Source organism: Peromyscus eremicus, unplaced genomic scaffold (genome assembly GCF_949786415.1).
Source record: "Peromyscus eremicus unplaced genomic scaffold, PerEre_H2_v1 PerEre#2#chrX_unloc_1, whole genome shotgun sequence".
Taxonomy (NCBI): domain Eukaryota; kingdom Metazoa; phylum Chordata; class Mammalia; order Rodentia; family Cricetidae; genus Peromyscus; species Peromyscus eremicus.
The window spans coordinates 7,059,004-7,203,182 of NW_026734288.1; the positions used below are offsets into that span (position 1 = coordinate 7,059,004).

General features: G+C 36.8%; 3 protein-coding genes across 3 annotated transcripts; 1 reads left to right on the forward strand and 2 right to left on the reverse strand.

The window, feature by feature from the left end:
• Positions 1 to 8,809: 8,809 nt before the first annotated feature.
• LOC131900967 (zinc finger protein 100-like) lies at positions 8,810 to 47,002 on the reverse strand. Its single transcript, XM_059252270.1, has 5 exons — positions 46,988 to 47,002; positions 44,590 to 44,716; positions 44,020 to 44,115; positions 15,045 to 15,140; positions 8,810 to 9,009 (listed from the first exon to the last, which is right to left on the reverse strand). The coding sequence occupies exons 1-5, from the start codon at positions 47,000 to 47,002 to the stop codon at positions 8,810 to 8,812; spliced, it is 534 nt and encodes a 177-aa protein (XP_059108253.1).
• LOC131900883 (zinc finger protein 91-like) lies at positions 32,570 to 34,519 on the reverse strand (the record flags this gene model as incomplete). The annotated part of the gene is made up of 2 exons (XM_059252210.1): positions 33,270 to 34,519; positions 32,570 to 33,191 (listed from the first exon to the last, which is right to left on the reverse strand). Coding segments are annotated over exons 1-2 (1,872 nt in total), but the record flags the coding sequence as incomplete, so codon positions are not given.
• Positions 47,003 to 58,273: 11,271 nt separating the features above from the next.
• LOC131900968 (zinc finger protein 761-like) lies at positions 58,274 to 100,484 on the forward strand. The gene is made up of 3 exons (XM_059252271.1): positions 58,274 to 58,334; positions 98,701 to 98,773; positions 99,287 to 100,484. Exons 1-3 carry the CDS (start codon positions 58,274 to 58,276, stop codon positions 100,482 to 100,484), a joined length of 1,332 nt encoding a protein of 443 aa, XP_059108254.1.
• Positions 100,485 to 144,179: the final 43,695 nt, after the last annotated feature.

A 144,179-nucleotide genomic window follows, 5' to 3' on the forward strand; every position in this document is an offset into this window, starting at 1 on the left:
CGGGAACACAAGCTAGCCTCTGTAATAAGACCATCCCAACCTCCAATATACAGGGACCACACATCATCCCACCTAAGGACTCATGGTGGGCCTGTACCACCAAGCTGACTCCTTGTGTATCCTTTGAAGTCCTTAAAAGGTTATAAACAGAGATAGGCTTTTGTGCAATGGTCCAGATCATCCCCAGAATATATTTCCACCTAGCAGGCACCCTTGAAAATTTCTATTCCAGCCACCCCACTCCCTTCAAACACAAACCTGTGACTCTAACTCTGGCAGCTCTACTAGGGCTTGGAGTCGCTGTAGGGGTTGGGACTGGGACAGCAGCCTTGATTCAGGAGAACCAGCATTATTTAACCCTCCAGGTTGCAGTCAATGATGACTTCTGAGCATTGGAGAAGTCGGTTTCAAAGTTAGCACAGTCCCTTACCTCCCTGTCAGAAGTAGTACTCCAGAATAGAAGAGGATTTCATCTACTATTCTTAAAAGAAAGTGGTCTCTGTGCCACCTTAGGAGAAGAATGCTGTTTTTATATAGACAACTCAGGGGTGGTCAGGGACTCCATTGAAAAGCTCCGAGCTAGATTTGATAAAAGACAGAGAGATTGGCAAGCCCAACAAGGCTGCATTGAAGGATGGTTTAATAGGTCCCCGTGGATGATGACCCTGGTATCTGCAATTATGGGACCCCTACTTATTTTACTCCTGCTTTTAACCTTTGGCCCGTGCATTTTAAAAATGTTACTGCAATTTATACAGGAGAGATTATCTGTTGTACAGGCCCTTGTTTTAACCCAACAATATCAAGCTTTAAAGATTACTGAAATAAAGGATACCATAATTTTAAGATTAAAATTTGCCAAAAGAAAGTGGTGGAATAAAAGACCCTAACCCTTCAGGCTTTCACCTTCAAGCCCCAGGAAATGAGAAACTAAAAATCTAGTTCCAAGGGCAAACTGACTCAATCATTACTCAATCACTCCTGCCACAATGTAACAATGTAAAGAGATTTCTATTAAGAGATGTGCTCAACTGTGACTGGGATAATTGCAAGTGTTCCAGGAAAGACCACTGTAACCTTTGTGTTACTCTCACTCCCACCCTGATACCCCTTTGAGGTTTCAGAAAGAATGTGCGTGCTGACGACGTGACTGTACCCCCTCTGTGATCAGACCATGATCTTGAGAAATTAGCCTCTAAACATAAATCAATCAAAATGAAATTGTACGGGAATTGTAATCTTGTGGTTTTTGTGGGTTTTTCCTTTAAAAGTACCTATGTGGCTTCAGTAGGATGCGACTCTTGCCCTCAGGACAAGGGGAGTCTGACTGTACAGCCGCTTCAATAAACCTCGTGCTGTTTGCATCAACTGGACTGGACACTGGGTTCTTGGGGCACCCACTTGAGAAGGTAGAACCCTAGATTTTGAGGTCTATCAATTGCATAAACATAATACCTTAAATATGAGTAGAGATATATACAATATAACAAAGTTAACTTTAAATTTGTATCAGTAAACTAAAATCTGTAGCAAAGTAAAATATTTTAAACAAGTTTTTGCTCTCTGAAAGTAGATTCAATAATCTACCCTTTTATCCTGTCACATCTATACTATCCCCTTTTCTTCTTTATAAAGAGATTGCATTTATAATCAATCCCCTTTAAAGAAAAATAAACACTTTTAAATAGTATTTTGGGAATTTGGTCATAGCTTCTCATACTAATCCCTGCTGGTTGGGGGCACTGCTAATCTTATGGTAATCCTGAGAAAATTAAGAATTATAGTTAAATTTTGGCTGTAATCTGTGAGGATAGATTGTCTCTGCCAGTTGCTTTGAAGCTGATTTTAGATGTTGGAACATTTGGAGACATCTTATGGTGTCTTCCTTGATTAAATAATATTAACTTGGGAGCAATCCATATCTTCTCATCTTCTGTGGAAAGAAAAGCAGAGCCTCTTTTCCAAAACAATCAATGTATCCTTAGACACAAATTTTAAAGTCTTATAATATATATAAGTATATTATATATATATATATATATATATATATATATATATATATATATATATATATATATATATATACTGGCTTATATACTGGCTTAACTCATCAGTCTTTACAATCAAATGTCTTTCCTCAGTTAAAAATCTCAGACACTACATAATGCAGACTCTCTGTTTGATTTCTGTCTTTAGGTGCTTTATTTTTATACTATTTTTACTGTCTCTTTAAAGACTTTATTTTTTAAAACTATGTACTTTTTATATAACTTTATATATGCCTTTTTCTATCCCAAGCCTATGTACATTTTTACACACATTGTAAACTTTTTAGAATTTTAGTCCATCTGAATCTGTCTTATTGTAAATCTATAATCCTTCTGTGACCAAGAGATTTTTAACTGTTAAACTGCATGGCTGGGATGAAGAGCAGCAGCCTTGGCTGCTGACTGCATCCATCTCAGCTTCCCAACATGGTGGAGATAATTTACTGTGAGCTGTGGTATCCATGCTTTCTGCTAATTCTAGGAGGCAGTGGGTAGATGTCTCTATCAAGGAACGTGTAGCCCAGACATTTTTTTCTATACTAGCAAAAGCTAAATCCAACATGCAGCATGCTGTGCAGCTTGGAAATGTGACAGTGTACCATGGTGATAATCCACCATGCTATGCTCTAGCCCTCATGCGTAAACCCACCATACCATGGCTGAAGCCCATATTCCACAGCTTGCCTAGAGACAGAACTAGGAAGCCGTTTTTAGATCCATTTTAGAATCTTTTCTTTTATGGAATTTTTTTCTTCCATGTCTGGGTGCCAAATTAGTCAGAAGGTTTCTACAGTCTTGCCTAGGCCTCCACCATTCCACCAATTCTCTTCCACGCATGGTCCCAGAGCTGCTTGGACCCAAGTAAACACACAGAGGTTTATTATTATTTACAAAATGTATGGACTATGACAGCCCACTAACTAGCTAGATCTTATATCTTAAATTAATCCATTTATAAAAATCTATGTTCTTTCATGTATTCCATGGTTTACTAGTCTGTTGGCATGTTTTTCCTTGGGTGGCAGACTGCTGTCTCTCCAGATTCTATCTTTTCCTTTCCTGCTTCTCTCTTTGGATTTCCTGCCTGTGCCAAAGCTGCCTTGCCATAAACCAAAGCAGCATACTTATTAACCAATGGGAACAACATCTATTCACAGCATAGAGAAAGACATTCCCCAGCAAGTTACATTTTAATTTGATTTAATACCTGCTTTAAAAGAGAGAAATCACCCTTGGTACTAGCAGTCTATCTATCTATTCAATGCCAATAAAGTCATGGTTATTAGAGTAGTACCTACAAATACCAATTTCCTGAACCAGTACAGTCCTTAATAATAATAATAAAAAACATTTGGGCTTATACTTGTCTGTGTAGTCTACACACCCCATCAAATAAATTTCTATATCTAATAGATGAAGTTCTCTACAGAAAACCACTAAGTAAAACCAGCCAATTAAATATCATAAAGGTGGATCTCAGGCACAGTGGACATATCTACAAAATAATGACTGCACCTAAGTCTTAAAGAATATTTTGGAAGTGGTAACAGAAAGATTTAAAAGCCAGAGGCTAAGTGACTTTGCCCTGAAATTGTATCTCCTGTAATGTCAGAAGTTACAGTCATTTATTCAGCAACACAGCTTCCTAAACATGATCTGAATAAGCATAACAATGATATTCATGCCAAGAAGAGCAAGGGAAAGCTAGCAAGTCCTCAACTTTACATGCTATAGGCAACAAAGGATTGCTCAGAATGGAAAAAAAGTCTTCCTAAAAGAAGAGCACAACTGGTTAAATAATGCATAAGTTAAAATTACAGAAAAAAGAATTTCCACACACAGATGTGAAACAGTTTTTCTTGCTCATTGATGACATTATTAATTGGTTAACATGACCAATTATTTGGTTGGGATCCAGAACTTCTGACAGAGACTCAACTGTTAAATAGGTGAACATTTATGAACTGTGTTCAGAAGTTCCATTTTTGAGATATTATAAGCACAGGAAGGCCTTTACCAGTTGATGATACCTTTGTGAACTAATCTTAGAGAATATTTTGGAAATGGTAACAGAAAGATTTAAGAGCCAGAGGCTAAGTGACTTTGCTCTGAAATTGTATCTCCTGTAATGTCAGAAGTTACAGTCATTTATTCTCAGCAACATAGCTTTCTAAACATGATCTGAATAAGCATAACATTGATTTTCATGCCAAGAAAAGCAAGGGAAAGCTAGCAAGTCCTCAACTTTACATGCTTATAGGCAACAAAGTGTAGCAAGTGTCTTACTTTGTTCATACAGTTTCCATGCAATGAATAACATTTTGTCGACATGATCTCACCATTATTGACTGAAGTAAGAGAAACATAAGAAAAATTAGCCCTTTATCATTTGCTGACATTCCATCTGCAATTTTGTTAGAGCATTAGAGTTCAGTAGACCATCTCCAGTAAATTTATCTTGCTTGGTTGAACACTTCCTTATATTATAGGAATCTGTTAGCAGGCATGGACTACACATCTGCATTAGACACATAAACACACATAAGCAAAAATATTAATCTGAGGTTGACTCTTTACAATGTATTTTTAGTTTAATATACTTGAAGTTAAATGTAAAACCACATACTGAATAGTAGACTAGAAGCAGAGATATGTGAAATACTGTCTGTAGTATTATAGTATTGATTAAGGACCTACAAATGATTCATTCATATAATATGCCAAAATATTTTTCATCCAATTCAATGTCCTTGTAATACTACAACATCCATTTAGAATATTTTTATACCTGAGGCCTTCCCAAAGGTGGCTTTGTCGCAGAGAGGAAGTAGGGAGGAGGTCAGGATAGGATAAGCCAGGGATGATTGCCCAGAGAATCTTGCAGCCTGACTGACAAGCAGCCAGAGTATTTACTTATTTATACAGAATTTATTAATCAGGGATAGATTCATATTTTTCCAAAACATAGATCATATAATTTTTGGTGTTAGGCATGAGTTTAAACTTTTTCTCTTGTACATCTGGGTTTATACATTTAGTTATTATTGATAATCCATAACAGAACAGAGTTATCTTTTGTAATAAATTTCCCCCAAGTTTAGATGTCATTGATAAACAGATGTCTTTTACAATAAATTTCAACCCTATAATCCAATTTTTTAATAAACTACAGGTATATGATAGCCTGTTCTCTAGTTGTTAATTTTTGTGACTTCAAAGACTGTAGACCAAATTGAAATTTCCATGCCAGCCTAGGCAGTTTGCCATGTCCCAAGCAATTTATTAACTCTTAATTGTCAGAATGCACAAAAAAAATCCCTTGGCAAAAGTTGTTGCAGTTATTTTTCAATTTGTGGCATAAGACAATGCTTATATTTTATATCTTTATAGAATGTATTTATACGTCTATTTTTTCATCTTTTCTTTTCTTTCTTTCTTTTTTTTTTAAATGCCGAATTCCATTTATTGAAGGAGGGATGAGGTCAGCTTACAGCACAATGGGAGAACCCTGGAGGGCAGAAGTTCACTACTGATGTTTTACAATCTTGCATCTAAGCTGTTAATGCCCATTATGCAGGATACACAGACAGGGAACTTCCCTTAAACATTTAAGAGGGTGAAACCTGGCAGGGAATTAGCATAGGGTTGATATCAAGGTCAAGGTCAGCAAGCATGACAACAGTTACACAAACAGGGGCCAGGGCCCTGCAGGTCCCCCTTTTTACTAAAAAATATGTCTAATCCTGGCATTCTTATGTTCCTTGGTCATAAAAAACAAAATGGCTCTTCGTGAGCTAACTTTTATCAGAAAGAAAGGTCTTGATACCTCAGTCTATTATCATCTTTTTACATCATTCTTTGCCTATCAATATACGTTTCTGTGTGGGGCTGAGGTAATTTTTGCTAATTTCACTTTCATGATGTATGTGACATGTAATTGTCTGAGTGTATAGTGGGAAAGGGCTTGCAAACTGATTTATGGCCAACTCCTCTAGCCCATCAAATCTTGTTGACCTCTGTAAGTTTACTTTGGTTTGATTATCTTGTTCCTTAATAAATACAGGAACAGATGTTTTAAAAATATCTCATGTCCTCATAAGAAACCTCTGGCTTCTATATGTGTGTCCAAATCTCCAAGGCTAAGAAAGATAGTGAAATAAATAAAGCTATCTTTTTAAAAGTAGAAGGGGTAGTATTCTCAGGCCTTTACTGGAGAAGCTTAGAAGCAGAAATCATGGGAGATGACATAAATCATTCATAAGAAAATTTCCAGCAATCCAATATCCCTAAATTGTACAAATATTAAAAATCCTGAAATCTGCAACATATCAAGATCAAAATTTAAAATGGCATGGAAGCCATTATGCTGCTCAGGTTTGCTGGATCATCTTCAGGCAGCTGTGATGGTTTTTTGACTTTTGCCCTTCCCAACAGATATGGCTGCATCAATATTGTGCATGTTAGTTCAGTAAAAATTTCTTCAAGAAATGTTTTCTAGACTAATCAACCATTGTGCCCCAATTATAGGGGATCCAGATTAATTTTACCTAGAGTTACAAATAATGAGATATAGTTAAATGATGTGTATAACTTTCTATCTTAGATGTATGTTTGTGTTACATCAATGAAATAATATACCATGTTCATTAAAATAAATTAATCTTTCTTCAAGTTGAAAAGTTTACATGTTCATGAACAAAATTATGAGATCAGGCATTGAAGAAACAACATTTTCTGGATTAAATGAGTCATCTTTCCAGTTTTGAAAACTAGTTGTGATTATTTGCTTATATAGGGACTAGTTTCATATTTACTTTCATGGATTCTAATGCTAGAAAGAATTTGCTGATGGTTGTTAATGTTCATTTCGGTCTGTAAAATTTTATTGCAGAAATTCTAATCTCAGGCTCATTAGTAGGCAATTTCTTTCTTGTTATTTTGTCTTTTTTTTTCAGAGCTGAGGACTGAACCAAGGGCCTTATGCATGCTAGGCAAGCACTCTACCACTGAGCTTAATTCCCAACCAGGCAATTTCTTTCTTAGTGGGAAATTATGAATACAATTCCTTACAAGCACCCAAATAATTCCTTCCTTGTTTGAATAGAGACTATTGTCTCTTGCTTTCCTGTCCAGAATTTCTCTTGTTACAGATCTAAGTAAATTGGTGAGAGAATGAGGAAAAAAACAGACAGATATGACACTGGGACCCAAAGAAAAGCTGGGGTGAGGTGTCTGTGTTCTCTGAGGTGAAATCACCATCACAAGTTTTTTTTCAATAATACCTACATTCAAATAGAGTTAAAGGTTTACCATGGTGATAATAGAAAGGCAGAGTTACTATCTAAAGCTATGCAAATACTCATGTTCAACTTATCTCAGTACTTTTTGTCTCTTTAGCCTTGAAATGTTGAAGCCTAAATTCTGAAAAGAGCAAATTATGGTGGAGAGTTTTTTCCCCCTAACTATTAACATCTTCATAAGATCACAAGAGGATTTATAATGTTTCAGCCCTCAGGTGATGAGGGGAAGTTTGTTTGCCTTTTTGTGTATGTCTATGTCTTGGTCCTTGATCTAGAGCCGTCCATGTAAACAGCTCTAGTTAACTCACAGACCTACTCAAGCCTTATTTTTTTCCCCTTATATACTTCTGGTGAATGAATCTGTTATATTTTCCCAAAACAATATGCTTCGTATTTTCATGACATGTTTTGAACATTTTCTGTAAAGCAGTAATTGGCATTAATTATACAATATCATTATAAAATAAATATCCAACATTCCAGAGCAGCAGAAATTGAACGTTTTATTGTATTTAGTGAGAGAAAAAAATTTTGGCATAATTACTGGTTTAAAAAATCTGTATTATATTCTATAAAATCTCAAGTATTAGCAAAACAAAAATATTTATATAAAAGCTGTAGCAGCCTAAGATCAATATCCTGTACTGTAAAATATACAGTAAATTATGCAGTGATTTTGACTTGAAATAGTTATCCATAATATTATCCTGGCATAAGTCTTCACATATTAAATTATTGTTTCTTTCATATCTTGTCAAATTAATCCTATGTCATTTAAATACATGATTATTGTGTAATTTTGTTTGATTCATTGCTGTGTATGTAGATTGTTTCCTAAGGAACTTTTTGTGAACATAAATTTTATTTCTTGGTAAAATATTTTAAAATCACACCAAGCATATGGCTTCCTGATGTCACTCATCTGACATTGAGTAAGGTTTGAACATTTGCTAAAGATTTTGTTCTGTTATCCATATTATAGAGAATCCTTTAATTGCATGAGTACTGGGGTAATAATTACCAATTGAGTTTGTTTCTTTCATGAATTTTCTGACATGTTCTAAGTTTTTAGCTTCTTGTAAAGAATTTTTTTTTTAATTCTGTACATGTGTTAAGTTTCTTCCCATTAGTGATACTCTGTGAGGCTTGAATATCAGAGGACTCCATAACACCTGCAACATTCTTGAAATTGTATAGGTTCTAGTATGGATTATGTGATGATCATCAAGATTTAAAAAACTAGATAAGATTTTCCCACATGCTTTGTATTTGTAAGCTTTCTCCAATGTATGGTTTTAGTGAGTTTATGCGAAGATGATCCATGGGAAAAGGACATAATACATAACACATTCATTACAACTTTAAGGGTTCTGTTTTCAATGGGTATTTATTGGCCTTGAACATGTGAATCATGGGCAAAGGACTTGTAACAATCAGTATATTTTTATCTTTTGTCTCCATTTAGGATTCTTTGATGGACTTGAAGTGTAGAGGCCCTGGTAAAGAACTTGCCACATTTTTCACATCTGTAATATTTTCCTCCTGTGTGGAGTTTGGGATGTCTTTGTAGATGTGAGATCTGCCTAAAGAACTTTTCACATTCTTTGCATCTCTAAGATTGTAATCCTGTGTGTATTCTTTGACGAATATGAAAACTTGAGCTGTGAGTGAAGAAGTTTCCACAATCTAAACATTTATAAGATTTTTCTACTGTGTGTATTCTTTAATTAACATGAAGTTTTGACCTCTGAGTATAGGACTTGCCAAAATCTCAACATTTATAAGGTTTCTGTCCAGTGTGTGTTCTCTGATGAACATGAAGATTTGAGCTCTGAGTAAAGGACTTGCCACAATCTGAACATTTATAAGGTTTTTCTCCAGTGTGTAATCTTTCATGAATTTTAAGTGCTGATATCTGAATAAAGGACTTTCCACATTCTTTACATTGGTAAAGTTTATCTCCAGTGTGTATTTGGTGAACTTGAAGTGATGAACTACGAGTAAATGACTTGCCACAATCTGAACATTTATAAGGTTTCTCTCCAGTGTGTATTCTTTGATGAACATGAAGATTTGAGTTCCTTTGACTTGCCACAATCTGAACATTTGTATGATTTTTTTCCAGTGTGTATTCTTTGATGCACTTTAAGATTAGAGCCTACATTAAAGGTATTTCCACATACATTACAAATGTAAGGTTTCACTACAGTGTATAATCTTTGATGAACTTTAAGTGTTGGGCATCTGATAAAGTACTTTCCACATTCTTTTCATTTGTAAGGCTTCAATCTAGTATGTACTCTTTTTTGAATTTGAAGTGTTGAGCTCTTAGTAAATGATTGTCACATATATTGCATTTGCAAAGTTTATCTCCAGTGTGTATTCTTTGATGAACATGAAGATTTGAGTTCCTTTGACTTGCCACAATCTGAACATTTGTATGATTTTTCTCCAGTGTGTATTCTTTGATGCACTTTAAGATTAGAGCCTACATTAAAGGTATTTCCACATACATAACAAATGTAAGGTTTCACTACAGTGTATAATCTTTGATGAACTTTAAGTGTTGGGCATCTGATAAAGTACTTTCCACATTCTTTTCATTTGTAAGGCTTCAATCTAGTATGTACTCTTTTTTGAATTTGAAGTGTTGAGCTCTTAGTAAATGATTGTCACATATATTGCATTTGCAAAGTTTATCTCCAATGTATACTGTCTGATGAGCTTGAAAATTTGAGGCCTTGTTAAGTGACTGGCCATTTTCTTTACATCTGTAAGGTTTATCTACAGTGTGGCTTGTCTGATGAATATGAAGTGTTGAACTCTGAATAAAAGGCCTGCCATGTGCTTCACATATGAAAAGTTTTTCTCCTGAATTACTTCTCTGAGGAAGATGAAGAGAAAACCCATGGGCAAAGGAATTGCCATACTCTGTACATTTGAAAGCATTTTCTTCAGTATGGATTTTACAATGACCTCTATATTTTGATTCATGGAAATGGAACTTGTCATGTTCTGGACATTTGTATGTTTTTTTGTTAAATAGATTTTATGATGCTTCTTAAATGCTGATAACATAGAAAACAACTTTCCACATATTTTACATTTGCACATTTTTCTCTAGTATGAACCACATTAATTCTGAAAAGGTCTGAGCATCTCCTGTAGATCCTCCCAAATTTATTATGAATTTGTCCAAAACTGGATCTTGGATTCCCCTCAAATTTTGATGGGTGGGTGAAATACTGTCTACATGCTTTGAATGTTGGTTGTTTCCCTTCAGTGTGTCTTGAGTCATTTTGAATAGTTGAATGGAAATTGCAGCATCTGAATGGAAATGATGCAGAGTGAGCTTTGTGAGGAGAAGCTGGAACTTCTTCATCTATACTGTCAGGAATGTCAGTGATGGGGACTACAAAAAGATCATTTCCATCAGCACATGATTCATGCTTTTCATTCTCAGATCTTCATGTCCAAACTCTCATGTGTAATTCAACAAGGCTATTACATTCAAACTGTCCTGATATTTCTCATTGGCAAGTATCCTCTGTATACTCTTTTGTGAATGACTCATGAATGGGATAACAAAACAGAGCTGAAAGAAGTGAAAGACAATCATTATCTAACTGTGTAGAATTAGACAAAAAATAATATACAAACGTTTTTATAAAATGACACCAATATGTGGTAAGTAGCAAAAAGATTTAAACAAAAATCTTCAGTATTTCTTCCATAGGGAATTAATGTCCAAATATGATGAATATGGAGAAGGCCATTTCATGAACTAGTACTTTATAATACAAAAAATTTGAGAAGGTCTTCTTTGAGCATGTAATGTAACTAACAACTGTAAATATAATAGTTAGAATACAAAATGAAACTATTAACCATTATTAAAAATATTCTTTTTATTTTGAAATTGCATTATCAATTTAGATCAAAATATTCTTTCAAAACAGATAAATGACAAAGTTATAGAAATAAAAAAAATCACATATAGATTTTCTGTGATTATTTAATACATGTTAATATGTAGTTATTTAGGAAGAGTAATTGTTGAAAAAAGAATAAAATGATCATGAAAAAATATGCCTATCAAGTCCATAGAGCTTCATGAACATGAGTTCAGAAACTTTCAAAATCCCCACAATTACATTGATAATTCTGTAGGTCTTTCATTTTTTCAGATTCGTAGGAATATCTATTGATAAAAGACTTGCCTTTCATCTCAGCAATTGGAAGGCAGAGGCAGGTGATTCTCTATGGTTATTAGGCCATCCTGATCTACATATTCAGTTTCTGGCCAACCAGGGCTACATGGTTACAGACCCTGTCTCAAAAAAGAGGAAAGGTGAGAAAAGTAAATCATATGTCCAGACAATAAAAAAAATGCCTATAGTGTCAACTAGGCAACGTTGTTCTGGGCAACATTAAGATGGATGGGTTTCTCCTCTATAAAACTAGTTGTCAGGAAAGCAAACCTTGATCTTGGCCTCACTATGTTTTTTCCTAGTGTAACTAACTGATAGAACCATCCCAGATGGCCCTTCAATGTGAATCACAGTCTGACTTTTTCTTAAAGTGTTCTTCACTGACTTGAATGCAGACTGTGAATGGTGGTCAGAGTGCATTACAATGTGTATTTTGCAAAAAGTCTTAGATATCTAATAAGTTTCTATTCAACAACACAATAAAGCAAGCCGGACAGCGGTGGCACATGCCTTTAGAACCAGCACTCAGGACACGGAGGCTTTAATCTCAGAACTCTGGGGGCAGAGACAGGCAAATCTCTGTGAGTTCCAGGCCTGCCTGGACTACAGAGCAAGTTCTGGACAGCCAGGGCAGTTACACAGAGAAATTTTGTTTCCCCAAAAGCACCACATTGATAAAACACCTACTGAATAAAATTTATATGTTCAAAGTAGACTGAAATGTAGAATTCTATTTCAAAGTAAAATATCGTAACTCAGAATTTACTTGTGAAATTCAAAAATTCTTTTTTAAGTGTAAATTTAATTTAAATATAATTATATTATTTCATTTTAACGTTATCCCTGCCACTTTTCCTCCAACTCCTCCCATATCCTCAAATCAATAATATAACCTCCAGTTGATAATTGTTACAGTTATATATTTATGTAAATATTTTTTCAAGTATATATACAAAATATATAACCTCAGAATGTTAGTCCAGCTTTATTGTTAATGATTATATCATTTCAGGCCTCACTACTTTGCATTAGACAAGCACTAACAGGGATAACCCATGGCAGATGGCAATTCTCCTTGTCACAGCATTCAATAGGTGTCTTTAATTCTTTGATTAGGGATTTGAGATAGAGGGACACTGAATTGGGAAACAAAAATTTGGGACAATTTTTAAGTTATGATGGAAGGAAAGTCAGTACAATAGGTGAAAGAGAGACTGATAATAACCTTAGCACCAAGCATAAGAATCTTGATTCAAATGTTCTGGTATAAAATATGTATTTTCTGGTATAAAATATATATTTTATATCAGAAAATTTAAATGAATTTTAATTACAAAGAGGAGTAACTATGATTATAGACCTGTTCTTGATAATCTTGACAATATATTTATATATTTATTGACTATATATGTGGGCATGTATATGATTGGATGGTAGTTTTCAGAAACCTCTTTCCACTCACTGTGTCCTGGTGATTGAACTCTGGTAATCAGATTTGCAGCAAAGTATTTTTATCTCTCTGGACCACAGTAGAAATCTTTTGAAGAAACACAGACAACTGTACTTCTGTAGAAGCTTTTTAAAACATGTATATATCACGACAATTAGGGTGTTTGGCCATCCCATTACCAGAGTAGGTCAGTTCGGGCTGACTCTCAACCATTGCCAGCAGTCTGTTGTGGGGGTATCTTTGTGGATTTCTGTGGGCCTCTTAAGCACTTTGCTTCATCCTATTCTCATGTGGTATTCATTTACCATGGTCTCCTATTCCTTTTTCTCCCTCTCTGTTGTTGATCCAGCTGGGATCTCCTGCACCCCCAAGCTCTCTTTCCCTCAACCCTCGCCCTTCACTACCCCCACTCATATCCAGGCTGTTCATGTAGATCTCATTCCATATCTCTGTCATTGAGCGATCCCAATTGTCATGCTAGAAACCTCATCCAACTACTGAGGGATCTGGATGCAGAGATCCATGGCTAGGCCCCGGGTGGATCTCTGGGAGTCCAATTAGTGAGAATGAGGAGGGTTTATATGAGTGAGAATTGTTGAGACCAAGGTTGGATAAAGCACAGGGACAAATAGCCAAACGAACGGAAACACATGAACTATGAACCAATGGCTGAAGGGTCACAAACTGAATCAGGCCCTCTGAATGGGTGAGACAGTTGATTGGCTTGATCTGTTTGGGAGGCATCCAGGCAGTGGGACTGGGTCCTGTGCTCATTGCATGAGTCGGCTGTTTGAAACCTGATGCCTAAGCAGGATCGTTTGGCACGGCCTGGAAGGAGAGGACTGGATCTACCTGAACTGAGACTACCAGGTTGATCTCAGTCCGTGGGAAAGGCTTTGCCCTGGAGGAGATGGGAATGGGGGCGGGCTGGGGGGGTGAGGGGGGCCGGAGGGGAGAAAATAAGTGTGTACTAATATACTTGCACGCATAAATTAATTAAATCCAGTACTATTAAAACAAAACAAAAAAAACATGTATATATCTAAAAACAATTTAAATATCTTTACTAAATGATGGTGTAGCCAATATCCAAACTTGAAATTGTGTGCCAACAAATAATGCCATATTGTTATACCATTAGATTTCTGGATCACTCATCCTTCACTAGAGAAGCTTAATATAGAGATTTTGGAGAACTAATCCCTACCTGGGATTCTTTTGTCTTAATCCTTGCATCAGGGTTCAAGCACATATGAATAAATGGATGCAGAGAGAACATAAAGACAAAAAATGGAAAATGACTCCAGGGAAGAAGCTTTCAAATATTATAGGAATAATGGCCATACAATCACCAAGTGTGTGACAGCAAGGCCAAAACTCACAGAAGCTCAAGAAAGATAAAAATCTCAGCTTTTAAAATGGAAAGTAGGCCAATAGTCACAACTTTTTGACTAGAACATGTGCAGTTCTTAGCTTCCATGAGTAAGAAAATCTGTTTTTCAATTGAGTAACATCAGGGTATATCAATCATATTCAAAGCCTTGTGTTCAGAAATAGTTGGCCAGCAGAAATCTTCCTCAATTTTTTAATGTATTTTCTGTTATTTCTTTGATAGAGAGAATGAGATGGGATGTGGGAATCAGGACATTAGGTTAGTGTGATAAAGGGATGGTATGCAAGGGGGTAAAAGAAATAACAATAAATTGATCCAGATACATTGTAAAATTTTTCAAAAACCACAGAAAAACACTAGAATCACTGTCACATAGGAGAAAAATTCAGACGTGTATTGGAATACAAAATAAAGCACCACATACATTGTGAAATTGGTATTGGCATTCTAAATTTCATCTAAACACTATTCTGTAAATGAGGGAAAATCATGTAAAATTCTCTGTGTGCTTGATCCTAGTACACAATTCTAAATAAAATTCTCAGGCATCACTTCTACTGAGGAGCTGGGCTAATCCAAATGAAGTTATTATTTTTTTCTTTCTTTGTACTCCAAAAATTAACCAATTTCCTTCCAACTTACCTGAGTCTCTACATTCTACTTCCCTTATGTTCATGATCCAGGGTTCCTTGTTCTGTTCAAGACAGGTGACTAACTCTGGTTTTGATACAGAAAGGCCTAGGAATTATAAGAGAGATATGAAAATTACTTAACATTATGGGAAAAAGACGGGATCAAACACAGGCTTTTACTCAGTGGATATGAAGTTACATAAAGAAAGACTCCTAAGTGGACTCTTATTACAGGTGTTATAGACTTTTAAGAAATCCATAATATTAATTTTGTATACATTCAACTTTCCTTATATTACCCCATTACAAAAATAAAACTATTATAATCAAACTGTATTCAAACATTATTGCTACTGACTGACTGACTGACTGCAAAAAAAAAAAAATTGGATTGAAGGAAGTATTACGTGTAACTAAAGTTTTCCTGCATGGCCCACAGGTTACCACCAGCTCTGGGAGCTATTGTGGCCTATGTTTTTATCTAAGCAGCATGTAGCCCAGAAACCTCATTTTTGTTTTGTACTAGCAAAGGCTTAATCCACCATGCAGCTTAATGTGCCACTTGCAGAGGCCTCATTCCCATCATACAGCAGGTCGAGCGCACACACTAGGAACCCAACATTAGCTCAAACCGGCAGGCTGCCGCTCATTTGAGAGAGACAATTAGGAAGCTGTTTTTAGCTCCGTTTTAGAATCTTTTCTCAGGTTTTAGGTGGAAACTCTTGCCAACATGTTGGGCGCCATTTGTAACTAAAGTTTTCCTGCCTGGCCCACAGTCAGGACAAATCTCTCTCACCCACCAGTCTCACAGCCGCTCAGACCCAACCAAGTAAACACAGAGACTTATATTGCTTACAAACTGTATGGCCATGGCAGGCTTCTTGCTAACTGTTCTTATATCTTAAATTAACCTATTTCTATAAATCTATACCTTGCCACGTGGCTCGTGGCTTACCAGCATCTTCACATGTGGCTTGTCATGGCGGCAGCTGACAGTGTCTCTGACTCAGCCTTCCACTTCCCAGAATTCTCCTTCTTGTCCCACCTATACTTCCTCCTGCCTGACTACTGGCCAATCAGTGTTTTATTTACTAACCAATCAGAGCAACACATTTGCCATACAGAACATCCCACAGCAATTAGGCTAAATTAAAAGACCTTTTGTTTTGTTTTGTTTTTTGTTTGTTTGTTTGTTTTTCATCTTTCTTTATTAAGAAATTTTCTACTCACTCCACATGCTATCCACAGACCCCTCCTCCTCCTTCCTTTCATGCCACAGCCCTCTTTCCAAGGCCACCCTGCATCCCCACATCCCCAAAATCGAGGTCTGCCATGGGGAGTCAGAAAATCCCAGAACACTGAGCCTAGGCAGGTCCAAGTCCCTTCCCACTGCACCAAGGCTGTGCAAGGTGTCACACCACAGGCACCAGTTTCCAGAAGCCCACCCATAGACCAGAGACAGATCCCAATCCCCCTGCCTGGGTGCCCCCCAAACAGTTTGAGCCAAACAACTGTCTTCTGTATCCAGACGGCCTAGTCCAGTCCCATGGGGGCTCCACAGCTACCAGTCCACAATTCATGGGCTTCCACTAGTGTGGCCAGTCTTGGCTCAGCCATTAAAGGCTAGGCTCACAATCAAAAATATAAGTTAAAAGACCTCTTAAAATAAGAAAATTTTCAGTCAATATTACACTCACCAATATGTAGAAATAATTGAAATTCATTGATAGAATACATTTTAAAATACTAATTCAAGTTGCTAGACATTTCTAGGGCTAAGCAGCAATCATGAAAGAATTTATTCTCACCTATTGAAACCAGGTTGCTGTAGTTCTGCAATGTGAGATCTCTGTACAAATCCCTCTGAGATGTGTCCAAGCATTCCTATTCCTCCTTGGAGAAATTGATGGCAACGTCCTTGAAAGTCAATGGACTCTGAAGTGAAAATTCAATTTTTCATTGTTATGATGGTTTGAGTCTCTATTTAGCCCAGAAAAAAAAGCATTTAACTAAAGAACTTGCTGTGTTATCAGTAATCGATATGCAAGTTTCAAATGTTACATATTAAGAGAGAGGATGTTGTGACATTTTTGTGAGATCAAAGTTCCCAATATCTAAACATTTCATCAAATATGCACCTTTTTTCAGGGATAAATAATGTCTGAAGTTGTCCACAATAGGAATTGAGTTTCAACATGCATCTCTAAAATCATAAAATTTGTAAATATTTCAGATCAAGAACTCATGTAGAAAAGTCATAGTGTAAAATAAAAAAAGCAGGAAAGGGTGGAAAGAAGGATGTAGAACCAAAAGGACACTGATAATAAAGAATTTATATTCAGAATATAATAAAAAAATATAGTTTTCTTACAATGAGGAACTATAGTGAAGGTTGAGAGCTCTGCAAAGAAGCATTTAATTGTGCAGTGTCTACCTGTCCTATCCTTGTCCATGGATTTACCTGAAAACATGCCATCTGTCCTTCTCCTTCCTTATGGATTCTGTCAGTAAGTTTATCTTAAAGTTTCACCTTTCTGATACTATTCTGTGGGCAAAGGCAACAGCATCTGCATTCCCTGATACCATACTCAGAGACCAGAAAGCAGGAAAAAATGTCCCCGATCAGTGACTTGAGACACAACAGAGATGCAAAAACCCATGAACTTTTAGAGACAGATCAAAACTTAGCTTCTCCTTTCCTGCACTGGGAGGGTCTGTTATTCTAGTGGATCATGGAAATCTCTGCAACCTGGGTATGTAGCTTCAGTGCCATCCTTTATACTGTGCACAGCCGTTTTTAATTGAATCTGAACACAGCTGTAAGAAGTTGCAGTGACCCCTTCCTCACATTTCATTTCCTTGAGATCATTAATTAAAGCATAACTGACAGATGTATTTGAAATAGTGGATGGAATCTGAGGGGTAGTAACACCTGAAAGTATTTCTCTCACTGGGTAAGAAATATACTTACCTACACCCAAGGCACAGCAGGAAACTGATGTCTCCCCAATGTCTCCAATGAGGCATTATTTTTGTTTCCAGGTTTCATTTTAAAATTCCATCATTTCACAGTTTCACAGTGAAACAAATTATTAGATTCTTTCTCAAGTTTCTTTTGAACAGGGAAGATAATTCTTTTGGATTCACCATCAAATGCCATACCTATGCAAACCTTAATATGACATGCCTACATCCAGTTTAATAGCTTTGGTTGTGAATGAAGACAGTTCAACTCAAACCACCTAGATTTTTCTTGTTGAAATTTTGATTGTGAAATCCACCTAAATATAAGTACTCTTTGCCACCCAGTTATTCCTCAGTTCATTTGTTTAAAAAAATTACTATATAACCATAGGATGTGATACTGCATTCAGTTGCAATCATAACCTGTATTGTTTATCTTGATTCTCTCAAGGAATGCCATAGTAATAATTCAAATTTCACTTCAATATTCAAATGGAGTATTTCAACTTTATCTAACTTTTTCTTGTCTATTTCTTTCTAGGTAGTAAAAATCCAGAGATCATGGATGTCTGCCATGAACATGAGGTTGCAGAAATGCAAGGTGCAAAATAGAGTGGCCAGGTTTCTTTCCTCATTGTTAGATTAGTACAATCTAGATTGCTAACAGTCTTGTCTTAGAAAGAAACACAAATTGAAGCTGATGCCAGAACATTCTGATAATGGGCACACAAAGAGCATAGGAAGTAGTCTGTGTAGCAGCCTTCCAGCTTTTAAAGTTAACGTGTTCTAAAATCCATGGGCTTGTACCAAACAGAAAGACATTCTGTATTGAAGCACATTCTAACCCTTGACACACTGAAGACAGATAGAAATGATTTATACAACAGACATTTCAAAGTCTAGAATGTGGTAATGTGCTATTGCTTAAGATTAATATGTAACACTGGTAGAAGCCTATGAATGGTAGACTAGTGGCTGTGGACCCCCATGGGACTGGACTAGGCCCTTTGGATACAGAAGACAGATTTGTGGTTCAAACTGTTTGGAGGGCACCCAGACAGGGTGATCGGGATCCATCCAAGGGGCATAGGCAGGCTTGGGGGGCCCAGTGCCTGTGGTATGATGCCTTGCACAGCCTTGGTGCAGTGTGGAGGGACTTGGACCTGCCTAGGCTCAGTGTGCCTGGCTCTGCTGACTCCCTATGGGAGACCTTGCTTTGGGGGATGTGGAGATGTGGGGTGGCTTGGAAGGGAGGGCCAGAGGGTAAGAGGAGAGAGGAGATAGGATCTGTGGGTGGTATGTAGAGTGAGTAGAAAATTTCTTGATAAAGAAAAATGAAAAAAAAAGATTAATGTGTATCATTGTTTTCATACATGTTTTTCTCTATGTACTTCCATATATTTGTATTGCATGGTTATCTATTAATCAAAACATTCCATTTCCTTATAAACATGATTTAATAATCATATAATATGTGTGGTGGTATGAATAAGAATAACATGCACAGGCTAGTATATTTGAACCCTTTTTTTCCCAAATGACTTACTGTTGGGATAAGTAGGTGAGACATTCCAGGAGTTGCTGTGGCCTTTTTTGAGAATGTGTATTCTGCAAGTAGACTTTGAGGTTTCAGATGCCCTTGCTAGGTTCAGTCTCTCTCTCTCTTGGCATGCTGCCTGTTAATCACAATCCTCTATTCAGGGACACCTCTGACACTTGACAGGCCTCAGCAGCTTTCCTTAGTCATGGAATATGGTTGAATAATGAGTTTTCTATCCTTGATTCTAAAGCCAAGCCAGGTGGCTAAAGCTGCCATATCTGCTGCTTGTTGGCACTGAAGCATAGCCTCCTTGTTCAATTATATCCTCACCAGATTTCCCTATTCCATGCTTTCCTTCAGTGCTGAAGGTTGGCTGTACTGGAATTTACACTGCGGGTCAGATTGACATAAAACTCAGACTTCCACTGACCTCTTCTTCTGGAGTGCTGATATTAAAGACATTCATGACCTCACCATGCTCTAAGATTTTCTTTAATTTGCTTTGAAAAGTTAGAAACTTTGCTCCATGGGATCTTTCCCTGGGGTTACCACATACTTTATTCCATTTCATTTATCTCCTTGAACTAAGAACTTAGCTCCATTCTGATTCCTGGTACTACTTTTCTCCTCAAAATATACTTTATATTTTTCTTTTCTCAGCTTGCTCCTTTACGTCATAAATCATTATAAGTATGAACACTAGAAAATAAATAATAGTGTCTAAATAGGCTGTTTTGAGATTTCCTTTGCTTATGGAATTAATCCAACATTCTTCACTTTGGCCACAGGCAAACTCTTCAGACAAGGGCAAAAGGCAGCCACATTATTCAACAAAATATTACAAATATGGTGTCTAAGCCACATACCAAAATTATTTTTATTGAGAATCCTTGAGCCAAGCCCCACAGTTAAAATCTTCCAGTCTACTACTCTGGCTGACTTATCCCTACTTAAAGCATTTCACTGCTTTCCTACCCCAAAATACTATAGTCAAATTCCTCTAAACAACATCATGGTCAGGTCTACTACAGTAATATCCCAGTTGTTACTACAAACATCTGTCTTAGAATTTCTATTGCTGTGAATTGACACTATGACCACTGCAACTCTTATAAAAGAAGACATTTAATTGGGTAGCTTACAGTTCAGTGGCTCACTCCATTGTCATTATCCTGGGACATGGCTGAGTGAAGGGAGATATGATTCTGGACATGTAGCTGTGAGTTCTACATCTTGAGAAGGCAATAGGAAGTGAACTGAGATACTGGGAGTAGCCTGAGCATATCTGAAACCACAACTACGACCCCCAGTGACCCATTTCCTCAAACAAGGCCATGCCTATTCCAACAAAACCATATGTCCTAATAATGCCAGTCCCTTTGAGGGCCATTTTATTTGAAACCACCACAGACCCTGAAGAAGCCTACAACATAGAATAGCAACTGGTCTGTTAAGATATACTCATTGATACCTTAGTGAGTACAATTTCATAGGATAATCCACTTTCAAACTCAAATTCAGGGCAACTGTAGAAAGTAATTCTCATGATGGAAACCATTTATTGGGCATACCCCTGATTGAGTATATTCTGGTCCTTAGGGGAGTGATTAATATTTTTAGTCTGATAAATGGTCACATTATTAAACTGCTACATAAAAAAGCAACCTACAATTCATGAGTTAGTGTCAAAATACAATCTCAAGTTATTTAAGAAGGAAAATAAATAAAAGACAAATTGCATGGACAGCTATTTCTCAATATTTGAATTGGTAATTTCCAAAAGGTATGATGTAGAACCACACACTTTTCTTACTCAGTGAGAGATACAACTTAAATCCAATATTGAATTTCTTTCCATCACAATGAGAATGGCAATCATTAAAGATGACAAACACTATTTTTGCCCTAGAAAAAGTGAAACAATTTTTCTGATCTGACAGGAAAGTGATTTACTGATAAAAACTATGAGGAATCTGAATGTTTATGCTTAATGAGGAATGTGTATCACATGGTCTGCTTTATCATGAGTAGTAACGTACAAGAAACCTATTAAATACCATAGTTGTGGATCCCCATCACAATGGACTGTTATCTAGCAATACAGAACTTCTGACAGAGTCTCAGCTTTTAAATAGGAAGACATTTGTGAAGCTTTCTCAGAAGTTGAGCTGCTTAGAGGTTATAAGTATAAAAAGGCAGTAACCAGGAGATGATCCCTTTCCATGAGATGAGGAGCATTTTATTCACATATTCTCATCATTACTCTTGGAAATAAGAGAAGCATGAGCCCAAATCATCTTTCAACTGTGACTTTCTTCAAACAACAATGTTCAGCAGAGCATCTCAAGTGAATTTAAGTTTTTTTGTTTGGACATTTCCTTGCATTGTAAGAATATGCCAGAAGGCATGAGACCACACATGGCCATTCACACATACACACACATAAGCAAAACACTAATCTCATATTGTCTCTTTACAACATAGCTTTAGCTTAATATATTTCACCTTAAATGTAAAACCACATACTGTATAGTAGGAGATCTGAAATATATTTATGGGAAATAATGTGTTTAGTATTATAGTATTCATTAAGGACCAAAAATAATTCATTATCATAATATGTCATATATTTTAAATCTAATTCAATGTCATTGAAATGCTATTATAGCCACTTATAATAGCTCTTTGTAAGTTATTTCCATAAAATATTCTGCATTAATATTTATCTAGAATAATCATCCAATATGCCCCATTTATACATACACAAATGAGTATTTCCTAGAGTTACAAATAAAGGGTTAGAATTGAATGATGTAGATAATTTTCTAACCTAGATAGAGATTTGTATAATATCATTAAATATAATACACTTTATTCACTAAAATAAGTTAAGCTTCCTTTAAGTTTAAAAGGAGTTATAAAATTTACATTTACATGGAAAAATTCCTGATGTAAAGCATTGAAGAAACAAATATTTCTGGGTTAGATAAGTCATTTTTCAACTTATAAAGTTAGTTCAAATTTATTTGCTTATTTGGTGACAAGTTTGGTATTTACCTTCATAAATTCTAAGAAGAGGTCATATTTGTTGTGGGTTGTTCATGTTTATTTCTGTCTATAAGTTTTATTGGAGATGTGCTACTCTCAAGACTCATTAGTACTTAAATAAGCAGACCATTTTCTTTCTTAATAGGAAATTATGAATACAATTTCATTCTGGAACTCAGATAACTTCTCTCTTGTTTGAATAGAAACTATTGGGTTATTGTTTTCTTGTCCAGTATGTCACCATTGACAGATCAAAGTGGAGTGCTGAGAAAAGGAAGAAAATACAGATAGACAGAGCACAGGAACACAGAAAAATAAATCTGAGATCAAGTGTTCTGTGCCATATGAGGAGAAACCACAACACAACATGCAAGTTCTGTGTCTTCAATACTTTTAAAACAAAAATGCGTATGTGAGATTCATTTACAAAAACCAGTTATGTCTCCTATTTACACTTGATAGAAATCACTGGAAAAAACTCAGAATGGTGCAAGAAAATTTTAATTACCACCTGGAGAAATCAGGTTGATATAGTTCTTCAACATTTTGTGACTGATTAGAGACCAGGCAACCCTACTCCTCCAGAATGAAGTCTATGACTATATTTTTCAATGTCAATAGGCCCATAAAGAAATACTGTTCTAATTTATGTTAATTTGCCAAATGCTTTAATGGCTGATAGGAGAATAAGTTAACTAAATAACGTATTCTGTTGTAAGTAATTTATAAAAATTTTCAAAAAGATCTGTTCTGAGAGGGAGGATAGTGTGATATATGTGCTGCGGACATGATGAGTAGACAGCTATGGAACTGGCATTAGTTGGGTAATCAAGAATTAAATATGTTTTGTGAGTCTGGGTTTGTGATTGTTAGTCAAGACCAGCAAAGATAATTTACATTCTCATAATTCTGGCAAAGGGAGACAGATGGATATACATTCAATATAGAAATATATCGCCGGGCGTTGGTGGCACACACCTTTAATCCCAGCACTCGGGAGGCAGAGCCAGGCGGATCTCTGTGAGTTCAACACCAGCCTGGGCTACCAAGTGAGTTCCAGGAGAGGTGCAAAGCTACACAGAGAAACCCTGTCTCGAAAAAAACAAACAAACAAAAAGAAATAAAATGAAGGATTTATACCTAGTTTGAAGAATATGGACAAATGGTAGGCTTTGGAAAAGAGGAGGAATTGTGATGTCCCAGGCATTTCAGTGATTCTATATGGATATTTTTCTAGTGATATAATGAAAAGAAAGGGATATCCCACTTGCTCCCCTTTCCCAACTTGCTATACAGGAATAAATAGCTGACAGTTGTGAGCTCCTGAAGCAGAGCCAAGAACAGAGCACAAACTGCTCAAAGACACACAGGATCATAAGAGCAGACTCACAAGTTGAATTTCAGCATGCAAGCCTGAAGCTGATTTTTTTCTAAAATCAGATCTTGCTTCCAATTTGTCAGTGAGCATTTGCATAGGAGCTCAAAAGAGTATATTGAACTCCAAAACCATATTCAAAAGTTAATGGATAGCTAATATTCATAACTTCTTTTGGGGACCTCAAACAGGTTTTATGTTTAAAAATCTGGATTTTCAGATGTGAACTGTAGATTTGAACTACATCTTACCTAGGAACAGATTGTTTCATGCTACTTCACAAAAAGATAAGGATGTTAAAAGAAAACCTTCCATGAACAAATACATTGTAGTAATTTCCTAATGTTTAATTAAATTTTGTAATTTTCTCTTCATCGCTGATGGGAGTGAAGGACGTGTCTGTGGTGGTACTATGTTCCCCAAAGTATTGTGCACCCTAATAAACTTATCTGGGGTCAGAGACAGAACAGCCCCTAGATACAAAGGCTAGAAAATGGTTGCACTCACACCTTTAATGCTATCATTCCAGAGGTAGAAATCCCTCTGGATTTCTGTGAGTTCAAGGCCATATTGGAAACAGCCAGTCACAGTGCCTCACACCTTTAATCCCAGAAAGCAAGCCTTTAATCCCAGGGAGTGGTGGTAGAAAGTAGAAAGGTATATAAGGTGTGAAGACCAGTAACTAGAAGCATTTTGGCTGGTTAAGCTTTCAGGCTTTGGAGCAGCCCAGTTCAGCTGAGACCCATTCTGGATGAGGATTTAGAGGCCTCCAGTCTGAGGAAACAAGACCAGCTGAGGATCCGGCAGCGAGGTGAGGTAGCTGTGGCTTGTTCTGGTTCTCTGATCTTCCAGTTCACCCCAATACCTGGCTCAGGTTTGATTTTATTAATAAGAACTTTTAAGATTCATGCTACACATTTCAGAAACTATGAGGAGCTATAATCAACTCTAAGCACATTTGGAAAACTAATACTGTAGAAAAATTCTAGAGCACATGCATCCACATATATAAGGACAGTTTAAATGGACCTATGTTGCACAGGTGCCACTGCCTCTTTCACATACCACAACCTATCAAGTGAAATGGCCTGTGAAAGGCATGGTTTAATTCTTTTTGAGTTTGTGGTGGTTTCAACAAAAATGGCCCCCAGAAGCTCATATATTTGAATGCTTTTTCTTAGTAGGTGGATCGCTTTAAGAAATGATTAAAGTTGTGGCTCAAAATAAGGATATTTCACAACATTTGTTGTTTTGAGCTTCCAAAGGCTCATGTCGGGCCATAGTAAGCAACACAAATATAAAGCCATAGAGGCATCCTACTCTGTAGAGAAGGAGTACAGGTCACACCTAAAGACAAAGATTACCTTCTACTTTGACCCTTATTGAATTTTCACATTGCTCTGTAAATTCCTTAGAACTGTTATTACTGTTGAAGACAAAACAGTGACCTCTAAGTGGTGAAGGCAAAGACAAAAGCACACAGCCAGAGCAAGAACATTAGTATCAGCTTCCAGAGGAGAGATTGGTAGCAGGTCTCAGCACAACAGAAGGTTATTGCAGGTTCACAAGGAGGTTAGTAGTTTACACAGAGAAATGATGGAATAGAATCTATAATCTAGTCACAAAACAGAATAGCAAACAGAAGAAAACTCACCTGATAGGATAATTTCACACCAGCTTATGACTGACAAATTCCATTTGGAAGTTTGTATTACATTTAAATACTTTATCATAGTATATAACACAGTATGTCTTTCATATCAATACTACTACTTTAATCATTATACATTGATGGAAAGATATGCCACCCTTTTTCACAGTGCCTCTTTCTTGAAACAGTCTACATTGAGCAAATAAATACCTAGGAAGAAGGATCATGGAACATGGTTTGTTTCTCATTCATAAGAGATGACTCAATTCCATTTTCAGTAGGACATGTGTATGCATGTTTTTTGCATATCAAAAGGCTACATCATGCATTAATGCAGAGAATTTATGCTAAAAAAAATAGCCCGGTGGCAATGACACACACCTTTAAACTCAGCCCTCAGGAGGCAGAGCTTGGTGGATTCTATGAGTTTGAGGCCAGCCTGGGCTACAGAGTGAGTTCCAGGAAAGGCACAAAGCTACATAGAGAAACCTAGTCTTGAAAAAACAAAACAAATAACAAAAAATAAAAAAAATAATAAAATGATGAGAACATAGTGGACAGGAGCACACACTTATGAGACATGAATTCTAAAGACTTTCCCTTAACAATCAGTTCAGAAAAAGAAAACGAAAGTCTTGTAAAAACTGAGGGGTAATGTAAAGGTTTGGGATCTTCGAAAAAGAAGCTTTTCTAGGAGAACAGACAACATGTCCCACTTCCACACATAATACACTTACCTGAGAAAAAGCCATTTTTTTTACTCTTGTCTCTGGATCCTCTCAGGAAACTTTTATCTCAAAATTTCACCTTCCTGATAATATTTTGGGTTTCAAAGCAAGAAAAGGCTCATATATATTCTACCACAAAAGAGACTGAAAGGCAGGATTAAAATTCTAACTCAGTGTACTATAACAGAGCAGAGATGTAGAACAACATGAGCTTCTGAAGGTAGACAAAACTACTTTCATGTATTCAGGTACTTAGTCTGTTTGGCCAGCATCATGAATGACTTTAGTACAGACCTGGCAACCTGGTTAAATTGACATGCTATAGCTAGCAGAGTCAAGATGGCATTTCAAAGGGAGGCTGAACACTGCTGACATTGAGAAGCATTAAAAATTCTCACATTCTTTTTCTTTGTGTTAGATGATTAAAGCAAAATAAGGCTCCCAAGGAGGATAACAGACAGTGTCTGTGTAGTATTCTCAGATGAAAGTAATTCTTCAACTAGGTAAGAAATCTAGTTTCTTGTGTCCAAGAAGCATGAGGGCAATGAATTCATCTCTAAAGTCTCCACTGACTTTTCTCATTAGGTACCATGATACAATTAATTGACCAATCCATGGAACTGGCATTCACTACATAGAAATCTGCACACATACTAAGGTTCTTTTTGTTTTCTACATGAGTTCCATAGTAATTACTCAAACACCCCTTTAATATTTGGAAGAAAGTAGGCAAACCTTTAATTTTTTTTGTCTTTTTCTTGCACTTAGGTAAGGTATTTACTAGAATCGGGGCTTTATGATATGCATGTCTATGTGCAGAAATGAATGCCCCGGAATTCCTTGGTGTTGTTTAAATTTCAATATTCAGTTTTTAGTTACTGCAGCCTATGCACATTTTTTAAATAGGATTCTAATGAACACTAATTCCTATTCTTGGATAGAAAGTCAAATTTTAAAAGGTCATAAACAAGATTAAAGAAAAACTAATCCTAAACTGAAGAAGATAAAATGACCTTGTTTGTATAGAGAATTTTGCAGGATAACCACCTCCTTCATAAATGAATAAACCTCTCACCATAGTCCAGATATGTATGTCAAGACTCTGCAGGAAGAAAAAGATTGGAACCCAGAGTAGGAGGAAGGAAATAAAACTGGGGTAGAATTAAATGTAGTCAGTTTAGAGAAATAGACAGAAGGATAACAATAACAATCATGCTTCTCCTTACTCGCAGCAAGCATAACAAATTACAATTATGTTAATTTGCCTGTATTTTCCCAGAAATTTATTTGGTAACTGCATGGACACTAATAGCTTCCTACAAGACAAATCTGGTATCTGAATTGCATGCTTATTAGTTGTATGGTATCATCTAGTCTGACCTTACTATATAAATTCCACACCTGCAGAAGGCACTCTAGACTCACTGAGATTAGGTGAGGAATCTGCCTGGTTCGTGAAAAGATTCCTTCTTTAACCATGCTTTTATCAGAAGGTTCTTTACCAAAGATTTTTAATTTAAGATCAAAGAGAATGTATGTCTGACACAAATTGACCAGCTATGTTTTTCTGAAACAAACACATTTCCATTCATGGACATAAGGCAGAGAAACACTCTGAAAGCATAACATACATATGCTCCACTAGGTTTGAGTTAAATGTTACCTCTTTTCTCCTACTAAACTTGGATCTCCACATTGTTCAAACTGCAATTAGAAGTCATTTCAAAGACATTATTAATTTATTCCTCATAATCCTCCCTCTATTTTACCTTTAAGTTTCTCTTTATTGATGGCTCCCAATATTATAGCTCTGAGGAAATGAAGAAAAATTATCTGAACTAGTTTGTGGTACATTGGAAATGGAAAGTACTGTGTGTTTTCCTGGAAATTTCAATTAAAAAAACAATATGCCTCAACGCCTACACATAAACAAGTTTGCACATGATTAAATTTAGGCACATGATAAAGCAGGTATGCAGTGAGCAGTCTTACATTTTTCAAGCCCATACTTCAGCGTAGAAGCCCATTAGTGTCTTGCACCTCAGTATTCAACTACTCCACTTAATTGACATAATTAAAGGAACACCCAGTATGGTTGACATAACTTGTTCCATAATGTCACTTCTTAAAATGTGACCAAGTTTTTTTTGTTATTCAGAGCCAATGTTTTCTAAGTACAGAGCTAACTCCTTTCACACTGTGACAAAAAGCTACAAGAGAGAAACATACACATACACACACCACACAAACGTGTACACAGAACATTGATCAAACAGAAGGCCCATACACTATTCTATACTGTTGAATAATTGCACTTAAAGAACCCACTGTTTTACTGCAGAGGTGTTATCTGTAGTATGTGTTGTCTTGTGAAAAAATTCTCTATTTTAAATTCTCTGTGTGAGTCAGGACCTTGATTATGACTTCCTGAATCCAGACCATAACCAATTTAAAATGTGGCTGTGAGAAACAGAGAAAACAGCATAAGGTATGAAAAGTCAGTGGATTTTGATTGTTTCACACACTCTCCAGTCATGACCAGTAGAAAAGTCTGCTAATGTTCACAAAATCCAAACTCATAGGAAAACTAGCATTGCTTGAGAGAAAACCCAGAACACTCACCGGACACTAAGATAAAGGCTTGATGATGTCAAAGCCGTTTAGAGGAAAAATAAATCTGTGCAAAAATAAGCTAATAAAAATAATAATAGAGTAAGATGATCATGTATTTATGAACATAGAGACAAACTTGAAGGAGACAAAATAGAAATCTATGAAACAGAACAGACATAATTGAGGGTCCCAAAAATCGAGGCAGTAGTATAACCTGAGAGAAGTGTTTCAGATCACTTTTCTGCTTTTCTATGACAGTTGAGAGTGGTTGTGAGTAGGAGGGGACTAATAATGAGATCAGAACTTCAGGAGCTACTTAGAGGCTTAATCCATGCAGATGGCATAGATCTCACTGATTCTACATGGTGAGTTTTCTTTTATCCATGTGCTCCAAAAACTATTAAATTCTGTATCAAGATGTAACAACAGAAATTGAGCTAAGTAGCCTTGGAATGAAATACCATAGGCTAGAGTTCAAATAAGCTTTTCTTCATTTGAGATGATTTTCTTCAATGTTCATGATCTTATACGACTTCATATGATAGTACAGGTATATGCACACCTACCTAGACCCACAAGAACACACCACATGCACTTAATTTTCTGAGGTTTTCTGATGGAATCATCTTTCTGTGTAACACAACTCAGTATTTCTTTTACTTATTGAATTTTCTGTTAATGTTTTCAATTGTGGAAGTCTTATTTATAGTAAATGAATTCAATTACATATTGACAACAATCAAACCTTGTCTCAAAATAAAGGATAATAGAAAAAGAAAACAACACACTAGATGTACTTCTTATAACATTTAAAAAATAGAAATTTACTTACAGAATAAATACAGCCTGAGTTATGACGAGGCCTCCAATTGTTGTTTTTTGAGTGATTTGATTTCTAGTAATGCATACACAATTTGTTCTACTCTTGGGAATCCTCTAAGTTCTAATATGACACTGAGTCATTGCTAAAACCAGCATGGTGTATTTTACAATATAAGATAGAGAGTAAGATTAAGGAAATATTCAGTGAAGTTTTATGATATTAAGGAAATATCAAGTATAAATATTTTTTCATATAATACTCCATAACATTCTTTTAAATGATTAAAGAGTGAAAATAATCTTCAATAAATATCATTGTGGGTGAAGATATGTGATATATTTCAATTTTAAGTTCTGTAGGAAAAGATCCCGTGTCTCAAAGTTATATTGATACACACTGGGCATTTGAATTATTTTCTCTATGAAATGAATAATTTGTGAAGGTTTAAAGGTGTGGAAGATTTTTTCTGTGACTTATAGATATTTTTATTTTATATTATTATACTCAAAACAGTTTATGAAATCTCCCAGTGAGATTTAGCTTTTACATTTGCTTTAAAAGAACGCTCATTTTACCATTTGTCAAAGCATTTATATAGATTCCTTGAGGAGTCATTTAGCCAATTTTCGATAAATGTTCAAAGATACTAGGTTATCAGGTATCTACCTTGAATTTCACTTGACAATATTTAAAGAATAAGTTACATCTTGTTTATTTTTGCTTGTATACATTTCTCTCTACATAATCAGTTTATAGAAATCATTCAGCCACAGTTCTAAACCTGTGGGTCATGGTCCCTTTGGTGGGTGCAATGACCCTTTACCAGGGATTTTGAAAGACCATCAGCAATATCAGATATGTACATTACAATTTATCACATGAACAAAATTATGCTTATTAAAGAGCAACAAAAATAATGTTATAGTTTAAGGTCACCAAGAAATTTAATACTATATTAAAATGTCTCAGCATTAGGAAAGTTAAGAATGACTATCTTATACTGAGACTCATCAGTAGTCAATGTACAAACAAAATTTTTTTGTCTGTGTGTTTGTACTGTTATTCTTCTACAAATTTAATAATTTATTAATTGGCCAGGTGGTGGTGGTGCACGCCTTTAATCCCAGCACTCGAGAGGCAGAGCCAGGTGGATCTCTGTGTGTTCAAGGCCAGCCTGGGCTACCAAGTGAGTTCCAGGAGAGGCACAAAGCTACACAGAGAAACCCTGTCTCAAAAAACCAAAAAAAAAAATTAATTATTTTATATCCTGACCTCATTTTCCCCTCCCTCCTTTTCTCCAATTCCTTCCCCAATTCCACTCCACACCCCAATCCACTCTCCCTCTGTCTCTGTTAAGAAAGAGGGAAGCCTCCCATGCATATCAGCAAAGAATGATCTATCAATTAGCTCTAATACTAAGACCCTCCTCTTGAAATTACATTAGGCAAAGCAATCCATTAAGAGGAATGGGCTCTGAAGAGCCAACTAAAGCATTAGGGACAGACTCTGCTCAAATTGTTATTACTTCCACAAACAGACAAACTACAAACATGTTACATATATGTAGAGGGCTAAGTTTGGTCACTTGAAGGCTCCCTGGTTGCTAGTTAAAACTCTGTGAGTTCTTAGGAGCAAGAAGAGAGGGAAGAAGAATTGTAGGAATCAAGGGGATCAAGCATTATCTTATCTCACTGTGAAAATAGAGACACAATTTACTTAAAACAATCCTTTCTCTCCTTCCCTTGAACTTATAATATTGTTCTTTGCATATGCTTATTTCCACTCTTATAGTTTTCTATAGAACCCAGTTTAAATTTTAATGATGTGTTTTTATTAGAATTGCCATCTCTGAAATAGCTAATCTTCATAATGTCATCATTTTTTTTAATGAAGATTCAACTTGTCAAGGAAAATATAAATAAACAAAAGGTATAATACATTTATTTGTACTCATAAAAACAGGAACTTAATATGAGGTTAAAAACAATCATTAAAATACACTCTTCAAAAGTTAAAATATTGGGAATATAATAATGGCATAGAATATAATAACATCACATGTAAGTCAATATCATCTTCAACAAATTGCATAAAATAATTATGTAGCTACTTGGACTTTGTATTGCAGTCATTAATCATCTATTAGCAATAATTCTTCTGTTTCACAAAGCTATTGCTTTAGTGTTTTCAAACAAGAACTCACTGTAAATATTGAGAATAAATGTTTTCATAAAGCAATATGCATAGCTAATTTTTCAATAAGCATTTAGTAATTATAAGGTCTACTTCTGAATAAATACTTCCAAATTCACATCAAGTGTAGGGCTTCCTAAAGTGATGTTTGTGATACTGTCTATGGAATGAATATTGGTCAAAGATTTGTTTATTCCACAAATTCAGAAGGAAATTTTATTGCATAAATATATGATACTGAAAGACAGTTGATAATTATTATAGAATTTTTTCAAATTTCTTTCTAATGAGTTTTCTGATGTCTTCATTTTCCATATTCTTCATACTTGTAAAGTTTCTCTCTGGTATGGGTTAGGAAAGATAAAGAAGTGTTGAGGATGTGGTAAATGAATGTTCACATTCTTAAAATTTATAAGGCTTGACTCAGATATGAGTTCAGTGATGATCTTTAACGGAAGAGCAATGGGTAGACAACTTGATGCATTTTTAGTTTTTCTGCGGTTTACCTCTAGTAAGGATGCTATGATGAACATGAAGAGAAGAGCCATGCCTAAAGCACTTTCCACATTCATCACACTTATAAGGTTTCTCTCCAGTATGGATTCTCCTATGACACTGAAGATTGGAGGACTGGACAAAGGACTTTCCACATTCATCACATTTATAAGGTTTCTCTCCAGTATGGATTCTCTGATGAACACAAAGAGATGAGCCATTCCTAAAGCACTTTCCACATTCACCACATTTATAAGGCTTTTCTCCAGTATGGATTCTCCTATGACGTTTAAGTTCAGAGGATTGGCCAAAGGACTTTCCACATTCATCACATTTATAAGGTTTCTCTCCAGTATGGATTCTTTGATGAGCACAAAGAGATGAGCCATTCCTAAAGCACTTTCCACATTCATCACATTTATAAGGCTTTTCTCCAGTATGAATTCTCTTGTGACATTGAAGATGGGAGGACTGGACAAAGGATTTTCCACATTCATCACATTTATAAGGTTTCTCTCCAGTATGGATTCTCTGATGAGCACAAAGAGATGAGCCATTCCTAAAGCACTTTCCACATTCATCACATTTATAAGGCTTTTCTCCAGTATGAATTCTCTTGTGACATTGGAGAGTGGAGGACTGGACAAAGGATTTTCCACATTCATCACATTTATGAGGTTTCTCTCCAGTATGGATTTTGTGATGAACATGAAGAGATGAGACATCTCTAAAGCACATTCCACATTCATTATATTTATAAGATTTCTCTCCAGTATGGATTCTTCTATGACATTGAAGATTAGACGATTGGACAAAGGATTTTCCACATTCTTCACATTTATAATGTTTCTCTCCAGTATGAATTCTCTGATGAGCACAAAGAGATGAGCCATTCCTAAAGCACTTTCCACATTCATCACATTTATAAGGCTTTTCTCCAGTATGGATTCTCTTGTGACATTGAAGATGGGAGGACTGGACAAAGGATTTTCCACATTCATCACATGTACAAGGCTTTTCTCCAGTATGGATTCTCTTGTGACATTGAAGAGTGGAGGACTGGACAAAGGATTTTCCACATTCATCACATTTATAAGGTTTCTCTCCAGTATGGATTTTGTGATGAACATGAAGAGATGAGAAATCTCTAAAGCACATTCCACATTCATCACATTTATAAGGTTTCTTTCCAGTATGGATTCTCTGATGAGCACAAAGAGATGAGCCATTCCTAAAGCACTTTCCACATTCATTACATTTATAAGGCTTTTGTCCAGTATGGATTCTCTTGTGACGTTGAAGATTGGAGGACTGGAAAAAGGACTGTCCACATTCATCACATTTATAAGGCTTTTCTCCAGTATGGATTCTCTTGTGACATTGAAGATTGGAGGACTGGACAAAGGACTTTCCACATTCATCACATTTATAAGGCTTTTTTCCAGTATGGATTCTCTTGTGACGTTGAAGATTGGATAAGTGGACAAAGGACTTTCCACATTCATTACATTTATAAGGTTTCTCTCCAGTATGGATTCTCTGATGAGCACAAAGAGATGAGCCATCCCTAAAGCACTTTCCACATTCATCACATTTATAAGGCTTTTCTCCAGTATGGATTCTCTTGTGACATTGGAGAGTGGAGGACTGGACAAAGGATTTTCCACATTCATCACATTTATAAGGTTTCTCTCCAGCATGGATTCTCTGATGAGCACAAAGAGATGAGGCATTCCTAAAGAACTTTCCACATTCATCACATTTACATGGCTTTTTTCCAGTATGGATTCTCTTGTGACATTGAAGAGTGGAGGACTGGACAAAGGACTTTCCACATTCATCACATATATAAGGTTTCTCTCTAATATGGATTCTGTGATGAATATGAAGGTATGAGAGTTTTTTATATGACTTTCCACATGCATTACATTTGTATGGTTTCTCTTCTGTAGTGTTACTTGAAACATTTTGAGTTATATTTGAATTAAAATCAAAGAATTCATTACAGTCTTTAACCTGGCAAAATTTTGTTCCAGTATGCTTTATACTATCCATCTCTAGATTTGAGTATTCAATTGTGACCTTCATACATGCATCACCTGTTTGTCTCTCATAAATATCTTGAGTATTAGTTCCATTATACTGAGTACAGTTTGAGAATTCATAAAGAATTTGGTCTTTTTGATTGTTTGTCCAATGCTTCTCTTTGATATGGTCATGTTGGTGCAAAGAAGTCTTTGAGTACTTATCAAAAAACTTTTGATGTGCATTGTTTTCAGAATGATTAACTGTCAAGCAAGTATTTATCTGAGAACTTTTAGGAATTATGTCATCAGTAGAGTAAATCCATGAGTCCTTGCCATTAAAAGGTATTTCAAACTGACTATTCTGGTAATTGTTTAGCAAAGAAAACTTAGCAAGGTCATTATTAACATCACTTAATATATACGGATTTTGAAGAGTGCTTTCCCTATGGTACATATTATGCCACATTTTATTCTTAAAATATTTATGTTGATCTAAACTGTAGAATTTGACACATAGTGGAAGTAATTGTTTAGGAAACTCTGCCAAATTTTGAGTAAAGGAAATAGCATACTGCTGATGATTTAAATATTTTTCTGTGCTTAAAGCATTCCTTTCTTCAGGGACTTTTGGAGTTCCATTTAATCCCACCACACTTGAAAAATATTGCAAAAAAATTGAACTATTACACTGTGTGTCCCTTTGTGAAGTTTTCACATACCCATGTAGAGAATAGCCAGGTGTCCATGCTTGGTGTGAATTTTTTTTGATATAATCATTTGGTTCTGAACTTGTAACTCTCACAGAGTGTGCTCTGCTTGGACACACTAGGGGTTCTTGATGTTTTTCATAACTAATACCTTTGGTATCTTTGTCAAAAACATAATTCTCATTGAAACATAATTCAGAGTCTCTGTTGTCACCATGAAAATTCCAGAATTTCCTTGTATGTAACACGTCAAGACCACAATTTTCACCTAAGCCTGCTCTTTGTTCCTGTAAAGAATCTTGTTTGTACTTCTGTTGAAAAACCTCCTGAGTCTGGTAGTATGACATATCTGGAAAAATTAAAACAAACTCTTGATTTGTAAAATGATTTGAAAACAATATGAGAATATAATGCATAAAATGACAGCAGTTTGTGGAACCTATCAATGCTGTATAGTAGGAAATTTTCTAAGTTTGACTGTAGGAACTAAATGTGCTTATAAAAATTAGTGTCTTTCATGGAATATTTGGTATTCATGAAGACATATAACAGGCAAACTTACACAATAATTTTGGGGAAAAAATGAAGCTCTCTCCCACTTGCCATGTAAATTGGAAACATGTCTCTTGTATTCCCTGCTATGATTATTTTTGCTGACACAATCATAGTCCACACAATCATAGTTTTTTTTTGTCGACTCTACTCCTCCTTGGGAACATCCACTTCTTTCCTTTTTACTTAACACAACAACCTGTATTGCACCCCCCTCATTGTTTCCCACAAAGACAGAATGCCCCTGATCCCTTCTGTAGGCATACACCAGAACCTGATCAATCATGGCTGCCATCTACTCTGAATTATTACTGTCCTACATAAGAGTGAGCAAGTATGTTCATGCCTACATATCCTCTCATCCACATGCAACAAATGCATAAGTAATAAACTTTGTGTCATTTCCTGAACACATGATCAAGATAGAAACTTCAACCTGTACTGCTAACTCTTACAAACATTATGCAGGACCCTGGCTTTCTTTTGTCCCTAGCAAGGGAGCATAGAATACTTCCCAATTCTCCTTCATTCATATCATCAGCACTTTTGATCCCAGTCTGGTGACATACATTTAATACTTGTTCTCAGATTGGTGGTTCCAAAATATCTCCTCATCCACATAACCTCACCAATCCCAGGTTCTAATCTGTATTTTACCCTATGTGCCCATATCTAGACTGATTATCTCTGTCCAGAATACTCCTACATTCACCCTTACAATGGGATGCCATTCTTGCAATTTTGCTCAGCCCCTGTGCCTACTTGACACCCCACCACCAATGCTATATCTAGCCTACACAATAAGCTTCCATGTACTTATTGTGGTCTGGTAAGTCTTCTTTGTGCATAGAAGACAGAAATTACAAAATAGTTCAGAGGACTAATTTTGATCACAAGATCACAGAATGTGATCACTACATATGCTAGTTTGAATAACAATGTTCCTAAAGGTCACACACTTGACAACTTTGTTTTCATGTAGCCACATTTTTTGACTCACAGTATGGGCTTAATGAATAAAATGTGGAACTGAGTTAGGACCTTGAAGTGTAAGAAATACAGACTATCTTTAGCTTCCTTTCAGGTGCTTCCTTGAAATTTGACATTTCAATGTTATCTTTTCTTTCTGCCACCTTTACTGCCTCTTGACTTCATCCCATGGCATAATGGAGTCTTATTCTCATGGTACCTTAAGCCCAATGAAACTTTTAGTTTTACACATTTCTGGTAATGTGTTTAATCAAAATAATAGAAAATCACACATAGACTATAAAGAATAAAGCCAGCATTTTACCACCCCCCCAAAGTCTATCAGTCTCATAGAAGTATTCTTCAATCCATAATTGCCATGATACAGAAGATGGAAGAACTATCATAAACACTATTAAAGTAGACAAAGTGCTTATATTAGACAAACAGCCCAATAAAATTAATGAGAAGAACCTAAAAAACTTGAGTGATGTAAGAAACACAGAGACATAAATGAAGACAGTCCAGTCTCAAAAAAATTCCAGAAAAGTATAGATTTATTGATGAGAACTCAGGCGAAAGTGAAGTTGTAACAGGAAAATAATTTAAAAAAATCAAGATAAAGCTTTATAAGTAAGACAGAAAAATAGCAAATATAATATCAAACTCAATAAAAACAAGAAGAACAATTTAACTGCATATCAGAAACAGACACATATATATTTGTATTTCTAAATATAGCACTAAAAATATTACACAGGTAAAGATCAACACTATAGTAAAGAATATATATATATGTGTGTGTGTGTGTGTGTGTGTGTGTGTGTGTGTGTGTGTGTGTAAGATAAGAATCTTACCTCAATGGCATAGATAAAATCTTCCCCAAGAGGATGAAAGACAAATTTGCCAAACTCAAGAAAATCATAACATTGCAGATACTGAAAACCTTCACAACACCAAATAGGCAAAAATATAAAAAGAAATATAACACAGAAAGCACTAGTTAATATACAAAACAAAACACGTGCATTAAAATATGAAGATGGGGAGGCTTGAGAGATGGCACAGTGGTTAAAAACACTGGCTACTTTTCCAGAGTACCCAGGTTCCATTCCCAGCACCCACATGGCAGCTCACAGCTGTCTGTAAATCCAGTTCCAGGAGATCTGACACTTTCACACCAATGCACATAAAATAAAATTAAATAAATTATAAAAAATAAAATATGAAGAAGGGAATTAAATGTCTCATGTAAAGGAAAGCCCATTAGAATAATAGCTGATTTCAGAGGAGAAGGAACTAACCAAAAGAGCCAGAGACAGTGCAATTCTAAAGAGAATAAGGGCTGATACTGACTACAGTAGTAAGCAAAACTATCTGCTATAATTGAAGTAGAAGGGAATTTTTTTATGAATTAGAAGGTAGGAAATGATTCATAACATGCACACCAATAGAAAACAAGGGACAAGAAACAGTATTTAAGACTGCCAGGTAACTCCAGCCAGAACAGCAGATATACTTACTAACTGTAGACCTTCACCTCAACTTTTTCTTTTATTCGTCCAATCCCACAGTCCCATCTTCAGCTCTGATAAAATGGCATGCTGTAGGTTCCCTGCTGCCTGTGATTTTATCTCCAATGGTTAAAACACATCTTCCAATTCTAACACCATTTTTTCACAACCTTTCTTGATCTCAGCACATAACTCTGGCAGGAATTCCCTGGAACTCCAGAGGCCCTCCTGCCATGTAAGAAGTAAACTCCAGGACTTCACCTCTCACAATAGCTCTTTAACTCCAATGTAACAGATTCAGCCCAAGCTCTGTAGCAGAACTCCAGCAGCCTCATCCTTCCCTATGTCAGAGTATCCCAAAACCCACCCCTGAACCTATCTTCTATACCTGATTGAATTGCCCACACTCCAAATCAAGCAGAAACAAAGACCCAAGGACCCAACTGGGAAGGGAAGCAGGGAGGCAAATTGCTGATTTTCACCTCTTTCTCTGCTCTTCTAAATTTATCCCCCAAGACTCATCCCCAGATTTGGAAGAAAACACAACAACTTCTGATGACATTTCTTCCCTCCTGCACTAATCTAAAAAGGATCACACAGATTTCCCCATCCAAATTTTCATCTCTTAACTCATTGATTTGTTCCTACTTGAAACTACAGCAGTAATTCTCTTCAAACAGAGGCCATCCTTACCAGAGAATCAAATACACTAGTTGCACATTATCAATTCTGCATCCATGTCCCCATGTCCTATGTCCCAATCTCATCCTCAGACCTTTATCAGACATTCTGCTATTGACTCTACTCACTCGTGGTCCACTTATTAGTGGATAAGAGCCATGAAGACAATGATAACAAAGCTACAATCTGTAGAAGCACAAGGGGAATGAAACAGATATATCTTCTTTAGGAAGGGAAATAGAATAAACAAGTTTGAATAGATAGCATAGGGTGAATAGAGATGAGGTTCTAGGCAGGAGTACAGGTTGAGACTGATAAAATTAATGTCATTTGAGGTGTAGCATTGAAACAAAATGGAGTAGGAACTTCCAGAAGTATACATGAAAGATATCAAAAAAATATTGCTAAATAATAGGGGAATCAGAGTCCAAAATATCACTCTCTTATAATCTAAGACATATTTCATTATAAAAATTGTGTTCCAAACAATTGAATGTTAGCGAAGTAGACCAAAGTATATACCCAAATGTGCCTGGCATTTGCTAGTTTTACCCCTTCCTCTCTGTGAACTGAAAATAAAGTTTAATTACCGAAGACAATAATGATATATATCATTGAAAATTGAGACGTAGGCCTAGTGCCTACAGAGAGCACTAAACCCTATTTTCTTTGATAGAAGAACAATTTCTGCATTTTCAACAGAAACATATGCCAACTCATCCCAAACAGCCATTTTCTTCAATGGTATTCTGCCACCAAGATAAGGTAGGACAAAGGTGGAACAAAGATTGATGGAGCAAGTAACCAATAATTGATTTGAATTAAGGCCATTTCTCTAGACGGATACCATACCTGACATTTCTTAGATGACCATAAACTTGATACTAGAAAGCCCATGGGATTAGGATAAAACAACATACTGCTTATCTAAAGAAAGAAAAATTGTAGCAATAAAATGACTCGTCATGACATTCTGCAATACTCATAGGTCAGTGTGTTGTTTACATGTTGTCAGGGAAAGTTTCTCCTAAAGAATATACAAAAATATCGAGATACTGCCAGAAATTCTACAGTGAGTCAGAGAGACTTTGAACACTCAACTGTAAATGAGATCTTTTTATCGAATACCTCCCCTCCATTGCTCAGGCAACCCTGCAGAAGAGGAGGTGGAGATAGTGTAAGAGCCACAGGGATGGCAAATATCAAGAAAACAAGGCCCTCTAAATTAACATGGGGGAATTTCATGTGAACTCAGAGAGAATGAAGCAACAAACACAAGGACTGCACAGGTTCGTTCAAATTTTCTGTGTAAAAATTATGACTTCTAATTTAATGGTTTTATGGGATTATTGAGAATGTTCTCTGTTTTTTTTTCTGTGACTTTTTTTTGTTCTGTTTTTTTTTTTTGTCTTGTAAAACTCCAATATGGAAGATTTAATCTTATAAGAATTAATTTTGTTACATTTAAAAATAATCAAAGATTGAATTAAACCAAACCACTATTTTACATGTGAACAAGTGAACTGACACTTAACATACTGAGACACAACATAACTTTTCTCCAATAGAGTGACACTCAGTCTATCTATAGGTGTTTCAATTTTTTAGCTGCCTAAGAATATCTTAAATTGATAAAAGACTTGCCTTTCATCTCAGCATTTGAAAGGCAGAGGCAGGTGATTCTCTATGGTTATTAGGCCATCCTGATCAACATATTCAATTCTTGGCCAACTAGGGCTACATGGTTATAGACCCTGTCTCAAAAAAGAGGAAAGGTGAGAAAAGTAAATCATATGTCCAGGCAATAAAAAAAATGCCAATAGCGTCAACTAGGCAACGTTGTCCTGGGGAACATTAAGATGGATGGGTTTCTACTCTGTAAAACTAGTTATCAGCAAAGTAAACCTTGATCTTGGCCTCTCTATGTCTTGTCCTAGTGTAACTAACTGATAGAACTATCCCAGATGGCCCTTCGATGTGAATCACAGTCTGACTTTTTCTTAAAGTGTTCTTCACTGACTTGAATGCAGACTGTGAATGGTGGCCAGAGTGCATTACAATCTGTATTTTGCAAAGTCTTAGATCGCTAATAAGTTTCTATTCAAAAATACAAAAAAGCAAGCTGGATAGTGGTGACACATGCCTTTAGTCCCAGCACTCAGGACACAGAGGTTTTAATCTCAGATCTCTGGGGGCAGAGGCAGGCAAATCTCTGTGAAATCCTGGCTGGTCTGGACTACAGAGCAAGGTCTAGACAGCCAGGGCAGTTACACAGAGAAACTCTGTCCCCCAAGAAGCACCACATTCATAAAAGACCTACTGAACAAAATTTATATTTTCAAAGTAGACTGAAAGGTAGAATTGTATTTCAAAGTAAAATATCATAACTCAGAGTTTACATGTGAAATTCAAAAATTCTTTTTAAGTGTAAATTATTTTAAATATAATTATATAATTTCATTTTAACATTATCCCTGCCACTTTTCTTCCAAATCCTCCCATATCTTCAAATAAATAATATAACCTCCAGTTGATAATTGTTACAGTTACATATTTATGTAAATATTTTTTCAAGTATACATACAAAATATATAACTTCAGAATGTTAGTCCAGCTTTATTGTTAATGATTATATCATTTCAGGTCTCACCAGTTTGCATTAGACAAGCACTAACAGGGATAACCCATGGCAGATGGCAATTCTCCTGGTCACAGCATTCAATAGGTGTCTATCATTCTTTGATTAGAGATTTGAGATAGAGGGACACTATGAATTGGGAAACAAAAATTTGGGAAAAATTTTCAGTTATGATGGAAGGAAAGTCAGTACAATAGGTGAAAGAGAGACTAGCAGTAACCTTAGCACCAAGCATAAGAATCTTGATTCAAATTTTCTGGTATAAAATACATATTATGTGTAATGTGGATTCTATGACATTTCTTTTCCTACCTGTATGCCCTTGAATATCATATCATCTTAGAATGACACATAAGTCCTCAAGCATAACATATAACAGGTATGGAGAGAGTGAGAATCCTTTATTTTCCCATTTGCAGAAGAACTGTTTTGAGTGTTCTCCATTTAAAATGTTTATGTTGGTAATTACTTGCAATAAACATATTCTATGATATGTATAATGTGTTCCTCCTACTGTTGAATTTTATAATGAAGTGGTGTGTTTGTCAAAAGCCTTTTCTGAATTTAATGAAGAGATCATTTGGGCTCTCATAGACTGTTCTTCTAATGTATTACATGTATTGATTAATTAAGTTGATTCTTATTAGCATCTCTTTGATGAAGCCACCTTGATCCTAGTAGACAATTATTTTCAAGTGTTCTTGAAATGGAAATTTTCCATTTTGTCCTATAATTGCAAATGTATTGGTGTCAGTTTTTCTCTAATTATCTGGAGGGATTCTTTCCTGTATTCATTTGGCTTTCTTAAGTTGAATTTTTTTATTGTTCTTTCTGTTCAACTTTAGAATATGCAACATAATAAATTATTTATGTCATTTGATTTATTTTTGTTAGGTTCTATGCTAAGAAATTCACTCATTTGTTTTTGATATTATACATATTGTAGGTAAATGGATGGAACTGAGAAGAATTATACTAAGTAACTTAACCCAGAAAGACAAATACTACATATTTTCTCAAATTTATGGATGCTAGCTTTTAAGATTTTAGTCTCTATGTTTTCCAGAGTTTTTAGTTAGCTAGTATGGGCCAAATGGGATGTTGGAATTTTCAACAGAAGGGATAATTAAAAACATCACTGTTAAAAAAAGGAGAAATTAAAACAGTATAAAGTCATTAAAGTGATGATAGAGTAGTGTAGAAGAGCAAATAAAAAGAGGAGTTACTATGATTATAGGCCTGTTCTTGATAATCTTAAATTTTTATTTATATATTTATTGACTCTATGTATATGGGCATGTATATGATTGGGTGGTAGTTTTGAGAAACCTCGTTCCACTGTCTTTGTCCTGGTGATTGAACTCTGCAATTCAGATTTGCAGGAAAGTATTTTTATCTCTCTGGACCACTGGAGAAATCTTTTGAAGAAACATAGACAACTGTACTTCTGTAGAATCTTGTTAAAACTTGTGTATATCTAAAAACAATTTAAATGTCTTTACTATGTGATGGTGTACCCAATACCCAAACTTGAAATCATGTGACAACAAATAATGCTATATTTTTATATCATTAGATTTGTGCATCACTCATCCTTCACTTAAGAAACTTAATGTGACGATTTTGGAGAACTAATCCCTACCTGGCATTTCTTTATCTTAATCCTTGCATCAGGGTTCAGGCACATATGAATAAATGGATGCAGAGAGAACATAAAGACAAAAAATGGTAAATGACTCTAGGGAAGAAGTTTACAAATAGTATAAGAATAATGGCAATATAATCACCAAGTCCATGACAGCAAGGCCAAAACCCACAGAAACTCAAGACAGACAAAATCTCAGCTTGTAAAGTCGAAAGTAGAACAATAGTCACAATTTTTTGACAAGAACATTTGCAGCCCTTAGCTTCTAGGAGTCAGAAAACCATTTTTTTTAATTGAGTAACACCAGGGTATATCAATCATATTCAAAGCCTTGTGTTCAGAAATTGTTGTCCAGCAGAAATTTTCCTCAATTTTTTAATATATTTTCAGTAACTTCTTTGATAGAGAGAATGAGATGGGATGTGGGAATCAGGACATTAAGTGAGTGTGGTAAAGGGATGGTATGCAAGAGGTAAAAGAAATAACAATAAATTGATCCAGAAATATTGTGAAAATTTTAAAAAAATACAGAAAAACATGAAAATCACTGTAATATAAGAAAAAACCCAGGCATTTATTGGAACACAAAATAAAGCACCACAAACATTGTCAAATTACTACTGGCATTCTAAATTTCATCTTCTCACTATTCTGAATAAATGAGGGAGAATCATGTAAAATTCTGTGTGCTTGATCCTAGTACACAATTCTAAACGAAATTCTCAGGCATCGCTTCTAGTTAGGAGCTAGGCTAATGCAAATGAAGTAATTTTTTGTTTCTTAATTGTACTTGACAAATGAACTAGTTTCCTTCCAACTTACCTGAGTCTCTACCTTCTACTTCCCCTATGTACATGATCCAGGGTTCTTTGTTCTGTTCAAGACAGGTGACTAGCTCTGGTTTTGATACAGAAAGGCCTGTGAATTAGAAGAGAGATATGAAAATTACTTAACATGATGTGGAAAAGTGTTGACATCTAACACATGCATATATTCAGTGGATATGAAATTACATAAACAAAGACTCATAAGTGGAGTCTTTTTAGTATATACTTGAGAGTTTCTGTAGACTTTTTAGAAAACTTAATGTTCAGTTTGTAGACATTCAACTTTCCTTTATTTACCTGTTACAAAAACAAAACTGTTGGAATCCAACTGTATTCACAAATTATTGTGACTGACTGACTGACTGCAAATACTTGGATTTAAGGAACTATTAGGCTAAATTAAAAGGCCATTTAAAATTTAAAATATGAAAAATTTCAGTCACTATTACACTCACCAAAATGTAGAAATAATTGGAATTCATTGATAGAAAACATTTCAAATACTAATACAAGTTGCTAGACATTCCTAGTACTAAGCTGCAATCATGAAAGAATTTATTCTCACCTACAGAAACCAGGTTGCTGTAGTTCTCCAACATGACCTCTCTGTATAAATCTCTCTGAGATGTGTCAAGGCATTCCCATTCCTCCTTGGAGAAGCTGATGGTCACATCCTTGAAACTCAATGGACTCTGAAGTGAAAAATTTTCTTTGTTACGTTGGTTTGAGTCCTTATTTGCCCCACAAAAGAGTATTTAACTAAATAAATCCCTATATTATCAGTAATCAATCTTCAATTTTCAAATGTTATACATTAAGAGGGAGGATGTTGTGACACTTTCATGAGATCAAAGTGCCCAACATTTAAACATTTCATGAAATATGTGCCTTTTCTCAGTGATAACATCTGAAGTTGTCTTCAGTATGAATTGAGTTTCAATATTCATCTCTAATATCAGAAAATTTATAAATACTTCAGATCATGAAGTCATGTAGAAAAGTCATATTGGGAAATAAAAGAGTCAGGAAAGAATTAAAATCAGGATGTAGAACAGAAATGACAGTGATAATAAAGAATTTATTTCAAAAATATAAGAAAATATAAAAATATAGGTTTTGTAAGAGTTTTTGAGAGCTCTGCAAATGAAGCACTTATGTGTGGAATGTCAATCTGTCCCATCCTTGTTTAAGCATTTATCTGAGAACATGCCATCTGTTCTTCCCCTTTCCTATGGATCCTGTCAGGAAGTTTATCTTTTTATTATTTTATTTTTTGGTTAATCGAGACAGAGTTTCTCTGTGTGGTTTTGGAGGCTTTCCTGGAACTCACTCTGTAGCCCAGGCTGGACTGGATTCACAGAGATCCACCTGCCTCTGCCTCTAGAGTGCTGGGATTAAAGGTGTGTGCCACGACTGCTTTGCCAGGAAGTTTACCTTATAGTTTCATTTTTCTGATACTATTCTGTATGCAAAGGTAGCAGCAGCTGTATTCCCTGCTATCACACTCAGAGACCAGAAAGTAGGTAAAAAAAAAAGTCCTCAAACAGAGATGCAGAGACCATGAATTTTTACAGAGAGATCAAAACTTAGGTTCTCCTTTTCTACATTGAGAGGGTCTGTTATTCCAGCAGATCATGGCAATTTCTACAACCTGGGTACGTGGCCTCACCACCCTGCTTTTTATTGTGCACAGACATTTTAAATTGAGTCTGAACACAATTGTAAGAAATTGTAGTGACCCCTTCCTTACATTCCATTTTCTTGACATCATTAATTAAAATATAACAGACACCTGTATTTGAAATAGTGCATGGAATGTGAGCCGTAGCCTCAACTTAATGTATTTCTCACCCTGGCTTAAGAAATGCACTTGCCTACAATGAAGGCACACTAGAAAATTGATACCTCAACAGTGTCTCCAATGAGGCATTCCCTTTAGTTTCCATGTTTCATTCTAAAATTCCACTATTTTTCAGTTTTACAGAAAAACAAATGATTAGATTCTCACTTAAGTTTATTTTAAATAGTGAAAAACCTTCTTTTGGATTCACTTGCAAACACTGTATCTAAATAATGGCATCCTTGCACCCAGGTTAATATTGTTGGTCATTAATGAAGACACTTCAACTCCTACCACCTAAAATTTCCTTGTTGAGACTTATTGTTTGTGAAATCAGCATGAATATAAATATAATTTGCCTACAAATTCTCCATTAGTTCATTTGTTCAAAAATGTACTCTATAACCATAGGATGTAATAGTGCATCAGCTCTCAGGTGTGTGATTGTTAGCATGTGTCAGCAAAACAGAAGGGCATTGCAAGTTCACAATAGCGTTAATAGATAGCAAAGAGAAACAATGGAATAGACTCTCTGAATCCAGCCACAAAACAGAACAATAAGCAGAAGAAAACTTGCCTGATAGGATAATTTCATATCACTTTATGACTGGCAAATTCCATTTGGAAGTTTGTATTACATTTAAATACCTCAACCTAGTATATAACACAGTATATCTTTCATAGAAATAATAATTTAAACATTATCCATTGACAGAAAGACATTCCATGCTTTTTCATAGTGCCTCTTTCTTCAACAGTCTATACTGAGCAAATAGATACCTGAGTAAAAAGATCATGGATCATAGTTTCTTTCTCATTCATATGAGATGACTCAATTCCATTTTCTTAAGACATGGTTATGCATGTATTTTTGTATATCAAATTTTTATACTATGCATTAGTGCAGAGAATTTATTTTGAAAAATAAAGTGAGAAAACAGTGGAAAGCAGCACACACTCATATGACATGCATTCAAAAAAAACTTTACCTTGACAACCACATCAGAAATAGAAAAAAAGAGCCTTGTAAAAACTTTGAGATAATGTAAATGTTTGGAATCACCACAAAAGAAACATTTGTAGGAGAACAGGCAACAAATCCCATCTGCATACACACATTTACCTGAGAAAAAGCCATCTCTTTTTTCCCTTCCATCTGAATCCTCTCAGGAAACTTTATCTCAAAATTTCACCTTTCTGATAATATTTGGGGTTTCAAAGCAAGAAAACCCTTGTATACTTTCTACCACACTAAGAGACTGGAAGGAGGATCAAAAACCTCACTCTCTGTACTTTATTGGAGCAGTGATGTAGAAAAACATGAGCTCCCAGAAGCAGACAAAACTCAGCGTTCTACTTTCATGCATTCATGTAGGTAGACTGTTTGGCCAGAATGAATGACTTTAGTACAGACCTGGCAACATGGTTAAATTGACTTAATAGAGCTAGCAGAATCAGGTGGGCATTTCAAATTGATGCTGAGCACAGCTGACATTGAGAAGCATTAATGAATCTCACATTTTCTTACTCTGTGGTGGTTGATTAAAGCAAAATGAGGCTTCCATGGAGGATAACACACAGTATCTGTGGGGTATCTCAGATGAAAGTAATTCTTCAACTGGGTAAATACATATAGTTGTGTCCAAGAAGCATAAAGGCAATGCATTTCCCTCTAAAGTCTCCACTGACATTTCCATTTGTTACCATGATACAATTTATAATATTAAATTTGCAGTGATTAAAACATTTCAATCACAACTTTGCAGTGATTAAAACATTTCACAAATTTATTTTCATAATGACATTAATTCACCCAGGAATACTGTTAAGTAATTATGGGTGAAAAATGAGGAGACAGGTGGTAGTGGTACATGCCTTAAATCCCAGCATGCAGGAGGCAGAGGTTGGTGAATCCCTGTGTGTTTGAAGCCAGCCTGGGCTACAAACTGAGTTCCAGGACAGGGTTCAAAAGCAACATAAAGAAATCCTGTCTTAAAAAATCAAAAAAAAAAAAAAAGAAAAAGAAAGAAAGAAAGAAGAAAGAAAATGAGAACCAGGTGGAATTTTTTACAATAAGTGAGCTCCAAAGAATCATTTAATACCTTAAGATTTTAGTGAAAAACACTGAATTTCATCCTTTAACATCATTGTTTTTGGTGGCATTTTAACATATATCGATGGTTACAATAGGGGAAATTCATAGAAAATACCCTGGAAGTTACATTGACAACATAGAAATCTACACACACTTATTTTATCTTTGTTTTCTACATGAATTGCATTGTAATTCCTCAGACATTCCATTAATATTTAAAATTAAATAGACAATATTTTTTTTTCTTTTTTTGCACTAAGATAAGGTATCTACTGGTCTACAGAGCGAGCTCCAGAAAAGGCGCAAAGCTACACAGAGAAACCTTGTCTCATAAAACTAAAAAAAAAAAGGATCTTGCTCTGTAGACTAGGCTGGCCTCGAACTCACAGAGATCCACCTGGCTTTGCCTCCCCAGGGCTGGGATTAAAGGCATGCACCACCACCACCTGGCCCTGGTACTAATTAAAAAGTAGAATTCTTCTTCATTTGAGAGACTGAGACAGGGAAAAATTCCCTAATTATTTGTCCAATACAACATGGTCAGCCAATTATCCATATATGTACAACTATCAAAATGGATGCAGCAGGTTGTATTCATGTACTTCAGCATACTGATTCACCCACACTTAGCAAGAAAGAATTGAGAAGGGATTTGGGATGGGAGTGAAAGAAGAGATAAAAGGGGAAAGGGATGTAATATCCTTTAGTTCAAAATTTATGGATATAAATTTTAATTAAAAAGAGGGGCTAGATGGTTCAGTCCTTCAGAGCACTTGCTGTTGGTACAGAGGACCCAGGATCAATTTCTGGAACTCACATGATAGTTAACAATTTGCTGTAACTCCATTCCCAGGGATCTTCTGCCTTCCTTTGTTATCTTTAAGTATTATTCATTGGCACATCCATGGAAAACACCTATATAATTTTTTTAAGTTAGAAACAGGGAAGAACAGAATTTTCTACAGTGATGTCACAGCGTTTAGACTGACAGCAGCCAGGGCTAGTTAAAATGACATCCCTGTGTTCTTACATGAAAGAAGTGGTGACCTTCCCCTGAGCCAGTCTGTTCAGAGGCAAAAGCAGCCTTGTTTTGATGTTAATAGAACTCATCATAACCATTCATCTAGGAGCAGAGTATACAGTACAGTTAAGTGACTTTTCCTTAAAGTTTTCTGCATTTGTGTTCTCTATCTTTTGTGTCTGTGAGAATTGTGGCATTGGTAGTTAACTTTTAGATTGAACATCGAGGTTGACAGATTGCATAGGCTTTAATGCAATAATTTTTCATTGTTTCACTTAGTGATTTTCAGGTAAGACCTTGCAGTATGAGATGCCTGAGGAATTTCTTTCCATTATTTTTATAATTTATGTATGTTTCTGCATGACATTGCAGTAAGAATAACCCTAAATATCTTGGCTTTTACTTTGTGATCGTGTTTAGAAGTGGACTTGTTTACTCACTTGTTTAGGAATAGGGAGAATTCTATATGAACATGTCCAGATTTTCTAAGTAAAATTAACATATTCCCTCATTTAGGAAAAGCATGATTTCCCTGCCTCTTGTAGGTAAGAACATTTTCTCATTTCTCCTTTCTTGACTGTTGGGATGGCTATTCTTTTTAGTCACAGTGACTATTTCTGAAATTAACTAAAACCCAAAAAGTTGGGTATGCTTGTGAGAGATTTTTGTTTTGTTTTGAAATTAAAGGTCCATTTTTAATCTTGGTTATTTAAGGTGATACGCACATTCAGCACCTTGGTGACTGTATACCTCTTTAACTCAAGCACCCAGGAGGTAGAAACAGTTGGTTTGTCCTGAAATTCTCTCTGTCCTGGTCTACAGAATGAGTTCCTGGGCTACAAAGATAAACCCTGTCTTGAAAACACCAAAAATAAATATATAAATGAAAATTAAATTCCGTATTTAATCTGGATTGCACCTCTTGTGGCAGCCTGCACATATAAAGTATAGTGAAGGAGAACTCTCTCTCTCTCTCTCTCTCTCTGCTCTCTCTTTGCTTCCTTGCCATTGCACTGGCTACCAACTTCATAGCTTTACCAGCATTAGAACATATTTCCTTGGTATTTTGGTGTATACTGAGGTCCAGTTGAAATATTTAGTCTCATGAACTGAACAACTACTGGGATCTTCAAATTTCCATTGGTAGGAGCCTCTGTTGGAATACCTGGACCACAGCTTGTAAGATGTTCTGTTAAAGTAAAATTTACACATACATGGAGAGATTCAGTCTACCAGTCAAGATCAGGTAGAGAAACTTGAATGACACAGTTGTGCTTTTTTTTTCACCTTCTCACAGAGAATGATGTGCTGGCTAACAATGATGCTCATAAATGCATTCTTCTTAGCTCCATTTTTCTCTAAGTATACAAATTTCCATGAAGACTACTCATTATTAATATTATTTATTTTGCCAACAGTTTGCTCTGAATTTCAGGAATAAAAATTCTTAAGCAATGGACTCATCATCCAGCTTTCTCATGGGAGAACGACCTTTTATCTTGTTTGTGATCTACTTCCTGATTTTCTTTCCTGGTTGTCTGAAGTCCCTGTGACAAGCAGATACAAAGTACATTCAACCCACCTGACCTCAGTGTGAAGCCACCTAACAAACATTTTTTTGTGTGTGCTTAAATTTCTCTTCATTTACTAATATTCTGGGTACCCTTCGACCTGTGTAACAGGGAACCACTCCACCCCACATAGTATAGTGGCCTGCATGAGCTAGCTAGCCACATTGTACCCAAAAGGAAGAAGGGGAAGTGCCTGTGGAGGGCAGGAAGAGAGCAGGGTATGCTATTGGAGCCAGGGGAGGTGCTATTGGAATGTAAATCTCTGATGTTTCAGAAAAGGTCTTTGTCTGGGGTGGAAGACAGGATCAGGAACCATTGAGCTGTGCTTAAGGCACAGTATAAACCTATAGGAGGTGCTCTTGTCACTCAGGCCTCACTAGCCAATCAGGCCCTCCAGGCAACCTGCCAGTCAGAAATTGTGCAGGTTCCTTCCGGTCACTAGCTTCAGTCTTGACTTGAAGAGGAGCTGGTGCCAGTGGTGTTGTGTGGTGTGCTATGATTGCTGCTGCAGAAAGCTGAGCTGAGAGCTTGGGCAAGCTAGAAAACCACAACATGGTGAGTGAGGGGCTGCTGTCCCCAGACTGGGAGGAGTGGACAGTTGAGTCATGGGAGCCAGTTTGGTGAGTCCTCCCCTTGCTGGGTGGGAGCCAGTTACAGGATGTAGAGGTCCACCTGTTCTTGCATGGCCCTTCATGGTTTTTCTCTGTGTGATCATGCAATGTCTTTGCAATTCCTGTGCCTGCTGGCAGCCTTTGTGTGTCTTCACTCCACAGACTGCATCTGTGCAAAGCATTGGGAATGGGACTGGGCTGTAAATAAGCTTGTTGTTGACATTGCTGTGAAATACCTGTGCCTTTAGTGCTTATGTTGTCGCCGTGGAACAAAGATTTGCCAAACTCAGAAAGCTGTCATCCCATATCATCTTTATCTTCCAGAGGTACTGCACTTTGAGCTTTTTTCACATTTAGGTTTAGGGTCCATCTGGAATTAATTCCGTGGAGCTCGTAAACAGTATCTCCAGTGTAAAGTAGCACTCCATTGCTAAAATGTGATGTGGAAAAAGTAGAAATGATGGTAATAGAATTTATGGTATAAGGTGTTACCAGTTCTTAGCAGACATCAATTCACAAAGTAGAATTTAGGTAAGGGAGGAATGCATCTCAAATACGCCAAAGATAAGAAGTATGTGTTGGTTTTTTTGGCACTCTTACCCTGTGAGGAAAAGTCAGGAAACATGACAGAATCCACTAACAAGAGTTTTATTAAGATGAGGAGAAAGGGATAGATGTGAACAGGCCTGTGGAAAGACACTAGTGTGAAGGTGGCTGGGAAAACATGGTGCTGGCTTATAAAGGCTGGATCATGCCTGTGCACACAGGCCCATGTGGCTATTCCACGAATGCACATAGATCACATGGTTGCCCTGCATGCTTTACACAAGCACGTGGCCATGGGGTCATGGGTCAGGCAGGACATTTGACCCAGAAAGGACTAGGCGGAAGTGACTAAGAGTCCTGCCAGGCATGCATAACCATGCCCCTGGGGGCATGTTGGGAGTTTCTATCAGTATGTTAACCATGTCTGTTGGAGATTAGTATAATAAGATGTAAATATTTGTTCCCCAGAATTATCCAGCTACATTCCCATAACAAAAAAGACAACCCTGATATACAACCAGCAGAAAGAACCATCCCTCCATTAATAAACAAGCCTCTAAATTCTGCTCTAGAGATCAGTACAAGGTCACAACCAACATTAAATCTTGGTGTGCAGCAAAGGGATATTAATTCTAGAACAGGAGCATTTCCAGTCTTTTTGAAAAGCAATTTTGTGCCATGGTCTGATGTTTCTTGAGGTGGACTTGCACCCTGTCTGTCACCCCACAGGGCATTTCCCTTGTTATCCTGACTAACCAGACTAAATCTTGGATTATACATCTACATCACCACCGAATTCTAAAATTACCAGTTTGAGTCACATAGTGGACTGTCCAATGCAGAACAGAGAAAGGATTTGTGTGTGGAGCATGGCTTCTCCCTCCAGACTGAAAGAAGAGGAACAATGTATTATGTACACTGCAGGGGGAGACAGACTAGACAACAGCTAGATTACAGACTGAAGCTGAAGGCAGGGAGTTGCAGGGGTCTCCATTACAAAGAGGGGCATGGTGAGTGACTTTCTCTGTAATTTTCCTATATGTATTAATTTCTTCCTTGTGAATGAAGGCAGACAGAATTGGTGGGTGTACTGATTTGGGAGAATAGGCTGAATTACTATGTATTCAGTTTCCAATTAGAGAACACTCCTATGTAGATATATATGTGCAACCCTGGTTGACACAGTTAAGTTAACTCAGAGGTTTGAAACATAGGCCATTGGCTGTAACTCCATGTGTTAGCTCACAACAATCAGAGGCTAACACTTCACATGGGACAAAGACATACAGAGTCTTATTAATGGTATTCTCTCTATCAAGGTATTACCAACTCCATTTCAACAGCTGTATACCTAAGTGTCCTTCTAATCATTTTTATCATTATAAAACATTAATTGTTGTTATCATTTTTAAAATTTATTTTCTTTAAATGTATTACTATAATTTTTATTGTTTAATATTTTCCAGTTACAGAATCTCATTCCACTTTTTAATAATGCTATTTATTTATTTATCTATATTTTTTTATTAGTTAGAGCAGTGATTCTCCACATTGGGGATCATGGCTCCCTTTGGGACATCAAATGACTCTATCACACGACTGGCCTGAGGCCATTGGAAAACACAGATAGATATTTATATTATAATTCCTAACCATAACAAAAATATAGTTATGAATTAGCAGTGAAAATAATTTTTTAGAAGGGGGTCATCACATCGTGAGGAACTGTATTAATGAGTCACAGTATTAGGTAGGTTTAGAACCACAGATCAATTTTCCTTGTAGCTCAGGCTTTTCTCAAACTATATAATTAAGAATTGTTTTGAACACCTACTCTTGCCTCTGCTGCCCAGTGCTGAAAAAAACATCCTGAAACTCTTTCCAGGTTGGTCCTTGACTGGTCTGTGAGAGAAAAAAGTAGAACAGTGAATGAATATCCTTCAACTTCTCTATATTTTATTGTGAATTTACAAATGAAGTGGGACCTGTGTAAGAACTGAGCTCACTGACCAACTGTAAAGCAGATGTAGCCATAGCTGAGAGAGGGATGGGCAAGAAAGAGGGTGAAAGCTATCCTGCTTTGACAGTAGTTGACATTAGCAATGAGTAGTGAGGTAATCAATGTTAGATGATCAATAAAGGTTTTGATTGGCCATTTCTTGAGTCTATAGAACAGGCTGTCTATAATCTGGATAACCAACTCAATTTTTGTGAAACCAAATGACTGTAAGTAGTAGATGTGGATAAAATGGTATGAGCCTGTCTAATATGAATGTGTCTTCCAAGTTTAAGATGTATACCCAAGCTGGGTGGTGGTGGCGCACGCCTTTAATCCCAGCACTCAAGAGGCAGAGGCAGGTGGATCTCTGTGAGTTCAAGGCCAGCCTGGTCTACCAAGCGAGTTCTAGGAAAGGCGTAAGGCTACACAGAGAAACCCTATCTCGAAAAACAAAACAAACAAACAAACAAAAAATGTATACCCAGAAAGAAATAATGTTAGTACTTGGTTTGCTCTAATACAAATCCCTTGTCTCTGTAGCACATGGCCATAAAGCCTGTTTCAACTTTATAACAGAATTTTTTGGGATTACAATTACATTATTTCCACTGTATTATTTCCTACCTCCAATCCCTCCCATAGACCACTGTGTTTTAATTCATGGTCTCGTTTTGTTTAATAACAGATATGGTTTGAATGAGACTTGTGTTTGGTTGCAGCTATGAAATACAGGGCTGTCTACTCTGAACATTTACTGTGTAATGGAATGTGTACAAATAGGACCTTTAGAAGAGGAACAGGAAGTGCTCTGGGAGAATGGAGGATTTTACTGAACTACAAATTTCCTGGAATAGGATCCTGTCTGACCACAGTGTGGAAGGATCAGGGAAGGTTTTTCTGCTCTCTGAGTAATTTGATCTGTGCTCACCCAGTAGGGGAGCTGTTAATATTGTGAAGCCTAGCAGGGTAGGCCTAGCTGGGTGGTCCTAGCCAATGAGGAACTCTGGGAAGGCTTAGCAATTAGGAGAACTAATGGAAGGTGGCTTGCAGGTTCTTTCCAGGATTCTCCTCTGCTTCTGCTGTTGTGTGTTGTAAAGATGACCCCAAGATATGCCATGGTGAGTGTAGAGTGTTCAATGCAGGTCTGCTGAGCTGTCATTTCTGTTGGGATTTGGATCAACCATGTGTCAGACTGTGATTCTGTTGGTTCATGTGGGACCTGGGCAGTGGCACTTGTTCTCTGAGCCTCACTGTGTGTGGATTTCTTGGGTAGGGAGAGACTCTGCAGTCCTGGCATGGGAGGATATGATGCTTGTAGTGTCACTGCCCAGTGTGCACACATGGGCATGCTTTTGGTGTGCAGTTGGAAGACAGTTTGGAAAATTGAAGGTCTAATTTCTGTAAGTTTGAATATTGCATTCCACTGTTAGGTTGTCTCCAGATGTTTCAAATAGTTTAGAAATTGGTAGAAAGATGCTGATGGGGATTGTTTTTCAGCAATATATGGCTAGAATGCTCTAGGTTTCTGCTACTACCAGCCACAGAAGTGTGATTCTGTAAAGTTTAGTTCCAGGGGACAAAAGGAGTTTCTGATCTTCTGAGCTTTCTTGTGTGTGCATGATGTTGGATGGGTAGAAAGGGCAGACTTCACATCTTGTGCCATAATCCATGTGTCAGGAAGCATTCACAACTGAAAAGAAGTCTCTGTGTCATGATTTTGGAGCTGGACCCTGGCACAAAAGAAAATCTGCTACATGCCTCCACTTCCTCCATTTCAAATTGGTTGATTCTCTTTTGTTATTTACATATCTATGCTCATAAATATGTTCATAATAAAAAGAGTTCATAATAAATATGAACTACTGGGTCCATTTGATATTTCTATATTTATATTATTTCAGGGCAGAACACTTTGTTTAGGATAACTAACTAGGATGCTGACATTTGGGAAAATCAATTATCCCTCTCAATAGTCATTAGTTTCCTCCACTACTTTTTCTAGAAAGAGGGTCTCATTAGCTCTCCCTAGACCTTCTATGTTAGTGTGTGTACTGGCCATGTTTGCTACCTGAGATCTTTTTGCAGATCTTAGGGTCAGGCTTCCATGCTAGCTGTGGCTTTGGCTTCCCAGCTTCCTGCTCTATAGGTCCAGGTCTCCTCCTCCAGGGCCCTGTGGTTTGCAGTGGATGGGCTGCCTTGATGTCTCCACTGGTCTTGACCTTAGAGCAGCTCTTCATTTTAGCTGCCAATCACTCCCCATTCTGACTCTTTCCTCCAAACTGATGTCACCACAGGAGACCCAAGTCCTCTGAGTAAGGCTAAGAATAATGTCTGGAAGGGCATTTCCAGGGAGGGAAAATGTCTGTGAGCATGTTGTGTTTGGGTGTGTCTGTGAGGGACTTGCCTGGGGGTGCATCTGGAGATTGCTGTGCTTGTGAGGAAAGAAGTCAGGAATTTCTGTTGGGTTTGCTTCAGGGAGGTGTGTTTAGGAGGTGATCTGTGGGCTTGGCCCAGGGAGGCAGGAAGGTGGGGCTGCAAAAGCTCACAGATCCTGTGCACCAACCCAGCTCTATTCTTGCCTCTCTCAGTTATCTATGGAGCTGAAGGATGTGTTCATGGAATGTCATCTGGCCTGATTATTTGCAGCCCTGGAACTAGTCCCTGGAAACCCCCAGGCCCTAGACAAAGAGTCAGACAAGGCTGATGATGAAATTCAGAGATGTGGGGGTAACAGTACTGCTGCTGTTATTGTTAAAAGTAGCAGGATGATGGAACATGATCATAGAGGTGAGAACCTGATACAGGAAATGTGAGCCAGGAATCCACCTACACTTTCTAAGAATCTTCTTGCCACCAGGATGTCTTCTGATTTCTCAGTCTCTCAGCCACTCTCTAGACACTTCTTTGAGTGCAAATTCTTTCCAAATATTTCCTGGTGCCCAGCTTCTTCCCAGAGCTTTTCAGGGGGGCACCATTGCCTTCTGAGACTTCAGATACTGCTAGAGTCTTGAAAGTTCCTGAGACAGCATAATGATCCTCATTGGTGAGCTAGTTGGTAAAACTGGAAGTGTCATAAGGCAAAGAAACTTATAACTGTTGCTTTGTGCCATTTGCTTTTTTCTATTTAAAAATTTAGTTATATAGGTTATTATCAGAATTACAGAGCTTGTTGAAATTATAAGTTGCTGCTGTTCCTATAGATTTTGGTTAGATGAGTCAAAGTTAGACAATTGTTTGGAAGCTCTCTCTTGTACAGAAATCTGTCATGTTTTGAATAATGAGCCCATGGTATAGAATGAAATGTTTACTGGAATTTTTTTGTTTATTTGTTTTGTTTTGTTTTGTGAGAGGGTTTTTCTTTTTTTCTTTTCTTTTGGTTTTTTGAGACAGGGTTTCACTGTGTAGCTTTGCGCCTTTCCTGGAACTCGCTTTGGAGACCAGGCTGGCCTCGAACTCACAGAGATCCGCCTAGCTCTGCCTCCCGAGTGCTGGGATTAAAGGCGTGCGCCACCACCACCCAGCTCAAGAGGGTTTTTCATTGAAAGAGTCCTGGCTATCCTGGAATTCACTCTGTAGACCAGGTTGTCCTCAAACTCACAGAGATCTGCTGGCCTCTGCCTTCTGAGTGCTGGGATTAAAGGTATGCACCATCATGGCCTGGCAATTTTATCTTATATATTCAATGTGTATTATTTTATATTTGTTTTGTATATTCAATATTTTCAATATATGTTATTCATTAAGCTGTACAGAGTGATTTTTAGGCTAGCTGGAACTTTCTAATGAGATCTTGTCTCAAACAACAAAGCAAAATTATATTCAACTGTGTGTGTGTGTTTGTGTGTGTGTGTGTGTGTGTGTGTGTGTGTGTGTGTATGTGTGTGTGTGTATGTGTGTGTATGTGCACTATATAGGCCAAATTCAAAGACATCTATCTACCTGGCTCTGCTACCATACTCAGCTCTATTCATTTCTGAGAATGATTTATCAGAGACCAGTGGCGGACACCTAAAATGATTTTAAGAGTTATTGTCCTGAACCTTGAGACCCCTGCATCAGTTAAGCTGGGACACTTAAGTGCATTTTGTAAAACATTTCCAGGATGAGTCAATACAAATCAGAGTTGGAATTTTATTTTAAGACAGGTTTTCTCTATGTATCTCTAGTTGTCCCTGAACTCAGAATATAGGCAACATTGGCCCCAAAGTCCCAGAACTCTGCCTGCCTTTACCATCCAAGTATTGGAATAAAATACGTGTGCCACATCCTCTGATTACAACTTTATTATTTATGTACTTATGATTATTTGTATGTATGTGCTCATTTATGTGTGCATATATGTCACGGTTTGGGTGTAAGAGTCAGAGAACAATTTTGGATGGTGGTCCTTTCCCTTTAGCATGTTTGAGACAGGGTCAGTAATTTGCTATCACATGTCAATAGGCTTGCAGGATTTCTCCTGTCAGCCTTTTCTCTTGTGCCACGCCCACGACGATGTCGCCTGCGTGACAAATGCCTTGGATGAGGTGGTTACGTGGGAAAGGGGGGCTCGCGGCCCTCGGGTCTATGCCCCCGGTGACCCCTTATCAATCTGCCCGAATCATGGTGCCAGGCTACACAGAACCACGTAAAATTGCAGCAGTTTCACAGCATACTCTGGTGTATGTGTCTGTCTGTCATTCGCCAAATCTCACTTATCCTGAATACCTTCACCCCGTTCTCCCTCAGTCTGGTGTTCCTACTGAGACCCAGTCCGCGGCACTCTTGCCTTAAAAACACTGGATGACAGGCATGCACTCTTGAAACTGTCTTTAATGCAGAAGTAAAGTGATAGGTGCAAGGAGAGCACTTTATGTGTTAAACTATTTTCACAGCCCTCAAGTTTATGAAGCAGAGAATTTTGGATTGAGTCTTTTGAGACTCACATTCTAACCTTGTCTGGCCTGGAACTCTCCATGTAGTAGATATGCTAGGCCTGGAACTTGAAGATGTCCACCAGCCTCTATCATACATGATGATACCTGGGTAAAAAGAAATTTTTATTATGGAATTTTACAGATATTAGTAGAAAGAAGTTTGGGAAAGTATAGCCTTATGAGGGAGAGCACCACTTAATTGATAGGAAGCCATCTTACAGATTTGGTGACTTTGTAAGATCCATTTCCATGAGTTCTTAGGGAGTCTCTCTGTGTGTGTGTCTCTCTCTTCTCAATGTCTTTCTGTCTGTCTGTCTGTCTCTCTCTCCTTTTTTTTGGTAACAAGATCATAGGTCAGTTACTGAGGATGCTTGGATGGGACTCTGCGTTAATGAGGTAAAAGTGTGGATCAGAAGAGTTCTACACTGTGCCTTACTCTACATGAGATTCATAATTTGGTCCTGCAATCTTCAGACAATTGCTGCTTATATCTGGGAAAGGAGTAAGTCCATGCTCAAAAGGTTTTACATGCTTTGGCCTCAAACATGGCTCACTCATATTTGACATATCACTAAAAAAAGAAAAGTTTTCTGTCTACACAGTAAATTTTAATAATTTTGTGAGATGTTTAATATTGAATTTCAACTTGATAAGATTTAGAATCAGCTAAGGGACACTCCTCCAGGCACACCTGGGAAGGATTATCTAGATCATGTTATTCTCTGGGGTGTGCTTATGAGAGATTGCCTTGTATATGAAGTTCATTGATAGGAGAGGTCTTTTCTCTCTTCCAGAAGTGATAGCACCATTCCATTCCATGGTCTTGGTACTGGATTATGCAATAAGAACCAACATTTATCATTCTCTGACTCCAGACTATGGATAGAGTGTGATCAGGTTAATAGTAGAATCAACATACAGTAGATTGAAGGAATAGAGACTACCCTTGTTTACAATCTGGGTAGAGCCCAGATGTTTGGGCTTTTGCTGAGATTCTTCTTCCTTGGTGTCTTGACTGCCAATCCAAGATTGAAGGGTTCATGGAGAGCTGATGACTATGTCACAGATTTGAAATACCTGCAGAAAGGGCTTGAGAAAACACTGCTTACAGCAGGAACCTGAAGCTATGGTAGATTCTAGAACCATAGGATAACCATGGAGAGGTGCAAGTGTGCAATAGTATCAGCACTGTAGTAAAGCTGTGTGTGCTAAGGATGGCAAAGCCTGAAACATGGAGCTTGTCTAGTCCATGAGGTCCCAGAATACCATTAAGAATCTCAGAATTTGCACAATGAGATGCAGGATGCTATTCTTCCCTTTGTGAAAACAGTGAACTAGGCTGTTACTCATTTTTTTTCTACAGAATATAACTTCAGTAAACTGTAGACTCTTTAAATGTTGGAATTTTTAAAGACAATGGGAAATGTCTAATGTTATGATTAACATGAGATTCTGGGGACCATAAAAGGTAACATTTTCTTTGGTAGGGATGTATAATAAAATTTTGAGTCAAGTGAATATTTTCCACCAAATTTACTTTGGGTCTGGTTATTTTATCCACTTAATAGAAATGAGACTACTCCACCACCCAGTTTGCTGCACAAGATGAACAGAACCCAGATTATGAATTGGACATCTTTCAGGCCTCTAACTTGAGACACTTTTAATAGTGATCTTTGACATACAAGCTTGAGTATATTTCTGTGTCACTAATGTATAATTTCTTAAGGCTCTCATACTTGCAACCATGTACATAAAATCTCCAAAAAACAGACTTAGTAGACTGTCTTCATGTGTATCAGCATACTTATTCATACATAGGTTTCAAGGAAGAAGTTGGAATGGAAGAATTTGAGAAGGAATGGAGTGAAGAGAAAAAAGGAGAATGTGGTGTAATATCTTTTAAGTAAAATTACAGCAATACATTTTAATTAAAAAGAAGGGCTCAAGAGATGGCTCAGCGATTGGTAGCATTGGGGGTTGTTACAGAATACCTAAGTTCTATTCCTAGAACCCACATGGTGGCTAAGCATTTGCTCTAGCTCCAGTCCTGGTCATCTCCTGCCTTCCTCTGGACTCTTTAGATACTGTGCAGAGAGACATGTAGGCAAAACTCCCACCTAAATAAAGTTAAAAACAGTAAAGATTAAAGAATGGATTTCTCTTCAGTGGTGTCACAGGCCTGAGACAGACAGCAGCCAGAGATAGCGAAAATAAACTCCTTTGTGTCCATCATGGAAAGAGCTGTGGCCTTCTTCAGAGCCAGCCTCCAGAGGCAAAAGCAGCCTTGTTCTGAGGTGAAAATAGCTCAGCAGAGTCATCCAATTAAGAGCAGTGACCACAATGCTGATAGATGACATTTTCTTGAAGTTTTGTGTATTAGTGTTCCCTATCTTTTGTACTTGTGTGAACTGTCACATTGGTACAGCTATCTTTTAGATCAAAGGTCAAGATTGACAGGTAGCATAGTTTCCAAAGCAATCTACTTTCACGGTGCCATTTCCTTGACTTTCAGGTAAGACCTTGTACTGCAATATAAACATGCCAGAGGCATGTCTTTTCATCATTTATATAATTTATATTTGTTCCTGCATTATTTTGAGGTAAAAATATCCCTTGACTAGTACTGCGGTATTTTGATGTTTTTCACCTGTCTGCTGTGGAAATTGTTCTAGTTAAAAATACTGTTCATAGCTGCGTTCTTTCTTGCTCCATTTCTCTAAGTATTCAACTTATTGTGAAGACTTCACTTCTTACTATTAAATTGCCAAGAGATTAAATTTCATAAGGAAACTCCTAAAGCAATGGAGCCATCATCCAGCCTTGTAGTGGGAGAAGGACTGATCATCTTGTTTATGATCTGGTTTGTGCTTTTCTCTCTTGGTTTTCTGAAGTCTCTGTGTCAACATTAAAAGTACCTTCAGTTCACCTCTCCTCAGTGTGAAACCACAGAACAAACACCATCTGTTGTATACTAAAATCTATTTAATTGTTAATATTCTGGACACTCCTCCTGGGGAAGAGGGAAATCACTCCACTCAACATTGTGCAATGGACTGTACAAGCTATCCACTTTGTCTCCATGAGGAAGAAGGGAAAGTGCCTATGGGGTGCAGGAAGATAAAAGAATCTGTTTTTGAAACCAGGGGCAAGTTCTACTGAAATGCAAAACTCGGCAGATCTGGAAAAGGCCGGGGTCAGGGGTAGAACAACGGGCCAGGAACCACTCTGCTGTGTTCTGTAAGCACATTGTAACCCTAGTGATGTGCCCATCCAGCTTTCTGATGGAAGAAAGATCTCTTATCATGTTTGTGGTCTAGTTCCTAATCTGTTTGTGAACTAGTTCTTCTAGTTCACCACAATGTGAAGTCACAGAATACACATCTGTGCGATATTTTATTTGTGCTCCAAGAAACAAAACACATCTGGCTATCAGAGGACAGAAACATCCTCTATTTAGACATAGAGATCAGACTGTGGTGGCACACATGCCTTTAATCCTATCACTTGGAAGGCAGAGATCCATTTGGATCTCTGTGAGTTCACAGCCACACTGGGAAGAGAGTCAGGCGTGGTGGCACACAGCTTTAATCCCAGCACTTGAGATCTCATGTCTTTGCTTAGGAAGGACACACACCTTTAATCCCAGGAATTGATGGCAGGATGCAGAAAGGTATATAAGGGGTGAGGATCAGGAAATAGAGGCTTTTTAAGCCCCTCAATTGAGACCTTCAGAAGTGAGGCCTCAAAGGCTTTCAGTCTGAGGAAACAGGATCAGCTGAAGAGTTTGTGAGGTGAGGTTGGCTGTGGCTTGTTCTGCTTTTCTGATCTTTCAGTTTTCACCCCAATATCTGGCTCCAGGTTTTTATTAATAAGACCATATAACAATTCATGTTACAAACATCTCCTTTTTTGTCTTTAAATCTCTTTTCAATTGTTAATATTCTGGAAACTTTTCCAGCTGTGTGACAGGGAATTATCCCACACCACACAGTGCAGTGGGCTGTGCACACTAGCTAGCCGCATTGTCTCCAGAAGGAAGAAGAGAATGTGCCTATGGAGTACAATAAGATTGCAGGGATTGTATTGGAGCCCGGGACAGTGCTATTAAATTGCAGAAATTTGCTGATTTAGAAAATGCCTTCTGTGGAAGGCAGGCTTAAGAACCACTGTGCTCTGTTTTTAAGCATAGTGTGACCCTATCAGTGGTGCTCTTGTCACTCAGGCCTCACTAGACAATCAGGCCCTCTAGGTGACCTGTCAGTCAGAAAGCTTTGGGCTTGACTTTGAAGAGGAGAACCCGCCAGTGGTTTCCTGTGGTCTGCTGTGAGTGCTCCTGCAGGGAGCTCAGCAGAGAGCATGGACAAGCTGGAAACAACAACATTGTGAGTGAGGTGTTGCTGTCCCAAGATGGGGTGGGACAGATGATAAGGTGCCAGAGACAGTGTGGTGGGGCCTCCACAGATATGGGTGAGAACCTGCAGCCAGAATCCCTGTCCTGTGAGGTCCCATGTGGTCCTTGAAACTTCCTGTCCCAGGGTAGGCCTCTCAATAACTTTGCTGTGTGGGCTGAATCTGCACATAGAATGGGGGGCAGGGAGATGTTTGTAGAAACATCTTTGTAATCAACTTCATCATGCTTTTGGTGCTCCCATTCAAAGTGTTATACTCAGTTCACAGGAATCTCCTAAAGACCAACATGGAGACTGAATCCAGTATGTAAAAGCAAAGAGCCTTTATTTTCAACCTCAGAGGCTTGATCTGTCTCTCCCACACAGCAGTGAGAGCAGAAAGCCCTGAGCTGAGATAGAGTGGGGTTTTCATAATAGCAGTGTTTGGGTCGAGGGAATTTTCAGGGTTCAGGACCCTGATTGGCTGACAATTGTCTAGGGGTATCTGTAAAACAAAAATAGGTGTGTGCTAGACTCAGGGACATCTAGCCACCTTATCTAATTTTCAGAGTGTTTGGCATGTTAGGTGCTTCCCCATCTATGGGTGGATCCCTGGGTGGTATAATCTTATGGATTTTTCTGTATCTGGCTGTTGCCTGCTAGTAAGCCAGTCACAGAAGCTGTGTCTGGGCCCCTAGACCTGCCATGATGCTATGTGGTCAAGCTGTTTTTGTGCCCTTCCACAAAAGCAGTTTTTCAAATTGAAGAGGCCTAATTTCCCCAGTACCTTGTAGAGGTTTAGCACTTTGCATTTACTTTTCACGTTTAAGATCCATTTACACTTACTTTTGTGGAGGTTGTAAAAGGCATCTTATGTGTTGGGTAGCACTCCACAACTAAGGTGTGATGTAGAAGGGTAGAATTGGTGATATAACAGATTTACTAATTCTTAGGGTATAGTATGTCTCACAAAATAGAATTTAGTTAAGGGAGGACTGCCTCAAAAAATCCCCCCAAAGATAAGTGTACTGTAGCCAGGCCTGTTAGAGATTAGGACAGTAGAATGCACATTTGTTCACTTGATTGTCCAGATGTTTGGCTCCAAACCATTACAAAGGAGCCACCCCTGGTTTACAACCAGCCACTAGGCCTAACCGTATATAAAAAAATATCTAACAAGCTGCTCATTGAGGCATTACAGGGTCACAACCAACCTTAAGTCCTGCCATGCCTTGAAGTACCAGTGTTCTTCTTGAGGAAAGCAGAGTTCTGCCAGATGGGCAATAGGACGCCAGGTGACAACTATTTGGAAAAGTGAAACACTAGCAGGGGTGTGGTGGTGCACACCTTTGATCCCATCACTCACTTGGGAGGCAGAGGCAGGGTGATCTCTGTGAGTTTGAGGTCAGTCTGGTATACAGAGTGAGTTCCAGGACAAGCTCCAAAGCTACACAGTGAAAACCTCTCTTAATAAAAAAGAAGGAAGAAAAGTAAAACACTATTGTGTTACAGAGTTGTCTGATCAAGCAAGGATCTCATTTACACCCTCAGGAATGGAGGAGGAAAATTCTTGGGAAGGCAGTTAAAGCCTGGGACCTAAGCCTTGGGAGCTTTACCTTAGGGCCTAATGTATTGAAATTAAAACAGAGCTCCTTCCCTAAAACCAGGAATAAGCTTTGGAGAGCTGGTAATGGCCTGGGACTAGGGCCTTTGTGGTGGAACTGCTTCAGAACCTGAATCTGTCCCATTGTATTATAGTTTGAGCTGACTTCATAGAAGTCATCCATTTCCTTCCCTTTCCCCCAGTGTTAATAAATAAAGTTGCCTGGGGGTCAGAGCTATTAGCAAGCCATAGGAAAGAAGGGCAGTGGTGGCATACACTTGTAATCCCAGCACTTGGTAGGCAGAGCTGGGTAAATCTCTGTGTGTTCAGGGATACAGCCATTATTGGATACACATGCTTTTAATCTCAATACCAAGCATGGAAAACCTGGAGGCTTATACAGACAGGCTGTGACAAGGTGGTCATGTGGTTGGGTTTACAACCAATGAGAAGGCAGAACAGGAACTCTATATAAAGACTTTAACACAGGGGTAGCTCTGGTTCAGAGAGGTAGGACCACTGCAGGAGGAAGGGTAAGGTTTTAGCTCTTAGCTCTGACCTCTTGGCTTTCTTCTTTGCATTGGTTCTATGTTTTTTATTTAATAAGAAAGTTGGTTACATCTACACCCCAGGACATAGTTTACATGTTGCTATTCTTCTTAAGAAGCTTAGTTGAAATGACACATAGATTGTGCAAGGTCTCCCCACCCCAGCTTTTATCTTTTCTAACTTATACTTCCCCTCTCTTTCTCATTCCTTGTGACCTTCTCCTCCGAACCCTGTCACTGAAGAAGGTCCTGCTGTTCCACTGGGGTATTTAAGAAGTAATTTTGGAAACATCTTTGCTGTGTGAGTCTCCCATCTGTCTAAGTGGGTAGACTTGCAATCTTCTGTCCCTCTTTATATTGCTCAAAGTGTAATCTGGATCCTGAATCTAAAAGTCACAAGGATGATAACATATGTTGAATGCAAAAATCTTTTCTAGAATGGATCCTCTGTGTGCCTTAGGTGGAGATGGATGCATGCTATCATTAAAGATATTTTTTCCTTATTAATCTCTTAAGTGTGTGTAGTGATTTCTCCCTGGGAAGGCATATTAATTCTAGGACACCTGCATTTTAATCCTGTTAAAAATATTTCTGACACAAGCTCTCTTATATTGACACAAGTGGCTTTGGTCCCAGTCTGTTACTCTCCAGGGCAGTGACATTTCTGTCCTCTTTATCACACCTGCAAAATTTTAAATTGAATGATTGTATTATCTCAGAGTTTCAAACTATCTATCTGAGTCATGCAATTGAATATCTATTGCAGTAAAGGAAAAGGATTTGCATGTAAAGAATATTTTCTGTCTTTAGACCAGAATAGTGGTAATAGTTTATTGTGTACACTGCTGGGGGAAACAGGGTAGGCAAACAGCTGTTGGATGCACCATTATGAAAAAGGACCTGATTGGTGCAGGAGGAGTGATTTTGTAATTCCCAAGAATATACTAATTGATGTGTTGTTCATGAAGACAGACAAGACTGACTGGGGATTTAGGGAGTGTGGAAATTTTATGTGCTGATGGCCAGCCAGCCTTGACTCAGCATACCTTGTAGGCAGGGCAAGTGTCAGTTGAATATTTGGTGGCTGGCTTGGTGTCCCAGTTCCATCACTGGAAGACTTATGTGGTTATAGAAGATGCCTGATTCAGCCTCCATATTCTTAATTATTTGCAGTCCTCACTAAGGTCATCCCTATAGGTTCCAGGATATTTGCAATGCATTGTTTTCATGCCCTCTTCTAAAAGCTCCTGTATTCCAGGTATCTCTCCCTACCTTCTTCTCCTCCTCTGTCCCTTCCTTGCTCACCTGATTCTGACTGTTCCCATCTATACCAGCCTCCAGTGCACCCCAAAATATGCATTCTACTTTCTCTTCCAAGGGATAGATGCACATCCTGCCTAGGGCCATTATTGTTATTTAGCCTCTCTGCGTCTATGGATTGTACTGTCATTAACTGTGATTACTGTGGTTATATCTTACTTAACTGCTAATATCCACTTATAAGTGAGTATACCATGTTTGTGTATGTGATTCTAGCTTGCATGACTGAGGATAGTAAAGAAAGCAAGAAACTATGCAACAAACAAAATAATCCAAGTATAAATGGGATACACCTCTGAAAAGTATTTTCAGTAGTGAATCTAAAGTGGCTGAGAAACACTTGAAGAAATGTGCAACATTCTTAGCCATCAAGAAAATACATATCAAAACTACTTTGAGATTTCATCTTACACCTTTCAGAATGGTTAAGAGCAACAACACAAGTGACAGATAATGCTAGCAAGGACATGGGGCAAGGGGATTCATTGCTGTTGCAAGTGCAAATTTGTATAACTACTGTGGAAATCAATATGTAATCCTCAGAAATTTGAGAGTCATTTTCTACAAGATTCAGCTATACTACTCTTGGCCATTTACCTGAATGATGCCCCTCCATATAATCACAAAGATACTTGCTCAAATATGTTCATAGTGGCTTTATTCATAGTAGCCAGAAACTGCTTTGTCTGTGATAGATTGTGTTGATTGATGATTGATGCGGGAAGGCTCCTTAATTGAGGGTGGCAATATCCTAAAGAAAGTAGGCCTGGGCTAGAAAAGGAAGCTGTCTGAGTATGAGAGAGTGACTAGTCAAGAGAGAAGCCCAGAAACAATCTTGGCCCATGGGTTTTGCCTTCAATTGTTAGCATGAGTTTCTATCCTAATCTCACAAGGTGATGGAGTGTAATCTGACACAATCAGCCAAATAAACCCATTCATTGCCTGAGATATTTCTTGTCAGAAAATTTAATCACAGCAGGATAAAAGCAACTTAGAACAAAAACTGGAACAAGAAAAGTGGTGTTGTTCCTAAATAGAACTTTCGATATTGTCTTTTGGAAGAATGTGGATGATATTAAGAATTTAGGTGGCAAAAACAATAGAAAGATGTTCATAGAACTTAATTGGCTGTTCTTTTAAGACCAGGAAGATAGGAATGTTAAGAGTAATGACAGTAATGACAGAAACAGATGCAGTCCAAAGAAAGTAAGTTAGAGGTTATTTGGGTGATATTTTGGCTCCACAATTTTTCTTATTCTGCCTATGCCCTGGAACTTTAGTGCCCCGGCCAGCGGGGTGTCAACGGGGGCGACCCACCTGTGGGAGAGAATGAGAGGGACGGGGGGAGACACGAAAAGACGACAGCAAGACAGTGTGTTCTGATCATGCTGCAAATTTTATTCTCCTCAGCAAGGCTTATATAGCATGAGAGGGGGAGGGAAGGAGGGAAGGGGTGCACTACGTGCCGTACGTGCAGGTGAAGGGCTATGTGCAAGTCGTGCAAGTCGTGAGGCTGCTAGGTGGTAAGGTCACTGGTCAGGGCCCATTGTTCTGTTGCTATGCTATCTGACCTGCCTGACCTGTTCTTTATCTTTGGTTTAGGGTAGGGGCTTGTTCTCTGGCTTAGCTAGTACTTTTCCATGGTCCATGTTTGGTCTCTGACACTTTAACAATACAGAATTTTAAAAAAAGGGCTAATTCTTTAAAGGAAATATTGAATTTGTTACATGGTTATTACTGAAGACTCATTCAGGTCTAGAGTGAAAATATAACAAATGGGGAAGAAGTAAATGGAAATGAAAAGGTAGATTCAGATGGCATTTAACTGGGAAATGTTGTGCAAAGAGTGTGACCCCCAGAGAGACCACCAAGGACGAGCATACCAGAATGCAAAAGCAAGGTTTATTTCTGTTACAACTCATGACAGGGAACTCATCTCAAGCACTCACTGGCCACAGTGCAGTGAGGCAGGGAGGAGTTACTCTTTCTTGGGTAAGTTAGTTTTTATAGACACAAAATTTCTTAGAGGGAAGGGGATTAGTATGGGTCCATCCTTGATTGGTCCAGTTTTTCACAGGCTTGGAGTTTGTCTTATTTCAGCATATCTGTTTGCCCTGTCAGGAGTTTTACAACCCATCTCCAGGGTCTGGTCATATTATCTCCAGAGAGGGGCATCTCATGGTTAATCAGTCACCACCAGATACCCTGACTTTGTTCTTTTGAAAACACCTGACTTCACCCTCTCAAGGAAGGGGGTACTGACTCAGTTCTGTTTAAGATATCTCTTCCCTCAGCTCTTCTGGGTTTGGGGGCAACTGTGTCTGGGCCTTTGGTGGGAGTCTTTCAGAAACAGGCAGGAAATCTCAGAGTTTATCACAATTATAAAGAAGGTGCTTGCTATGGAATGGAAGCCTAGCAAAGTGCCCTAAGGTTAAGATTCCATTCTGCTAAATGTTCAACTTGTGGAAGCAGTAAGTCAAGTGATCTTAGTAAGCAAGTTAATACAAAATTGGCTGTATCTGTGGTTCAATCATGTTAGTGTCCACCCCAATTAAGAAATCAAACTTTACAGGATCCCCCTTCATGTGCTGTCTTGGAAACAAGAATGAATAAAAATTTAGGGTCATGAATTCTTAGTCTGTGGTTACAGTTCAGCACTTGTTGCAGGCATGTATGTTGACAGAGGCAGAAACTCAGTGAGGGCACTGTGGGTACTCACTGCATGAAACTATGAGGATGAAGCCTGGTGTTGATAGCTTTAGTCCATCTTTACTCTTTAAGGGGCCTGCCACTCAGCTCTGAAATAAATAACACACATTGAAGCCTATTTTTTCTTATAAATGTCTGGTCTTTGCTTGTTTCTAATTAGCTTTTTTTTTTTCTTTTCTTTCCTTACTTTTGGTTTTTTATGGCAGGGTTTCTCTGTGTAGCTTTGTGCCTTTTCTGCATCTTGCTCTGTAGACAAGGCTGGACTCAAACTCACAAAGATCTGCATGCCTCCACCTCCTGAGTGCTGGGATTAAAGGTGGGCTCCACCACAGCCTTTCTTAACTTAAATGACCCCATCTACCTGTTGCCTCTGGGCTCTTATCTTCCTCTATTCTGTATACCTTTCATTACCTCTTATTCTTTGGGTTGCTGTGCAGCTGCATGGCTGGCCTCTGGTGTCCTCTTCTCTTCTTGAATCTCCTTCCTTTTTTTCTTCTAGATTTCTCCTTCCATTTATTCCTTCTGCCTATCCCTTCTTAGCAAGATACTGGACATTCAGGTCTTTGTTAGCTCAATCAAGTATTTTAGACAGCCTATGAAAGTATCACAGTTTCACAGAGCTAAATAAATGCATCTGAAAAGAATGCAACACATATTTGAATCATTAAAGCAAAAGTTCCACAGCATAAACAAATATAACACATCTTAAAATCATATGGTACAACAGCCTGAGTTGCCTTTAAAAACCACAAGGTGTTGAGACACCTAAGCTATGAGACATCTTCCATGGAGCATTTTCAGAATATAGGGATTTGAAATAACCAAGGAGAGAGATGTATGAGAAGTTGCAGGGATATGGCCAACTAAGCCCTTTGAAACTGAAGCCACATGCATCTGAGACAGAGATAAAGGGATTTGATATTTGTCCTGCTGTGCTTCAGTCTTGCCTTGTTCCAATAATTCCTCACTGTGTTGTGTCTCCATTTTTCTCTTTTAGAATGTGAATGGTATACTGTGACATTGTATGTTAGGAAGATTTAAATTTGTTTTTTTTTTCTGATTTTACCAGATGTAACTATGAAGAAATTCACTTGAGTGTAAAAAGAGTCTTTGGACATTTTAACAGTATAAGGGCTGTTGCATACAATGAAGATCACTGAGGTGACTAAATGCATTTCCTTCATGGATGACCATGAGCCTATAGTGACCTGGGTCAGAGTATAATTGATTGAATAAAAAACATCCTATAAAGGATGATGTATTTGAAGATGTGTCTCTCCTTGGTTACTTTCTTCTGGTTGTTTGTAAAACATTTAGTAGCATGAACGATTCTGGCTGAAATTCCTCATTGTGGTTGTGATATGAGTCTCTATAGCCTCAATCTATTCCTGCTTTTTGAGTCTACAGTTTTTCGGTTGAAACTAATTTGCCAGCTTCCTACATTTTCTGTCATGATTTCACCAGCATTGTAGACTCTATCTCTAATTCACATAGATACAGTAGAAGCAAATGGTATTTATTGCTAAGGCAGTGTGGTAGCCTGCTGTTTTAATAATTTTCTTTTTTTTATGACAAGGTTTGTCTGTATAGCCCTGGCTGTTCTGAAAGTATACCCCTTTACATCAGGCTGGCCTTGGACTCAGAGATCCCATTGACTCTGGATCCCAAGTCCTGGGATTAATAGTGGACCAACATCTGTGGATTTTTTTATATTAATAAGCAATGGGAGTGGAATGTAGGTTTTCATACATATCAAGCATATGCTGTTGTACTGAACTTCACCCATATTTTGAAATTTAAACTTTTGGCTGAGAGTACCATTGGTTTTCTCAGGATAACATGTGCTCATGTCACTAATAATGCCTGAGCCTTCTCAGTCATTAGATTGCAGATACATGACCTTCTTGCTGCATGGTGTGTGTTTTAAATTTTACATGAATATGAATTTTTTCCCTGTATGCATGGATATGCATCATGTAGGTCCCTGTTTCTCACAGTGGAAAATGGTGATCTTAGAAACCCTGATCTTCCAGCACTCGGGAGGCAGAGGCAGGTGAATGTCTGTGAGTTAAAGGCCAGCCTGGGCTACCAAGTAAGTTCCAGGAAAGGCGCAAAGCTACACAGAGAAACCCTGTCTTGAAAAACCAAAAAAATAAATAAATAAATAAAAAAGAAACCATGATCTTGGAATAATGGATATCTGTGTTCCCCCACTTAGGTACTTGCAATTGAGTCCACTTATATGCATGACTAGCAAGAGCCTTTTGCTACTGAGTCATTTTTCCTGCCCTGTATTTATTATTTATAATCAACATTAACATTTGTAATATTTTCATCTTTCCATTTGTAATTGTTTAAAAACACAGTGCCTTTAATAAAATCTTATTGATGTTACAGTTTGAATATAGAACTGGAGAGAATGCATAACTCTCTGTAGGGACTTCAGTAAAAACCTCTGAGTTCTTTCTATCTTTATTGTTTGTTTGTTTGTTTGTATGGGATACAGGATCTTACTATGTACTTCTGGCTTTCCAGGACCTGATTGCATAGACTTGGCTGGCATTTATCTCAGAGGCAGATATACCTGCCTCAGTCTTTTGAGTTCTGAGGTGAAAGGCCTAAGACTATATACCCAATTTGTCCATTTTCTTTTTATTTTTGTAGTTAGAGATTGTGCATTCAATTCTCTCATGTGTACTCTGTACTGTTGATCTGTTTACTTGTCTCTTTATGTTTGTTAATAGGCATGTTTCTGGCAAATTGATATGTTATTCAAAGAGTATAGAAATGACAGAGGTGAAACCTTTACTTCATTTTCATTCTAAAATGAATCGATAATTACATTATAATATCTGTGCCATAAAATAAGTATAGGGAACACCAAGATTACATGACTACAGTGTCAAAGAAGTATACATTTACAATGTTGTCAATATCATGCTTTCCGTTGCACCCATGTATGGGATACTTTAGAATGCAGTTTCCTATGATGATATCCATGTCAACTTCACTTGGGAAGAGTAGACTTTGCTGAATCCTTCCCAGAAGAGTCTCTACAAAGATGTAATGCTGGAGACCTACAGGAACCTCACTAGTATAGGTAAGGCTAAATTTTCCATCATGCTTTAAAATAAGGACACAACCGATCCTTGATAATTGATGCTTTTTCATAATTTGATTGAGAAAGAAGACTAAGGTGAATAAATCAGGCATGTTTCTAAATTACACTGCAGATAGTAATTAAAAATTTACACAATTATCAATAATATAACATATATTTTCTTGTACTATATTTTAGGATACAATTGGGAAGACCATAATATTGAAGAACATTGTTGAAGTTCTAGAAGACATGAAAGGTAATTATCACGTGAAAGAGGATACAAATATACTTGTGAAAACATTATAATGTGTTCTGGAAGTTTTAAGCAAAATTAAAAGTGTAAATAAAGACAGTTTATACTGCATTGATAATTATTAAATTCTCACAAAAACACTTATTTCAACTTCATAATTGTATTTGCATATCATTCTTTTAAGAAAAAAATCACGGGAATAATGCCTTTTGAGATATCACCACTTGAAACACAGCCCAAAAAACTATGCTGTAGTACTGTCAATCCATTTGTTTCATAACATTCATACTACAAATTGTATACATATTGAAGAGGAGATAAGTATATCTCCAAAATGTCCTAATACAAAAATAGCCCATAGCAATGCTAGCATTACTCATATACTTGTTGTAACTGTAGTGTTTAGTGAAAGGAGCAGTTAGAATCAAGAGTCAGTGGGCATTGTTGTGGCAAAATCTTAATCCTTATACTACAAGTCTATAGTTTCAGGAAGTCATACTGAATTCACTGTGGAAAACTTTGATTTTTTTATTCTTACTTTACAGGGTATAACATGTGTCACTCTGGATACAACACATATCAGCATAGGGATATGGACATATTTCACATACCCCTGTCTCAGAACAATTGGAAGATATGTAGCAGTCCCCATGTTGAGGATACGTGTTAAATTTGCTTCAAGTAAACAAGTAATTATCATTCTAGTTTCATTATTAATACATCAATAAACTTACACAGATATAAAGATTTAACAGTGTATTGAATGGGTAATCTTTTAACATGGGCAATTATTCTTGCAGACATGGAATAAGTCAGACTGGAGAAAAATCTTCTGTAAATACTCAATGTGTTAAAGCCTGTGAATATCCCAGTACTCTTCAAAAGCATAAAAGAGAATTTACTTCAGAGAAACCCTATGAATGTAAGCAATGTGGTAAAGCCTTTATATGTCACAATGATCTTCAAAGGCATAAAAGAACACATACTGCAAAGAAACCCTATGAATATAATCAGTGTGGTAAAGCTTTTACATGCCCCAGTACTCTTCAAATGCATAAAAGAACACATACCTGAGAGAAACCCTACGAATGTATTCAGTGTGGTAAAGCATTTACACAGCCCAGTACTCTTCAAATGAATAAAAGAACACATACTGGAGAGAAACCCTATGAATGTAATCAGTGTGGTAAAGCCTTTACATACTGCAATACTCTTCAAATGCATAAAAGAACACATAGGCAAGAGAAATCCTATGAATGTTATCAGTGCGGTAAAGCCTTTGCACAGCATAGTTATCTTCAAATGCATAAAAGAACACATACTGGAGAGAAACCCTATGAATGTAATCAGTGTGGTAAAGCCTTTACACGCCTCAGTACTCTTCACTTGCACAAAAGAATACATAATGGAGAGACACCCTATGAATGTAATCAGTGTGGTAAAGCCTTTGTACATCACAATGATTTTCAAATGCCTAAAAGAACACATACTGGAGGCAAACCCTATGAATGTAATCAGTGTGGTAAAGCCTTTACATGCCTCAGTACTTTTCACTTGCATAAAAGAGTACATACTTGAGAGACACCCTATGAATGTAATCAGTGTGGTAAAGCCTTTGTACATCACAATGATTTTCAAAAGCCTAAAAGAACACATGCTGGAGGGAAACCCTATGATTGTAATCAGTGTAGGAAAGCCTTTGCACATCACAATGTTCTTCAAATTCATAAAAGAGCACATACTGGAGAGAAACCCTATGAATATTATCAGTGTAGTAAAGCCTTTGTACATCACAATGATTTTTCAAATGCCTAAAGGAACACATATTGGAGAGAAATCCTATAAATGTACTCAGTGTGGTAAAGTCTTTGGATGTCACACAAGTCTTCAACATCATAAAAGAATACATACTGGAGAGAAAACCAATGAATATAATCAGTTTTGTAAAGCCTTTACATGTATCAGTAACCTTCAAAATCATGTGGAAAAAATGATACTGTAGAGAAACTACATAAATATAGTCAGTGTCATTAGTTTTGCACATTTTTCAAGAGTAAAACTTTTTTGTGCAGTCAAGCTTTTAAACCCTTTCCATGTTTTAATAAGCTTTGACTCTGAGAAAGATACTGAGGGTATCTTATTATTAAGTACTTCATAAGATCTTTAGCCAATACACAATCAGTTACATAAGAGTGTGTATCCTGTAAAAAAATATGAACAGTGTCAACAAACTGTTCAAGCATTATGATGTCTGTTTCTATGTTGTTTGTACCAGCAAACTCGTGTAAAAAAATAATTTTTTGATTTCATGAAGGTTTATGTATAGGGTAAAAGTGCCAGCCACCAAAAGACACTCTGATCCTGAAGCCAGACTCTAAATATTTAAAGGGGCAAGTGTATACAACACACTTTGGAACTGAAATCAGAGCCAAAGAAACACACTCTACCATTGACCAACTAAAAACAAAACTAACCAATCCCTGAGATTGAAACCAACCAATTCCATAGCATGAAATCTAGCCCACCTTTGAGTTTGTTTAAGCCTGAAGCCTGTTCAGTAGGCAGTTGCCTTTTTCCATCCTGGAAGTGGCAGCCTCTCTCCTGGATTCCTTGCTCTCAAATAAATCTCCTGAATGTGTTTGGGTGGAATACTTTCAAAGAAGAAGGTCAGAAACTCACTATTGGATTTGACCAGAGAAATGGCATATTTTTGCAGCAATTTCCCCCTTACTTGAGTGAAACATAAAAGTAATAATTTGGGCTGGATCTGAGAAGAAATGGACATCTCTGCGGGAAACTCCCTAGTAGAGCAGAACAGAGCAGAGAAACATTTGAAAGCTCTTATGAGAAACTCCCTCAGATGGTGGAGCAGAGCAGCAATGGACATACCTGCTTGGAAGTTCTCTTTGAACAGTGGCTCAGAGCCCAGCTGTAAAGGTTCCATTTTGGAGAAGAGCAGGATTACAATTTTCTGTGGGGAGACAATTCACCACTGAAACACAGCGTCTGTTATAGCCTGACTTCCTAATAATCAGAAAACCTTTCTCTTCAGAGCTGTAGGTATATAGGATACCTTGCTTTTACAGCTGTAGGTGTAGCCTGACGTCTGATAGTCAGCTTACCTTTTTCTCTAGAGCTATAAAACTTGCACTATAAATTTAAATAATAATGAAACCCTTTTAGATTTTGTACTTCTCTTAAATTGCATGAAATAACTATTTCAGGTGTAAACTTTATGGATTTGTATGAGTTCCTTCTTTGTTGTTGTGATACAAAGTGTAAGTCAACTAATAATGCAGCTTAATTTAGACCTTGGTTCTAGAAGAATACAGTATCAACATGAAAGTGGCTTTGCAACAAGTGTTCAGACATGGTAGATAAAGCATAAAGTTAAAAATTCACATCTTTAACTTGCAGCATGTAGCATAGGGTGGGAACTGGAAATGGTGTGTGGATGTAATTTCTCAAATCCTAACCCAGTGGCATCTTTTCTCCAGCAGGGCAGCATTTCCTAAATATTCCCAAATGATACCACCAAATTAGAAGGACTGATGTTCCTGACTTCATGGTTATGTGCTTTTTTTTCTGTTACATAAACCAATTCATGAAGAAGAAGAAGAAGCCTATAAGCCTTTAGAGGCCTCAACACCTGTTTCAGGAATTAACGCTTACAAGAGAGAAACCTTCATGAAAATTGTTTGTTTAAAGAATTGTTTTACTTGTAATTATGTGATGTCACTATGTGTTTGTGTTGGTGTGTGATTCTGCATTCTGGTTCCTGAGAATGTTAGACTCTTTTATCTTGTAGCATGAATTATAGGAAGTTTTAAAAACCAGACCTTGGTCCTGGGAATGAACATTTCTTAACTGCCCAGGCATGACTCTAGTGCTGTAAGTATTTTAAAGCCTGTATCATTTTGAAGATAGGAAATGTGGATAAACTAATACAAGAGAAAAACCCTATTCATGTAAATAATTTGGTAAATACTTTAGACATCAGAGTTGTCTGCAAATTCAAGGAAAAAATATGTTTAATTTTTTTCATCATAGTCTTGAAGGAAGTAAATTACTTAACATGTTCTGTCAGGAGTGATGGTCGAGATCACTGCATTGTGATTTCTATGTTGAAACTTTTGGCGTATGCTGTGGGATGTTCTGTATGGCAAATGTGTTGCTCGGATTGGTTAGTAAAAAAAAAAAAAAAAAAAAAAAAAACACTGATTGGCCAGTAGTCAGGCAGGAGGAAGTATAGGTGGGACAAGGAGGAGAAGAATTCTGGGAAGTGGAAGGCTGAGTCAGAGACACTTCCAGCTGCCGCCATGACAAATGGCATGTGAAGATGCCGGTAAGCCACAAGCCACGTGGCAAGGTATAGATTTATAGAAATGGATTAATTTAAGATATAAGAACAGTTATCAAGAAGCCTGGTACGGCCATACAGTTTGTAAGCAATATAAATCTCTGTGTTTACTTGGTTGGATCTGAGCGGCTGTGGGACTGGTGGGTGAGAGATTTATCCTGACTGAGCCAGGCAGGAAAACTCTAGCTACAAATGACGCTCAAAGAGTTGGCAAGTGTTTCCACCTAAAACCTGAGAAAGGATTCTAAAACAGCCAAAAACACCTTCCTAATTGTCTCTGTCAAATGAGCAGCATCCTGCTGGTTTGACCTACAGTATGGCAGGAATGAGGCCTCTGCAAGTGGCACATTAAGCTGCGTGGTGGATTTAGGCTTTGCTAGTACAAAACAAAAAAAAATGAGGTTTCTGGGCTACACGCTGCTTGGATAAAAGCATAGCCCCACAATAGCTCCCAGAGCTGGTGGTAAACATACCACCGCTATGTTCGGAAGCCAAGGTGGGCAGAGCCAGCAGTCATAGTGCCATTTCAGTCTTACAAGTACTGTAGTTTAAAGCAATAGGTTCACAATAAAACAGATTCAGATATAATAGTTTACAATGTGTGTAAAATGTGCGTAGGCTTGAAAGAGACAAAAAAGGTGATATATACAGTTATATAAACAAGTACATAGTTTTAAAAAATAAGCCTTTAAAGAGACAGTAAAATTAATATAAAAAATAAGCCACGTAAAGATGAATATTGCACAGAGAATCTGGATTGTGTTGTCTTTGGGATTTTTAACTGCAGAAAAACATTTGATCATAAAAGATGTTGAGTTAAACCAACATGTATATTTTAAAGATACCTTATCTTCAAAATTTTGATGTAAGGATGTGTTTCTTTGGAAAGGAGGCTCTGCTTTTGTTTCCATAGAAAGCAAGAGGCTATGGGTTTGTTCCAGATTAAGATACATCAGATTTGACCAGCCAAGACCCCCTGAAAGGTCTCCGATGACACCATGACCGAGATGATCCAACATCCAGAATGGTTTGAAGGCAACTGGCTCAGACAATACAACCTCATAGACTGTTGCATAATCCTAAAATTTTCTTCGTGTCCCGATAAGATACAGTGCCCCCCCTCCAGCATGAAGTAGTAAGAGAAGCTACGCCCAAATTACCAAATTATATGTAATTTTATTTTGTTAAGGTTAAAACCTTCCTTTTTGAAAAAAAGAAAAGGGGAAGTGCTGTGGGATGTTCTGTATGTCAAAAATGTTGCTCTGATTGGTTAGTAAATAAATCACTGATTGGCCAGTAGTCAGGCAGGAGGAAGTATAGGAGGGACAAGAAGGAGAAGAATTCTGGGAAGTGGAAGGCTTAGTCAAAGACACTGCCAGCTGCCACCATGACAAACGGCATGTGAAGATGCCGCTAAGCCACAAGCCATGTGGCAAGGTATAGATTTATAGAAGTGGATTAAATTAAGATATAAGAACAGTTAGCAAGAAGCCTGGTATGGCCATACAGTTTGTAAGCAATATAAGTCTCTGTGTTTACTTGGTTGGGTCTGAGCAGCTGTGGAAGTGGCGGGTGAGAGAGATTTGTCCTGACTGTGGGCAAGGCAGAAAAACTCTAGCTACAGGCGTAGACACAAAATGTGCTCTATGTGTTGCAAATCCATTTAGTGAATTTTACTTTGTCTTTTTTATGTTCCTTCTGTGGCTTTTGTTCATCCACTATTATGTTTTACTTAGTGATAGGTATTTTTTCTCCTGTAATGTTTATATTGAGATGCAAATTATCTAAGTCATCCATTGTTTATTTAAATATCAGACAATGTGTGATTATGCTTTTCAAGTATGGGTGTCTGTGAAAGGTGGTTTGATGTTAATGGTTTTGTTTTTTATATTTTTACATATACCCTTGAGGTTTTTGTTGTTTGTTATTAATCCTGACTTGAATATCAGTAATCATTCAGGGATACATTTGTATTCATGATTCTCATGTGTATGCCTCCTGAATACAAGCAAAATGGTAAATGATGTACTATCAATGTGTGCTGTTTTTTCAACACAATTTAACAATGTTAATGTTAAAATACTTAATAGAAGAGAATATAATAACCATTAAATATCTCATTAATGGAAACTATTAGGGTCCAGTTTCCAATAGTCTCCTTCCCATGGTCTCCAGGAAATATGCTACCAACTGTGAAAATTATCCGAGGGTAAATAATTTTAATACACTGAGCTCTTTTGTCTTTCCAATTTATTCCTCTGTGACAAAATTTTACCAGTCCTCTTGCGAAACCAGTCTACAACCTCACCAGCAGTACCTGTTTTACAATGCAATGCAAAAGCTTTCAAGGTCCACACAAGACCAGGTATAGTTATCGTCATTTGCAACCCAAAAGGGGAGTGAATGAAGGAGGTGGGGACAAATAAGGCTTGGAATAAGTCACAAAGGGAATTTATGTGCTAAGAATATATCTTTACTAGTGTTTAGGTAAAACCTTATGAGTTTATCATAAATGAGCTCAAACTATAATCTTACCAGTGGTTATGCAAGAGAGTCTATGAGTCAACAAAATAAATCTGTGATGGTGAATGTCTTTTTGTATGCTGTGAATATGTGTTGCTCTGGTTGGTTGATAAATAAAGCTCTTTGGCCTATGGCAAGGCAGCTTAGAGGCAGGAAGAAAATCCAAACAGATAGACAGGAAGAGAAACAAGAGGGAAGGCAACTGCTGCCACCTGCTGCCAAGAGAAACAAGATGTAAAGATCTGGTAGGACACAAGCCTCATGGCAATTTATAAAGTAATTTAAGGTGTAAGAACTAGCTAGCAAGAAGCCTGCCATGGCCATAGTTTAAAAGTAATATAAGCCTGTTTATGTTTACTTGCATTTGGGCAGCTGGGGGACCAAAGAGTGGGAGAAATTTGTCCTTACTGGGGGGTTCTGGAGCCAGTCAGGACAAAAGAAACCCTTCAGCTACAAAACTGCCTATATTTTTCTATGTCTGCATTTTCTGGCAGGGTTGGGGGAAAGTAATCGATAGCTGTGTAACTTGCATCACAGCTTGAAGCACCTGGCATGAAGAAAATCCATTTGTTGTAAGTAAGTTGCCCTAGGGTGCCCCTAGGGCTGTGAGAGAAAGGGAGGTCTGAGCTTAATTTGTACAATATGTGTAATGAAGGAAAGGTAGAAGAGTGAGAAGACACCTGCTCCCATGCATCATCACACAGATACTTACATTAATTCCAAACATCAGTACATATCAGCATCACATGAGCTAATACCATTTATTAAAACTAGTGTGGTGATTTTGTTTGATTTTTAGTAGATTCACAGCATGAATAACATTGTTTCTCATCTTTAAGACACTCATGCCCAAACAGTGACTTTTCCTTTTTCTTTTTAAAAATATTTAATGATTTGCTTCTTTTTATTTTCATTTTTTATGTATTTTACACATGGAACACAGTTACTTCTCCTTCCTCTTCTCATACTTCTTCTCACTGTGTCCCATCTACATCACTCCTCCTCCATCTCCATTCAGAAAGGGGCAGGCCTCTCATGGGCTTGAACAAAGCAAGACACATCAAATTAAGACAGAACCAAGTTCATTCTCCTCCATCAAGACTGGGCTAGTAATCCTGCATGGAGAACAGGTCCCCAAATGCCAGCTAAGCACCAGGGACAGGTCCTGATCTCACTGTTAGGAGCCTTACAAACACACCAAATTATGCAACTATCACACACATGCAGAGGGTCTAGGATGGTTCCATGCAGGTTCTCTAACTGTTGGTTTAGAGTCCATGAGCTCCCACAATCTCAGTTCAGCTGTTTTTGACCCCCTTGCTTATACAGTCACTCTCCTTTTACTCAGCTACTTATTTATTGATACTAGATGTATTACTTTTTTTTATTTTTATGATTCCTTTTTCTGTTTAGAAGAAGTAGGTTAGAAAATACTTTTTCTTTAACACTACATACATTTTTTTTTTAGGAACTCCATAACATAAATTTTGACTATACTACACTCTTCCATCACCAAAAATGTTACATGAAGTTTCTTTATGTAAATATAGGGAAAGAAAATACCCCTTTTATTCATAAATTTTTACACAGCAAATGATTTAAAAACGTGATGTAGGTAATGAAATCACTCAGCATTAAAGAAAGTCTAAATTATGAAAGTTGTAGGAGAATCATCACAATTGAAAAATAATTTTGTTAAAAAGCATGACTGTTTTACTAAAAACTTGAATAACTATTGACTATTCCACATGTATATTTTACTGTCATTCATATGTGAATGTCAATATGAGATAAGATATTGGTATACTTCATGAAATTAGAAAGTGTTCTGTCAAATGGAAAGTAGAATTGTCAAAAGAAGTGATTGGAAAGAGAATGGAAATAGAACACAGAATGTAATGAGGATTTAGAAGGAATTCCAAAGTATCACAGGCTTCTGAAAAAAAAAAGAAGAGGGGGGCCATTAAAAGGATGATAATCAAGCCGGGCGGTGGTGGCGCACGCCTTTAATCCCAGCACTCGGGAGGCAGAGCCAGGCGGATCTCTGTGAGTTCGAGGCCAGCCTGGTCTCCAAAGCGAGTTCCAGGAAAGGCGCAAAGCTACACAGAGAAACGAGAAACCCTGTCTCGAAAAAAAACCAAAAAAAAAAAAAAAGGATGATAATCAAAACATACACAATGTAAGAAAATGTCATTATTAAACACATGGCAATAGATGCTAGCTATAAGTAAAGAATAGAGAATGATAAAATAGAGGTAACCAGAGAAGACTCATGTGTATCAAATACAGAGAATACTTGAAAATTAAAAAGAAGGGGAAATGACATGAGGTGGCTGGGCAAAATTAAGATGTCCACAGCATAGAAGGAAAGAACAATTAAGATATGTAAGGGGTGTCTGACTATCATTGAAATTATGATAATTGAGATAGTCAATAATGTATTCAAACAGAAATGGGGAAGTTAATAAACTTTCAAGTTTTATGAGCAACAGTGTTAGCATGTATCAAGTCTGGGAATAATTGAAAAGGCAAAGAATAAATAGACTCATTCATAAGTGAAATGGGAAATGTAGTGAGTGAAATTAGAGAGGAGCATAGTACTGATCTCCATATTTCAAGTAAATTCGAGGTGGGGTGGCCAGCCTGTAATTCAAGCCTTGGAGGCAGAAACATGGGTACTCACAGAGCATGTTAGATAGAAAGACTAGCTATTTTGATGAGCTAACAGAGGGTTTATCTTGCTGTGGTTAATAAGATGAATAATCAAGAATGTTTCAAATAAACTATATTACATATCCATGCACTTATGATTCCAATCATACAGCCTCAGATGTTTGAAGACAGGAACTAGAAAATGGGAACCACAAAAAAAAGTCAAATTATGCAGAAAATGATATTTATTTATTTATTGGAGCACTCTGGTCTCATTATAGCTCAGAAATTTGAAAGTAACTCAAAATCCAGAGTTTCTACACAACCAAATTTTTTTTAAAAAATTGTCATTTTTATATACTCATCTCAAATAAAAACAAAAGTACTAAATGCACAAGATTCTATTATTTGATCCCTATGTCAATTCAGTTTGCATTTGTGAAACAAGGTAGTACAGCCTTCCTTAAAGATTAGCAGATGTTTGGAGCAGGTAGCTCAGGTCAGCCTATGAAACAAAATTCCCAATCTGAAATATCTCTGAAGGTGACATCAGGGACTTAATGAGCATACAATTAGCTCTAATGATCCAGATTGTTTACATTGCTGAGGATTTTGTGTGTTCCCTACTCCCTGGAGTATTTCTGTTTATGGGTTTGTTTAATTAGAGACAGGATCTTTTTGTAGAGCCATCCTGTCCTGAAATGTACTATGTAGATCAGTTTGGCCTCAAATTGTCAGATATCCTCCATCCACTGCTTCTTGTTGGGAAGGTTAATGCCATAAGTCACCACATTCTGTCTCAGTGCTGAGTAGATATAATAGCCAAGAGCATGCAAAGATACTATATAACCAATAAGCCATATGGACAAGGAAATAAAATGTTTTGCTTAGTAGACAGCTGTGGTGAACATATCCATGGAACAACCTGTAAAAAAATAGATGCAAACATGAGAGTCCTTCATGTTTTAGAATCAGAAAATCCCCATGTACTAGCAGTAGAAATTTAAATTTTACATAATGTTTCCCAGTGTCTTCAATGTTCCAAGTTCTGCAGAGCTCTTAGTCAAAGGATGTATTTCTGTCTCAGAAAAGGCTGCATGACAACCACATGATTTTTGAGAAATAGCACCTTCTAGCTTATTTGATCTGGGTAGCTGCTGTACAGATTTCCTTTCATAAGAATTGTGTCAAGTGTCAGAATGCTCCTAGGTGCATTATATGATTCTTTTTCAGACACTATTTGCAACAGAGATTTATTAATTTCATAATAAAATGGGAAAACTTTGTTTTGCTTCTTGAATTTATCAATCCTCACTAAATTGATGTTCAGAAATCATTATAACTTTATAACAGTGTCCAGTTTCAGAATGTGCCTGAACAATGTTTACAGTTTTTTTCTCTACTAGAAGCATACCCAAGATAAGGTTTATAGGAGCAATCTATAAGTCCTGAAATTGTACTAGAACTCAGTGTACTAGAACTAGAACTACAGCAATTCTAACATATATAGTTCAACTATAGTAAGCACATCAAAGGCTCAATAGAATCACCAAATTTGAAGAGGAATACTAGACATTATTCAAATAATGTCACCAATATGAGGAATTCTTTAATTACTTCTCAACTCTTGAAGATCATTACAGAATTTATACAAGAGAGAAACTATACAGATATAAAGAATGTTACAAGTATGATGCCCCAAGCTAAAAAATTACATCAGAAAATTTGTTAATAAAAATTTTGACAATCATTCTTCCAGTGTTTATACTTAGAAACTATTCTTTAAAATAGAAAAACCTGACTTGAGTATATTAAACAATGTTCACATCTTATTTAATGTCTGAGAAAATAAAACAGGAATCTGTATGTATAAGTGAAATTTGGAACCATTTTACAAAGAAATTCAACTAATATTCACCAAGAACTTCTTGGTAAATAAACTACATAGGGAATAAAATTTTATATAGACTGACTTCATACAGAAATTATTTTTAATAATGGTGCTAAATTTGTGCCAGAATTAACTAAAGCAAAATGATTTAAAATATAAGGACTTAAACTATGGTAGTACTAGTTATAACCATCAGTAAGTTAGGATATTAGTGTTTGTGTTACATTCTACATGAAGACTTTTTTGTTCATAATATATACAATTTTAACTAAGCGTATATTATAGAAATTTTTAACTTTAAATTATTCCCTTGACTAATTTCCAGATACATATATTAATGCTTTGTGCTCAATATATGCTGCCTTGTCATGATAACTGTTCATTTAATGGTAAAAAGGTTTCATTAACATTATCAGCTCCATAGATCATAATACAAACTAAAACACATGTTTACTTCAGAGTAAATTACTTGCTATAAATTCTAACACAGAAATTAGTAAATGTGTATATGAGGAGCAGAGGAAGTTTGGAATCTGTGAAGGACTGAATGAGTGTCATTTGTATACAGGGAAACTTACATGCCAGAGAGCAGACACTCAGGCCCAGTGGAAACTTGTAAGATGAACCCTTTCAGGTGTTGAGTGTTGTCTAGGCTCAGTAGAAAGAGAACAACTCCTGTGCTGCATGTGGATGTTGATAGTGTTTAGAAAATATTCACCTCAGCCTCCTCCAATAGTGGTTTAAGCCTCATCAGTGCTCGCCTACAGAGATTGTCTCTCCAGAAATGATCCACACATGCCTCCTTATTCAACTGGATAGAATGACCTCTTCTCTCTGCTTAGCTGTGGGTATTATCAATGAATAATTGTTCATCTTTTTGTAATGAATAGGCAGAAATTCCTGGTGATGTTGTATCTCCATTAGAGGGCAGAGTCCACCTAACCCCAGCTGTTTTGTGTGTCCTTTTTCCTCTTCATCTATTTTCCTATGATATCTTCAGCCAGTTCACTGCTTAAATCCCAACACTGTAGCTGCAGAGAGAGGCCAATTGTGAGTTTGAGGCCATCTTGGTCCATAGATTAAGTTCCACAATAGCCAAAAGGATTACACAAAAAAACCCTGTCTTCAAAAACTAAAAGAAAAAATAATATGAATTATACTAGATAAGTAATAATAATAAACTGGGTCATGGGAGACAATGGGAGAAATAACTGAAGACCTTAGAGAGGCATGGATTGCCCTTGTGGTTCTTGGCCCCAAATCCCAAGGTTTTTCTGACAGTTGAAATATTTTCATCTGTATCTAATCCACAGATTTGTTCTGTCCTTCCCAATGGAAGCATCAATGTTGTTGTAATCAGACATCAAGGAGTAAGAGATTGTGAGGGTCCTTAAGAGCCCTTAAGGTTTCTGCATAACACCTCTGCTGAGCCTCCATTTGAAATGCCTAGCTGGCTCTGCTGGGTGTAGCAGGTTAATTCAATCACATTCCCACCTCTATACTAAAGCTCTTCACGCTGCTGGTCTGTATGAATGAAAAAAAGAACCTTCAATTTGGTCTGCCTCTGAGAGCTAACACTTCCCTGTATCTTGGCTCTGCTCTAGAACAGGGAATGAGGTTTGTGATCCTTGCCTTCTAGTCTCTGTGTGTGGTAACAAATACAGGGTGTTGTTGGTGTTTGAAATCTGAAATTTTATCAGCAAGTTGAAGTTTTAAAATAAAGTTTTCTGAGAGGATCCACATGGAAGGGCAAAAACAGATGACATATTCTCAGGTAAATATATAAGTAGAAATGAGATGTAATGACTGTTGTTACAGAAATACTTCATTTGAAGTAGCCCCTAATGGTTAATTTACCCCTTAGTTTTGACAAGGCTTTCTTTTTCTTTTTCTGAAGTGGATGTGAAAGTAAACACATTTGAATGCCTGTCACCTATGTGCATTTCTCCACTTATCAAAGTTCTCTCCATTTTAGTTTTTCTGGATAAATTCTCTCAATTAATATATAATGTATATTTTTTTATATTACATACAAACATGGATACTCACTTCCTACTGAGAATGTAATTGATTCATCTCAAACAGTGAGGAAGGACCTTCCTCCAAGGCATCAGTTGTCCATTATATAAAAGTCAAAGAAAGAGGCAGAAAGAAACAGGATGGAATGTCTGCATTGCCAAAAATAATGGTTTTTTTGTTTGTTTGTTTTTGGTTTGGTTTTTTTTTTTTTTTTTGGCTTTTCGAGACAGGGTTTCTCTGTATAGCTTTGCGCCTTTCCTGCTTTGTAGACAAGGCTGGCCTCGAACTCACCGAGATCCGCCTGCCTCTGCCTCCCGAGTGCTGGGATTAAAGGCATGTACCACGACCATCCGGCAAAAAACAATGTTTAAAGTAGAATTGCTATAAAAGTCATACTGTGTCATATACTAAGTTGAAGAATTTAAACATGATACAAACTTCCAAATGGAATTTGTCAGCCATAAGTAGTGTGAATTTATTGTAACAAGAGTGTTTTATTCTTTTTACTCTTCGTTTTTTGTCTAGATTTAGAGTCTATTTCATTGTTTCTATTTGTTAGCTACTAACCTCCTAGTGAACCTGCAATGCCCTTCAGTAGTGCTGACACCTGCTACCAATCTCTCTCATGGGGGCTGATGCTGGTTTTCTTGCCGACTGAGCAGTTCACATTTGCCTTCATCACTTAGAGTTCACTGTTTTCTCTTTAGCAGTAGTAACAGCTTTGAGGAAATTGACAGGGGAATAGGCAAATTTAATCAGGATTAATGTAGAAACTGGATTTTCTTTTCAGGTATTATCTTTACACCCTTGTGACACAGGAGGAATGTAACATTTTGTATATGCCCTCTAGCTGTTAAAGGCAGAGATGTTGAAGCAGGCCTAATTTCTATGCCTTTATATTTGTGTTGTTTACTAATGCCTGAAATGAGTCTTTGATAGATCAAAACCCATCCAAGATGAGTAACATCCTTTATGAAGGCACAACTTCTAATCTGTTCCTAAAGATATCCACCTATTAAGAGAAAAACATTCAAACAAATAAGCCTATGGAGGTCATCCAGTGGGAACAGCAGACATTTAAAAAGAAGTAAGTCAAGATTTTGACTGGCCCTTTCATTTGCTAGATTGTGGAAATCTATCCACAAAGAAACAGGCAGTGCCACTCACGTAGGTCATATCCATTCAAACTGTGTTTCACATAAGTATATACATGTAGTTAAGAATACTGCTAGTTTTGGGAGGGGGAGGCTGGAGGAGCAGGAGGAGGGAAGACTGGGATCTTTGATTGGTATGTAAAATGCACAAAATTCCTAATAAAAAACAATATTTCTATTGTGCTAGATTTATAAATGTGCCTAGAGTCATTATCATTTCACATAGTTTCTGAACTCTTTTACTCTCCCATTACCCATAAGACATGTAAAAATTGCAAACCTTAAAAATATATTATACAGACTATGTGAGCAAGAGATATCAAGACCATGATTGGGAAAAGTACAGAGATAACTAGCCAAACTAGTGGAAGCACATGAACTGTGATCCAATAGCTGAGGAGCCCCCATGGAACTGGATTAGGCCCTCTGGATAAGTGAGACAGTTGTTTAGCTTGAACTGTTTAGGAGGCCCTGATGCAGTGAGACCAGGACTGGTCCTTAGTGCATTACCTGGCTTTTTGGAACCTAATGCCTATGCTGAGACACTTTGCTCAGCCTTGGTGCAGGGAGGGGATTGGACCTGCCTCAACTGAATCTGTCAGGCGCTGATGACTCCCCTGGGGAGACCTTGCCTTAGAGGAAGTGGGCTGGGGGGGGGATGGCTGGGAAGTGGGAGGAAGGAGGACAGGGGAATCCATGGTTGATATGTAAAATGAATAGAAAATCTCTTAATAAAATGAAAAGAAAAAAATTAAAAAAAATATTATGCTATAACTATTTGTTGATGGGAAGGTTGGTTTCAATATCTTTATCTTTCTGTGAAGTACCATGCTCCAAACTGCTTCTGGGCAAGAATCAGTTGAAAATAGCAGTTGACATAAATAAATCCAGATTTTTTTAAAATTATAAAACCAGTTTGCAGTCTCCTAAAGGGTTTAGTAATATTAGATGGTCACTCAATTCTGGATATGACTACAGAGCATAAATCACTCCTTTTAGCTCCTATGCACTGAATGACTGATACATTCATAGGAATATCTAGTTTTAGAAATAATTAGCTTCAGGCTTACATGCCACATTTCAACTTCTGCATCTGCTCTGATGGTCTCATGCATCTATGTCCTGTGTGTTCTGTATTAGGATCTGCCTCGGGATATTAACAATCACAACCATTTCTTTGGTATTTTAATTAATTAATTTCCCCAGCCTGACTAGAGCTTCTCCTCCCTTGCTCCTCACCTTCCAGTCCCTTCATCCAACCATCCCTCTGTCTATCACCATTCACTCCTCTTTTTTCTATTCAGAAAATTAGAGACATCCCTTGTATTTTAGCCAACCATAGCATATCAAGATGCTGTAAGACTAGGCACCTTCTCACTCATTAAGGCTGGAAAAGGCAACCCAGTATTAGAAAAGGATCTGAAAAGTAGGAAACAGATTCAGAGACAACCCCTGCCTCCTCTGTTAGGATTGCCAAAAGAAGAATAAGCTACAAAATGTTATATATGTGTAGAGGGCCTAGGTCAATACTATGTAAGCACTGTGAGCTTCAGTCTCTGTGAGCCCCTATGAGTCCAGTTTAGTTGATTTTGAATCTCAACTATATATTACTTTTAGTTCAACTTGGAAAGGGAGAGGATAATGGAGCTCCCTATCTTGTCATGATATCACTAGAGAAATATACATATAAAATTCTGTAATGTCTTAGAAATCAAATTCCTACTCTTGCAATGAAATCTACTATTCTCCAATATCCCTTTTCAGAAAATAGATAAAGGCCTCATCTTACTTCCATATCTGGTGTATGTTCATCTCTCTTCCTTTGCCAGAGTTATAGGGAGGGAAATTGCCTTTGCTTAGTTTCATGCAGGTTTAGCCTGAGAATCAAAAAGCCAAAATCACACAGTACATTTCACTGTGGATTTCACATTTAATTCTGATTCCATACCTCTCTACTGATCATGTTACCAACACTTGTTTCACACCATGCTCCCTCTCACAACCAATGTACTTAAATAACATATTTCAGTTTTTGACAAGAGAATATTTCATATTTTACCAATTTTTATCTATGTTATCAAAGCATTACATGAATTGTTATAAGTTAGAACAGTGTTGTTTTTTTCTGAACCTGTTTGCTTTCAAGAATGTGGCCATCGCCTGGAGGAGGTGGGAATGTGGGGTGGGCTGGGGGGAAGGTGAGGGGGGCAGGAGGGGGGAGAACAAGGGAATCTGTGGCTGATATGTAGAACTGAATTGTATTGCAAAATAAAAATTAAAAAAAATTTAAAAAAAGAAATCTAGAACTTAGAGTGAATAGGAAAATATAAGAAGGTTATATAAAACATTATACTATTTTATAGCAGAGACTTGAGCATCTGTGAGCATATATGATGAGGAGTCCCAGAAAAACTCACCCTAGATACTAAGAAGTATATATATATATATATATATATATATATATATATATATATATATATATATATATGCATACATGTACACTGGGTATACACAAAACATGAACTAAAATACATAAAACATTATTATTTTGTGTTAAATGATAAATTCAAATTGTTTTATGTAATTGAAACTACTAAATTCTTAAAATTATAGTCAACTTTATTAAAAATATTTTATTAAATACTTTGATATTCTTTTTTATAATTTGTATTTTTACATTGTCTAGATAGCTTGAAAACTTAGGAGAAAAAAATTTGAAAATATAAACAATATTTCATTTTCACATGTAACTCATACCTTTAATAAAAATACATTTCACTTTAAAAAAAAAAAAGAATGTGGCCATCGACTTCACCCAGGAGAAATTGTGTTGCCTGGATTCTGCTGAGAGGCCTTTGCCTGGCAATGACAAGTTGAAGAACTATACCAATTTTTTCTCTACAGGTAAGATTACGTATTTTTTACATTATTTGTAGTTTGTCTTTGAGATTTCTATCAATGTTATTGAAAGACATACATATTTTGCGTTAACGAGTCTTAGATGTCTTTTTCCAAATGGTTTAATTTTGGTATATAACACATTTATGTCACTCATTCTTGTTTTTATATCCATCCTCCTGCACAATGATATAATCCCTACAATCTTGTATTATACATTGCTGCAGGCACTCTATAGCACATAATGCATGGATTCCGATCTTAACGTGATGTTCCATGCTTGTATTTCTGCTTTGTTGTAATTCAAATGGCATTAATTGTACAGAAATAGAAACTTGAAAAAAATCTCAATACTTTAAAGCATTTAACAAGCCTTCTACAATGAGGAAGTCAATTATGGATCTTCCATTATATTCCTCTTATTCTTAATTTGATCCTGGTTAGGATTCCAACTGTGATGGATCATATGAATACTGTGACATATGTTTCTTCTCATGCACAGGACATTCTGTATCATCAGAAGAGCTATGTACCAACCTTGACCAAAGCAAAATATCCTGGAATGAGTCCACAGAGAAAGCAGGATTCAAAAAACCTGGTAAGTTGAAATGAAGCATTGACATTGGCCTGGGGTCCACAGCCAGGCAAATTCAGTCCTGTAGTGGCTTGAGGCAAAATAGATAGTAAACAGCATTCCTGAAAATTTTAGGTGGAATAATGTCTTCAACATAATTCCCAAGGTGTGTGTGTTACATGACATTAGCCTATTCATATATGAATAGTGTTGAAGTATAAAAGTCAGGGTAAGATTGAAAATGAATAAAGGGGCCTATTCTAAGCCCATCTGCAAATCTGTATTTGTCAGCAATGGAGACAGTATTAAATTGTCATGGTGGCTACATTAAAAACCTTGAAATGAACAAATACGAACCATGGAACTTTTCCCTATTTAGAACATTCCTGAGTTCTTCATGATTACAAGAATTTTCACTATATATCCAGGATCACTTTATCCAATTCTACAAGCAAGCATCAGCAATTATGTGATTTGAAATTTATCAGGGTCCAAACAGTATTAATGTTGTGCTCTGATATTTAAGAAATAGGATATGATAAGTTTAATGGCTTTGAGGCCAAAAGAATACACAGAGACATGTCATGTTGTTCTAATTGACAGAGGTTTTTCTTTTGTTCTAGTATGATGTCTGTTTTAGAGGACCTACCATGCATTGAGCAGTAGAATTAATATTCTTTGATATTGGAATGGCATATTCTAAGCATAACCCTTCTGGCTACCTGATGTATGATTTCATTTAATTGTTATATTTATCTAATTCTTTTTTTTTTGTCCTGATCACCTGTGTATATAACAGAGTGCTGTGCTGAAATCATGTACTATTACAGTTTTTTGTTAATCTCAGTGCTTCTAGTATTAGGTATTTTACAAAATAGGTTGTACCTCAATTTAATGTACATACATTTGGGGTAGTAATGTCATCTTGATTGACTATTTAGTTGAGATATTAATTCCTCTTTCATGTTTTTCTTATCAATTTCCCCCTAAAGTCCATTTTGTCAGAGAGTATGGTAACAACACCTGTTTGTTTCACATTTATTAGAATCAATGTTCTATCCTTTCATTTTCTGACAGTTCCTATCTTTAAAGCTGAGTTTTTTGGAAAGAATAGAAAGCTTGGCTTTGTTTCTCAATCCAACCATCTGGCATGATTCATTTGTCTGGAGAATTGATGCCATTAATATTTCAAATTATTCTACGAATGTATGTGTAGTATAAAAATTTTTGATGTATTTTATTCCCTGATTTTGTTGGACTTGTTTTTATTTGTTTTCTTATTTGTATTTTTCTCTACTCTCTGAGTTAAGCTTATTACTCTCTTAAGTCTCATTTTATAAAGTTTTAAATTCTATTTTGATCATGTACTTCTTTTTTCTCAATTCTTTCTGCATCCTCTCACTCTCCTTACCAATTGGACTTCAAGTGGCTTCTAAAAAAAAAAAAGAAACCCAATACAACAACAGAAACCCAATACAACAACAATGGCCCCCAAACCAATGAAACAAAATCGAACATATACAAACAGACAAAGAAACAAACAAAACTTGCCAATATATAACCAAATTAAAGAACACACAAGAAAACATGGGAAGTCCATTTTATATTTGGTTTAATATTTGTGAATATGAGAGCAATTCTGGAAGATTTAATATACTGAGTGCCACTCTATTGGAGAAAATTTATGTAATGTCTCAGCTGGCTAAGTGACAATTCATTTGTTCACATTTAAAATAATGGTTTGGTTTTAATTCAATCCTTGATTATTTTTAAATATAAGAAAATAAGTTGTAATAAGATAAAATCTATCATATTGGAGTTTTACAAGACAAAAAACAGCAGAGCAAAAGAGTCAAAGAACAGGCAGAATAATCAAAGATCAACTCATTGTCATGCTCAATAATCCCATTAAACCATTAAACTGGAAGCCACAATTTATACACAGAAAACTTGTACAAACCTGTGCAGTCTCTGCGCTTATTGCCTCATTCTCTCTGAGTTTATATGAAATTCACTGATTTTAATTTAGAGGGCCTTGTTTCCTTGGTATCTTCCATCCCTGTGGTTCCTGTGCTATTTCCACCTCCTTTTCTGCAAGGTCACCTTATCTATGGACGGGCAGTATTTAATAGAAAGATTTCATTTAGAGTTGAGTGTTCAAGATCTCTGATTCACTGTAGTCATGTCTGGCAGTACATCTATAATTTTTGTATATTCTCTAGGAGAATATTTCCATGATGATATATAAACCATCTATGAGTATTGCAGTATATCATGAGGAGTCACTTTATCATTACTTTTTTTCTTTTTATGGACAAGTAGTATGTTGTTTTACCCTAATTCTTTGGGCCTTCTACTATCAGGTTTATGGTCACCTAAGAAATGTCAGGAATGGAGTCAATCTGGAGAAATGGCCTTAAGTCAAATCAATTATTGGTTGCTTGCTCCATGAAGCTTGGTTTCACCTTTGTCCTATTTTATCTTGCAGGCAGAAAACCATTGAAGATAAAGGTTTTTTGGCTGATTTGGCATATGTATTTCTGTTGAAAATGCAGAGATTGTTCTTGCACCAAAGAAAATAGGGTTTAAAGCTCTATGAATGCACTAGGCCTATGTTTCAATTTTCAATAACTTGTATAATTTTTGTCTTCAGAAATTAAATCTTGCCTTCAGTTCATGAAGAGGAGGGTGTAAAACTGGCTACAGCCTGGCTTGCTTAGGTATCTTCTTTGGACACCTTGGATAACCACTCAATTGTATGTAAACAAATTTACATACAAAAAACTGTGTTAGGTTATAAGAGAGAGGCAGTTGGGTCTCTGACTCTGCCATTACGTGCAACAATTTTCAGATATCATTCAAGTATATATTTCTGGAAGTTCCTGCTGAATTTGGTTTCAATATGCTCATTAATTTTTTCAGTCTCTCCCTGTATTCCTACCTAGAATCCCAATCTCTACTCACCCTGCATACTTGTTCCTCCCATTTCAGTCTCCTATCTATCCATGCTTGTTTATTATGTTTCCCTTCCTAAGAACATATATCTGTTTCATTCTCTCTGTGATTCTACAGATTGTAGCTTTGTTATCATTGTCTTCATGGTTCTTATCCACCAGGAGAGAGGAAAGTCAACAGCAGAATGTCTGATAAAGATCTGAGGATGAGATTGGGAGATAGGACATGGGGGTATGGAGGGAGAAGTGATGATGTGCAACTAGTGTCCTTGTTTCTCTGGTCAGGATGGCCTCTGTGTTTGAAAATAATGAACCCTGGAGTTTCAAGTAGGAACAAAGAAATGAGTTAGAAGATGAAAATTTGGATTGGGAAATCTGTGTGATTCATTTTAGATAGGTGCAGGAGGTAATGAATGGCTTCAGAAGTTGTGTTTTCTTCCAGATCTGGGGATGTGTCTTGGGGGATAGAAGAGCAGAGAAAAAGGTGAAGATCAGCAATTTGCCTCCCTGCTTCCTTTTCTAGTTTGGTTCTTGGGTATTTGTTTCTGCTGGATTTGGAGTGTGGGACAAAGCAATCAGGAGTAGAAGGAAGGTTCAGGGGTGGGCTGTGGGATCCCCCAGAGACAAGGAAGGCTGAGCCTGTTACAATTCTGCTACAGAGCTGAGGCTGAAACTATTGTGTTGGACTTAAAGAGCCATGGTGAGAAGTGAAGTTCTGGAGTTAACCTATTGTCTTCCCTGGCAAGAGTGGCCTATGAACTTTCAGTGAGTTAGTGCCAGATTTGGGTGTTGAGATCAAGAAAGATTGTGAGAATGTTGTAAAAGTTGGAGGATCTATTGTAACCAATGGAGATGAAGTCACAGGCAGCGGGGAACCTGCAGCAGGCCATTTTATCAGAGCTAAAGATGGGACTGTGGGACTGGATTAAGAGAAGAGAGTTGAGGTGAAGTTCTGTTGTGTTAGTTGGAGTTGCCTGTGTCCATTCATCAGTCTCTTGTTTTCTATTGCCTGTCATGTTATGAATCATTTTACACCTTCTTATTCATAAGAAAATACTTTCAGGGTGGGAGGGGTGGAAAAAAAAGAAAATACTTTCTTCTTCAATTATAGCAAATAGTTTTGCTTAGTACAGTATCAATATAGGCCCTTATTCTCTTTTGGGTTACACTGCCATTTTTGGTAATTACTTTCTCCTTTGAAATCAGCTATGATTCTAATGGGCTTTTCTTCTTCTTCTTCTTCTTCTTCTTCTTCTTCTTCTTCTTCTTCTTCTTCTCCTTCTTCTTATTTTTTTTTGAGACAGGGTTTCTCTGTAGCTTTGCACCTTTCCTGTATCTCACTCTGTAGACCAGGCTGGCCTCAAAATCACAATGATCCCCTGGGCTCTGCCTCCATAGTACTGGGATTAAAGGAGTGCACCACAACTGCCTGGCTGAGCTTTTCTTTATATGAGACATTTAGTTCCCTTCTTCATATTTTATTGCTATTGTTTTGTTCTGAATATTAACTAGGGCTTGCTGTGTTTTCTTTCTTTTTATATTTTGTCTATTTGGTGTTGTGAATGTTTCCAGTATCTGCAATGTTATGACTTTCTTGAGTTTGGCAAATTTGTCTTTCATGATCTTGGAGAACATTTTATCTGTGTATTGAGGTACGTTTCTTACATATATACATTTATTTAATTTTTTTCTTTTTTAAATTTTGCTTACAAAATTATTAAAATTCATATTTAACATATTTTAATTTTTTTATTTTATAGTAATTTAATTTTACACATCAGCCATGGATCCCTCTGTCCTCCCTACTCCCAGCCCCCTCGCTTCCCCCCGCCAATCCACCCCCAGTCCTTCAAGGCAAGTATTCCCCTGGAGAGTTACTCAGCCTAGTAAATTCAGCTAAGGCAGTTGCAGTCCCCTTCTCCCTACACCAAGGCTGAGCAAAGTGTCTCAGCATAAGCCCTAGATTCCAAACAGCCAGCTCATGCACCAAGGACAGGTCCTGTTCCCACTGCCTGTGAGCCACCTAAATAGTTCAAGCTAATCAACTGTCTCACTTATCCAGAGTACCTGATTCATTTCCATGGGGGCTCCTCAGATATCGGTTCACAGTTCATGTGTTTCCACTAGTTTGGCTATTTGTCCCAGTGTTTTTTCAAATCATGGTCTCAATATCTCTTGCTTATATAATCCCTCCTATCTCTCATTGATTTGACTCCTAGAGCTCCACCTGGGCCTTGGCTGTGGATCTCTGCATCTGCTTCCATCACTCACTGGATGAGAGTTCTATCATGACAGTTAGGGTGTTCGGCCATCCAATCACCAGAGTAGGTCAGCTCGGGCTTTCTCTCAACCATTGCCAGTAAACTAATGTGGAGGTATCTTTGTGGATTTCTGGCGACCTCTAAAAAATTTCACATACCTATGGTGTAGAGCATAACCTGTGTAGTTCTTTTTTGTGTTATATTTATATAAACATACATGTATATGTGTTTCTGATCTTCAGTTAAGTTACTCTTCTTGTTTTAATATTCTATTTGTTATTTTTCTGTCTTTATCTTGACATTTCTAATTAGTTTTCTGTTATAAGTTTACATCAGATTGAGTTCTCATTAATAAATCTATATCTTTTCAATTTTTTTAAAGACTGTACTGTTTGCATTTATGTCTCTGTGGTCTCATATCACTCAGATTTTTTAGGTTCTCCTCATTAATTTTATTGGGCTGCTTCTCTGTGTTTAATTTTAGCACTTAGACTAGTTTACTAATGTTTATAATAGTTCTTCCATCATCTGTATCATGGTAATTATTGATTGAAGAATACTTCTATGAGACTGATAGACTGGGGGAAGGGGGCTGGCTTTATTTTTTATATTCTATGTGTGATTTTTTTTCTATTCTTTTGATAAAACACCGTTACCAGGAAAATGGGTAAAACTAATGATTTCATTGGGATTAAGGTACCATGAGAATAAGACTCCATTATGACATGGAATGAAGTCAAGAGGCAGTAAATGTAGCAGAAAGAACAGATAACATTCAAATGTCAAATTTCAAGCACTCTCCAGAAAGGAAAATAAAGATAGTGTGTAGTTCCTACACTTAAAGGTCCTAACTCAGTCCCACATTTTATGCATTAACACCATACTTCGAGTCAAATAATGTGACTACTTTAAAATAAAGTTATCATGTGTGTGACCTTTAGGGAGCACTGTTATTCAAAGTAGCATATATAGTAATCATGTTCGTGTGATCAAAATTGGTCCTGTGAACTCTTTTTAATTTCTGTGTCTTCTATGCACAATGAAGACTTAACAGGCAACAATAAATATAGGGAAGCTTATGTGTGAAGGCTACATATACATGGGTGGAGGGGTGTCAAGTAGGCACAGGGGATGGGCAGAATTACAAGATGGGCATCCCATTGTAAGGGTGAATGTAGGAGTATTCTGGACAGAGATTATCAGTCTAAATATGGGCACATAGTGTAGAATACAGGCTAGAACGATGGATTGATGAGGGAATGTAGATGAGGGGATATTGTGGAATCACCGGTCTGATAACAAGTGTAAAATGTATGTTGCCAGACTGGGATCAAAAGTGCTGATGATTTGCATGAAGGAGAATTGGGAAGTGTCCTGTGCTCCCTTGCTAGTAATAGCAGAATATCAGGGCCCTTCAGTGTTTGTAAGAGTTAGCAGGACAGGTTGTAGTTTCTATTTTGATCATGTGTTCAGGAAATTACAAAGAGTCTGGTGATTATAAATTACTTATGCAATTGTTTTGTGTAGATGAGAGGATATGCTGGCAACAACCTACTTACTCATTCTTATGGAGGATAGTAATAATACAGAACAGATGGCAGACATGATTGAGCAGGTTCTGGTGTATGCTGTCTTTGTGTGAGAAAGAGTTGGGGTACAATCCAATTTGCCCTGTTAAAGAAATGGGAAAGAAGTGGAGGTTCACAAGGAGGAGTAGAGTCAACAAAAAAAGTGTGATCTCTTGGATTTTGATTGTGTAAGCAGAAAGAATCATAGCAGGGAATAAAATAGACATGTTCCTCATGCACATGGCAAGTGGGAGAGAGCTCCAATATTTTTCTGAAATTGTTGTCTATGTTTGCCTGTTACATGACCTTATGAAGATCAAACATTCCATAAATTTCTCTCACTTTTCATAACCACATTTATTTCCTACAGCAAAACTGAAAATTTCCTATATTACAATCTTGATATATTCCCCAGACAGCTGTCATTTTATGCATTATACTCTCATATTGTTTTCAAATTATTTTACAAATCGAGAGTGTATTTCTTTTCATTTCTTTCAGCTCTGTCATTTTACCAGTCCCAGGAGGTCTCCCAACAGAAGTACAAACAAGATTCTTTACAGGAAGAAAGAGCAGGCTTATTTGAAACTATTGGTCTTGACATATTACATACAAGGAGGTTCTGGGATTATCATGGTGACAAAAGAGAATATGAATCATGTTATAATGAGAGGGATGTTTATGAGAAACGTGCCAAAGGCATTACTTTTGATAAACATCAAGAATCTCTAGTGTGTCCAAAGAGAGCATACACTGTGTCAGTTACAAGTTCAGAATCAAATGATTATATGGAAAAATATCCACCCCAAGCATGGACACCTGGCTATACTCTACATGGACATGTGAAAACTTCACAATGGGACACACAGTGTAACACTTCAAAGTCTTTGCAACACTTTCCAAGTGTTGTGCAATTAAATGATACTCCAATAGTCCCTGAAAAAAGGAGTGCTTTAAGCACAGAAAAATATTTGAATTGTCAGCAGAATGGTATTTCCTATACTCAAAATTCAGTAGAGGTTCCTGAACAATTACTTCCACTATATGACAACTTCCACAATTTAGATCAACATAAATATTTTAGGAATGAAATGTGGCATAATATGTATCATAAGGAAAGAAGTTGTGAAAATTCCAATATATTTAGTGATGTTGATAATGACCTTGCTAAGTTTTCTTTGGTAAATAATTACCAGAATAGTCAGTTTGAGATACATTTTAATGGCAAGAACTCATGGACTTACTCTACTGATGATATAATTCCTAGTAATTCTCACATAAATACATGCTCAACAGTTAATCATTTTGAAATTAATGAACATCAGAAAGTTTTTCATAAGTACTCAAACACTTCTTTGCACAAACATGAACATAACCAAGAGAAGCACAGGACAAGCAAACACCATGACCAAAGTCTTAAAGAATTCTCAAACTGCATTCAGTGTAACGGAACTAGTACTCAAAAAATTTATGAGAGACTCAGAGGTGATGCATTCAAGAAGTTCACAAATGAATCTTCAAATCTGGAAATGGATAATATAAAGCTTACAGGAACAAAATTTTACCAGATTAAAGAATGTGATAAATTCATTGATTTCAATTCAAATGTCATTCAGAATGACTCAAGTTACACTGAAGAAAAGAAACCATACAAATGTAATGATTGTGGAAAGTCCTATAGCAAACTTTCATACCTTCATATTCATCACAGAATCCATATGAAAGAGAACCATTATAAATGTGAAAAATTTAGAAAATCCTTTAGGAAAAATTCATTTCTTCATGTTCACCACAGAATCCATATAGGAAAGAAACCTTATAAATATGATAAATGTGGAAAGCACTTTACTAGGTGCTCATCTCTTTATGTTCATCAGAGAATCCATACTGGAGAGAAACCTTATAAATGTGATGACTGTGGAAAGTCCTTTGGTAAGTCCTCACATCTTCAATGTCATAGGAGAACCCATACTGGAAAGAAACCTTATAAATGTGATGAATGTGGAAAGTCCTTTGTTCATTCCTCCAATCTTCAACGTCATAGGAAAATCCATACTGGAAATAAACCTTATAAATGTGCTGACTGTGGAAAGTCTTTTGTTAATTCCTCCAAACTTCAATGTCATAGGAGTACCCATACTGGAGAGAAACCTTATAAATGTGATGACTGTGGAAAGTACTTTAGGGATGGATCATCTCTTCATGTTCATCGGAGAATCCATACTGGAGAAAAACCTTATAAATGTGATGACTGTGGAAAGTCTTTTGTTAATTCCTCCAAACTTCAATGTCATAGGAGAACCCATACTGGAGAGAAACCTTATAAATGTGATGAATGTGGAAAGTCCTTTTTCCAGTCCTCCCATCTTCAATGTCATAGGAGAACCCATACTGAAGAGAAACCGTATAAATGTGATGAATGTGGAAAGTCCTTTTTCCAGTCCTCCCATCTTCAATGTCATAGGAGAACCCATACTGGAGAGAAACCTTATAAATGTGATGAATGTGGAAAATCCTTTCTCCAGTCCTCCCATCTTCAATGTCATAGGAGAACCCACACTGGAGAGAAACCGTATAAATGTGATGAATGTGGAAAGTTCTTTTTCCAGTCCTCCCATCTTCAATGTCATAGGAGAACCCATACTGGAGAGAAACCTTATAAATGTGATGAATGTGGAAAATCCTTTCTCCAGTCCTCCCATCTTCAATGTCATAGGAGAACCCATACTGGAGAGAAACCTTATAAATGTGATGAATGTGGAAAATCCTTTCTCCAGTCCTCCCATCTTCAATGTCATAGGAGAATCCACACTGGAGAGAAACCTTATAAATGTGATGAATGTGGAAAGTCCTTTGTCCCATCCTCCCATCTTCAATGTCATAGGAGAATCCATACTGGAGAGAAACCTTATAAATGTGGTGGCTGTGGAAAGTGTTTTAGTGATGTCTCATCTCTTCATGTTCATCATAGAATCCATACTGGAGAAAAAACTTATAAAAGTAATGACTGTGAAAAATGCTTTAGGAATGGCTCATCTCTTCATGTTCATCAGAAAATCCATACTAGAGATAAACCATAGAAATATTAAAAGTGTATTGTCTTTTACCCATTGCTTTATGTTAATGTTCATCAGAGAACTTGCATCTGAGCCAAGCCTTATAAATGTAAAGAAGGTGAAAATTTCTTATCCAAATCCTCAACACTTCATCTTCCCTGAACCCATTCTAAAGAAAATATTTACAAATATGAAGAATGTGGAAAAATACTTCTCATGAGCTCTCACCTTAGAAGACATCAGAAAAATTATAAGAATCTTAAAAAATTCTCTAATAATTATTAAATTTATTTCAGTATCATTATATTTATGCAATAAAATGTGTGGAATATATAAAATCTTTCCTCAATATTCACTCCTTATTCAATATCACAAACATCGCTTTTGGAAGCCCTATTGTTGATGTGAATTTGGAAGTGTTAATTCAAGAGTAGACCTTATAATTACTAAATGCTTATTGAAAAATTTGCTATGGATATTGTTTTATTAAACTATCAGCTCATTAATTTCAAGGAGTACTTGTTTGAAAATACTAAAGCAACAGCAATGTGAAACAAGAATTTTTGCTAATAGATGATTATTGACTACAATAGAAAGTCCAAATGGCTACATAACATTTTTTGCAATTTTTTGATGATATTGTCTTTTGTGTGAGATTATTATTTTCTATATATTCTATATCATTACTATATTCCCAGTATTTTAGCTTTTGTAGAGTGTATATTAATGATTGTTTTTAACTTCATATTGATTCCCTGTTTTTACAAGCCCAAATAAATGTAGTATACTTTCTGTTTATTTTAATTTACCTTGATGAGATGAATCTTCATTTAGTGTGAGGATGGCATAATAAAGATTAAATCTTCCAGAAATGACAGTGCTAATAAAAACATATCATTAAAATAGGTTCTATAGAAAACTGTACCAGTGGAAATAAGCATATGCAAACAGCAATATTGTGAATTCCAAAAGGAAGGAGACAACAAGATTATTTTAAGCAAATTAAGTCTCTATTTTCACATTGAGATAAGATAATGGTTGATCTCCCTGGTTCCTACAATCCTTTTTCTCTCTATTCTAGAAACACACAAGTCTTAACCAGCAAACAGGGAGCCTTCATGGAACCAAACTCCACCCTCTACATATATGTAAAATATTTGTAGTTTGTCTATTTTTGGAACTCCTTACAATGGGGGGAAGGTCTATTCCTAATTCTTTGGTTGGCTCTTCAGAGTCTATTCCTCTTACTGGATTGTCTTTCTTAGTTAACTACAAGGGGAGGTTCTTAGTCTTACAGCAACTTTACATGCCATTCTTAGCCTATGTACATTGGAGGCTGGCAACTATCTTATCAGAGACAGAGGGGGAGTGGAATACAGTGTGGAGGGAAACTAGGAAGGTAATTGGAGGAGAAGAGGAAAGGGAAAGTATGATCAGGATGTAAAATAATAAATTATTAAATTTTTAGAAGAATAAAGAATACAACCACACAGACAAAAACAAAGAAAAGATGTTGTTTGTATATTGACTACCGATGAGTCTCAGTGTAGTATAGCCATTTTTAACATTCCTAATACTGTGACATTTTAATACAGGTCTTCATTTTTTATCACTTTAAAGTATAAAAGTATTTTTGTTGCTTTTTCATAAGTATAATTTTGTTCCTGTTATGAATTTTCATGTAAATACCTGATATTTCTAATGGTCTGTGATGACCCTTGGTAAAGGGTCTTTGGACCCCCCAAATGAATATGATCCACATGTTGATAACTGTGGCTGTATGGTTTCTATAAACTGGTTATGTAGAAAGATATACATATAAGCAACAATAAGAAAGATGTAACTTATTCTTTGAATACTGTTAAGTGATTTCAAGCTAGACCCCAGAGAGCCTAGTATTTTTTAAAACATCTCCAAAATTGACAAAAAGACTCCTCAAGTAACCTACAAATGCTTTGCAAGACCTAAAATGAGTGTTCTATCCAAGTAAATTGAAATGTTGGATCCCTCTGGCAGCTGAATTTGATTTCATAAACTGTTTTGAGTTTAATAATATAAAGTAAAGCTATCTATATGTCACAGAAAAATTATCCAAACCTTTAAACTTTCACAAGTTATTCATTTCACAGCAAAAGAAATATAAATGTCCCAGTAGATCCAATATAACTATGACATGCAGGATCTTTTCTTACAGAACTTAAACCTGAAATATGTCATATATCCTCACCCACAATTATTCTTATTGAAGATTATTGTCACTCTTTAATCATTTAAAATAATGTTGTGGAGTATAAGTTGAATGAATATCTATACTCAATATTAAGGATATGGTTTCCTTAATATCACAAAACTTCACTGAATATTTTCTTAATCTTACTCCATATCTCATATTGTAGAATACACCATGCTGATTTTAGCAATAAGTCAATATCATATTGGAGCTTCGAGATTCTGAAAATAAGAAAATTTTTATTCATTACTAGAAATCAAACCATTCAAACACCAAAAGTTGGAGCTATATTCATAACTCAGGCTGCATTTATTCTGTAATGAAAGTTCTATTTGTTAAATAAGAAATACATCTAATTTGTTCATTTCTTTACCTTTGTTGCCTTACTTTGAAGCAAAGGTTTGATTGTTGTCAATATATAAGTGAATTTTTGTAGTAAAAATAAAACTTCCACAAATGAAAATATTAACAGAAAACTCAGTAAGTAAAAAAAATACTGAGTTCTGTTACACAGAAAGGTGATTCCAACAGAAAACCTCAGGGAATTAAGTGCATGTGGTATGTTCATTTGGGTAAAGATAGGTGTGTGTATACCTATACTATCATATAAAATCACATAAGATCATGAGCATTGAAGAAGATCATCTCAAATGAAGAAAAGTTTATTTGAAACCTTGCCTGTGTTATTTCATTCCAAGGATACTTGGCTCAATTTCTATTCTTATGTCTTGGTACAGAATTTAATAGTCATGGAGCACATGGACAAAAGACAACTCACCATGTAGAAGCCATTAGATCTATGCCATGCTTATAGATTGAGCCACTAATTAGCTCCTAAAATTCTGGTCTCATTATTAGGCCCCTCCTAATCACAACCACCTTCAACTGTTACAGAAAAGCAGAAAACGGATCTGAACCACCACTTCTCTCAGGTTATTCCACTGCCTCACTTTTTGGGACCCTCAATTCTGTCTGTTCTGTTTTATTGTTTTCTATTTTGTCTCCTTCATATTTATCTCTATGTTAATAAAGATATTATCATCCTGACTGATTATTATTATTTTTATTTGCTTATTTTTGAATAGACTTATTTTTCCCTCTAAACAGCATTGACATCATCAAGCAGTTATTTTAGTGTCCAGCAAGTGTCATGGGGTTTCTCTCATGCAATGGTGCCACTTGTACTATAAGTATGAATCTTGTGAGCATTAATAGACTTCTTCACTGATCATGACTGGTGAGTGTGTGAAACACAGCCAAAATCTACTGACTTCTCATAACTTATGTTGGTCTCTCTGTTTCTCATGGTCACATTGTGAATTGGGTATGATCTGGATTCAGAAAGTCATATTCAAAGACCTAAATCACACAGAGAAGACAAAATGGAGGATTCTTTTCCTTGACAATAGATACTACAGATCACACCTTTGAGGGAGAGCAGTGGGCTCCTTAAAGTCAATAATTCAACAGTATAGAATAGGGTAAGGGGCTTCTGTTTTATTAATGTTGTGTGTAGACTTGTGTTGTATTGTGTGTGTGTGTGTGCGTGTGTGTGTGTGTGCATGCTTCTGTGTTTTAGCTCCTTGCTACAGTGTGAAGAGAATTAGCTCTGACTTTAGAAAATGTTGGTTTTGTTTAACAAGTAACTTTGTCACATGTTAAGGAGAAGTGTCATTATGGAACAAGTTATGTCAGCAATACTGGTTCTTCCCTTAATTGTGTCAATTAAATGGAGTAGTTGAATACTGTGGTGCAAAGAACTGATGGGTCTCTACGCTGATGTATAGGCTTGAATAATGTATGACTCTGCTAACTGCATATGTACTTTATCAGGTGTCTGATTGTAATGATGTGCAAACTTATTTATGTGTAGGCATGGAAGCAAATTGTTTCTTTTTATTGAAATTTCAAGGAAAATACAGAGTACTTTCCATTTCCAATGTGCCACAAACTAGTACAGATGACTTTTTTTCTGAATGTTGTAATAATAATTGGAGTCAACAATAAAGAGAAACTTGAAGGAAAAAGGGAGGAAAAATTTATGACAAATAGATGATTCCTGTCTTACAAGTGACTTCTAATTGCAGTTTGAAAAAGGTGCAGATCCCAGTTTATTAGGAGAAAAGAGGCAGCATTTAACTCAAGCCTAGTGGAGTATACGTTTCTCATGCTCTCAGAGTGTTTCTTGGCCATATGTCCATGAATGGAAACATGTCTATTTCAGGACAACACATCTATTCAATTTGTGCCAGATATATATTTTCCTTAATCTAGAATTAATAATCACAGGTATAGAACCTCATGATAGAAGCATGAATAAAGAAGGTATCTTTTCACTGCCCAGGCAGACACCTCACCTAATCTCAAGAAGTCTCATGAGCCTTCTGCAGGTGTGGAATTGGTACAGTAGAGTTAGAGACTAGATAATTCCATTCAACTAATAACCATGCAATTCAGATCCCAGATTTGTCTTGAAGGAAGCCATTAGATTGCAGGCAGTTACCAAATAAATTTCTGAGAAAATACAGGCAAATTAACATAGTTGTAATTTGTTGTGCTTGCTGTGAGTAAGGAGAAGCACATGGCTGGTATTACTTGTTATAAAAATGCTTCTATTTCTCTAAATGGATTACATTTAATTTTACCCCCAATTTTCTTCATTCCTCCTTCTCTGGGTTCCAGTCTGTTTTCTTTGTGCAGAGTCTTGATATATACATCTTGAATGTGGTGAGAGGTTTAATTATTTGTGAAGGAAGTGGTTATGCTTCAGAATTCTATACCCAAACAAGGTCATTGTATCTTCTTCAGTTTAGGAGTAGTTTCTCTTTAACCCTGTTTAGAGCTTTTGAAAATTTGACTTTTCTTCTAGTGAGAGGAATTAGTGTTCATTAGAATCCCATTGAAAAAATATGCATAGTCTGTAGGAACTGAAAACTGAATATGCAAATTTAAGCAGCACCATGGAGTTCCTGTGCATTCTTCATTTCTGCACAGACATGCATGTCATACAGCTCTGATTTTAGTAAATACCTTACCTTAGTGCCAGAAAAAGACAAAAAAATAAAATTTTGTTTAGTTGATTTCAAATATTAATGGAGAGTCTGAGTAATTACAATGCAATTAATGTAGAAAATAAAGATAAACTGAGTATGTGTGCAGATATTTATGTGGTCAATGTCACTTCCAGGGAGTGTTCCACGAATTATGTTTATTGTAACTATTGATATCTGATAAATTTCCAACAAAAACAATGAAGTTCAAGGATGGAATTCAGTGTTTTTCACTAAATCTTAAGGTATCAGAGTGTTCTTTGGAGCTCACATATTGTAAAGAATTCCACTTGGTTCTCCTCATTTTTCTTTCTTTTATCCCTTTTCCTTCCTTCCTTCTTTCATTTATTTTTTTGATCTTTCAAGAGAAGAGTTTCTTTGTGTTGCTTTTGGACCCTGTCCAGTTTGTAGACCAGGCTGGCCACAAACACACAGGGATTCATCAGGCTCTGCCTCCTGCATGCTGGGATTAAAGGCATTTGCCACCACCGCTTGTCTCCTCATTTTTCACCCATAATTACTTAACAGTGTTCCTGGGTGAAGTAATGTCATTGTGAAAATAAATTTGTGAAAAAATTTAATCATGACTCTCACTGAAAAGTTGCAGAACCTTAATATTATAAATTGTATCATGGTAACCAATGGGAAAACTCAGTGGAGACTTTAGAGGGGAATACATTGCCTTCATGCTGCTTGGACATAAGCAGCTAGATTTCTTTACCCAATTGAAGAATTACTTTCATGTGCGACTACCTCACAGATGCTGTTTGTTATCCTCCATGGAAGCCTCATTTGGCTTTAATCAACCACCCCAGAGAAAGAGAATGTGAGGATCCTTAATGATTCTCAATGTCAGCTGTGCTCAGCCTTAACTTGAAATACCAACCTGGCTCTAGTAGCTATAGCAAGTCAATTTAATCATGCTGCCAAGTCTGTACTAAAGTCATTCATGCTGGCCAAACAGCCTACCTACCTAATGCATGAGAGTTGAACCTATCATTTTCTCTGCCTCTGGGAGCTCATGTTGTTCTACATCTCTGCTCTGTTATAGTACACATAGTGAGCTTTTTGATCCTGCCTTCCAGTGTCTTGGTGTGGTAGAATGTATATGGGGCTTTTCCTGCTTTGAAATCAAAATATTATCAGAGAGGTAAAATTTTGAGATAAAGTTTCTTGAGAGGATCTACACAGAAAGGGAAGAGAGATGGCATTTTCTCAGGTAAATGTATGAATGGAGTGGATGTGAGACATATTGACTGTTTTACAAGTGCTTCTTTTGCTGTGATCTCAAACATTTACATTACCTCTCAGTTTCTATAAACCATTATTTTTCTTTTTCTGAAATGGTTGTCAAGTTAAAGTCTTTTGAATGCATGTCCCACATATGCTGCTTTCCACTGTTTTCTCACCATTTCATTTTTTAGCATAAATTCTCTGAGTTAATGCATAATGTAACCTTCTGGTAGACAAAAAGAACATGTCCTACTGAGAGTGGAGTTGAGACATTTCACATGAATGAGAAAGAAGCCATGTTCCATGATCATTTTGTCCAGGTATCCATTTTCTCAATGTAGGCTTTTCCAAAAAGGAGGCACTGTGAAAAAGAATAACATGTCTTCTTTCAATGTATAATGTTTAAAGTAGTATTGTTATGAAAGACATACTGTGTTATATACTAAGATGAAATGTTTAAATGCAATACAAATTTCCAAGTGGAATTTGCCAGTTATAAGGTTTTATGAAATTATCACATCAGGCATATTTCCATTTTTTGTTTTGTGACTGGATTCAAAGAGTCTATTCTATCATTTCTTTTTGTCTGCTACTAACATTACAATGAACTTGCAATGCCTCTGTGTTGTGACGACACCTGCTAACAATCAATCCCCTGGGAGTACATGTAACATTACATCTCATGGTTATATAGTACATTTTTTTGAACAAATGAACAAATGGAGACCTTGTAGGTACTTATTATAATCCTGTGGATTTCACAAACAATGGAAAAGTCTCAATAAGATAAATTTAGGTTATTGAAGTGTCTTCTTAACAACCAAATGTACTAAATTGAGTGCAGGGATGGCATTATTTAAATACAATATTTGCAAGTGAATCCAAAAGTTTTTTCACTGTTTAAAATAAACATAAGAGAGAATCTAATCATTTGCCTCACTGAAATACTATAAAATGATGTAATTTTAGAAGGCAACATGGAAAGTAAAGGGAATGCCTCATGGGAGACACTGTTGAGGTATCAATTTTTTACTCTGTCTTGCTTGCAAGCAAGTGTATTACTTACCCAGGGTGAGAAATAATTTCAGTTGAGGCTATCCCTCAGATTCCATCCACTATTTCAAATACAGGAGTCAGTTATGTTTTAATTAATGATCTCAGGAAAATGGAATGTGAGGAAGGGGTCTATACAACTTTGTACAGCTGTGTTCAGACTCAATTTAAAGCAGGGCACTGACACCACTTACCCATGTGATATAGATTTCCAGGATCTGAAGGAGTAAAGGACCCCCTCAAGGCAGGAAAGACAAAGCTAAGTTTCGGTCTGCCTGTAAAAGTTCAATGTTTCTGCATCTCTGCTGTGGCACAAGGCTCCAATTGCAATTTTTTTTAACCTGCTTTTGGATCTCTGAGTGTGGAATGCAGGTGCTGCAGCCTTTTACACAGAATAGTTTCAGAATGTGAAACTTTAAGATAAACTTCCTCACAGGATCCATTAAGAAGGGGAGGGACAGATGGCATGTTCTCAGGTAAATTCATGCACAGGGATGGGATGGTTTGACAGTCCACACATAAATGCTTCATTTGCAGAGCTCTGAACCTTCACTATAATTCCTAACTAGAGGAAAACTATGTTTTTGTGTTTTATTATATTTCTAATATAAATTTTTTATTATCAGTCATCTCCGTTCCACATTCTGCTTTCTACTCTTTCCTGCCTCTTTTATTTTCCAGTGTGACCTAACTACATCAGTTAATGACCTGAAATATTTATAAATTTTCTGATATTAGAGATGACTATTGAAAGAAAATCCATACTGAGCACAATTTCAGACATTATTTATCACTGAGAAGAGGTGCATATTTCATGAAATGTTTAGATGTTGAGTACTTTGATTCCATGAAAAAGTTACAATGTCCTTCCTCTTAATATATAACTTTTGAAAATTGCAGATTACTGATAACACAGAGAATTCTTTAGTTAAATGCTCTTTCCTTGGGCAAATAACTCAAACGATCATAACAAAGAGAAATTGAATTTTTACTTCAGAGTCCATTGACATTCAAGGATGTGACTATCAATTTCTCCAAAGAGGAATGGGAATTCCTGGACACATCTCAGAGGGATTTATACAGAGAGGTCATGTTTAAGAACTACAGCAACCTGGATTCTGTAGGTGAGAATAAATTCTTTCATATTGCTGCTTAGCCCTATGAATGCCTAGTAACTTGTATTAGTCCTTGAATTGCTTTCTATCAATGAATCTGAGCTGCCAATTATTATTAGATATTGTTGAGTGTAATATTTATTGAAAATGTTCTTAATCTAAATGTTCTTTAATTTAGCAAATACTCCCTTAAATCCAATTTTTTTGCAGTCACTCAGTAGCAATAATGTGTGAATACAGTCTGATTCCCACAGTTTTATTTTTGTAATGGCATAATGTATACAAAGTTGAATGTATACACAATTAAAATTATTGATTGCTTTAAACTCTATAACCACTGTCAAGTATGGATTAATAAAACTTCACTTATGAGTCTTTCCTTATGTAACTTGATATCCACTGAGTACAAGCCCGTGTTAGAACTCAACTCTTTTCCCCATCATATAAATAAATTATCATGTCCCTTCTAATTCACAGGCCTTTCTGTATCAAAACCAGAGGTAGTCACGTGTCTTGAGCAGAACAAAGAACCCTGGATCCTGAACACAGAGGAAGCAGAAGGTAGAGAACCAGGTAAGGTGGAAGGAAACAATGGTTTATGTATAAAGTACAAAACAAAAAAAAATGGAACCATAACTGGAGTGGGATTAGCCCAGCTCCTCACTCAAAGCAATGCCTGAGAATTTCATTTGGAATTGTGAACTAGGATTGAGAACACAGAAAATTTTACATGATTTTCCCTCATTTCATCGGAAGAGTGATTAGATGAAATTTATTATACCAATAGTAATTTCACAATGTATGTGGGGCTTTATTTTGTATTCCAATAAATGTCTGAATTTGTGTCCTGATTGTCAGTGATTCTAAGGTTTTTTTGAAATTTATAAACATTTTGATATTATAACTGGATCAACATAGTTTTTTTTTTTCTTTTAGCTCCTTGCCTACCATCCCTGTATGACACTAACCCATTGTCATGATTCCTGCACCATGTCTCATTCCCTCTATCAAAGAAAGAACATAAAATTCATAAAAAAATCAAGGAATATTTGGGCTGGCCAATTGTTTCTGAACACAAGACTTTGAATATGATTGATATGCCCTAGTGTTACTCATTGAAAAACCAATTTTGTTACTCCTGGAAGCTAAGGACTACACATACATTCTTGTCACAAATTTTGACTTTGGGCCTACTTTTCACTTTAGAAGCTGAGATTTTGTTTGACTTGGGCTTCTGTGGAGTTTGGCCTTGCTGTCACAGACTTGGTGATTTATGGCCCATTGTTCCTATAATGTTTGTAAATTTCTTCCCTAAATTCATTTACCATTTCTAGTCTCTATGTTCTCTCAGCATATATTTATTCATAGGTACCTAAACCTTTATGCAAGGGTTAAGATAAAAGAATCCCAGATAGGGCTCAGTTCTCCAAAATCTCCTAATTAAGCTTCTCCAGTGAAGGATGAGTGATGCACAAATATATGTGTATAACATTATAGGATTAGTTTAATGCCATGTTCTTTAAGCAGAAATATAATCATTTTTTATCTTGAGCCCATGATCAATTTGGTCTCAGTTTCTTGTCTGCAATACTAGTGTCAGGTACGGGTTCAAACAATGGAGTGGGATTTAAGAAAATCAAATGCTGGTTAATGATTGCCAACACAGTTGTTCCAATTTTGTGCATTTCTTTCATGCCAATGAGAATATTCAGTCACATGGTACATAACGATGAAAGACTGATGAGTACCTTTCTTCTCATGTAGCATATATGACACTATGAACATATTTGAGTTGGGTTGAAGTGTTCTGTTGAACACATGTTTGATATCTTCACTCCATTTTTTAAATATATGAACCTTTTTATTGAGTTTTTGATGATTATTACAAAAGTGATACCTGCTATGTTTGGGTATAACACCAGAAAACAATGCAACCCATTACTTGTACAGGAGGCTTTATTTGTTGGCACATGATTTCAAGTTTGGGTATTGGCTACACCATCATACAGTAAAGACATTTAAAATGTTTTTTGATATTCACTTGTTTTAACAAGCTTCCACAGAAGTACAGTTGTCTATGTTTCTTTAAAAGAAGATTTCTTTGTGAGCCAGAGACATGAAAATGATTCCCTGCAAATCTGATTACCAGAAGGCTATTACCAGGACACAGACAGTGGAAAGAGGTTTCTGAAAACTACCATCTAATCATATGCATGCCACATATATAGTCAATAAATATATAAATATGTTTTTAAGATTATCAAGAAAAGGACTGTAATCTTAGTTATTCCTCTTTGTATTTGCTCTTCTACAGTACCCTAACATCACTTTCATGACTTAATACTGTTTTAATTTCTCATTCTTTTTAATAGTGCTGTTTTTAATTACCCCTTTTGTGGAAAAAATCCTACATCCCCATTGGCTCCATGCTAGTTACCTAAACTCTACAGAAAATATAGAGAAGAAAATCTTAAAAGCTAGCATCTACAAATTTGAGAAAATATGCAGTATTTGTCTTTCTGGATTAAGTTACTTATAATAATTTTTTTTTCAGTTTTACTCATTTACCTACAATATGTATAATACAAAAAAAGAGTTTCTTAGCATATAACCTACCAAAGATAAATCAAATGAATAAAGAATTTATCATGTCACATGTTAATTAATAATTAAAAAAACAAACTCAAGTTAAGAAAACGAGATGGATTCAGGACAGAATTCCACCAGAACATTAGAGAAAAACTAACATCAATCCATTTACAGTTATATGACAAAAGGGAAATTTTCCATTTCAAGAATATCTCAAAAGAATTATCTACTAGGATCAAGGTGACATCATCCAAAAGATGTTAATAGGAAACAACATAAGTAAATAAAGACACATAATGTATTAGGAGAACAAACTATATGAAACAGACCAAATGGTCTCTTCAATAAATGCAGAAAATACTTTCATCAAAATAAAACATCCCTTCATTATAAAACTTCTACAGTAGGAGGAACATATCCACAAGTAATAGAATATGTTTACTGCAAGTAATTACCAACATAATTACTAAATGGAGAAAATGCAAAACATTTTATAACTGGGAAAATAAAGGAAACTCACTCTCTCCATACGTGTTATATGTTCTGCTTGAAGTCTTAAGTGTCAGTCTAAGATCATATGAAGTTCAATGGGATACAGAAAGGAAAGAAAAAAGTCATACTATCCTTAATACATAATATTTATTTTATACCAGAAAATTTAAATCAAGATTCTATTGAGTGGTGCTAAGGTTATTGCTCATTTCTGCATCACCTTTTGTACTGACTTTCCTTCCATCGTAACTGAAGAAACCTTCTGAGTTTCTGTTTCCCAGTTGATAGTGTCCCTCTATCTCAAATGTCTAATCAAAGAATTATAGACACCTAATGAATACTGTGACAAGGAGAGTTACCATCTGCCATGTGTTATACTTATTATTGCTTGTCTAGTGCAAAGTGGTGAGACCTGAAATAATATAATCACTAACAATAAAGCTGCACTAACATTCTGAAGTTATATATATTTCATATATATATTTGAAAATTATGTGCATAAATACATCAGAGTAACAATGATCAAATGGGGGTTACATTATTGATTTGGGGATATGGGAATAGTTGTAGGGAATGTAGGTGGGATAACCTGGAAACGAAATGATATAATTATATTTAAATTAAATTTACATTTAAAAAAGAATTTTTTAATTTAACATGTAAACTCTGAGTCGTGATATTTTACTTTGAAATAGAATTCTGTATTTTAGTCTACTTTGAAAATATAAATTTTATTCACTAGGCTTTTTTCACTTTGTTCAGTTTTTATTGAAGGAGTACAATGTTACTCTATGAAACTTCCCTGGCTGTCCTGGAACTTTCTCTATAGTTCAGGGTGGCTTGAACTCACAGACATTAGCCTGCCTCTGCCTACTGTGTTCTGGCATTAAAGGCTCTGTTTTCTGAGTGCTGGGACTATAGACATGTGCCACCACTGCCCAGCTTGCATTTTGTGTTTTTGTATCCAAACATATTAGAGATCTAAGACTCTTTAGGAAAAAGAGATTGTAATTAACTCTGCCCACCATTCATATTCTGCATTCAAGTCAGTGAATGACACTTTAAGAAAAAGCCAGACTGTGATTCACATTTACGGGCCATTTGGGATGATTCTATCAGTTAGTTATGCTAGGACAGGAGATATTGAGGCCAAGGTTAAGGTTTGCCTTGCTGAGAATTAGTTTTACAATGGAGAAACCCATTCATCTTAATATTGACCAGGGGCACTTTGCCTAATTGACTCTATTTGTACTTTTTCTTGTCTGAACATATAATTTACTTTTCTCACCCCTCCCCTTTTTTTGAGACTGGATCTCTATCCATGTAGCTAAAATAGGCATGAAATTGAATATGTAGATCAGGTTGGCTTCATACCCATAGAGATTCACCTACCTCTGCCTTCCAAATGCTGAGATAAAAGAGCTCCTTTGTAAATTTTAGACATTCTTAGGTATCTGAAAAAATGAAAGTCCTATAGTATTATCAATGTGATTGTGGAGATTTTGAAACATTCTCTCCTTGGGTCCATAAAGGTCAATGGACCTGATAGGTATATTTGTTTTTCATGATCATTTTATTGTTTTCTTTTTAGTAATGACTCACTTTGAATAACTACACATTAACATGTATTAATAATCATTAATAATAGAAAATCAATACATGATATTTTACCATTTAAATATTAGGTAAAGATATTTTTTTCCTAAACTGATAATGCAATTTTCAAGTGAACAGAATATTTTTAATAATGGTTAATACTTTCATTTTATATTATAACAATTATGTTTACAGTTATTTGTTACGTGACATTTTTAAAGAGAACCCTGTCAAATTATACATATTATATATTACAATTTTATGAAATGACCTTCTTATGTTCACCATGTTTAAACATTTGTTTCTTTATAGAATAAGTCCTGAATATTTGTGTTTTATCTTTTTGCTATAGTCCAATATTGGTGTCATTTTATGTATAAGTGTCTATGTTATTTTTGGCTAATTCTACACACTTAGATAATAATTGTCTTTCATTTCCTCCAGCTTTGTTTTGTTATCCCATTCAAGAGTTGTTTCTAAAAGAGCATACAGAGGATACTGGCCAAACAGAACTATCACGACAGTTTGTAAGTGGTAGCCCTGGTGAATTATACATTTGAAAGTTCTGGGCATGTAGATCTGTCAGTGATGAGCCAGAATCATATGCTGATGGAAATGATCTTCATGAAGCACACATCACTGACATTTCTGACAGAATAGATGAAGTCCCCCCCCCAAAAAAAACCTCACTCTTCATCACCAGGACTCAATGTAGGTTGTGACTCTGTAATGGCCTCTTGAGCATCATGTTAGAGGCCTTTCTGGGACACCAGTAAAAGAATTTCTTTCCTGTCTACAATTGAGAGTTTAGTCGTGAGAAATGGCCCTCTGGAAGGGTATCCCAATACTTTCACCTGATAAATGAAATTCAGTTGGAAGAAAACTCATCAGCCACTGCCCCATCCCATAATGGCAGTTACACGTAAACCTTCAGAGGGAGGTCTCATAAGAACTGGAGGTGAAAATCAACTGGACAATTTAAGATAAAAAGAAACCCCAAAGAAAAGTAAGATGTTGCTTTCTTAATTAATAGCCAGAAGTGTCACTGGGATTCTGAGGATTTTATCCTTTACAGAGGCCAAGATGTCAAAAGCATTTTGGGAGCTCTGATTTCTAATGCTAAGTGATTCTACATACCTTAGGAAGGAGAAAAGTTAAAAGTAGTAATGAAAGCCTGTTAAAAGGGCCCTGTTTAGGAGAATTGGATCTTTGTCCTGGGTACAGAACTAACATTTCAGTGGGGATATGTCAATCTCCTGGACAAGGGACCTAGTTAGTAGAGTCCAAGAAATGATCACTCAGGACATTTATCTATCACTGATAATTGATTAATTAATTGCACATTGGCAACCCAAACTACACCGAAAACTGGAAAATTTTATGGCTTCTTTCCATCCCTCCCTTTCTGTACTGTGAACCCCACTGGTTGTAATATGTGGACAGTGAATTCCTAGTCTTACCCAAGCACCTCTGCAATGCCCCTTCTCATAAAGAAAACTCTGGAATGAACAAAAACATTAATTTCCTTGTTCCTTTTGCCTTCTCACTGAGCAGGCAAGGCCCAGCCTAGAATGCCTGACACATTTGTGCTTAGAGGCAGGGAATGGATGGTGAAGATGATGAAATAATAATCCCCAAATTTATGTTAAGAAATTGAAACAGACCTTATGGCCATGAGCTCCAGAGACTAGAGATTTGCATTAAAGCACAAGGACTACTCATAGCTTTTCTCTCAGGATAAACATCTTAAATCTGGAAGATAACAGTTTTGTTAGTCAGGATCACACCATTAAATTCAGGTCTTCTTTTTTTTTTTGTTCAACTAGAGTTAACTACATTAATTTCATTTCATGTTCTTTAACTAGATTCTTGATTGCTTGGTCTTAGGCAGTCAGGACAGTTATTGATCATCTAACATTGATTACTTCAGAATTCATTACTAATGTCATCTATTGTCAGAGCAGGAAAGGTTTCACCAACTTTCTTGCTCATCTTTTTATTTACTGTGCCTAATCCTGATTAAAGTTGGTCTGTAAACTCAATTATTGCACAGGTCCCTCTTCACTTGTTAGTTCCCCAAAAATGCCAGATAGTGCCAGGCGGTGGTGGCGCACGCCTTTAATCCCAGCACTCGGGAGGCAAAGGCAGGCGGATCTTTGTGAGTTCAAGGCCAGCCTGGTCTACAAAGCGAGATCAAGGAAAGGCGCAAAGCTACACAGAGAAACCCTGTCTCTAAAAAACCAAAAAAAAAAAAAATGACAGATAGTTTGAAGGATACTCATTCACTGGTCTATTTTTCTTTCTTACTGACCAGCCAAGACCCAAAATAGAAGGAGTGGCAGGACTGTCTTCCCAGGCTTCAATAGCACAGTCAGGATTAAATGATCAAAGCAATTCTCCATTACATTGTGTGAGAAAAGTCTGAGATACAGAAGAACGTGCTCTAAACAGAAAAAGAAATTAACCAACATCTAGAAAAATGCAATGAAATTCTTAATGACTGAGAAATACATAAAATAAAACAAACAAGAGATTAGAGGAGTAATACAATCAAAGAAAATCAAATTTAAATAGTGAAACTAATACTTGACATTAAAAAAATATAAATATAATTGAAAAAAACACATAGCAATGTGGACTTGGATTAGGAGGAGGCCATTCCCTGGTAGAGAACTGGCATTAAAACCAACTGTTTGACTTCGTACTATGTATTATGTTAGCTGCTGAGTTTGTCACCTGCTACACATATCTACAGTCAATGACCTGTGTCTCAACTGTGGAGCTGACTTAACAGTGAAAAACAGGATTAAATATGTCTGCCAAGGAGTGCCCACTAGTTAGAAATTCAGTATTCACTGGCTCAAAAGAATCTTTCCAAATTGTATGCCCACTAATCTGACCTGCCTTCATTAACATGATATGAAATAATACATGATGAGAAATTACAAATCAGTAGCCCTGCCATAATCTGGTCCTATTTCACAATGTTAACTCCAGCAGTTAATTGCCTATCTTCTTTTCCCCTGCAGTGTACACATAAATTATTCTTCCTATTCTGTTCTGAAGGCAGAAACCATGCTTCACATGTAAATCTTTTACCAGTTACTGCAATAGACAGTTGACTACATGACTCAAATGGCTAATTCTAAAACTCACTGGTGGTTGAGCCTTTTAAGAATTTAGTTTATTTAATCAAGAGGACAGTAAGGTCATTTTCCTGAGAAGCAACCGAATGGGATCATGGTCACCATAATTAACATAAGGAGAGCTTGACTCAGAATCATTTTCTTAATGAATGGGTGTACAGCTGTTTTACAATTAATGTCTTCCTAGAAACAAATCACTCCATATACTTGAATTATTAATCAACAAAACTCTATTTAGTAACATTGTGCATCCATCTCTGGCTAATGCTACAAGAGGAGCATGTCTAGAACAGATTTTGCACTATATATGTGATATCTTCCTTATATCTCTCTTAGAACCAGACCACAACCCATACTTTGAACAATCTAAATATAGCAAATGTAGCTATTAGGCAGATGAAGATATATAGAGAAAAATCTGTATTTTAGATCAAATTATAATCTACAATTAAGATATGTATCAATACATTAAAAAGATGTGTCATTGTCTCTAATTTTCATACATACAGAAGGCAGAGAACACAAATACAAAAACACCAAAGAAAGTCAAATATCAGTATGGTGGATGATGTTTTAGGTGAACTGTCCTACTGAGCTATGCAAAACTCAGAATAAGGCTGCACTTTGCTCTAAGCATGCTGCCTCAGAGGAAGCACACAGTTGGTTCCATGCAAGATGAGAAGGAATTCATTTTAAATAGCCTTGCCTGCTGTCTGTCTCAGGAATGTGACATCATTGTAGAGAATTACATATATATATATAAATTATTTTTTTCAAGACAGGATTTCTCTCTGTAGCTTTCTGCCTTTCCTGGAACTCACTCTGTAGCCCACAAAGTCCTTGAACTCACAGAGATCTGCCTTCCTCTGCCTCTCAAGTGCTGGGATTAAAGGTGTGCACTACCAACGCCCAGCCAGAATTCTTTATTTTTAAACTTTATTTCATTTTATGAATATGGCTGTTTGCCTGCAATTGTCTGTGTACAGTACCCGCAATGGCCAAAAGAGGGCATCAGACCCTGTGAAACTGGTGTTAAAAAAGTTAGCTACCAATTGGTTTCTGGGAATGGAACCTCTGTCCTCTGTAAAAGCACCCAGTGCTCTTAATTTCTAAGCCATCTCTCTTGCTGCTTTTTTATTTAAAATTTATTTTCATACATAAATTAACTAAAATGTATTGTATTGCTTTCCCCTTTTTTGTCCTCTCTCCATTCTTTTTCTCAAATTCTTCCCTAGTTTCTTCCTTGTTAAGCATTCAGAAATTAAGTGTGGACAAATATATGAATAAAATCTAATGAGTCCATTTCTGTTGGTTGTGTGTTGGTTACAGTACTGAACACACTAGATTAGATAAGCAGTTAGGGAGTTTATCCTTACCGAAGGCTAATTCTGTCACCAACAGGAGTATAATACTTTTTAATGAGCTTCAGGAATCTACCCCCAAAGTGATCTAGGCTGCAGTAGTCAGGAAACATTACCAGGAATAGAAAACATGGGTTATCAATACTTCAGCAGACACTTGCTGTAGCTTTGGTTTTGTAGCTCTAGAACTGCAGAGAAGACTAAGGACACAGCCTTGAACCAGTCACAGTTCCCTTGGTTCCATGGGCTTCACACCATACTCAATTGACCATGTTCTCCTTGGATGATTTGAAATCCTGAAATTTTTGCCTCAAATTCTAAATACCATGATTACTGGTCTGAGCCATTATATCTGACCCAGGAGGCTTCAACTGTATTTAGTGAGGCATTAGAATAACAGGATAAGTAGATGAGCAGAAACACTTAACCATATACAAAATCAAATATTTTTTGAACATGGGTTTCATCATCTGGAGAATATAGACAGAACCCACTCCTACTCCCTTAATGAGTTATAACAGAATCAATGATAAAGTAAGACAATAGTGGTCATAGTTGGAAGACAGTAGACGTGAAAGCAGGAGGGATTAATCTTATAGGAGCCATCTTCTGTAACTGTAGTAAGGGCCAGAGCTTGTACCCTTGACACCAGCCTCAGACATTCATCTGAGTAAAATGATGTAAAACAAGTTATCCACTTGTGATGTGCCCACTTATAATGCATTCACTCTGGAAGCAAGGTGGGCAGATCTCTCTGGTGTCCTAGAACAGTTTAGTCTATACCATGAGTCACACAAGGATATTTACTAATATTATACTTTAAAACAAAAAGGAGAAAGAAAGAAAGAAGAAAAGAATCAAAAGCAAAAAAAGCACATTACTAATGAACAATGAAAACATGATATTTATTCAGTTATACAAATTTGGTTATAGATATATGAGGTACCTAATCCATTCTTGAGTTCTTAAAAGGTTTAGAAGGCAAAAGATAAACAAAAATGAGTAATCTAATGAAGTCATACAATGAATTTTCCCATCTCTAAAACCTTCCCCCATTTTCAGGTCCTGTCTCTCTAGCCATGTGGTCAGATAAGGAGCAAATATTTCTAGAAACATTTTCATCCTGAGGATTCAGTCTTTTCCCACAATGGGATTCCCAGGGAAATGACAAGTTCATGGGGTCCACTGTCTCACTAGTTTTTAGTCAAAGAAAGTGATATAAATGACTTCAGAATATGCTTATTCTTGCCATGCCTGCAAATCACAGGGATGTCAGGGTGGAGAGTGAGGTACATTAAAATCTAAGGAGAGATGCAAAGTGGGTAGAACAGGTTTATTGTCTTTGACAGGTATAGGGAGTTGCCAAAAAAATGAAAAAGTAGAAGACCTGGAAATGGCTAACCCATCACAGGTGAGTGGATAAAGAGGGTAGAGTAGGAATCAGCATGTCTTCAGGTACACACCAAGCATTGTTCTCTGAGCATTTGATATTTTGGCTTTTATACCCAAAGTTCCCTCCAAAACAATCCCTCCATACTTTACAGCTCTTTGTAAATGCCTGAGTGTCCCACTCTTAGAGTGACTTCTGTTTAAGTCTCAGGATCTCCTGACAACCTGGATGTCATGTGAAGTCACAAAAAAAGGTTCCTAACTGAAGGTTTATGGGCAATCAGGGAAGCAGACTATGATCTCCTTAGACAGATCAGTTTTATACCTGCAAGTCCTTTTTGTCTCTGAATAGGAGGTATAAATTCCAGCAAGAGTACACATGACATATACTCTTGTCAGCTTGCATTGCTGCTCATTTATGACAGTGGTGAAAAACTCAGTCTTGTGGCTTTGATCAAGCTGTCAGCTACTTTTAAAAGACTTGGATTGTCAATTCCATTCCTGATCATTTTGTGGATATTTAGGCATGGGAAGTTATTTAAGCATGCAATCTAGAAGAGTTAATGATGCTCTCAGCTTGTATCTCTTCTGGATAATCAGGGCTGAGGTAATGATGAATTCAGGATCATCCATTCACATCTTACTGCTGTAATAAAATGTTCACATGGCTAAATACTTTGCTCAACACTTATGAATATTGACTGCTCATCCACAGGAGCCTGACTTTGATTTCCAACAACCAAGAGACAGCTCACAACTGTCTGTAACTACAGGCACTGAGAAACAGACACTCTTGTGACCTCTATTGGTACCTGGCATGCAACTGATAAATATATTGGCTAAACTTACATGCCTAAATTAAATGTAATCCTTTTTGAAAATAACATATACATGAAGAAAACATTTTTTTTAAATATGGACATGCATAAATATCTGTCTTTTTATGTTTTGCATATCTGGTGCTCTAGGAGGCCAGAAGAATGCATCAGATCTCCTCGATCTGCATATACAAGTAGTTCTGAGCGATTTGAAGTAGATGCTATAAACCAAACTGTGGTATCTAAGAACAGTAACATTAAGCAAACTCTCCAGTTCCCAAACACATCACTAAAATACCAAAGATGAAAATGCCCCATTGCTTCTTTTGTTTTCTCTCATTTAAATGTGATGAAAGTCCCCAGATGGTTTTCAAAGGACTCATTGAATTTCTATGCCTCTGTAAAATGACACACCACATTGTGTGACATTTTCATTGTTAACGGAGTTCCCTTAATGTGAGTATAGATAACAAAATTGTTGGTTGAAACCAGTAAGAGTCCAGACAGATTATATTAGGATAACTTCCATAATTTGAGATTCCTTTTCCTTTTTGGAAGTTTTTGGAAATAGGGTATCTCTACATAACCGTGGGTGTCCTGGAACTCACCATATGGACCAAGCAGACCTCAAACTAAGAGAAAGTGGCATGCTACCCTCTCCCAAATGTTAGGATTACAGATATGCAACTCTAAGCCCAACTGAGATGATTAATTCATAAGTATCAATGACCAATTACTGACAAGTTATTCTCTCACATTCACTTGTTGGTGGAAAAAGTGCTGTGAACACATTTGGTCCTCAGAATAAACTAAATATTTCAAAATGCAATAAAAGAGAAAACAATAGAGATGCCAATATATCATTTTCATTTACAAATAGGATTTATCATTCAATTTCCCATACGTGGCATTATCTTTCAATGAAAATATGTTTACAATCTGAAAAGATGGTATTTTATTGATTTAATATTACAACTAATCTTATTTGAGCATCAATGAGACAGCTGTGTTGGAAATATCTTTCTTTTTTTTTTGGTTTTTCGAGACAGGGTTTCTCTGTGTAGCTTTGCGCCTTTTCCTGGAACTCACTTGGTAGCCCAGGCTGGCCTCGAACTCACAGAGATCCGCCTGGCTCTGCCTCCCGAGTGCTGGGATTAAAGGCGTGCGCCACCACCACCCGGCCAGGAAATATCTTTCTTATACAAGGCTGTAATGTTATGTTGATCACCATATGAAATTGGACAAAATTAGACCCCACAAAATATATCTCACTGCTATTACATTATCTAACATCTCTGGATAATTCCCTTAGAAGACAATACTGTGTGATGAAGTGCCAAATGCATAACAGATGAGGACATGAAGATGCATGTGACTTAAATAATGTATACATATTAATAGCACATTAATTTTATTGTGAAATATATGGTTGATTACTGACTCACTTAAATTATTGCACCTTTTCCAGATAGTTGAAAATATTTTTTTGGAGAAGTGGATGAGATCTACATGAAGGAACTGGGTGGGGGGTGGCAGAGAGCAAGGAGTGGGGGAAGATAACATAGGGAAATGGGAGAGTCAAGCTGTAACAGGGACAGAATGGGAGGACAGGGAGGAAGATACCATGATAGATGAGGACATCATGGGAATAGGAAGAGACAGGGTGCTGTGGAGGCTCTCAGGAATCCACAAGGTTGACCCCATCTTGGTTTGCTGGCAGTGGTCCAGAGGGTGCCTGGACTGATATACTCTGGTGACCAGTCTAGCAAATAACATAGCTGTCATCATAGAGCCTTTGTCCAGGGACAGTTGGAGGCAGGTACAGAAATCCATGGCCAGGCACCAGACTGAGATCCAGGAATCGAATAGATGAGTGAGAGGAGAGATACTGCAGGTGAGGGACGTTGAGATCATAATGTTAGGACATGCAAAGATGACCAGCCACACTAGTGAAAGCCAATGAATTGTGGAATAGTGGCTGTGGAGACACCATGGGACTGGACTAGACCCTCTGGATATGGAAGACAGTTGTTTGACTCAAACTGTTTGGGGGGCACCAAGGCAGGGAGATTGGGATCTGTCCGTGGTCTATGGGCAGGCTTCTGGAATCAGGTGCCTGTGGTGTGACACCTTGCATAGCCTTGGTGCAATGGGAAGGGGCTTGGACCTGCCCAGGCTCAGTGTGCTGGTCTCTGCTGACTCCCCAATAGAGACCTCAATTTGGGGGACATTGGGTTGCAGCATGGCTTAGGAAAGAGGGCTGGGGGGTGAGAGGAGGGAGAAGGGGAGGTTTGTGGATAGTATGTGGAGTGAGTAGAAAATTTCTTAATAAAGAAAATTGAAAAAAAAAAGAAAATGTTTCTTTGGATACATACATGAAGTATTTAATGACTTTTATATTCTCTGTTAAATATTTTAAAAGTAACATCATTAAAATTTATTTGTAAGTAAATTGGTTGCACCAACTCTGGGTTTAGTCCCAGATTTTGGCACCAAAACATGAGTTTTGCAACTCTGAGGAAAGGTGCACTTACGACCTGGGAGTCAGAAAACACCCTGAGCTGCTTAGGACAACTCTGACAGCTGGAACTGCAAGGAGACAGTTCAGCCCTGGAGGGTGATTTATCCTGGACACCTCAAGCTGTTCAGAACAATAGGTCTGCCCTGAAGGTGTCCTAGACACCTGGAGCTGTTTAGCACAGCTCTGATGGTTGGAATGGCAAGGAGACAGTTTAGCCCTAGAGGGAAGTTTTTTTTTCTCACTTCTCAGGAAAAGCAAGCCTGGAAGTGCTTCAGCAGCAAAGGGTATCATGACTGTTCATGAAAGTCAGGGTATCCTGACTGTTTAGGAACACAGGCTATACCTGATGTGATGGGAGATGATCTCCCTGCAGAATATAGCAATCCTGTTCCTCTCCTGGAGAGCCACTACAGCTTAGCTTCGCTCAACCCCCACTTAAGGGAGCTTCCTAGCAAAGTTGTGCTTCTCCTGCCTAAGAAACACAAAAATGTAGCAATCTCCTCCAGCTCAGGAGAAATGTGTAACTTTTCACCTCTCTCTTGCTCTGTACACTGACAGACATCTCAGCAAGGATCTTCTGTTCAGCTCCCCCTTTCTCAACACACTATGGGACATCTCAGCAAGGTTCTTCTGTTCAGCTCCCACTTGCTCAATCCACTATGGGATATCTCAGCAAAGTTCTTCTGTTCAGCTCCCTCTTGCTCAATCCACCGTGGGATATCTCAGCAAAGATCTTCTGTGCACCAGTGAATGAAGGTCTTCACACCCAAAACTCTTTTGAGAAAGTAATTCATTTGGGAAAGATGAGTCCAGGAGAGTAGCTGCCTCTACCAGGGTGCAGAGAACAGCTCACAACAGACCAGGCAGAGTGGTTTACATAGGATGTCCTGAGGGCAGAGTCAACCCGTGATTGGTTAGTTTTTGTTGTTGCTGTTGTTTTGTTTTTGTTTTTGTTTGAAGATCCATCTGGTATTGTTGGATCTTATCTTTCACTATCCCTGATTGGTTGACATAAAAGCAACACTCTTCCCCAAGAAAGAAACAAAGGCCACCTCTTTCTGCTGATAATAAATCTAATCCTCTCTGATTTTGTAATAATACAGTGGCCAGTGAGTCTATTAGTTCATGAAGAGTAAGGATAGTCTGACCTACTTGTTGGAAATCCTGGATGAATTGTGAGGAAAGCTGACAGTAAATAGCTAGGGGAGTAGTCAGTCCTGCTATTCCAGTGGCTGTACCTGCATTTATGCCCAGGGCTGCTAGAAAGTTTATTAACTGGATGGCTAATTTGTCATGCCTTGTGCTGTGAATTTGGTGTTAGAAATTGGCAAGGGTTCTTCACCAGGTACTACCCCTAACTTACAAAACAGAAATACGAGGGCACAAGTCCCAGAACACCTAGCAGGTAAGCAGTGATAAACATGAGTACTAAAGAGAATAGAGGCATTGTGAATGCTTGGACATACTGACTTGGTGTTAGTACCAAGGGTAATAGTATTATTGCAGTCTGTAGAATCCAGAGTACATACAAAGTGTATTCCCAAGGACTTGAAGCCATCTGTAATGCCAAAGAGAGGAATGTGAGAGAGATAAGTGGTAGTAGAGACATTTGGCTTGAAGCAATTAACAAATGGTAAGATGAGAGAATCTAATAGGACAATGGGTGAGGCCAAAATGGTGAATGAACATTTGACCCTGGAGGGACACATAACCAACATTCTCCAAACTGTCAGGCTGAGCATCATTGAACAACTAATATGTGGTAGTTTGCATCTGAAAAAAGAGGGGGTGTGACAAGGAGGTTGAATAAACATCCTCAAATAAGGGTGACATTCGGGATGTGAGAGGGTTTGAGGAGCTTTGGACCACTTCTACTGTTTCTATTCCTAGGGGTTGAGAAAGCGGCATGTATACCCTCTGTATTTTGAGTGTTAACAATGGCGTCTACTATGGGATATCTCAGCAAGGATCTTCTGTTCAGCTCCCCCTTGGTCAATCTACTATGTGACATCCCAGCATGGTTCTTCTGTGTACCAGTGAATGAAGATCTTCACATTCAAAATTCTTTTGAGATTTATTTGAGAAGGAAGAGTCCAGGAGAATATCTGCCTCTACCAGAATGGAAAGAACAGCTCACAACTGACCAGGCAGGTTGGTTTATATAGGAAATCCTGGGGGCAGAGTCAACTTGTGATTGGTTAGTTGTTGTTGTTGTTGTTTTATTGCCCAGGGATTGGCCAGTTATGTGGGCTAGGGACAGAGATGGCCCTGATTTCAGGGCCGAACTCTATTTTTTTCCACTGGCCTTTCTTGGCTTTTTGACACTACCTCTAAGATCAGGGCTCATTTCTTTCACTGACTCTGATTCTAGGGACCAAGAGTGTTATTTTGGCACTAGATTCAGAGTCAGGGCCTATTTATTTGGTTCATTTTTCTGGCTCAGGTTCTAAACATAGGCTGTGTTTCTTTCCCTGGTCCTGAGCCCTAGTGCAAAAATTCTACTGTCCTGCTCTGTGATTGGTTGGTTTCAAAGTCAGTTCACCAGGGGCAGAGATGGCTCTGATTTGACCCAAACAGTGTTTCTATCACTGGCCATATCTGAGCCATCTTTTCATAGTTCTGGGCTCCAGGGTCAGAGTGGGTTTCTTTAGCCAACCCCATTCCCCTACAGTTATGACAAAACAACAGTCATAGATAGTACATCATCTACCCTTAGAATTGTACTCAAGAGACTGATACACAAGGATCATGAATTCTAATGTATCCCTGGCTAATTACTGACATTCAAGCCAGGCTAGATAACAAACATTTCAACCACAATTGTGAATATTAAATATTAAAAATACAACCATGAATATTAAATAATAAAAAAACAACCATGAACAAAAATCCGTCACCCTTTCACAGAAACCCTTACTTGAAAGTGTGATCACATACTGCCTGAGAGTTAAATAAAAATTAACCACTTACATGATAGCCATCACATTCTATACAAGGCAGCAGATAAATACCTCTGAATAAGTGAAAGTGCAAAAGGAGATGTAGAAATGCCACAGAAGGAATATAAAGACCACAAAATAAACTTTACTAATTGAATTTAGCACACATATCCCACACTTCAACATCTTTCTCACATGTTGCCAACTAGAAGCCACACCTCTGAATAAGTGAAAGTGCAAAAGAAGATGAAAAACACCACAGAAGGAATATAAGGATCACAAAATAAACTTTACTAATTAAATTTGCCACACATATCCCACACTTCAATATCTTTCTCACATGTTGCAAATAGAAGCCACAATGGGATCTTCACATCAGTCTTTGGTGAAACTGGTTAATAATTTATTTACTTCAAATCTACAATGAAAAAAACTTAAAACAAGGTTTTTTCCTTGAAATTAAAAACAACTGTGATGTCTAAATTCTTAACCAAATTGTTTACATAAATGAGGTTTAATTTCATGTGAGTACCTATCTGTTTCCTGACATTAAGATAATATAAAAAGGGCTGGAGAGATGGCTCAGAGGTTAAGAGCTGTGACTGTTCTTCCAGAGGTCCTGAGTTCAATTCCCAGCAACCACATGGTAGCTCACAACCATCTGTAATGAGACCTGGTGCCCTCTTCTGGCTTGCAGGAACACATGCAGGCAGAACACTGTAAACATAAAAAAAAAGACATTAAGATAATATAAAAAGCTTTAAAATATTGACAGTTATAGAGACATGACCAAAACTTTAACACAAGTTCATTCCCTGTACCAAGATCTGGTTTTGGATGACTTCCAGTAATTCTTGCAACAAGGAGATCCAACAGTCTAAACTTCTTGGGAACTAAAATGCACACACATATACCCAGAGGAAGACACTCACATATAGCATAATTAAAATAAAAACAAATGTTTAAACTAATTTTCAATCATGAATGTTTTTCTATTAAAATTCTGATAACATGGGTTTTGAAGCATCTAAATGATTACAGAAATTTTCTCCATAATGACTTGGTCCATTTAACCAAAACCAAGCATGCAGTCTTGAAGTTGGAGTAATCTATCATTTTCAGTCAGTGACATCATTTGAGAAGATTTAGAAAATGGTACCCTGCTGGAAGAATTCAGTCCTGAGGATTGGCCTGATCGTTTATATCTGCACACCATTTCTAATTACACTGCTTTATACTGCAGGACAAGAATGTGAATTCTTAGCTGCCTGCTTTAGCTGCTATGTCTGACACTTGTTTCCATGCCCCTTTTACGGGGTACTTGTACTGCTCTGGAACCAAGGGCCAAATTAAAACCTTTTCTAAGTTCAATTAGATATAGTCTATTATCAAAGCAACAGAAAAGCAATGATACACATCTAAGAAAATTTACACCAGAATTCATTATTTCATTTATTTGAAGAGAAGTATGAAATCTAAAAGGGTTACATTATCATTTAAATTTATAGGTGTTTTGTCCATATTTTTTTTAGAGCTGAGGATCGAACCCAGGGATGTGTGCCTGCTAGGCAAGCACTCTAGCACTGAGCTGAATCCCCAATCCCTCTTTTGTCCATATTGTTTGACAGGTGTAAACAAAATAAAAAGAGATATTATAATGCTTGAACATATTATTGACACATTTTAATTTTTTTTCAAAATAATTAATCTTGTGTAATTGAATGTAAGTATGTTGGATGAAGATCATACCAATTCATATATATTCAGATTTCCTTTGATATGAGTTCTTTTCAGATCCTCAAAATCTAGTGTTATATTCAAAGGCTTTAAGAGACCAATTACACACTAAAAGTTTTACAGTTACAGGGTCGCTCTGTGTTGTGACTAGGCATTACCACATTGATTATATTCATAGGATTTCTCTCCAATATGTGTTCTTTAATACACTTGAAGATGACTGGGCTGTACAAAGGCATTACAACACTGTTTATATTCATAGGGTTTCCCTCAGTTATGAATTCTTTCATGCAATTGAAGAGCACTATGACGAACAAAGGCTTTCCCATACTGATTACATTCATAGGGTTTCTCTCCAGTATGTGTTCTTTCATGCCTTTGAAGAACACTGTTTTGAGCAAAGGCTTTACCACACTGATTACATTCATAGGGCATCTCTCCTGTATGTGTTATTCTATGTCCTTGAAGATTATGGGGCTGAGCAAAAGGCTCTATCACATTGATTAAATTCATAGAGTTTCTCTCCAGTAGGTTTTCTTTTATGCCTTTGAAGATCACTATAACATGCAAAAGCTTTACCACATTGTTTTCATTTATAGGGTTTTTCTCCCATATGTTTTCTTTCATGCAATTGAAGTGCATTGTGACAAGCATAGTCTTTACCACACTGATTACATTAATAGGGTTTCTCTCCAGCATGTGTTCTTTTATGTACTTGAAGATGACTGGACTGTGCAAAGGTTTTACCACATTGTTTACATTCATAGGGTTTCTCTCCAGTATGTGTTCTTTCATGCCTTCGAAGAGTATTGTTTTGAGCAAAGGCTTTACCACACTGATTACATTCATACGGTTTCTCTCCAGTATGTGTTCTTTCATGCAATCGAAGAACACTATGACAAGCAAAGGCCTTCCCACACTGATGACATTCATAGGGTTTCTCTCCAGTGTGTGTTCTTTTATGTACTTGAAGATTGTGGGGCTGTATAAAGGCTTTACCACATTGATTACATTCATAGGGTTTCTCTCCAGTATGTGTTCTTTTATTTACTTGAAGATGACTGGACTGTACAAAAGCTTTACCACATTGTTTACATTCATAAGGTTTTTCTCCCGTATGTGTTCTTTCATGCAATTGAAGAGCATTGTGTCATGCAAAGGCTTTACCACACTGATTACATTCATAGTGTTTTTCTCCAGTGTGTGTTCTTTTATGTACTTGAAGATAACTGGGCTCTGTAAAGGTTTTATCACATTGATTACATTCATAGGTTTTCTCTCCCAGATGTGTTATTCTATGCAATTGAAGAACTTTCCAGTGAGCAAAGTCTTTTGCACATTGATTATATCCATAAGGTTTTTTAACAGTATGTGTAGTTTCATGCCCTTGAACATGACTGTGTTGTGTAAATGTTTTACCACATTGATTATATTCATAGGCTTTCTCTCCAGTATGTGTTTTTTCATGCCTTTGAGGATGACTACATGCAAAGGTTTTACCACTCTCAGTATATTCATGTGATTTCTCTCTAGTATGACTTCTTTCATGCCTGCAAGAATAATAGAAAAATTTAAAAGCTTTACCACATTTATTACATTGTTAAGTCTTTATATCTACATGAATTAATTTTACAGTTGTTCTAAATATAGAGAGAACTGAGATCTTAATGTTTTAGCATGTTGTTTACACTCATGTTGTTCCCCTGCATTAAGGATGGCTTTGCATATTTGAACATGCCTGTCATAGTAAAAGCCTTTATGACCTGGCTCATGTTTATGGCATAATTTTTCTCTGAGGTTTTTCACATATTTGAAGAGAACTGGGAGAATTTGGACATTCACTTATTCCATTGATAAATTTTCCTATACTGTGAGTCATGCTACATGTTCAAAGTTAACCAGGACAAACAGAAACATGTACACAGACAGTTCTAGTACCCGTAGGCCTTTTCTGTGGTGTATTTGTTGATCTATTCTGAATGAATTGGAAAACAAAGTGTTTGTTAACTTGAATCACATTCAACAAGTTTACTCAACATGGGACTACTACATATCTTCTATGTTCTGAAATTGAGAGATGGACATTGTTTCTTCCCATATCCTTATGTTCATAGAACTGGTATCCAGAGTGACATATGATATAACTATTAAAGAAAGAATAAAAACAAGAATATTTCCACATTTCATTTACAGTTGGACTTTCTGTTCCTCATCAATATGTGCTATAGGGAATAATGTTTCTCTACAACAACTCCCCCCTCCCCTTAACTCTTGACTCTATCTACCCATCTAACTAAAATTAGAAAGGCAAAACACTTATATGAGTAAATATTCTATGGACTATTTGCTTATTACAAGGTTGTGTATATATTCGTATCACATATTCAGTGAGTATGTCTTTTGTAATATGAAAACTATGAAACTAAATTGATTGTTAGTTGTACAGCATAGCTTTGATGAAGCTATTACTGAAATGGTAATTTCTGCTAAGGCATTGTTTTTTTTCTTCCTTCTTAAAAGAATGACTTGCAAACATAATTCACTTACCTACCATTGAGGCACATGTGTTTATGAGCATTTAATTATCATTGATGCACTTTAAACTGATTATTTACACTTCTTCATTTCACTAAAGCTTCCAGATAAATTAAATATATCTACAGGCCCATCTCTATCAGCTTTTACATGAAAATTACCTTCCATGTTTTTGAGAACTTTGACAATGTTCTTCAACTTCAAGATCATCCCAATTGTAGCCTAAAATATAGGACAAGAAAAATGTATGAAATATTACAGGAAGCTGAAAAATTTACATTATTATCTGCAGTGATCCTTAGAACCAAATCTGATTTATTCATTTCATTCTTCCTCATTCTCAATCAGAATTGCAGAAGAGCATCAATAACCAAGAAACAGTTGTCCCCTTATTTAAAATGTGAAGGAAAATTGATAGTATTACCTATAGCTGTGAGGTTCATATAGGTCTCCTCCATCACATCTTTGTAGAGATTCTTCTGTGAAGGATCCATCAATGCCCACTCTTTCTGAGTGATGTCACAATGCACATCATTATAGGTCACTGCATTCTAAAATATGCCATACATAAATATGTCATCCTTATGAATAAAACAAAAGGCATGATTCATCATTGTAAATGTGTGCTTCTTTGACAAATAGCCACATAATTCTGGTGACTGCTACACATATTCTATAACTCAGACATTACAGTGAAATCATCAAGTTACTTCACAAAGAAACTGAATAGGAGATTTACATCTATTATTTCTGAATGTTTTGAATTGAATATCACCTTGCAAGAGAAATGCCTATTAACAGAGATAGAGTGACAAGCAAATATTTTAACAGTACTGAGCACACATCAGAGAAATTGTATGAACAATTACTAACTACAAAGAAGATTTGTAAGTTGGGTGTAATGGCTCATGTATTTAATTCCAGAACTTAGAAGGTAGAGGCAGGTATATGTGCTTCAGACTTGAAAGTTAGCCAGTCTATTTAATTAGTTATAGGACAGGAAGAAATAAGTATTAAGAACCCATCTGCTCTGTAAAATTCCATCAAACAAACAAAAATTTAATATGAACTCAGAGATTGTTTTACTGAAATTCCTACAAAGAGTTAGGCATTCACTCTAGTTCTGTATTTATTTTTCAGAAATCTAAATTGCTCCAATTTAAACTATACTTTAATAAATCTTACTAAAAGAAACCATACATTTAAACAGTTACAATTTTAAAGATGATAACATTAGAAATATCAATGTTAGTCATAAATAATCAACACAGGGAAGAACAGACGGCTCAAAAGTTAAGAGCTCTTACTGGTCTTGTGTATAGAGAGGCTCAATGGCCAGTACTTATATGGGGGAATCACATAACTGTTCATTATTCCAAGCTTGTGGGTTCTAAGACTCTTTTTGGACTACTGTGAGGACCAGGCATACATTTATATCCATTTATACAGAAAAAATCATATTAATTAATAAACATCAAAACAAACACAAGAAGCAAGAAGAATACCACACACTTTGTAATCTAATGACTCAGAAGTCCCAGACTCCTAACTGGGAGTTTTTCATTCAGTTGATTAGCTCCTGATGCAGGTCACTACAGGTTCAGGGTCATCCATAAAAAAATGCATTTAGTCATTTCAATGATGCTCATAGTCTGCAACAGCCCCTACACTGTTCAAATATCCAAAATCTCTTTTGACACTCAAGACCAATTCTTGACTGTGTCATTTTATAAGATCAAAGAATATGTTAAATCTTTCCAAAATACAAATGCCACAGAAAACCAATTCTCATTCCAAAGAGGAAATGAGACAAAAGTGAAGGAAGACAAAGGGAAGACTGAAACCCAGCATGACAACAATCAAATCTAGTTGTTCTGTGTCAGACACATGGGGCTTCATTTTCAAAGGGCTTAGATTTCTCTGTGCCCACAACTTCCCATTCATCTCTCTCTTTGGTTACTTCTACTTCATATATGCAGCAAGTTCTCCATGAACGATATTTCACAGCTTAATTATCTCAACATCTTATGATCTTAAAATACAACCCAGATGATAGAGGTCTGTAGCAGGAATCTTAGAAGTTCTTATTAATAAAATCAAACCTGAGCCAGGTATTGGGGTGAACTGGAAGATCAGAGAACCAGAACAAGCCACAGCCACCTCACCTCACTGCCGGATCCTCAGCTAGTCTTGTTTCCTCAGACTGGAGGCTTCTGAGTCCTCATCTAGAATGGGTCTTAGCTGAACTGTGCTGCTCAAAACCTAAAAGCTTAACCAGTCAAATGCTTAACGAGGCCAAATGCTTCTAGTTTCTGGTCCTTACACCTTATAAACCTTTCTACTTTCTACCACCACTCCCTGGGATCAAAGGCTCGCTTTCTGGAATTAAAGGCGTGTGTCACCATGCCTGGCTGTTTCCAATGTGGCCTTGAACTTACAGAGATGCAGGGGGATTTCTGTCTCTGGAATGCTAGGATTAAAGTTGTGAGTGCCACCATTTTCTAGCCTTCTGTCTCTGACCCCAGATTAGTTTATTAGGGTGCACAATATTTTGGGGAACACAATACCACCAAAGAGGTTCTTAAGAAGAAAATGAATAAATCTCTTAAATAAATTTATGAAAGCACAAACAAACAAACTATTGGAGTAAACAAATAAATAATTTATATAAAGCCAAAATAAAACAAAAAAAATAGTTGAAGGAGACAAATAAAACTGTTTAAGACCTCAAATGGAAATAGAAACAATAAAGAAATCAGAAACTGAGAATATTCCACAAATGAAAAATTTAGGAATAAAACCAGGAAGTACAGAGGCAAGTTTCACAAATAAAATAGAGAGATGGAAGAAAGAATCTCAGGCAGTAGGGACAAAATAGAAGAAAGGGACATATCAGTCAAACAAAATGCTTAATATAAAAATTTCTTGACACAAAATAACCAGGTAATCTGGGACATCATGTTTCAGAGACTATGCGGATCCAGCTCCTTAACAGGCCCATCCCAAGGTCTAGGAAGAATCTATAACCAATCAGTAATTTATTCTTTGATGTCAGGAAATGAATCTACATAAATTTTTTATTCCATACATTTTATTCTTCTAAGTCAATTTTTTGTTTCTATTCTGCTCTCTTACCTAGCATCCTTCTTGCCAGCTTTATATCTACATTTGTCTTCTGTCACCTCTAAGTTCTATCTTAATTCTCCTATCTTAGTTCTGCCCCATGTAGGTTCTCATCCATCTAGTTCTTTTCCACATTAGTTCCTCTCCCATCTCCTTCCTTCTCATCTTGTTCTTCCTTATCTGGCATCCTCCATCTTGGTCCTCTAGTACTCTCTTCTAGCCCTTCAATCTTGTTCTTTCCCATTTTAGTACATTCCTCTCCAGTTCTTAACAATCTAGTTCTTCTACCCTCTTTTCTCTTCTCTGCCCATCCAACTCTGAAAATAAAAGTTCCTTTTTATTCCTTTGACCCTTATTTCTCCAAGATATCTCTGCACCTGTGGTTTCTGGCAAGTGTGCTCAGACATTAGACAACTTGGCTAGGCAAATTCCATCATGGCTAGGTGTACCTTAAGTAGGAATCTTTTAGTTCTGAGTTAATTGTTAAGGGTGAATCTAAAACTAAGGATAAGACTTTAGAAATGAGAAAGGTAAACTTAATTAGAGCATGTACCAGATCTCCTAAAACAGGTATTCTAGATGCTTAAGTCTCTTTCTAGAGAGTACAGAGCTATCTCTGATAAGACACTTTTGTCCTCCTGGGGATGGTCCTGGCTGCTAAAGATAATAATGACAGAAGGGCCTGAAATTAGGGTTCCTGGCTAAGTTTGTGCACAGAAAGTTATCTAAATATTTCATTTAGTAGAAGGGAAAGTGTGCCCAATGAATGATGGAAAAGCTACAAGAGCACATGAGAAATTCATAGCAGGAAACAGCTAATAATAAAATGACAATATTAACAAGACTCCTTGAGTCTCAACTTGATCTCTGGAAGGCTTTTGGCTTCTTCCAGGTATTAGCTTGTCATAATCAGCTGAAATCCTACTTCATATATTCTATGACTTTTAGCAATTATGCAAAGACCAAACCTATGAATGACAAAAACAGAGGAAAGAGAAAAAACACAGCTCCAATGTCCACTAAATATTTTTTTTGGGTTTTTTTTGTTTGTTTGTTTTTTCGAGACAGGGTTTCTCTGTGTAGCTTTGCACCTTTCCTGGGACTCACTTGGTAGCCCAGGCTGGCCTCAAACTCACAGAGATCCGCCTGGCTCTGCCTCCTGAGTGCTGGGATTAAAGGCGTGCCCACTAAATATATTTAATAAAATAGTCTGATATTTTTTTTTAATTTAAAGGAGGTGTTGATGAAGGTACAAAGAAGCATACAAAACACCAAATAGATTGGGCCAGAATAGAAAGTCTCCTAGTCACATAATAACCAAATCACTAATCTTACAGAACATAGAAAAATATTAAAAGCTACAAAGTATAAAATCAAGTAACCTACAAATTCAGACCTATGAGAATTACAGCTCACTTCTTAACGGTGATTCTACAAGCCATAAGTGCTTGGACACATGCAATGCAGTCTCTAAGTAACCACAGATGCCATCCCAGATTACTATATCCAGAAAATTTTCAATCACCATAAATAGAGAACATAAGATATTTCATAATAAAGTGAAATTTAAACAATGTCTAGGTACAAGTCCAACCTTACAGGAGGTTTTCAGAAGAAAATATCTAACCCAAGGAAGCTAACTGCACACACTAAAAGACAGCAAATAAGTAATATCACATCAGCAAAACCAAAAAAAGGGAAACACACAACATTAACCCAAACACAAAACAACATACTCTGATACACATACCATCATCACCATGAACAACAACAACAACAAATTAAAAGATATAAATAATAATTGTTCCTGATATCTCTCAATATCAAATGTCTCAGTTCCCCAGTGAAGACACAGATTAACAGTACAGATTCTAAAACATTACATACTTCCACTGCATAAATGAAACACTTCAACATCAAGGATAGAGATTACCAAAATGTGAAAGCTGGAAAAAAAACTTATTTAAAGCAATTGAAACTAAACAGCAGGCTTGTGTAGTTATTTTATTATCTGCCAAAATAGACTTCAAACAAAAATTAATCAAAAGAGATGTGGATGAATACTCCTTAGTCATCAAAGGTAAACTCCACTAATCTGACATTTCAACTATTAATATCTATGCCCCAAACACAAGGCCATCTACATTTGTAAAAGAAATACTTCCACAGATTACATGACACATTAACTCTCACACAGTGTTTGATAGTGGTAGACTGTAATACCACACTCTCAACAATGGACAGGTCATCCAGACAATAACCAAATGGAGAAATATTGGAGCTTATGGATTTTATAAACCACATGAATCTTACATACTACAGAACATGCCACCCAAAGAAAAAGAATACACCTTCTTCTCGGCACCACATGGAATTTTCTCCATAGTTGATGACACATTTGGACATAATTCAAGTCTCAACAGATTAAAATAAAAATAGCTCCTTGCATCCTATCAGACCACCATGGATTATAGCTGGATTAAAAAAAAATAACCAGAAAGCTTAAAAAACTGATGAAAACTGAACAAAATTCTACTGAAGAAAATGGGTCAAGACAGAAATAAAGGAGGAATTTAAAGTGTTTATAGAATTCAATGAAAATAATTTCACAAGCTATCCAAAGTCAGAGGACACAATGAAAGTGATAATAATGAGGAAACTGTATAGAACTGAGTTTCTCCATAAAAAAAAGAAAAACACTTCACTACTAGCAACTTAACAGCACACATGAAAGTACAAGAACAAAAAGAACAAGTACACCCAAGGGGAGTAGACATGAAGAAAGTATCAAATGAAGGTTAAAATTAACCAAAAAAAAAGAAAGAAAAAATACAAGGATTCAATGAAACACGGGATTGGTTCTTTGAGGAAATCAATAAGACACTTATCCAAACTACCTAAGAGAAAATTAGTCCTAATTAATAAAATCAAAAATGAAAGGGGGCCCATAACAATAGACAATGGGGAAAGCCAGGGACTAGTTCAAGGGCTGCAAATGACCAGGACAGGTGACACTCCTTGAAGAATTCTTTCAGCTCCACAGATATTTGAGATAGGCAAGACAAGAGCTGGGATGATGCACAGGGCCTGTGAGCTTGTGAAGCCCCACCTTGTTGCCTCTCTGGGCCAAGCCTGCAGATCACCTACTAAACACATCCTCTCCCTGAGGATGGAAATTCCTTCAGTCCTCTCCTCAAAAGCACAGCAATCTTCAGATGTACCCCCAGACAAGTCCCTTTCAGATACACTCATAGAACATGATCTAAGACATTCCCCATCTCTGGAATGTTCTTCCAGACATTATTTTTATCCTGATGCAGAGGACCTGGGACTCCTATCTGACTTCAGTTTTGAAGAAAGAGGCAGAAGCCATGTGGTGATGGTGCTCACCTTTAATCCCAGCACTCAGGAGGCTGAGACAAGTGGATCTCTATGAGTTCAAAGCCTGTCTGGTCTAGAGAGTGAGATCCAGGAAAGACACAAAGCTACACAGAAATCCTGTCTCGGAAAAAAAAAAAAGGCAGAATGTAGAGTGCGTGGTAGCTAAACTGGAGAGCTGCTCTAAGATCAAGGCCAGTGGAGACAGAATGACAGCCCATCCACTGCATCCATAGGCTGTAGAAGAAAAGAACTGGACCTCCAGAACAGGAATAATACAGGAGCTAAGAACCCAAAGCCAAATCTGGCAAGGTAGACCAACCCTGATCCCTGCAAGATCTCAGGTGAAGGAGAAAACAAGGCTAGTACACAAACTAACTTAGAAGGTTTGGGTGGATCTAATGAGACCCTCTCCCTAGACCAAATACTACAAGAAACTAATGACTGTTAAGGGGGAAAATTGTTTTTTCCCATGGATGATTCTCCTAGTTGGTTATCCAAAAACATTGGTCTGCCATGAAATCATATAGAGAAGAAATACCAAATGGACTCAGTAGTTCATATTTATTTATGTGCATAAACATATAAATATATATGCAATAGTAATAGCAAAAGATAAAGAACTAATTTAAGAGAGTAAATGAGAGCATGTAGCAGTTTTTTTTTTTTGAGCAACCAATCAGTTCCCAAATTATGGTTGAGAGACTTCTTATTAGTTATGAATGCTTCCTGTCACATGGATTATGGCACAAAATGTGGACTCTGTCCTTTCTACCCACCCAACACCGTGCACACCTGAGAAATCTCTGCAGATCAGCTATTCCCTTTGTCCCCTAGAACCAAACTTCACCATATCACACCATTGTGGCTGGTGGTAGCAGAAAGTTAGAAGCATTGAAATCACATATTGCTGAAAGATGATCCACATCACCATCTTTAAAACCAGTTTCTAAATTATTTGTAAAATTTATAAGACAAACAAGAAAGTGTAGTGCAATTTTCAGAACTTCTAGAAACTAGAAGTTTTCCAATATGTCTTCCTACTACACACCAAAGTCTTGCCTTCGTGTGCAACTATACAGAGATATTTCAAGCATCATATTCTCCTTCAGAGTCTCCCCATACCCAGGAAATCCATACACAGAGAGCCTCAGAGGCCAAGGACTACTGCTCAGATCACTACATGGATCAACAGAACCACAGCCTGGCTCATGGTCCATCCAAGTCCCAGCAAAAATGACAGCTCAGCAGACCTGCTCTGAACATGCTACATTCACCATGGCATGGCTTGTGGACTTCCTTACAGCTCCTTATAGCAGAAGCAGAGGAGAATCCTGAGAAGAACGAGGAAGCAACCTTCTGCTGATTGCTAACCCTCCCTGGAGTCCCTCATCAGCTAGGACAACTCAGCTAGGCTGCAGGACATTAACAGTTTCCCTACTGGATGAGAAAAGATCAAAGGACTCAGAGAGAAAAATCCTTCCAGGTAGTTCCTTTAACACTATGGTTGGACAGAACACTAACGAGGCAGGGAATTTGGTAGTTTAGTAAATTCCTCCAATCTCCCAGAGCATTTCCTGTTCCTCTTCCCAGGCAAGAGACCATATGTGTGCACATTCCATTACACATTCAGTGTCCAGTGTAGACAAACTTTTACTTCATAGCTAGGAAGTCCTGCAACCAAACACAGGTCACATTCAAACAGGAACTTGTTAAACAAAAAGAGTCAATGGATTAGAACACAATGAAGGGTCTATGGGAGGGGTTGGAGGCAAGGCAGTGATAGATAATAATGTAAATATAATCTCAAATAATTCTGTTAAAAAGTTGAAACAGACTTTAAGGCCATGTGTTCCAGTGACCAGGGATTTGTATTAGAGCACAACAAGTACTGCTCACACCATTTCTCTTGGTGTATACATCTTAAACCTGGAACACACAGGCATGTCAGGCAGGGACACACCATTTTTATCCAGTTCTACTACTTAGGTTCAACTGGTGTAACTACTGTAATTTGATTTTACAAACATTCAGTTCTTTATCCATATTCTTGATTGCCTGGTCTGTGTATCAAAGAAATGGCAAGTCAGAACATTTATTTCTCCTGTAACATTGCTTTCCTCACTACTCACTGCTAAGGTCAACTACAACCACAGCAGGCAAGTTTTCACCCTCTTTCTTGCTCATCCCTCTTTCTGCTCTTACTATACCTGATTCACAGCTGGTCGGTGAACTCAATTTTTACACAATCCCACTACATTTGTAAATTCACAATAAAATCTAGAAAAGTTGGAGGATACTCATTCACTGGTTTATTTTTCCTTCCCACTGATCAGTCAAGGCCCAACCTGAAAGGAGTTGCAGGACTCTCTTTCCAGCACTGGGAGACAGAGACAGGATTAGGTGTTCAAAGCAATTCTCAATTATATAATTTGAGGCAAGCCTGAGCTACAGGACCTGAACCAATGGTTCACAACCTTCCTAATCTGTGACTCTTTAATACAATTTCTCATGATGTGGTGACACCCAAACTATAAAATTATTTTCATTGCTTCTTCACAACTATATTTTTGTTCCTGTTAATGAATTATAATATATATATCTGCATTTTCTGACAGTCTCTGGTCAGTCCTGTGATAGGGTCATTTGGTCCCCCAAAGGGAGCCATGACCTCCAAAGTTGAGAAGCACTGCTATATACTGACATAAATAAATTCATAAACAAACAGCAGTTAAAAAATTGAATAAAACTCTTAAACTGGGAAACATAGAAAAATAAAAAACTATTAGTAATGCATTAAAAGAAAATGAACATTAAAAAATAATACCAATAATTAGAGTTTTAAAATGATAAAACACCATTGAAAGCATATGTAGCTATACTAACTTTAAATGGAGTAGGCACCTGATGGTAGAGTGAATATCATTAATAAGAGACTGTATGATTTTGTCCCATGTAAAATGTTAGCCACTGACTGCTGTAAGCTAACAGAAAGTGGCCAATATCTTAATTCTCTTAGCTGACTTAACTGTGTCAACCAGGATTGAACATATCTGCATAGGAGAGTTCACTAATTGGAAACTGAATACTTAGTAGTTCAAGCTATCCTCCATAAACTGTACACCAGCCAATAGTGTCTGACTTCATTCACATGGAAGGAATTAATACATGCAGAGAAATTATAGAGAAAGTCACTCACCACACCCCATCAGTCCTTCTTTGTAATGGGGACCCTGCAGCTTACTGCACTCAACTTCAGTCTGTGATAAAGCTGTTGCCTAGTCTAATGCCCCCTCTGTGTACACAATGTCCCATTTCCCTGTCTGCAGGCCCCAGCCCTGTCTGCAGGCCAATTCCACTCTTCTCCCTCTTCTGGTCTGAAGGAAGAAGCCAATTTCCACACACATTTCCTTTCCCTGTTGTGCAATGGAAAATTCACTATGTGACTCAAACTGGTAATTTTAGAACTCTGAGATTGTGCAGACATGTAAACCAAAATATGGAGTGATGAGTCAGGAGATAATAAAGACAATGCTCTGTGGGACTACAGACAGGATTCAAGTCCACCTCAACCAATGTAGGAGACCTTGACTTAAAACTGCTTTTCAAAAAGACTGGTGTAGCGAGCACATACCCCAGTTACGGGGGAGGAATAATCACTCTTGATTCAGACTTGGTATAACACTCATTTATTCACACAGTAAGATTACAAGCAATATTCATCCTGTCTTCCAAATGGAAGCAAGAGTACCTCTCCAGGTATACAGGTCCGGACTCGCCACGTCTGTTCCTCTGGACCTTGGGTCAGCCTTCCTCAGGTCAGCCATGTCTGCACTGGTCACAGGATCTCACGTCTCTGGCAGAGGAGAGTCGTCTCGCGCGAGGGCCTGACGAACTCTGTTGGTCGGGTCTGAGGCTTCATCTTTTATATTCTTTCCTGGCTAGGTTTCTCGTCTTATCCCTACTTCCACACATAGCCTATAGCTTATCACTACTCCATTTGTGGTTTACTTAGATCATTCTATTGCTTATCACTCCTGACCAGGGTTGTTCACCCTAGGCCTTACATGTGTTCCTTACATTCCATCCCCTGATGCCTGAAATGTCTTCAACATAAAAGGCATCACATGAGGTCGCAGCCTGGGAATTTACAACATATTATCCTAATTTGTTAATCCTAGCATTCTTATCCTTCTCATTCTGGGTGGTTTATTTTTATGTTTTTTCTCTATATATGCATTATATAACTTCAACCAAGTGCTATAAGCTGCAAATTCTTTTAACACATCTATAACAAAATCTCTACACAATATTCTAGTACATATGCTTTGTAAATACATTGGTTCTCCTGTTTCCCACTGTGGGTCATTCAGGAAATCTTTATCAATGCTTATTATTGCTTCATCAGGATTATGTTTTAGCCATGTTCTATATGTTTCATATATTCTGTGATTACCGCGGCCCACATACGCTGCAGCTAAAGCGGCGCTTATATGTAGGGCTGCATCCATGTTATTTCTGTGTATTTTATACATTCCATTCACCCTATATATACTAGATTGCATGGTTCCATAATATCTCATGTATCCATCTCCAATTAATCTCATATCATGTATACCTCTTTCTATTGTCAAGTGGAACGTTAAGTGCATCAAGAGCATTGGGAGGTTGTCTACCTCACCTGGTTCTGATAGGTAGAACATTGCATATTTATGGGTGCAGTATTTGCATCCCTGTATCGTTCCTGCCATAGATAATATACCTATTCTATAGAAAATATCAGACAATGGTTCCATATATTTTTGGTATGTGGTATATAGTAAATTACTCATTTCATTTTTACTAAGTAAATCAAAGCGTCTGCCTGATGGATTCCAAAGTGAGTTTCCTGTAACTTGATTCCTGTAAGACATCTTAAGCATGGAGTTATTATCAAGCATTTGATTTTTTCAGACAAACATAAAGCAATACTTATCCCTAAAATTACTAAAAACCAAAAGGTTGCTAACTTTATCCAGTGCCACCATGTGTAAATTGGTGTACATATTAGATCTAATCTGACTAATCTTCCTAAATAATCCCAAAAGCTTCATTTCTGCATCTGTTTCGCCCAGTCCTTGTGTATGTATGTATTTGCTCTTAACAGATTCACTAGATTGTGCGTTTGTGCTTGTGATGTATGTATGGCTGCATCTTGTTCTTTAATTTTGTTATGTATGGATTCTAGTTGTTTCTGATTGAAATCTGCAATGTGTTGTAACTCCATTGCTTGTTTTACAAATGTTTGGTGATGTTCTAATTCTGTTGGGTCATTAAATAAGTGTGAGCTATCAAAATAATGTTTTTCTTCTAGTGTTAATGTGGTCACTCTTTGGTTATGTTTTTACCATCATAATTAGTGAAATTCATTTGTAGGATGCTACAGTTGTGTACCATATAGCATCATGATTCTGTAATATTGAATGTTGTGATATCATCATTCATTGTGGTTTCATTAAAATTTATGCAGCTAACTAAAGTAGGTAAATATTTAGCACATATCAAGAAAGTAATCTCCTGTATCTTCTAGTGACTGTGTGATAGTAGTTACTGCTAATTGACTAGTTTCAAGTGTGCTTTCTGGTAGATGTGGATAAACATATGTATTTGCTCCTAATGATATGGAGTCTTCTAATGGTATGTACACTGGTGTGTCATTCATATTGGTCCATAAGTAATGGTCTATGGGTACTAAGTATTGGTGGTTCCATTCTGATACTCCTGTTCTTTCAGTATATAGCTGTGGTATCGCCTTGGAATGATATGCTGAAAATGAATTTTGTAAGAAGATCTGTACTAAATGTATATTGCATAATCCATCTGTATATGAGCTTTCATATTCAGGGTTTAGTATACTTTGATATTCTCTTGTTCTTCTCCCTAACCCTGTGCTAAATAAACTATTTAATTCATTATTCATATTACTGACTTGAGTTCGATACATTTGACACATCATCATGTTATGGTTAGTATTAATAAGTTTTGCTTGATAGGAGAATTGCTCCTTATAAAGGTCTTGTGACATTTTTATCTCTCCTTGAATAGTTTGTATTAGTGTATGCATGCCATCTATAGAATTTGATATAGCTGCTAAAGCTTCTGCTGTTTTCTTATTTACTTCTTGTATGTGGTATATTTCTGCCTTTATTGGTTCTATCATTGCTGCTGATACTCCTCCACCCATTATTCCACCTAAAATTGCTCCTGCCATAAAGGCTGCTACTGTCATTGCTTGTAGTGGTTTTCTTCCTACTCTTGTTGGTGATGAGTAGTCTAAATCGAATCTAAAATTCACATCACTACAATATTCTATAGGTGGTTTCAGTGCTGTCAAGTCTACTGTAATTTCAATTTTTCTAATCCTAGGGTATAAAACTAATTTAGCTGGACTTTTTAGGTCTGGTATAATAGCTGGTGCCTTGACTTCTGTTGGGGTTCCTTCTGGTGGTATTAGGTATCCTTTTGGAAAATGAGCTGTATATAATCCAATATTTTCTTTATTTGGTCTGGTCATATTTCCTCTAAATATAATTAATGGTGTATTGGAATGTTCACTGAGAAAATCCTTATTTCTTGATATCAGGAGATAATATATTTTATCCCAATATTGTGTATGTGATTTCATCGATCCTCTAGGTTTGTGTGCTACCCATTTCAGCCTTATTCCATTCTTTATATTGTGGATTTGGCATTAACATGTAAAAATAATATGGGAGATTATGGTGCTGCAATTCAATTACTCTATCCATTTCATAATCCAAAGTTTGCCAAAAACTCCCTGATCTAGTTATCCCATTTTTATAATGTACCATTAGGGCATCTGGATCCATAACCTTATTGATTCTCATAGCCTTTGCCATTTGTACATATGGTGGAATATATTCTACCTCCCTTATACCTGTGAAATTGTATGCCCTTTGTTTAATTGCTCTATTAAATATGAAAATATTTTTTGCTGCTACTTCATCTGTAGTAACATTGGCACTGACTTCCCAGGGTATGGGCATGTCCAGTAAGTCTTTAGATTCGTGAAACCAGCAAATTGATATCTTACTGCCACCTAGCATGTTATGTATTTTATGTTTTGGTTCATGTATCATGCCTATGGTTAATATTGGTGTGCTGTCAAATTTTGCTAATGACATATGTTTGTTTATTATGGTAATTTTACCATATATATTCAAATTTATTATTGTGGTTGCTTTATTTGTGGTACAGTTAGTCCATACCGCTGTATTATTTGTTTCGGTAAAGCATGATAATTTGTTTCTCAGGCTTGTGGCACCTCGTGTTAGTGATTTTGCTAAGGTTAGGTTAAAAAGTCCCAAATTGCTTGCTTGCGTAAAATATGTTGGATATGACTGTTGGTCATCAT

Bases quoted from the DNA above. Each gene is read 5' to 3' on its own strand.
- LOC131900967 (XM_059252270.1), bottom strand. The intron at 44,116-44,589 runs GTGAGAATAAAT...TCTAATTCACAG, and splicing joins CAGCAACCTGGTTTCTGTAG to GCCTTTCTGTATCAAAACCA. The intron at 15,141-44,019 runs GTAAGTTGGAAG...TATAATTCCTAG, and splicing joins AGTAGAAGGTAGAGACTCAG to GCCTTTCTGTATCAAAACCA.
- LOC131900968 (XM_059252271.1), top strand. From the start codon at position 58,274: ATGCCCCCGGTGACCCCTTATCAATCTGCCCGAATCATGGTGCCAGGC. The intron at 58,335-98,700 runs GTAAAATTGCAG...CATGCTCAACAG, and splicing joins GCCAGGCTACACAGAACCAC to TTAATCATTTTGAAATTAAT. The intron at 98,774-99,286 runs ACATAACCAAGA...TCATCAGAGAAT, and splicing joins ACTTCTTTGCACAAACATGA to CCATACTGGAGAGAAACCTT.